This window comes from Gigantopelta aegis, chromosome 6 (assembly GCF_016097555.1).
Source record: "Gigantopelta aegis isolate Gae_Host chromosome 6, Gae_host_genome, whole genome shotgun sequence".
Classification (NCBI taxonomy): Eukaryota; Metazoa; Mollusca; class Gastropoda; order Neomphalida; family Peltospiridae; genus Gigantopelta; species Gigantopelta aegis.
The window spans coordinates 21,285,332-21,405,404 of NC_054704.1; the positions used below are offsets into that span (position 1 = coordinate 21,285,332).

The 120,073-nt window shown below is 35.6% G+C and overlaps 7 protein-coding genes across 10 annotated transcripts; 4 read left to right on the top strand and 3 right to left on the bottom strand.

Moving 5' to 3' along the window:
• Nucleotides 1–8,143: 8,143 nt before the first annotated feature.
• On the top strand, nucleotides 8,144–13,933 carry LOC121373868. 2 transcript variants are annotated; one of them, XR_005958148.1, is made up of 3 exons: nucleotides 8,144–8,204; nucleotides 12,581–12,729; nucleotides 13,523–13,933. XR_005958148.1 is itself a non-coding variant. In XM_041500647.1 (2 exons), exons 1-2 carry the CDS (start codon nucleotides 12,513–12,515, stop codon nucleotides 13,702–13,704), a joined length of 399 nt encoding a protein of 132 aa, XP_041356581.1. In that variant the 5' UTR covers nucleotides 11,611–12,512; the 3' UTR covers nucleotides 13,705–13,933. The 2 variants fall into 2 exon arrangements, 1 of the variants encoding a protein (XP_041356581.1); XM_041500647.1 differs by lacking the exon at nucleotides 8,144–8,204 and having other exon boundaries at nucleotides 11,611–12,729.
• A 5,861-nt stretch (nucleotides 13,934–19,794) lies between these two features.
• LOC121376270 lies at nucleotides 19,795–25,471 on the bottom strand. Its single transcript, XM_041504099.1, has 4 exons — nucleotides 25,312–25,471; nucleotides 25,023–25,129; nucleotides 21,438–21,485; nucleotides 19,795–20,184 (listed from the first exon to the last, which is right to left on the bottom strand). The coding sequence occupies exons 1-4, from the start codon at nucleotides 25,428–25,430 to the stop codon at nucleotides 19,916–19,918; spliced, it is 543 nt and encodes a 180-aa protein (XP_041360033.1). The 5' UTR covers nucleotides 25,431–25,471; the 3' UTR covers nucleotides 19,795–19,915.
• Nucleotides 25,472–32,126: 6,655 nt separating this feature from the next.
• LOC121376269 (lipoamide acyltransferase component of branched-chain alpha-keto acid dehydrogenase complex, mitochondrial-like) lies at nucleotides 32,127–48,706 on the bottom strand. Its single transcript, XM_041504098.1, has 11 exons — nucleotides 48,521–48,706; nucleotides 47,994–48,114; nucleotides 47,744–47,816; nucleotides 47,090–47,271; nucleotides 42,293–42,426; nucleotides 40,550–40,643; nucleotides 39,177–39,478; nucleotides 38,636–38,713; nucleotides 37,765–37,956; nucleotides 36,225–36,296; nucleotides 32,127–35,361 (listed from the first exon to the last, which is right to left on the bottom strand). The coding sequence occupies exons 1-11, from the start codon at nucleotides 48,575–48,577 to the stop codon at nucleotides 35,194–35,196; spliced, it is 1,473 nt and encodes a 490-aa protein (XP_041360032.1). The 5' UTR covers nucleotides 48,578–48,706; the 3' UTR covers nucleotides 32,127–35,193.
• Nucleotides 48,642–70,130, top strand: LOC121376268 (serine/threonine-protein kinase Nek8-like). Its single transcript, XM_041504097.1, has 17 exons — nucleotides 48,642–48,797; nucleotides 50,768–50,973; nucleotides 51,877–51,932; nucleotides 53,090–53,266; nucleotides 54,478–54,527; nucleotides 55,186–55,267; nucleotides 55,837–56,045; nucleotides 56,389–56,465; nucleotides 59,060–59,232; nucleotides 59,990–60,134; nucleotides 60,682–60,758; nucleotides 61,341–61,458; nucleotides 62,024–62,174; nucleotides 62,784–62,941; nucleotides 65,062–65,220; nucleotides 67,530–67,688; nucleotides 69,044–70,130. Exons 1-17 carry the CDS (start codon nucleotides 48,751–48,753, stop codon nucleotides 69,073–69,075), a joined length of 2,076 nt encoding a protein of 691 aa, XP_041360031.1. The 5' UTR covers nucleotides 48,642–48,750; the 3' UTR covers nucleotides 69,076–70,130.
• Nucleotides 70,131–73,997: 3,867 nt separating this feature from the next.
• LOC121375533 (alpha-ketoglutarate-dependent taurine dioxygenase-like) lies at nucleotides 73,998–79,086 on the bottom strand. Its single transcript, XM_041503034.1, has 4 exons — nucleotides 78,512–79,086; nucleotides 76,785–76,924; nucleotides 75,060–75,215; nucleotides 73,998–74,447 (listed from the first exon to the last, which is right to left on the bottom strand). Exons 1-4 carry the CDS (start codon nucleotides 78,999–79,001, stop codon nucleotides 74,286–74,288), a joined length of 948 nt encoding a protein of 315 aa, XP_041358968.1. The 5' UTR covers nucleotides 79,002–79,086; the 3' UTR covers nucleotides 73,998–74,285.
• Nucleotides 79,087–82,679: 3,593 nt separating this feature from the next.
• Nucleotides 82,680–89,546, top strand: LOC121375707. Its single transcript, XM_041503296.1, has 2 exons — nucleotides 82,680–83,704; nucleotides 88,147–89,546. The coding sequence occupies exons 1-2, from the start codon at nucleotides 83,389–83,391 to the stop codon at nucleotides 89,223–89,225; spliced, it is 1,395 nt and encodes a 464-aa protein (XP_041359230.1). The 5' UTR covers nucleotides 82,680–83,388; the 3' UTR covers nucleotides 89,226–89,546.
• Nucleotides 89,547–100,730: 11,184 nt separating this feature from the next.
• On the top strand, nucleotides 100,731–114,731 carry LOC121376333 (UPF0600 protein C5orf51 homolog). 3 transcript variants are annotated; one of them, XR_005958436.1, is made up of 8 exons: nucleotides 100,731–100,868; nucleotides 105,826–105,953; nucleotides 108,245–108,338; nucleotides 110,892–110,944; nucleotides 111,312–111,443; nucleotides 112,667–112,784; nucleotides 113,297–114,235; nucleotides 114,266–114,731. XR_005958436.1 is itself a non-coding variant. In XM_041504178.1 (7 exons), the coding sequence occupies exons 1-7, from the start codon at nucleotides 100,769–100,771 to the stop codon at nucleotides 113,524–113,526; spliced, it is 855 nt and encodes a 284-aa protein (XP_041360112.1). In that variant the 5' UTR covers nucleotides 100,731–100,768; the 3' UTR covers nucleotides 113,527–114,731. The 3 variants fall into 3 exon arrangements, 1 of the variants encoding a protein (XP_041360112.1); XR_005958435.1 differs by having other exon boundaries at nucleotides 113,297–114,055; nucleotides 114,116–114,731; XM_041504178.1 differs by having other exon boundaries at nucleotides 113,297–114,731.
• The last annotated feature ends 5,342 nt before the right edge of the window (nucleotides 114,732–120,073 follow it).

A 120,073-nucleotide genomic window follows, 5' to 3' on the forward strand; every position in this document is an offset into this window, starting at 1 on the left:
CCAATGTTTACTAAACACCGTGTCGCAATAATCGAATTTAATGCTAGACTCAGACTATTAACTGTCACGACGAAGTTGGTCATATCGATGGTCGCGTTGTAATTTTCCCAACTCCCGATTTACGCGGAGTGCACTCAGATTAACAACTAATCGGTCGTAGGAGTTGTATATGACGAGGATAGAGTTGTAAGAGTGCTCAGACTAGCAACTGGACAGTCGTAAAGTCGTGAGATTGGCGAGTTGGCCAACTCCGTCGTGACAATGGTAGTCTAAGCCTAACATTAGACCCCAATGTGCTCTAGTGGTGTCGTTAAAAAAACCCATTAACTCCTCCTTTTCCCTTTCTATTAATATTGCTACAAAAATATAAAAACTTCCTTTAAATATGAAATAGAGGGCCAAATGGATTTCGCTCCACTATGTTTTTTTCCATTATATATATTTCTTTGTTTTTCAAGGCCTAGTCGATTGAGATATTAAACTATACATTGACTCATTCATTGTGATCATGTCTTGAACAACCCTTAGGCTCTAATTAGTAAGACTTGTTATAATTAACTCAATACAGTTTAATTAATTTGGTCAAGAAACGCTAGGGCTGCAATATTAACTATGGTTTGGTTACCTATAGATACAGTAAGACAATGGTCTCTGTGTTGTATGTTTTGTTTACTACAGTTGTAAATAGTTTGTTTCATGTTTTAACCTAGGTACAAGGTGGCTTAGCTTCATCTTGAAGAGACATCAGCGAAGTTTGAATTCAGGTGTCGTGTCTGGTAAGTCAGTTAAGAATTCTTCATAAATTAGCTTATAGAAGTTATGAAATTAATAAAATTAATTATATAGACAGTTGGTACATTTTCATGTCTAAGCTGATTGATTACGTTTTATTTACTGAAACCTTCATTTAAAAACAAGTGCAGTTCATTTCAAATGTATTCACCCCATCATATATAATTGTCGTTTCTTAAAGTTATATGCAAACGCAACTGGTGTTTTATTACTAAACCCGTGTTTCCACTATCATCCGCAGCCTATTATGGTTAACTGCCATGATGGGACAAAAAGGTTTTCCGCCATGCTTTTTAATTCATAGTTAGAGATTACAAATACAGAACACGTTAGACCAGTATTTTTGTTGCTCAAATGGCGGGATCCAGCTCAGTTGGTAGAGCGTTTGTCTGAAGTGCTTGCGTCGTAGGGTCGAATCAGCTCAGTGGACCCATTCTCTAACCAGTGCACCCTGACGGTCAACGGTCGTGGCATGTGCTGTCCTGCATGTGGGAAAGTGTATATAAAAGATCCCTTACTAGTAATGGAAAAATGTAGCGGGGTTCCTCTCTATGGCTATATGTTAGAATTACTAAATGTTGAACATGCAATAGCCGATGATTAATAAATCAATGTGCTCTAGTGGTGTTGTTAACCAAAACAATTCTTAACTTTTATCGCTCGTGACGTAGATTAACGACCACATCTAAAAGACATCGAACAATAAAAGTAATGTGGATGATCTATTCTAAAGGGCTAAATAATAATACAAATATCCTCAAGATAGCAACTTTAAGTGTGGGTGACTCAAACTTTGTGGTTAACCTATAAATAGCATATTGAGTTTGTTTTACTTTTTTTTCTTTTTTTTTTCTTTTTTTGTGTGTTATGTTGGTGTTGATTTTTTGTTGTTGATGGGTTTGTTTGTTTGGGGGTTTTTTTTTTGTGGGGGGGGGGGTGTTTGTTGTTTTGTTTTTGGGGGGTGGGTTGGGTGGTATATCAGTTATTATGTAACTGTACTGTATAAAACTGACAGCTGTATATTTATTTCGATATTCTGACATTTCTACAGAATAATAATTATATTCAGATAATATAACTGTATTGAAATGCGAACGTCAGTGGCGGTGTGCAACCTTCAATCCGTACAATACTGGTAGTAATTATGTAGGCGTACCTAAAGCCCCGCTTACTATTATTAAGTCAACTAAAAGCACAAGAAACATTTCTTAAAGGATATACAGTTACACTGTCCGGAGGGCAGTGTCATTTGTGGTTAGTTTCGGGGATTCACCGTGATCAACGATTTCCTAGACATCTGTCTTTGTTTTATTTATCATTAGTGACCAAGAAGTATTTACAAGCCACGGTTTGCTTTACAATTATTTCAACCATTCGCAGATTTATTGCTAACTGACCATTTGCGGGATAAAGAAGTAGAAAACACCAGTCTGTAAATAACGTTGTGCCATGGAGTGCACAGAAATAAAATTCTCCAGGCGCCTCTTGACGGAACATCTGTAGAGTCTCGATTAATGAGCTCATAATCATACACTAGTACCAGAGAAACTTGTTCCCGCTCTTTATGTTGTTTGTTCATTTATTTTTAAACTAAGTGCGCAATATGTATTTTATAGCTTACCAGATTTTGTTCCCATTATACAGCTGAATAACACATTCAGAGCAAAATAGCTAATTTTAAGAAGGTATCACATAGTAGCATAGCTGCATAGTGGTTGCTGCCCGTGGAAGGCTGATTATGGTAATGAAGAGTAGGGTAATCTATTTACCTGCCCATCTCCACTTAAGATTCAAGCACACTTTACCTGGGCACTAGTTTGACATGGGGACTAGACTGGTTGTGCGTGCGTGCGTGCGTGTGTGGGGGGGGGGGAGGGGGTTGGACAAACGTTTATAATTAGTTCATGGTGTTAGAAAAATTATTCCATCCTCACGTAACAATATCTGGAAGCATCCTAATGATTCTAATCATATGAATAAAGCACACACCTAGATAATTGTTTTACGCATATATATAAGAAAATATTCTACACTGAAATCCATTGAAAACGCACCACCCAATTTTCATTTGTTATTGTTATCGCATGTGTGAGTTAGTATAAAACACACAGTAATCTTTGCATACACATTTTGGGTTATTTATTGCTTACCGGAATACATACAGTTATACGAAGTCAGTTAAATGTATTATATTATTCGTTCAAAACATAGTGTTTCCCGTAGCTTGTTTTAGTATGGTGCGGCACCATGCCTCAGTAGTCTAGCGCCACCCTGCCTTAGTCAGCGCCATGCTGCCCTGAGATTAAATACGTCTTTTTCAATAATTAATTTTAAAATTGCCCTTATAAAACACTCAGAATATGTATTATCATTATTATTTAATAAAATATCCCTATTATATATTTTGCTTTTCATTTATTAAAGCAAGCACTACTTACATGTATTTTTATTTCAATTGATTCTTTGTGTTTAATAATAATCTTTTAAAAAGGACCCTGAAAATGATGAAAATGCCCCAAAAGTATTTAGTCTACCATGCCTTGCCAAATGTATGGTGAAAACTACAACAAGAAGAAGAAAACACCACCACCAACAACAACAACTGCATCATCACTACCACCACCACCACCGCCGTTAATGACAACAATAACTGCAACAACAACAAAAAGATTCATTACTTACTAAGGATACTAAAATTGCTACAAATAAGTTTATCTATGTAAAGCAAAAGATCGACCCATGGCTTACGAATATCGCCTTTACTGTCCCTGTGCATAGCCAATAATCCCTGTAAACAACAAACTAGAGATATTATAGATTAGGGGAATTTGCAGACGACAACTGGCTCAACAGCGGTTAGTTGTTCCGAACAGATAACAACCCATTAACGCTGCCCATCTCGTGTTAAATCGTAAACCAACTAGCTTAACGGACCTGTTTAAAACAAGTTTACAGTTTACCTGTGATTACTTTAGATAAACAGACAGAATAGATTCACTGACAATTTTTACATTAAAACAATATCATCTTTGTACAAGTAAGCTGCGAAAACATTAATAAAACATATATTTATCATTAAAAAAATGTTCAAAGGCTTGTTGGGCTTCTCATAGTATTACGTTCAGCGTATCTTGGTTAATTGGACACGAGTTAACTTGAAACTTCTCTTTCTTACACACCCGTCGGTGAGAACACCACGTGTTATTTTTGATAACACATAGTTATTTACACATGTACGTGTATTAACAATTTGAAAACATACGACTGGCTGCTTCTAGGTGATGACCAGGTCACCAATGTCATACGTTCAATAAAAAGACAACACAGTGAAAATCGATTACACTGTGACGTATAGTTAACCTGACAATCATGTGTATGTGACGCGTAAAGGCAGTTACAAGTGCAAAGGGTTGTAAATATCTTTTAGTCAATAAAGATGTTAAAATTTGCTTAAAAACGGGTTTTTGATATGTAAGAAATAGAATAATACATTCGTGTCCGTTATATACCATTTATCTCACAACTCGTTGTTTAAAAACATATCAAACTCGCTTTCGCCCGTTAGATACATTTTAAAACAACGAGTTGTGAGATAAATATTATCTAACGGCCACTCATGTATTATTCTCTATGTAAATCGTATAACATAACAACACGATTAACCTTACATAGGTGGCCCATTTTCTGCAGCATTATTAATATTTCTATAACAATTATACATAACCACATCTCAGATGACTAATACAAAAATATAACACGGTACACTATTTTTTTTAAAATCGTATCAGAAAGTCATATTTAACCATTAATTTACATAACACACTACAGTAAAACCTATACATCAGGACTACCCAGTTTTATTTACAGGTTAGAGTATATTCCAGAAGGGACATAGCTAAAATGTTTTTATGCATTGTGCCTTTTACTGCAATTTCAGCTGAATTTGATTTTATATATTTAAAAACAAAAATAAATGTTTTCATTATTTTATGGACCTTAAAGGGACATACCCTAGTTTTTAAACACTAAGGCATATTTGTTTTTACTATTAGAGCCGTTTTTGATAACTAAAATCATACTTTATTTAAATTTTGTTATTTAGATTATCCATTTCTGTACATTCAAAGTATTTTTGGTCATCCTGGTGTTTTTAATATCACAAAATGGATTTCTCATATTTTAAAAAACGCACATGCGTCTGAGAAGTAACAGTTATGGTGTCGAGTTTAGGTCTATTTTTAGAGGGTATTTCACCATTTCAAAGTCAGAGACTCATGTTTCACTGAATTGTACCTTTATTCAAATGTGTGTGACCGGCCTCGGTGGCGTCGTGGCAGGCCATCGGTCTACAGGCTAGTAGGTACTGGGTTCGGATCCCAGTCGAGGCATGGGATTTTTAATCCAGATACCGACTCCAAACCCTGAGTGAGTGCTCTGCAAGGCTCAATGGGTAGGTGTAAACCACTTGCACCGACCAGTGATCCATAACTGGTTCAACAAAGGCCATGGTTTGTGCTATCCTGCCTGTGGGAAGCGCAAATAAAAGATCCCTTGCTGCTAATCGGAAGAGTAGCCCATGTAGTGGCGACAGCGGGTTTCCTCTCAAAATCTGTGTGGTCCTTAACCATATGTCTGACGCCATATAACCGTAAATAAAATGTGTTGAGTGCGTCGTCAAATAAAACATTTCTTTATCCAAATGTGTTACAGGTTTGTAGATTAATTAAACTTAGTGTGCATTTTCATGGGGTGAAACTAGGGTCTGTCCCTTTAATGGTATTTTATAGATTCATAAATATTATGGAATAAGTGGTATCTTAAACTTATGGTATCTTAAACTTATGGTATCTTAAACTTATGGTATTTTCTGTTGCTAGTGACACAGGTGCGTCTCTGCTTGGCGCCAGCATATTACGTCACCAATCTTTGCACTGGTTTTGTTTGTAGAGCCATTTCGCGAGGAGGAAAGCAGGCCGACCATAGAGAGATGTTATGAAATTCTTTAACCCCTAGCACGAAGCCCAGGAACATTATTTAACCGTCCTGGCTGTTTATGTCAAACTTTAGTTCTGAAGGACACTGCAAGGACATTTCAAAGCGAGTTTCCCACCAAGTTATGTCCGCCTTGGAGATTATATGGCCGTCTGTCGAGACATTGGGTTCCTAATTGCAATTAAGAACCCGCTCCGTCGCCATGTTTTCCTGTCGCCGGGTCGCTTTTGGCATACCTATCCCCCATTCCGCGCATGCCCGAGGGACTATAGCAAACCGATTGTGTAGATGAAAAGGCACAGGGCAGCGACAGTGATAAGTGGATAACCGGTACTAAAGTGATCCCTTGACAATAGAGGTCGAGTATTATCAATTTACCATAGGCCGAAAACGAGTTGATTTAGGATTTACTCCTTGTCCGTGCGTGTGTTCAGGCGGAAGGTTTTAGTTACTGGTTAACGCTGGACTGCTTTTGTCAGTGTTCAAATAGTAAACATTGAAATGTTATGTTTATAGTTCTTTTCATGATTGAAGCGATGTACAATATTAAAAATGTATAATATTGAATATAATAAATTTGTACATGGGATTTTTTTTGTTTTTCAAAATGCATGACTAAAGCAGACATTATTAACTACTGACGATTATCTTGGAATTTAATATCATGATGTTATTGATTAAAATTGTACTGGCTTAATAAAATTAAAAATAAACCAAATAAACCACCACTCCCCCAAAAAACAACAACACACACACAAACAACAAAAACAACCCTAAATGATCAACTAACTAGCCAACTAACTAAAATAACTAAAGCACAAGATAGCAGATGCGGATCCGGGGGTGGGGGGGGGGGGTCGAGGGGGTCTGGACCCCACCCTGCTCGTGACCAACAAGCAGGATTTTGGTAACGGGAATATACTTCAAATCCATCTAAAGCTATCTTCAAATATGAAAATTTCCTATCGGGGGGGGGGGGGGGCCTTCAAAGGCTCAAGACTGGACCCCCCCCCCCTGCTAAAATTCCTGGATCCGCCCCTGGATAGTAAATTAATTAGAGTCTGACAGACGGTAAACGTTTAATTACGAATGATTCAAGCCAGTGATTTGAAAAATGATACGACTATTACCAGTTCATTAAGAGTAGAATTTCTTGTACTGATATTGGCTTAATACGGACCGGCCTCGGTGGCGTCGTGGTAGGTCATCGGTCTACAGGCTGGTAGGTACTGGGTTCGGATCCCAGTCGAGGCATGGGATTTTTAATCCAGATACCAACTCCAAACCCTGAGTGAGTGCTCCGCAAGGCTCAATGGGTAGGTGTAAACCACTTGCACCGACCAGTGATCCATAACTGGTTCAACAAAGGCCATGGTTTGTGCTATCCTGTCTGTGGGAAGCGCAAATTAAAGATCCCTTGCTGCTAATCAGAAGAGTAGCCCATATAGTGGCGACAGCGGGTTTCCTCTCAAAATCTGAGTGGTCCTTAATCATATGTCTGACGCCATATAACCGAAAATAAAATGTGTTGAGTGCGTCGTTAAATAAAAAATTTCTTTCTTTCTTAATACGAGAAATTGAGAAAAAGAATGTGCATTATAATACTATAAATGTTAAAACAGCGGAGAGAAATTACTAAAAAGAAACTGACTGGATCTATATGTTTTACTTCACCCATCTCCTCCACTCAACTGTAATACAAATGTGCAGAAGTTAAACTAGTAGAATAAACTTTGGAAGATTGATTAAAGAGTTTGGTTTGTTTAACGATACCACTATAGCACATTGATTTATTAATCATTGGCTATTGGATGTCAAACATATGGGGATTTTTTTTTTTTTTTTTTTTTTTTTGTAGTCTTCGAGGAAACCCGCTACATTTTTCCATTAGTAGCAAGGGATGTTTTACATGCGCTTTACCACAGACATGAGACCACTTACCACTGTATTTGTTATATTAGTCGTGATACACTGGTTGGGACGGGGAACAACCCAATTACAGATTGGTCCGCTTGGGAGGTTCGATCCTACGACGCATGCACCCCAGGAAAGCGCTCTACTGACTGAGCTGGGTTTTCCCCTTTAAAAGAATTGTCGAAAGTAGTTCGGGTTTTGAGACTGAAATATCATTTCCACAATACATGCATTGCAAACTGGAACGATTTCTAGCTGTGGTTAAATTCCTACACCTTTTTTATGACTTGTACATTTTGTTGTATTGCTTTTCACAAGTTAACCATTCTATTTTTAAAACAGTATGCTGATTTAAGAAAATGCGATTTTAAAAAATATGTTTATTGCCATTAACATTATTATTAAAATGCTTTTTTAAATTTTATTTCAGAAACACCACGGAAATATAAAAAGTGTTGTGAAAACGGCGGTTTGTGCATCCTAGGCAGCTTCTGTCATTGTAAAAAGTAGGTTTTACATTTATTCTAAAAGTGTATTGTGAAAACATTGGATATATTATGTTCTTTAATGATATATGTTATATTTATTTATAAATGCAAAATAAACTTCAACCCTTTTCCTGAACTTAAATAGTCCAGACTTCAAAAACTTCGACAAAAACATTCTCACAACTCATTGTTAAAAAGTACACGTGTCTTGTTAACCAACGTTATCAATTATTGACGCAAAAACCCAAGACTGTTTCAAAATGCACAAGACATACACATTTTGCTTATTCAAAAAACTTACTGAGTACGAATGATTGTGTGAGAATACATAGACGTGCATACTCCATCCCTCCCCCAACATATTCAGACTGCAAACTACCACAAAATATCCTGCCAGAGAAGTGCACTGCTGTGACACACCCTCTCAATTATGCCCAGCTGAGTTTTTGCGTCAATGATTGTTAACGTAAGTTATAATAATTACATCCAGTATACTACTACTCACAGGTTATTTTCATTTCTCAAACCTCTGTGATGCACATGCCAAGACATGCCGTACTAATTTATACCTACAACAAATGCAAATATACTAGTATATAATTTTTGTCTTGCATTGAACTGAACGAATGTTGATGTATTAAGAGTAGTTGTTTGTACTAATATCTGATAGCAGTTGCACGTATACTAAATAGAGTGTGTGTGTTAACTGTTGATAGTAACCGTCATGTACTGAATAAAACTGAATACTGCAGACAATATACTAATTTTGATAAAAGTCAGTGCGCTAGTATACAACTAGTTCAGTAATTGGATGAAAGTTCTCATTTCCTATAATAACAACCAGTGTACTGACGTAGGTTGAATGTACTCATTTCTAATAACAACAACCAGTGTACTGACGTAGGTTGAATGTACTCATTTCTATTAATAACAACCAGTGTACTGACGTATGTTGAATGTACTCATTTCTAATATTAACAACCAGTGTACTGAAGTAGGTTAGATGTACTCATTTCTAATAATAACAACCAGTGTACTGAAGTAGGTTAGATGTACTCAATTCTAATAATAACAACCATTGTACTGACGTAAGTTGGATGTACTCATTTCTAATAATAACAACCAATGTACCGCGGTAGGTTGGATGCACACATTTTAACAATAACAACCAGTGTACTGAAGTAGGTTGGATTTACTCATTTCTAATAATAACAACCAGTGTACTGAAGTAGTTTGGATGTACTCATTTCTAATATTAACAACCAGTGTACTGAAGTAGGTTGGATGTACTCATTTGTAATAATAACAACCAGTGTACTGAAGTAGGTTGGATGTCCTCATTTCTAATAATAACAACCAGTGTACTGAAGTAGGTTGGATTTACTCATTTCTAACATTAACAACCAGTGTACTGAAGTAGGTTGGATGTACTCATTTCTAATAATAACAACCAGTGTACTGACGTAGGTTGAATGTACTCATTTCTAATAATAACAACCAGTGTACTGAAGTAGGTTGGATGTACTCATTTCTAATAATAACAACCAGTGTACTGACGTAGGTTGGATGTACTCATTTCTAATAATAACAACCAGTGTACTGACGTAGGTTGAATGTACTCATTTCTAATAATAACAACCAGTGTACTGACGTAGGTTGAATGTACTCATTTCTAATAATAACAACCAGTGTACTGACGTATGTTGAATGTACTCATTTCTAATATTAACAACCAGTGTACTGACGTAGGTTGGATGTACTCATTTCTAATAATAACAACCAGTGTACTGACGTAGGTTAGATGTACTCATTTCTAATAATAACAACCATTGTACTGACGTAAGTTGGATGTACTCATTTCTAATAATAACAACCAGTGTACTGAAGTAGGTTGGATGCACACATTTTTAATAATAACAATCAGTGTACTGAAGTAAGTTGGATTTACTCATTTCTAATAATAACAACCAGTGTACTGAAGTAGGTTGGATGTACTCATTTCTAATAATAACAACCAGTGTACTGAAGTAGGTTGGATGTACTCATTTGTAATAATAACAACCAGTGTACTGAAGTAGGTTGGATGTACTCATTTCTAATAATAACAACCAGTGTACTGAAGTAGGTTGGATGTACTCATTTCTAACATTAACAACCAGTGTACTGAAGTAGGTTGGATGTACTCATTTCTAATAATAACAACCAGTGTACTGACGTAGGTTGAATGTACTCATTTCTAATAATAACAACCAGTGTACTGACGTAAGTTGGATGTACTCATTTCTAATAATAACAACAAATGTACCGCGGTAGGTTGGATGCACACATTTTTAATAATAACAATCAGTGTACTGAAGTAGGTTGGATTTACTCATTTCTAATAATAACAACCAGTGTACTGAAGTAGGTTGGATGTACTCATTTCTAATAATAACAACCAATGTACCGAAGTAGGTTGGATTTACTCATTTCTAATAATAACAACCAGTGTACCGAAGTAGGTTGGATTTACTCATTTCTAATAATAACAACCAGTGTACTGAAATAGTTTGGATGTACTCATTTCTAATAATAACAACCAGTGTACTGAAGTAGGTTGGATGTACTCATTTCTAATAATAACAACCAGTGTACTGACGTAGGTTGAATGTACTCATTTCTAATAATAACAACCAGTGTACTGACGTACGTTGGATGTACTCATTTCTAATAACAACAACCAGTGTACTGACGTAGGTTGAATGTACTCATTTCTAATAATAACAACCAGTGTACTGACGTATGTTGAATGTACTCATTTCTAATATTAACAACCAGTGTACTGAAGTAGGTTAGATGTACTCATTTCTAATAATAACAACCAGTGTACTGAAGTAGGTTAGATGTACTCAATTCTAATAATAACAACCATTGTACTGACGTAAGTTGGATGTACTCATTTCTAATAATAACAACCAATGTACCGCGGTAGGTTGGATGCACACATTTTTAACAATAACAACCAGTGTACTGAAGTAGGTTGGATTTACTCATTTCTAATAATAACAACCAGTGTACTGAAGTAGTTTGGATGTACTCATTTCTAATATTAACAACCAGTGTACTGAAGTAGGTTGGATGTACTCATTTGTAATAATAACAACCAGTGTACTGAAGTAGGTTGGATGTCCTCATTTCTAATAATAACAACCAGTGTACTGAAGTAGGTTGGATTTACTCATTTCTAACATTAACAACCAGTGTACTGAAGTAGGTTGGATGTACTCATTTCTAATAATAACAACCAGTGTACTGACGTAGGTTGAATGTACTCATTTCTAATAATAACAACCAGTGTACTGACGTAAGTTGGATGTACTCATTTCTAATAATAACAACAAATGTACCGCGGTAGGTTGGATGCACACATTTTTAATAATAACAATCAGTGTACTGAAGTAGGTTGGATGTACTCATTTCTAATAATAACAACCAATGTACCGAAGTAGGTTGGATTTACTCATTTCTAATAATAACAACCAGGGTACCGAAGTAGGTTGGATTTACTCATTTCTAATAATAACAACCAGTGTACTGAAATAGTTTGGATGTACTCATTTCTAATAATAACAACCAGTGTACTGACGTATGTTGAATGTACTCATTTCTAATATTAACAACCAGTGTACTGAAGTAGGTTGGATGTACTCATTTGTAATAATAACAACCAATGTACTGAAGTAGGTTGGATGTCCTCATTTCTAATAATAACAACCAGTGTACTGAAGTAGGTTGGATTTACTCATTTTTAATATTAACAACCAGTGTACTGAAGTAGGTTGGATGTACTAATTTTAATCATAACTACCAGTGTACTGACGTAGGTTGGGTGTACTCATTTCTAATAATAACAACCAGTGTACTGCGGTACGTTAAGTCACTTAGTGTACTCTTTTCCAATAATAACAACCAGTGTTCCGCGGTAGGTTGAGTGTACTAATTTATAATAATAACAGTGTACTGTTGTAGGTTGTATACTTATTTATACTGCGGTAGGTTCAGTGTACTCATGCGGCTGTGTGTAATTATTTCTGATCATAAAACCCAGTATGCGAGTGACTGGGTGTACATAAAATAAACTTGTGTAGGCCCATAACCCAGATACACCCCCAGGGCATAACTTAATGGCAATTAGCGCCATCTGTATTCTGTGTTACGGACATGAGCGCATCTTTTGTCCAGCTGGTGCGCAGCGTTCGGACGCCATTGACGATGCAGCGGTCAGCGTAGCTAACAAAGAAAGGTAACTTTAGTCCGTATCTCCATTTACCATCAGCCATTTATTACATGTTGGATTTTCGGAGAGCGAGGATGTCTCCGGTATTACTTTCATTGTTTGTTTGTTTGTTTTGCAGACAGTTTTACGGCCGATACTGCCAGTACACGCACAATCTGCGAGCGTGCGGCTCGGTGAAACACGGAGCGTGGCTGAAATCAAATTGCGATCTCTGTCGGTGTTACAACGGTCGCATCATGTGTATACAGAAAGCATATAACAATTGTGGTAAGTTTGAGTACTGAATATTACATTACACATTGTTTTAATATAAAATTTAGTTTAGCGAGGCTTTATGCCGATGATTAATAAATCAATGTGCTCTAATGGCTTTAAAAACAAACTTTAGTGAGGTTTTAGATGACATTTTAGCGTATCCGTTACATAAGTAACATTACTGACGTATCAAGCCAAATTAATAATCTTGTTTCGAAAGGCAAAGTTTCAGCTTGCATGAATATGGAATAATTTGTCTTAAAGGTGTGTGAGGTCATATATCCTATATTACATTGAATTGACGTGATGGGGCGTGACTTCAAAAATAAAAATTTATGCACTTACTGTACTGTTCGGCGCATGTGCGGGGGGGGGGGGGGGGGGGGGAGGGGAGGGTGGATCAGGGGTAGAACCCCCCGCTCAAAGCACTTTACATTTTTTAAAATAATTTTGAGGGAGCACATCCCGACCCTCCTAAGAACTTGGCTCGCCGCAGTCTAGACCCACTCACCTCCTACATATTTTCCTGCACACGCGATATCTAAAAAATTATTAATTTTATTTAGTGACCTAATTTTCCACTGAATAGTATTAAAAAACAACAATGCTTCCCTATTCATTTGGTTAGTTATGAAACAGCCGTTATGCACTATATATTTTAATGTGGATTGTTCTTTCAGTGTAGCAGCATTTCATCAGACATTTGTAAAATAAAAACAAAATAAAAAAATAATATCAATATGTTATTCTGCAGTTATGTCCTGATTGTGAAGGTCATACATCAATATATTCTTCTTACTTTCAGATATAAAGAAGCATGGAAATGACTTGGATCCTTTAGATCCGTCCAACAACATTTACATATTTCAAGATGACCAAGAAAATGAACTTTACGATGACGATTATTTCGCTGAAAGTGCCGCGTCACGAAAATTTCCCATAATGCTTGCAGTTGTGATAGCTTGTATTCTCGGACTGATCGTCTGACAGGAGCAGCGACGTCACATTTCCCTAACCTATGTCGTGCAATAAAGACTCGTATCTCCCTAGCGGAGGCTAAATATATTTCCCGGTGCATTCCAAGAGTCGCTATAAGTGACCATGTTAGTGCCAGTATACTTAAAGGTGTTTATGATTGGCTAGTTGGTATATTAAATATATCTACTAGCAGACAATATATTAAACAGTAGTAAGTGAAAGAACGAAAAGAGTGCAAGAACAAGAGACGATGATGATGAGAGAGAGAGAGAGAGAGAGAGAGAGAGAGAGAGAGAGAGAGAGAGAGAGAGAGAGAGAGAGAGAGAATAAATAGAAAGAATGAGATAGGCAAGAGTGTCGTGGATGAAAATCACAAATCCAAAACTCTGACTATGATAAGAAGATAAGGATGTGATGAGTCATGCTGTATATTTTCTTAACTGTTATCAGTATTAATTACATGTGCCAATGTCTGCATTGTTAATCACGATTTGATCAGTAATGACTAAAGATATATTTCCGTGATTAATACCATTATACGTTACCTATAAGGAACTCCACATCTAAAAGGATACATGATCGATACACGAAGCAACCTTTGCATGTGGGGCACTTGTAGTGTTATAAACATTATATGTACATAATATGCTTGTTCAGACGAAATTAAACACTTGTATCAAGTAATCACAATTGACAAATGTCAATAATGATATTTACAGATTCCCAAGTTAATAAATATATGAAGAGTTCAATGAAATATCCTATGGTGTCTAAACATATAGTCGGTATAATTAATGTCGTGTATGTCAAGATCACAATGACACAAGAAATGAAAACCTTTAATTATGGTAGGCACTTAAAAGTTGTAGGTAAATCATTCTTGCTTAGGTATTAATATTCCACCATTGCAGAGTTGTAAATTAATTTTTTTTTTTTTAAATCATATTACCAAAAGTGTGACATCACAGATTATTCCCGTGGGCCCTTCATATGTAATCGGACATACCCATGTTCCACAGTGCCTACGATTACTTAGTAATATTGTGGTTGTTCATTAGGACCCACTGATATAGTTTAATTACCTGTAGGTATTTCTTGCACCTCATATATGAGAAAACAGGCGAGATTTGTAGTATCATATATTCAGCATACGGTATGTTGGATATTGATTTGCATACTGTTAACTTGCTGCCCCATGGTGGGGGAGGAGGAAAATGTACGGTTTTTTCTCAATATAACTAAAGATACAAATCGGGCTTCTGTCCCCCACTCCCCCACCCCACTACAGACTGCTCCCCTCCACTAGATATTGTACCTCTCTCCAGATATCGATCCCACGGGCCTGTACTTTGTCTCATACGGTAGATCGGTCCATAACTTGTCTTAATATAGCAAAAAGTACAAGTTTTAGTAACATTAATATTAAGTCGCATCTGAAATATGAAATAGGTAATTCTTAAACTAGAGATGCAATATAACTGACTTGTGTCAGTGCCGGTGACTGAATGTTTTTAAAGATGTATTTCTTGTCTACTTTTATTATACTGTATCTATGTAAATGCAATTCTGGAGGTATTTTTATTTTAAAGATATTTAACTACCATTTTTAAATTTTAACTTTGTATTCCATCCAGTGTACTAATACAGACAGCATTGTATTTCGCATACATGTACTACATAAAGTATGTAACACCATGGCTGGTATTTGGAAACTTATACATATAAATTATCTTTTAGTTCCGGTGCTTACATTATTTCTGAAACCTTTTTTTTTTTAATTAACAATTTTATTAGTTAAATAAATTGTTGAGTATAAATTAGTGACATCGTTCTTTTAAAATAAATTGTTCTTTTTCGATGTTCTTATTTTAGCCCTCTATTATATTTCGTTCACTATTTAGTTTACAATAAAATATCTGTTATAGTTATTATATTTTTTTTTTTTATCAACAACATATCTTTAGTTTTTTGTAATTTCTTCAACACAAGTTGTAAATAAATTAGAGACAACAACTATCTGTTTGTATGTACATGAATTTATTATATTATTGGTATAAGAAGTTTTATTAAGTCGACTTGTGCTCACGTTTTTTTCAAATCCTTGGCAGCAAAATGAATTCCAAACACACCAATGATCTCATAAGTATTCACATGTACATACGGGTATATGTCCAACATTATCATTTTTTAAAAACTTCAATGTATTATATTTGGGCTGTTGTAAAAATAATTACACCACGAGGCGAGGTTTTCACTAGTAACAACACATATACTGAATCAAAATAATTAATTTACCTATATTTTAATTTTCACCTGATTCGGGTAAAATGATTTCGGTACCCAACCCCATTTCTTATGTGATGATTTCTGAACAGCCCTGAGTTTGAAAAATAATTATGCAAATTATTTTAATAAATTATGATGATTTATGAATGACGTATTCTGGTAGTGCTTCCAAACATAATTTGTAAAAATTGTCCATTTCATCTTGATTTTTGTACCGTTTGTACATATTTATATGGTTATAAAGTTTTTTATGTTCCTATTTATTTAAAATGTGATATTAAATACATTTCTTATTTGTTTGTGTTCAGTTGTCTTCGTTTGTTTTTTGGTACAAAATGGCTGCGCCTGTTATATATAATAGCTGTCACATTTAACCGTTTTATCAATTAAATATAATAATATACTTGTTGATATTAAGCAATAATGTGCATTATATGCATACCAGTCCAAAAAGCCTTGCGCGAGCATTCCTTTAATACTTAGGGTTGTGTTCTTTCAGCTTAAAAAAACCCTGATTCAACTCTGTGTGTGTGTTTGTTAGTGTGTGGAAGTTAATTTTTACAAAATAAAGTGAATATCATCTGGAATGCTGATAAATCACCTATTGTTCAGTATAGTTCTAGGCTTTTTAAAGACAATTTTAGCTTTTAGTTTTAAATGAGTACATATGTGTTTCATGAGATCCAACACTGTAATCATAGGATTAGGATCATAGGATCATGTTTTTAAGTGTCATTAAATTCAATATACATGTGTAATACAAACATGTATCAACAATAACAGCCATAATCTAACAAATAAAATAGTTATATCAGGGTCCACAAAAACACCCGTTTTTATCGAAGAGCTAAGTCTCAAAAATGTTATAGAAACTGAATTTGTTTCCTTCATCTACTGTTAAATGTATTGGTTTTAGGATTACTATCCCCAGAACTTCTAACCGTGACAACAGGATTATTGAGGTGGTCAAAATAAGGCAGAAAAAACTATAGAACTGTATGATTCGTGTCAGCTATCAAATATGTTCTATTTTTAGGTGTGTAACAACGACGACGACGACGACGACAGTAACACCATTAAACTTATCAGTATATTTTTTATAAATGCATGGAATCAGGTTTTAAAAATTATTGCTACAAATGTCCTATTTAAATTCGAGACAATAATATTGCAAAACTTGTTGAGTTTTAGAGTTTGTGTATATGTGTATGGCGTGTCCTTTTTGAGATTTTTGATATCACATCGATCTTCAACGTACGTTTGATATCGATTTAAAAAAAATATGACTGGCTGCTCCTAGGTGATGACCCGGCCGCCGCAATCATACCATCCAGTGAAATAAGCACTATTAAAATTAATTACTTGTATAATGCTCTGTGACCTATACAGGTAAGAAATAGAATACCACTCTGGTGTACATTAGAGCACAGCTGAATTTCTAGTCCAATGGGAGCTTCATATTTGATCACGTGAAGTACATTTATATCCCCATAAAGTACTTCAGACATTCACTTTATAGGCGGTATTGCTGCACGTGCAGTCATAACGACTTTGACTCTGCTCTAAGACAGTTAGAGGACGAGTAACAATACTTTATCGGCGTATAAAGGTAGTGTCGCACGGGACAAAGGCGAGGCGTTAGCCGAGCGTTTTCTCGTGCGACACTACCTTTATACGCCGATAAAGTATTGTTACTCGTCCTCTAACTATTACTTAGAAACCATTTATCTTACAACTTGTTGCTTAAAAACGTACCCAACTCGCTTTGGCTTGTTATAGTATCTGACAGACACCCCTGTATTATTCTTTATATTTAAACTTATGATAGAGAATAATTATTGCAGCATATGATTAAACAATGCACTGATGCGTTCTGACGTATATGTCCTTTTCTGATTATATAATTTGAATACCTATAAAACACCACACACCTTGAACTAGATGAACTTGTGTAATAACACGAAGAAATAAAACTACTTGATTAAGAAAATAGGCTTTAGCAATTTGGCAATTTTTTTTTCGAAAAATCTATAGCCAAGTACACAAGTTGAAGTGACCCAATCAAAATGTAGTTTACAATAAAGGAATTTAAAATAATATTGTATTTAACTGATTTTCGAATTAGGTTTTTGGAGATATAATGAAATACATTTGTATTTGGCGATTTAGCGAACGAAAGCTTAAATATCTGAAATTTGAAACTTAGTATCACTACACTAGTAGCAGATGTTGTTTGCACTGGAACTCTTAATGCAAAAACAAGACACGGAAAGCATCAGCAGAACTCATACCACCACGGATGATGGCCTCCTAACCATGTCAAGTGATTGCAAATAGCAAAATAAATGGATGTTGTTGCACAACCAAAGAATGCAATGACGCGACAACACTCTCGGCATTTTATGATGAAGCAGAACTACATGCCTGTTACACGTTTGTTCTAGTTTACCCGTTGCCAACAACAACAACAGCTTCCATGTAGGTTCATCGTTCCATAAATGACATTCTGACACTCAGTTCTGACATAATTTAAGAAAACAGTAGGCCTACTTTTTTGATAACATGAACATATCTTGTATTTATATCATCTATTAATGGCATGCATTGCTATGTTTCTTTTCGCCTATGGTAACAATGTGAAGGTATTTCCACGAAATACCAACTGTTGAAACATTTATTATTACCAATATGGTTAAAAATACCTTGGTACATATCAAAGTGATACGTCCTACTAGAACGCCAAGTGGAGTTAACTATTCACATACTTTCTCAAAGAACTGTTCAAGCACGCATGTCGTGGTCCCAGCCTCTGACTTCACTAGGGCGTTCTGTCCAAGACATGGATTTGCTTTATTCTGCTATAATTAGAACAAGGAATTGGATGGCAGGAATTTTGACTGAGAGGTACTCAATTGGAAGCAACAATAACACCAACGTTGTTGGAAAAAAGAGGGCAATTTGCAACCCACATAATTCAATTAAACAGCATTACATTAACCTACTGTATTGTATTATACAGTGTATACTATACATCGTTACACGCTGGCGATGTTTTGAGTTTGAAGAATAAGTACGTTGAAGAACTATGCATAACAAGACGTAACAATGTTGTTTGCAATACTAGGTACAGAAATAAACCTTTACAACCCAACCGTGCACGTTTTACAGTGTATTATGTTATCTATATACATATCTACGTGCCTCAAACAAATAAATAAATACACACAAACAAGTCACAGAACTAATAATCGCAGCAATTTGAATAACTATACTTTACGGTAGAATTTTCTTTTTTTCCTTCTTTAAATAGAAGTGTAATTATTTGATTAATTGACAAGGCCAAGGTGGCGTTTCGTACTTTAACAACTACTACAATGATGTCACAGTATGCCGAATCTGCCTAGAATGATGTTCCACCGCGTGTTGTTAGAATACTAGAAAAAGCTTCTCCAAAATGTTTATTCTAAGTCTAAAATTGACCGTAAAACCCTAACCATAATCCTAATCATCAAACTTTGGCGAGGCTTTAATAAAATATCAGTATGCCTGTCTGTCCTGAAGCCAAAACGTCCGTCAGACCAAAGCTTATTCATAGGCTGCGTCGGATGATATAATATTATTTTATATTAAAACAACACAATATCCTCATTCATTTTAATTTTAGATTCTTATTATTTGATGTTCACATGAACAAATGTGAGCGTACGCACACATGTATCCACACAAGAATACACACACAGACACACACACACACACACACACACACACACACACACTAACGCACGCGCAGGAGCGTTCACTCTCTCTCACACACACTACCAAACACCTCTCTCTCTCTCTCTCTCTCTCTCTCTCTCTCTCCACACACACACACACACACACACACTCACTCACACTCATACACACACACACATTCATGTACGCATGGTTTGATTCATAAACACTGAAGGATTTGAAATCTGTTCGAGGTTGGGATTGGACTGTTGTTGAGCAGTATTAACAATGGCTCTCGTTGGCGATTCCTGGAAGTTCTGTTACAGCGCTTTTTCTTCTTCGGGTTATTCTCGTCGTAAGGGAACTCCGAGTTCTGCAGCTTTCGAAGTTTGGCTCCTCGGTTTGCTTTCTTGACCATCATCATGGTTTTGATGGCAATCCGTCGTCGGATATTAAAGCCCAGTGTTATAAGTCTCTTAATAACCCAACCTGCAATGCAAATATATATAATATCAGGTTACTACGTTGTGATATCGTGGTGATGGGCATGGGTAATATTTGGCATGCTACCACCGGAGACCTGATCAGGCACGCCTGTCGTGGACACAAAATCTGACTTTGCCAGGGACACAGAGTCGTGGTTATTTGGCGAACAGGATGTAATATAAGATACAATACATAACAATGTAATAATATTAATAAAATAAAACTGAATAAATAACACACACATACATACAGACACACACACACACACGGACGCAAGCACACACACAGACACACACACAGAGACACACACCGACACACATACACAGACACAGAAGGAAATATTTTATTTAACGAGGCACTCAACACATTTCTTATTTACGGTTATATGGCGTCAGATATAATATGGTTAAGGACCACAAAGATATCGAGAGAGGAAACCCGCTGTCGCCACTTCATGGGCTACTCTTTTCGATTAGCAGCAAGGGATCTTTTATATGCACCATCCCACATACAAGCTAGTGCATACCACGGTTGTGGAGCACTGGCTGGAACGAGAAATAGCCCAACAGGTCCACAGACGGGGATCGATCCTAGACCGACAGCGCATCAAGCGAACGCTTTACCATTGGGCTATGCCCCGCCTATACACACACACACACACACACACACACACACACACACACACACACACACACACACACACACACACACACACACACACACACACACATCGTATTTGTTAATGAGCATCATCTTAATAGTCCAGACACACTGGTGTTTCATTTTGTACCCATCATCCCGCTGTAAACATTGAACATACGTTTTTATTAACCAACAGGCCCGTAGGAATGTTATACTCCAGAGTAAGGGTGAGGGCAAAACCTCTAGTGGGAGGGGGGTCACAGTCTTTATAGTGGCGGCATAAGTCATGTTTTTAAAAATCTGTATTTATAAAAAGAGTTGGGGAAAACAAACCCTACATTTTTCGTCCTCGTGTGTGTGTACGTCTGTGTGTGTGTGTGTGTGTGTGAGAGAGAGACAGAGAGAGAGAGAGAGACAGAGAGAGAGAGAGACAGAGAGAGACAGAGAGAGAGAGAGAGAGAGAGAGAGAGAGAGAGAGAGAGAGAGAGAGAGAGAGAGAGAGAGAGAGAGAGAGAGACGGGGACAGGCCCCACGACCCCCTTCCCCGGTTCATAGGAGTCTAACTGATCAATGCTTTTCGTAAAATAATTTAAAAAAAATGCAAAACTATTTACCAAAGACTGTAAATAACAGAATCACCACGGTTTCTCCACTTTCACTTCCTTCAAAATATAATTTAAGAAAAAGAGAAGACATTTAAACATTGAACCAACTTTAAATGGAAAACTAAAAATAAGTATATACCATCCTCCGCGATGCTATCAAATCTGTCGTATATATACCACTAAAAACAAGCTATAGCGTCACATATTTTTTCGTTCATTAATATTAGCATCATGAATGAAGGAAGGAAACACAAGTTCTTAAGGATATGTTGTGATGTTCCAATGATCGATTATAATCGAAAATTGATCGGTTTGGATTTAACGATGTGATGTTCGATTAAAACAAAATCCATAATCGATTGTGTGGGAAAATGATGACTGTAATTGTCCATCAAGTTTGGGTGATGGAACCGATGTAAATATGGTAGGGTTGGTATTTGTTTTTATGTGTACATAAATAAAAAAGATATTAAATAGTTATTAAAAGAGAAATTAGCCTGTTGTATGGTCTTGATCATGGTGAACACGACAATAAGTGCATGATACACACACACACACACACACACATACACACATACACACGCACGCTCGCGCGCGCGCAAGCACACATACACATGTAAGCCTATATATATATATATATTGTATACATGTAGATCTATAGACTTGCTGAAGTGTTGTAAAGGCGACGCCACACAATACGAATGCTTGTCCAGAGATCCGGAAATACTTAATCGTAGCCAGCAGGATGTAACATCTCGCGAAATGCGATTTTAAGGTACGCCCTTTTTCGTAAGCCACGCCCCCATATCACAAAGGAGTCTGATGTTTCCGCGGGAAATATGAACGAGTAGGCCTAATTCCCTAGTAAATTATGCCAAATATAGATCTGTGTTATTGTAACGAGCATTTAATAAAATATTAAGTACTACAAATCAGTTTTATAACTGAGCGTTTTTCAATGTTTTTTTTCCTTCTAATCTGTACTTCCGATGTTTTGACGTACCTACGTAGTCCAAAAACTACCACTGACATCGGTAGTAAACATACAGTAAGATTATTCACATCTACTTAAAAAATAATAATATTATTTTAATGGAAATGTAAATGCACATATGTAATAAAATGGAAATCTACCCTGATCAGTTAGATAGTTGATGAATAATTCATATTAAATTTTCAGTGAAGGGGCCGGACGTAGCCCAGTGGTAAGGCGTGGTCGGTCTAGGATCGATCCATTTTGATTGGACCATTGTGCTATTTCTTATCACAGCCAGTGCACCACAACTGGTACTTTGTATATCAAAAGCCGTGGCATGGTGCATATAAAATATTACCTGCTACTAATGAAAAAATATAGTGGGTTTCCTCTCTAAGACTATATGTCAAAATTACCAAATGTTTGACACCCAATAAATCAATGTGCTCTAGTGGTATCGTTAAACATAAAAACCCAGTGTTTACTTATACATATGTATTTTCACACACGCACACATTTATTTCAACTTATTTGTGTGCTTATATCCAATTAAGGTTCAAGTACGCTGCCCTGGGCACACACCTCAGCTATCTGGGATGTCTGTCCAGGACAGTGGGTTAGTTGTTAGTTGGTTAGTGGTTAGGGAGAGAGAAGAGGGTGTAGTGGCCTTACACCTATGCACCGAGTCCTTATGTATGTATGTATGTATGTATATGTATATTAAAGGGACATTCCCGAGTTTGCTGCACTGTAAGATGTTTTCGACTAATAAAATATTTCTACGATTAAACTTTCATATTAAATATATTTTCTTGTTTAGAATATCAGTTTCTGTATATTCAATGTGTTTCTGGTCGTCTTAATATTTGTAAGAAGCCCAGTTTTGGATTTTGTTTTCAAATAATTTCGTACGTACGAAAAAACCAAAAAGGAAATAAAATGAAATTTAACGTAGTACAAATCTTAGAATGACCAGAAACACGTTTAATATACAGCCACTAATATTTTATGCAGAAAAATATACTTGATATATAATTACAATCGTTAAAAAGTCTCTTGTTAGTTGAGAACATCTTACAAATTGCAGCAAACTCAGGAATGTCCCTTTAAAGGTAAATGAACCCTCAGTGGTACTTTATTCAAATATATTTAATAAAAATCATACTTTAAAAAATAAAGAAATAGAAATCTACTCTGATCACTTAGATAATTGATTAATTTTGTGTCTACAAAAGTAGATTTTTACTTTGAGGATATAGACATTAGCCAAGTAGTGTGGAATTTGTTAACAACTACACCAGTGGATGACTTCATGTGTACTTGGTAGTGACATAATGTATTTATAATCCAACCTACTGAAATTTTAAATTTATCATTTTCTAAAAAACTACCGTAACTACTGTAGTGTTGTTGTTATTATTTTTATTTAGGACAATTGTTATTTATTACAAATAATTATAATTAAAAGTAGTGGACAACATTTTTCTAATCGGTTTGACCTGTACTCATTTATACAGTAATTATTTTAAATTATATATTTTGTAGTTCTTGGGTGTATTTGTTGTTGTTGTTTGTTTATTTGTTTATGAAATTAAGTTGTACAGACGTGCATTACAATTTTGATGTTTAGATAACCGTAACCACTGGTGTAAAAATTCATCAAAATGTCGGCGGGATTATTCCACAGAAGAAGAGAGTAGGAAAACAACAAACAACGACATTGATATACGCTACGTAACATTTAATTACACAATTTATTAACCACTCTGTATCTTATTAAATACTTGCTACATTAATATCTAGTTGGAATAATTTGTATATATACACCAGGACATTACTCGATGTCGATCAACCGTTTGCTCATGAATATTCAGTAGACTCTCAATAGCCGACTCCTCTGTGTCTACGATTTAGTCCCCCCACCCCCACCCCCCAGAAATTGGCCCGATACAGACATGCTCGAAGCCTTAGTGGTATGTGAGCATGTTTAAAAAATTACCTGACCTGACCTGCTCGTCTTGGTACTAGAATAGCAACCGATGAAATCGTAATCGGCTATTCTTGTAGTCATTCTCGTACAAAGCATTCATATCCGATAATCGTGTGGATTTGTTTGTATGTGACCCCCCTCCCCCCCCCATATACATAGTACTTACTTCCAGTTAGTAATGTATTTCTGTCAATAAATATACTCCTTGTATTATTTCAAATTCATCCGAGTTAGCTCTTAAGTTTTAAAATATACACAAAAAGAATATATATCACAGGTGCAGGACGATGCCAGCAGCTGGGTTTGGAGAACTGCCAAGTATATATTAATTCGCCTTGGGGGTGGGGGAGATGAAGTACGCGGGGTTTTTTTTCAATATCAAACGAAATCATCCATCTGCAAAACAATTTTAATTTTCAGATGTACGGTACTATAACAATTTCGAAAACTCGAACTCCATGAACGTCAAACTATTTCGTCGTCGCATTTTAGTTTGTGTACGAGTATGTGTGCATGTGTGCATGCATGTGTGCATGCATGCATGTATGTATGTATGTATGTATTTGCGCGTGTGTTTGAAAGTGCACAGGTGTTTGCTTTAATGTAGGCCCACACCGCTTAATTTTACCTGCTCCATGCTGGAAAAAGTCCCGAACACGAGTAAAAACCATCAACAATAAGACCACAAGAATGTTTTTAAACTTCATGAATATGTCTTCTAATTCGTTGAGTAGCCTAAAATGGAAAAAGACATTAGTGCTAATATTATGAAAACATTTACATTGCAACTATACAATATTGTTTAAAACAACTTGAAAGACCCAAACGTAAAACCAAATATAGCCCAACACATTTCAGCAAGTAGAATACCAACATTTTTTATTTTAAATAAAATTAATGTTGAAGTAAATTTTTACCAAGTATTGTGCAGACAAATAGATCCACTGGAAATATTTGGAATCATTATAAAGGTGGCAAAAAGAACAAGAAATATCGATTTATGGCAGAATATATTGTCGAAAAGCATTAGTGCCATTATGTATCCGTTGCTATCTAACGCCACAATGAGATGACGTCGTGCTAGTAACGCGGATTGACGGAAGTGCATTACATTATAAGCGGCATTTTACGACCTGTTGGAGAGCAGGTTGAATATACATGATTAAATACGATATTAAAAACGTCATTACCTACGACGAGGGGAGGACAGACGAGTCAGAGGGATGCTCATACGATATACTTTGAAATCGTTGGTTCTCTTGTTATAGAAGACTTAAGTCGCTCCAGCAAAAATACAAAGTGTTTTATGTTAATAAATCCAGTTGAGCTTTTAAGAGTCGACGTTTTAAAGAAAAAGACAAGAAAAGAAAGAAAAGTGTTTAGGAAACAACAAAAAGGTTCTATTTTTATATGCAATTTGTAAAATATAAACTAAACGACAATTCCCACGAAGTTGTAAATGATAAAACCTTAATTTTTAAAATTGTACTTAGGCTACATACTTACAAAACTAATATACAAGAAAATAAAGTTTAATAGCATAAAGTATCATGAAAATATAATTTCAAATTTCACGAAAAGATGCATTAGGCCTACTGCTAATGGAAACATGTAGAGGGTTTCCGAAGACTATATGTCACAATTACCAAATGTTTGACATACAGTAACCGATTAATAAATCCATGTGCTCTAGTTGTGTCGTCATACAAAAAATAAACCATAAAAATTAAAATATAGCTTACACGCGTGAGCAAAAAGTAGTCTAGGCCTATACGTTTAAAATACAAAATGAGTAACAAGACAATTAGTGTAAATCTTTACTCTTTATTCAGTATTCCGTGCACACAAAAATATCCTTCATTCGAAACATACAGATAGCATTTGATGACTTGCATCCTTAAACGCAGAATGAAATATTCACTAACTGAGGTTCCATGTGTCAAGACTCGGATCATTTTCTGTGAAGAGTGGCTCTCATTTTCATGCAGCGCTATTATAAACGCACTCATCCAGTGTAAATTCATGCTCTAATTGGAAACAGTGTGTTATAGTTTTGGTTGCCGCACCGCGTGGCATCCAATGTGAAATAAATTCCGAAGGAAAATATTTTCCTGTGCCAACATTTTATGAACATGCATCAACCTCTTGCGAAGACAGGTTTGTCTACGCAAACTATAATTCGAAAATATGTTCTGAATCACCTTGTTTCGATGATACGGTGTTAAAATAGGACTAATATAAATGCAATACTTCAAATGTGACTTGAAATCAAACAACTTGGTCTTGTGCTTATAACATTGTACAAGATGCCCAAAGGTAACTTCCTGTTCAAAACCGGCTCTAATTTTTAGTAGCTTTTGGGCAATTTTAGTTGCAATATCTCGCGTTCATAGAGCTAACTGAATGTAACAATTTAATTTGAAACCTTATATAAAATGCGTGCCCTGACTGAAATCAAGAAACTTGCCCCATGTTCGAGCAGCCATTTTTGCTATATTTTGCAAACTGTTTTGACACGTTCTCGAAGTGGTAATTCGGATTACAGTGTAAAAACCAGTCTAGCGAACGTTAGCGACAAGCGGTTGACTGAACTTACCCCCGAGTCTTGCATTTAATATATACTATAAACATGTTACATGTGTAGAAAAACATTGTTTATTATATACAATACACAATAAATAATACTGTTATAAAATTCAAACCAAAATAAGTATTTCTATTACAGACTGCATACCAAAAATTATATGTCAACACAATAAAATACATTCTTATATGCTAGCTACCCTGTCCAGCGCAAAGAATATCAATCATGTGAACAGGGGAAAAAAATGACCCAATTAATAAATAATTTAGTTCAGATACAATTTAACATTTGAGTTAAAATATTGAAAATAATAGTACCAATCCACAAATAGCACATCCACCCAAAACATATATTAAATAAAAGTGTTAGACAATCAGTTTTAACATGCAATTTAATATTATCACCAAGATCTATTACATTTATATAAAAAATTCATACTTTTATAAAACAAATAGAAGTACATGTCTAGTGTATGCTTTTAAACAAAATAAAGATATACAATTTAAAGAAATAAAGATATGCACACTACTAATAAAACGTTTAAAAAAATCTATTTTGTGAGATTGTTATTCCTTTAGTCAATAGGTTTGCTATTTTCACAACAAAAACGAAAGAAAGAAATGTTTTATTTAACGACACACTCAACACATTTTAATTACGGTTATATGGCATCAGACATATGGTTAAGGACCACACAGATTTTGAGAGGAAACCCGCTTCCGCCACTACATGGGCTACTCTTTCCGATTAGCAGCAAGGGATCTTTTATTTGCGCTTTCCACAGGCAGGATAGCACAAACCATGGCCTTTGTTGAACCAGTTATGGATCACTGGTCGGTGCAAGTGGTTTACACCTACCCACTGAGCCTTGTGGAGCACTAACTCTGGGTTTGGAGTTGGTATCTAGATTAAAAATCCCATGCCTCGACTGGGATCTGAACCCAGTACATACCAGCCTGTAGACCAATGGCCCAACTACGATGCCGGTCAAATACCATGTACTATCAAAATATGTTAGATATCAAGTAACATATTCCTGGTGTATTTTAAAACATATACAAAGTCAAACTGATTGAACAGCCACACATGGCACCAATAAAATGCGGCCTTTTATAAATTATTTAAAGCACACGCAGAAACATAAGCCTACGGGGGGTAAGGGTGGGGCAACTGACCCCTAGAGCTGGACTTAATCTCAAATTCTGGCCAAAATGACAGGAGATATTCGGGGAAAATGTGCTAACATAAGACCTTTTTACCATGTATTTCCATCATTCTACCCTCAAAATTAGTTGTAATCTATGTAAAAATGCGTATTGATTCTTTTGCAACCCTTTTAGAGGTGTTTGGCAGAAATGCTAATATGAATAAATGTTGATGCATAGATTCGGGCATTTTCGCTTAATTTGGGCAAAAGACAGTCTGCCCCTCCCCCCACCTCCCCCCCTCCACACCCTTCAAAAATGTGAGCCCGTACACCTTGGCACAGAAACAAGGACAGAAAAAGTTTTGTGGGTAGCAGTAGAATCCAGAATTCTGAACAAATTCCCAGGTTTTTCATCTCTCAATATATCTGGCTAAATGCTTATAAAAGTTCTAAAATCTAGACAATGTCTTCAGACTTCAACATTATGATAACACAAACAAATTGCATGCATGTGACATCAATAAAGATTTGAGTTTTATAAGCACAGGCCCTGAAGCATGCTTTACAAACAGGAGGTAGCTGTATACCATGCCCTGGATAGTAGATAATTGACTATACAGACAATTCTTTTGTTAAAGTTGAGGAATGTCCAAGCACCACAGCTACTAATCTATCATCATCATCATCATCGTCATCATCATTAACACACATATATAAACCTCTACATGTAGATAAATGTCACACATCAAATTTATTTCTCAATGATTTTCTTTTATACTGTAATAGTTGCATAATGATAGTATGTGAAAAGATGATTCTTGAATTACTTAAAACCAATGACCCTAGTTTATGAAACTGCCAAATACTGTCCATTAATAACCCTCTTTACAGCTAAATTGATTAAACAATTACTTTTGTCAAATCTAATGTATTTCTGATTGTCCTGTGTGACAAAAAATGTATGCACCTTGGAAACTATAATCAGTGATTTTAACCTGGCATGATATTTTATTAATATGCATGTTCTTTGCTAACTGGATAACATTATGCAATAAAGACACATCTGAATAATATTTATGGATAAGAGGCGAACTTCAGTATTTTTCCAAAAGAAAACAAACTGTATAAAATTCTGCTTTTAACCTGCCAACTAATTTCAATTTTATTTCTACTGTTCTAGTAGATCACATGGAACAGCAGTTATTAGAAGGGGAGTTAATCCTTTTCCTGGTGATTCAAGGGATCCAAACTAGAAACTACACATGCCAGTGATAGTTATTAAAAATTAACACAAAACAGGCTGATACAGTTAATGTACAGTCAAAATATTGTGCATTAACAAAGATGATACAATAAATAGAACAAAATTCATTATTATGCCTTAGAAATGATACTCTATGAGCACAAAAAACCAACATTACATTCTGATCAGAAAGTCAAGAGTTCCTGTAAATTATGAACATCTGATCCAAGTGTGTTCCAAATGTGATCTATGGGATTAAGATCAGAGGAGCTGGAAGGAAAATCTATGATGTTGACAACCGTATTTCAAAGCTTATAACATGTCAAACATGTTTAATCTTAAATTCATTCAAATTAGCCTAACAATCTTTGTGTGAAACTAGTCAAGAACTCCCCCTGTATCTGATACAATTAACATTTTTCTTTATATATAATTTTAAGGATGAGGTGTTTTAGTAGTATTTATATTTATGATGTCTAGCAAAATATGTTACCACTGTCTACTGAATTTAATTTGGTGGTATGCATCTTATAATTACAAATAATAATATAAGCACCAGATAATACAAACATATTGATTAAAATATCTGCGTAGCATATTGACATACACACTGCATACATAGACGATTAGATATTCTATCTTGTCAGTTAACAATATGTAATATATTGCACAAACACCAAGACCTATGTTTACAAAACTTAAAACCTAAACTAGTTTTAGCAGTCTCCAAAATTTATCCACATGCTATTTGTATAGAAGAAAATTCATTAAAGCCTTCAGTCGACTTTTTAAAGTTTTACAGCAGAGACATGTAGCATATGATACAATGTATAAGCATCAGATAATACATATATATTACTATTACACATAAATGTCTAGAATATATGCAACAAATGATAATTAAGAATTAAAACATTGTAGTAAGAGCGTAGATTGAAATTATAAAAGTAATACACATTGTATGAAGGGTGTAGATTGAAATCATAAAGTAATGAAACAAACATATGTGTAGAGTGGTGATCAACTGCATCCAAAACAAATTTTCAAAACATAATAAACTACAACTGCAATTATAAACTAAAAGAAGGTATGCCATACCATTTTAAATTACAATGCATCTACTAGATAACCGTTTATAAAGCTTCAGTGTATATTTTACTATACTAGGCGGCAATAAAAACGCAATCTCGGAAATTATCATGGTTTAATTTATTATGCGAGATCCCACAAAAATGAAACTGATACCACCAGTGAGACCAACCACTGGCCCATCTGACTGGCACTGTCAGCCGCCAACAGTGAATCGCGCAAAACGTCTCTGGCGATGTCAACGTCATGGGGGTCAGTATTTCGTGTGACCTCCATGTGCTGCGATGCACGCCTGCAGCCTCCTAAGCATGGACATGCACAGGCGCCTCACCACACGTCATGGGATGGCTGCCCAGTGATGCTGCAATGCCTGCTGCAGCTCAGCGAAGTTCTGTGGTGGATTCGGTTGGTTTTGAACACGATGTCCCAGCTCGTCCCACATGTGCTCTATTGGGTTCATGTCCGGGGAAACTGCTGGCCAGTCCAACACAGTGACATGGTGGGCACGAAGAAACGCCTGTGTACGCCTGGCAGTGTGCGGCCGAGCGTTGTCTTGCTGGAAGACGAGCCTGTTTCCGCCATGCCGTCTCATCAATGGGAGGAGGACCGGCCGCAGGATGTTGTCGACGTAGTGTTGCGCATTAAGGTTTCCCTGTACCACCACGAGTTCGGACCGGAAGTCAGCATTGATGGCGCCCCAAACCATGACTCCGCCGCCCCCGTAGCGGTCCCTCTCCAGAACACAGGCCTGCGCGACACGTTCTCCACGACGGCGGTAAATGCAACGACGTCTGTCCGTGACACTCACGTTAAATCTCGATTCATCCGAGAAGATGACATCTCGCCATCTCCTGGGTCGCAAATGCCCACCATTCCTGGCCCATAAGAGTCTTGCTTGACGATGTCTGTGCAGGAGGATAAGGCCACGGTAGGGTCGGTGGCAATGCAGTCGTGCTGCGGCAAGACGTCTCCGGACAGTTTGGGCGCTGATGAGTCGTCCCCTGGTTCCCACTTCAGTCCTGGCAGTGCTTGCGGCTGTCAAAAACCGATTGCGCAGGTGCCGCAACCGTATGTTCCGGTCCTGTCTATTGGTCGTTACGCGTGGTGTGCCCGAACGACGGCGGTCATTGACGGTCCCTGTCGTCTGATATCGGTTGAGGAGCCGATTAATGGTTGACGGGTGCACGTGGAACCGTTGTGCTACCCGCAATTGCGAGTTTCCGGCATTCAACAAGCCAATGGCTTGATTCCGATCGGCGTTGTTCAAACGAGGCATCGTGTAGGAGTGAGATACTCATTGCCACCCACGTGTTCTGAGTGTGCCCGGGTATCAGGAAATGCACGTCCAAAGTGTTATTTCGCCAAGTGGTTGCGTGTGCGCGATTTACCGGATAATGCGTTTTTAGCGTTGTTCCCCTTATGTTGGGAACAGGCCGGAAGTCGACCTTTACATGCTGCTGAAATAATGTGTACCACTGTACCATGTACATTGACGAATAGCGTCAACGAAGTCCAACCGGAACATATATTATTTTGACAAAAGGAAATTGCGTTATTAATGCCCGCTAGTATATATCTTAACTATAAAACAAAATCAGCCATTAGTATCAAAACCTGAACTGTTGACAAATACTGGAGTAATAAAGAGTACAATCCTGAACCAATGATATGTAGACATAAATGTTTATTAATGATCTAAACACACATTACCCATTTATGACAGAACTACCAGTAACCCTGCAAATCTGATCCATTCTGAAGTGTTAGTTCACAATGGATTTGAAAGTTAACAGAAAACTAAATATAGAGGAAACAGAAGATTTTAAACATAAAAATAATTTTTTGGCCTTGATCCGCAGATTTGAATGTTGAACAGTGCACTGCACTAGTACCGTACTACATCCAATGAAACAATGTTTGAGGTATATTGTGTAATTCAAGTCACTAAATGTCTGCATGTTATAGTGCTTAACAATTAGTAAAATCCAGTGACAAAATTGTGTTACAAACACAGGGTAGTTAACAATCAATAGAGGTTTCACAAGTAAGTTTATCTTGTAACATACATGTAGTCATTCAACAATATTGAATGTTATAGTGTGTTTTATATCTAATGAAATACCTTACATTTTGAAATACTTTTAGTAATTCAACATTCATATATGAGACATCAATATACATTAAGTTTTTTGGATGTCCTAGCGAGTACACTAGAAGGGTCATCATTAAATGGCATAATCCTAACATCACATCAAAGAAATAAAATAAAAAAATGGTTTCCACGATTACACATCAAAATTAAATAATACTGTGTGTAGGCTTCAGATATTCATGATACCAGTGTTTATTATATGATAGCTAGCATACCCAGTGTAATCAAAGTATGTGATGATTTTCAGAGTTTGATAACTTTGCAAATTAGATGTAAATTAATTGAGGTCACGGCACTACATTTATTAACATTTATGGAAACATACTACGGTGACACTCCATAACTTTACACTGGAAGCTGTTCAGCGTTCACAAAACAAAAAACATTAAGCACTAGTTTATTTTCATGCAAGAATATCCAAAATTCAAGTTTGATGACATTTCCATTAAAAAAAGACACATCACATCACATATTCTTGCGTCATTTAAATATTGAGTAATGGCTGAATGGAATTAAAGTTGCGTATACAGTTTACAAAAACACATTGTACGGTATTAAGCTTGAGATTATATGATAAAAGAGATTATTACCATCCTGTTTTGGAATTGTCAATATCATATAGTAAGAATAAAAATAATGTGTTATGCTAGCAAGATTTTCGCATAATACAATTTGTATTCTTAATATATGATATTGACTATACTGAAACAAACAAGGGTAATAACCGTTATGTATCATGAAGCCTAAAACTAAATTAAAGCGGTCACATAGATACAAACCTACTGACTTAAATTCTAGTATTTAGATGTAAAATGTTTAAATAACAGTGTGGTGTTCTGGTAAACCAGAAGACTATATTTATAACTCAATCACCCCACATCATCATCCCAAAGTATTACAATCTCACTTAAGACAGTATTTAACTACCTTGTACAGTTTCATACACAATATGAAAGTGTGTAGTAAACAATATTAATGAAAACATATGTACAAAAATACACTGCTAGCTTGCAGTATATCATATACTTATGTACATGTATATAAGAATTTTGTGAATTAAGAGCCATGTTGACATTAGGAACAAAACCACCATGACTTAATTCCCTTGTGTAGTTGAGTACAGGGCCCTTAACCCACCAGGTACCGGAAGATTATTGGCATCAATACCTGTTATATCAGTTAAATGTTTCCTTTCTTTCATTACAACTGATGTTAAAAGCAAGAATTACAAGTTATGAGTCTTTTTCAGTCTAGATAGGAAGCAGCATTGAATATGGATGTCTTCACATTATGCAGAAGTGGAAGAGAAAATAACATTTTCCATATATAAAATTAGATTTTGATTCTTCTAATGAAACATCACCAATTATACTGTCAGCCTATAGCATTCATAATAATAGTAATAATAATAACAGGGCTAAACATTTGCGTGAATCAAGCACAAGCACAAAACATCCGAATCTATTTGAATTTGCGTGAAATTTTTCCACAAATTTATTAAATTGAATAATCAGTGAGTAAAACATTACAGAATAAAAAAAAAAAAAAAAAAATAGTCTGGTTATCAAGCTTCAGTTTAAACTGGCTTGAAAACATAGCATACATTCGAATCCATACATGTTCAAAACAGAGGTTTATCGAGAATAGTCTGGCCTGGAGTCAGGCGGTTGTTGATCCATTTCTATGAACCAAATTGCCAACGAAGAGAAATGAAAGGAACATGTTTGTTCAGTTCTTATATAATAACAACAGACATTTATATGTTAATTCGCTGATATTATGTTGCTACCCTTGAATTAATCAATAAATCTTTTTGTCAGTAGCGGAAATGTACTTCAGTAATATCCATACAAACAATGAACCAATGCGCAAAATACATCGGCAAAAGTATCCCATGGGCTGTTTACGAATAAGCAATCTTCAAAAAGTAACCTGGGCTGTGTTCAGCCAGACCAAGCAGAAAAATGTCCGTTAGACTGGTTTATGTGCTTCACGGTAAACCAAATGGCTACGTTGGGAATCAATCAATTAGTTCATGACCGTTAGCCAAACATTTGCTGGCTGAACTTGGGGCTGGTAAGACACCTAAAAAAAAAACTTGACTGTAAAGAGAAAATGGAATAAACAACTAAAAAAAAACTGTGAGTCAAAAAACATTTTTGTTTGTTTGTGTTTTTTGTTTTAAACTTGGATACACTGTTACTGACAAATTGGTTATTATTTCCAGTAAATAGCAAGGTTTTTTTTTAATATACACTAATCCATATACAGCTACTAGCATATGACACATAATTCTATATACTAACACTGTTGATAAAGTTCTCTGAAAATGTTTAGAATCAGAGGATTCCCGTGGACTGCTTCCATGGGAATCCACATGGATTCTCATGAAAACAATCAAATTTTTAGCCCTCGATAATAATAATAATAATAATAATAATAATGAAATTTGTTTTACTGATCATACAGTCTACAATTATTGAGAAAAAAAAACTTGCACAACACACTTCCCATATGTACAGAGTAGATTGTATATAATGCAATATACCACACATGCTCAATTACTATATAACATATCTACAATTTATTTTAGATCTAATATCATTGTTGTTGGATTTTCTATGTACATCTTCCACACATTGGAAAAGCGAGCCATTGTAGCTCCGTCTATAATCCGATGATCGGCAGACCAGCTGACATTCATTACATGTGCTTTCTTAATGTTACCATCGTGATCAAATCTTGGCACAGTCTGAAAACACAAAGATGGGCAAATACTATTATATGTCATTTAATTACTAGTAAATTATTTTCTGTTATTACTCCAGCGGGCACTCACAACCGGGGAAATAAAAATCATAATTCCTCAATGAGAAATTATCATGCATTGGTGGAACATACAATATTATTGAAAATACAATATTATTAAAATTTAATAAAAATTCACAAATTCAAAATTTCTAAAATATCTATTAGTTTGTGAAGACTTCCCCTGAGAAAACATTGTACTGAGCTTCAGAACTATTCAATCAAACTCAAGACAAATTTTAAATGTTAAATTTCTATTTAAATGTTAAATTTAATAGAAATTTAAAAAATTAAAACATCCAAAATATCTATTAATTTGTGAAGACTGCCCCAGAGAATTGCTGTACCAAGTTTCAGAACTATACAATCAAAATTCTACAAGAAGATATACTAACAAACAATCAACTTAATAAAAAAAAAAAAATCTCACTAATTGTTTCAGAACTATCTGATCAAAACACTAGGAGATAGACTTTCAAATGTTTAATTTAAAAAGTCAAAATTTCCAAAATATATCTCTTTTAATTTGTAGAAAGAGCCCCAGAGGATCAATGTACTAAATCGAGGGCAATTCAGACAAAACTCTATCAGAAGATAGACTTCAAAGAAAGATTGTGGGATGGAAGAATGTTGAGCGGATGGTGGAAGGATGCTGAACGGCTCATGTTGGACAAATTAGTAATTACAAAAGCTCTGCTGATGAATGTCATAGCGAAGATAAAAACATTAATGATTAATGATTAAACAAAACATTAATAAAATAACAGCTATTAAAGGACATTCATTGTGAGGAAGATAAATTCTTACTTGTATTTTACCAACAGCACCAATAGCCACTTGAGGTGGAAAAATCACCGGTTTTGTGTATGTACCACCAATCTGTGAATAAAAAGAACTTGTTGTAAAGAATTTATAGAACATAATACTCACAAACATCCCCCCAAATCTAATATATCAGTATACCACAGACAAAGAACACAAGAAGACACCAAGTATACACGCCCTGACACTTTTTGTTACATATAACACTTTTTAGATTGAACAAAAATCCGTCATTGTAAATAGGTAAGTAAAGCTATAAATAAATAGGGTACCCAGCTTGTTAAATGGTTACTGATATATCATGAGTGGGGTGGGGGAATGTTTTGCTACATAAAAGAACACTAATTTAAGATTTAAAAAAACCCAAACTGTTTTCTCTTTTTTAGATAAGTCTCAATTAACCAAGTAAAAAGGATAAATGGTTCAGATAAAGACGGAGCGTCCGAACTACAAGAGTGAAGGAAAAAGAAGGAAGTTATAGTCATAGGACAGGAAGAGATGCGCAGTAGAAGAATTTTAGGTCATACTGTTGGGATGTTCAAACCAGACTACTATCCTTAGGGGAATATGCACGCATTTTGAGGACAGGTGATGTTGAAAAGAAATCACTTTTTTTTTTTTTTTCATTTCATTTCAACTTATTTTTGTGCTGACATCCAATCAAGGTTCAAGCACACTGTCCTGGGCACACACTTCAGCTGTCTGGGCTGTCTGTCCAGGACAGTGGGTTAGTTGTTAATGGTTAGTGAGAGAGAAGAGGGTTTAGTGGTCTTAGACCTACCCATCGAGTTGTTAAAACTCGCTCTGGGTGGGAGCCGGTATTGGGCTGCAAACTCTGTACCTACCAGCCTTATGTCTGATGGATTAACCACGACACCACCGAGACCGGTTAAAAAAAATAAAAAGATGGGTCAACAAAGGGTAATAAATCAGGTAAGTATTCTATCATTGAGCTATGTATTTTTAATTACAAGTAAAAACACATTACTGGGATACTTTATGAGAAAAGAAAGGACTTTGCCTTGAAACTTTAAAAAAGAAAAAATTCAGTATTTAAACTAAAAAAGGCTCAATTCTACAGACCTCGTCATTTAAGGGAAAATATTCCTCTGGCTCCTCATCACAACCTGAGACTGGTTCAAGGAGAGTAATTTTTAGCTTCCTTTAGCATGTGAATTAAAAAACAATTGTACGACAAAAAGATTAAACATCAATGCTCAATATGGTAATATCTTAAATGGGTTCCATAATGTGAGTTAGGGGAATAATTAATCACTCTCCTTGTTTTTTTTACAAAGTGAGGTCTGATTCTTACTCTTTGTTAAGGGTTGTATATTGTCACCCTGAATCCCACTCCCTACCATCTCATAAACCTATGCCTATAAGGTAAAGATTTTTTGGTTTCTGTAGCTTGGGTATTTTTTTTTACGTGGTGAGGATGCTAACCTCACGCACAACCCTCCTTTCTCATCTGGGCTTAAGAGGATTAAGTAAGTAAGTATAAGGTAAAGTAAATGATGCTTACCGTTCCAATATTAGACAGTGAGAATGTTCCTTCAGACAGATCCACGGTCCCCAGTTTCCCAGCTTCCCCTAGCAGCTGAAGTCTGTTCAACTCAGCCGCTACATCGAAGATACTAAGTGTCTGTACATTCTTTATGTTGGGTACAATCAGTCCATTTGGGGTGTCCATAGCAACACTTATGTTGTGAGAGGCCTGTAAAATATGATTTTTTTTCAATGTATTTTTTTTCTTTATATTATTATTATTATTAATATGAAAGTGAGAAAAGTAAAATATTATTTTAAAAAAAAAAAGTAAAAAGAAGCAAACACACCATTTTTCTTTCAGGCCTTGAAATCACAAAGATAATAAAAATTTGTTTTGATTAACGACACCACTAGAGCACATTAATTTATTTAATTGGCTACTGGATGTCAAACATTTGATCATTTTGACAAATAGTTTTAGAGAGGAAACCCACTACATTTTTCCATTAGCAACAAGGGATCTTTTAGACAGGACAGCACATACCATGGCCTTAGATATACCAATCGCAATGCACTGGTTGGGAGTGGGGAAAACTAAATCACAGAATGGGTTCACAGAGGGGTTTGATTCTATGACAGAATCAGATCCCGCACCCTGGAATACTAAACTTATACAAATAAAAATGAACAAAACATAAACTGAATGAATATGTTCATAAACGAAAACTTGAAAGAAAAAAAACATCAGACACTGGATACAAATTTTCTTGGATAAACAAAAATACGACTGATCCCATCTGTTATTAACACTTATTGTAATACATGACCAATGTATTACTTGTTATTTTAGTTTTGTATGCAAATAGGTACCAAGTATCATCAAAAACAATTAAATTAAAATTCACCTTGTATGTAATATTTTCTACTTTTTCATCCACAAATGCATTTAACAATGGGAACTGCAACAAGGCGAGTGAGGCAGCCTGTAATAAAACAAAACTCAAAATATACACCACATAACACTGCTAATACTGAGACAAAAACATGTGACCTTTCGTGTTCTTAAGGTTTTTAAAAAATAAATTCAATCATTTGCATTATGTAGTTGGCCTCTACAAGACATAATATTAAAGATAACAAGAAAAATATTGGATGTCAATCATTTGGTAATGTAGTCAACAGAGGAAACCCGCTACATTTTTCCATTAGCACCAAGGGATCTTTTCTATGCACTTTCCTACAGACAGGAAAGCACATACAACAGCCTTTGACCAGTTGTGGTGCACTGGTTGGAATGAGAAAAAATCCAATCAGTTGAATGGATCCATCGAGGTGGTTTGATCTTGTGACTCAAGCACCTCAGGCGAGCACCCAAACGACTGAGCTAAATCCCGCCCCAAACACCATTCAACTAGAAAACCTACAACTTGGTAGCACGATTTTTACCTTAATAAATACAGGCATGTATGAAAACTTTATTCCTCGTTTCTCTGCCACCTTTTTGAGATCTTTTCTCAGGTTAACCAGCATGGTAATGTCTATCTCATCACAGTAACCGAAGTGAGGAATCTTAAGAGCGGCAGCCATGGTTTTCGTCATGGCTTTCTGAAGTCCAATCACACGCACGGTTTTGTCTTTTTCAATCACAACTGTCGTCTTGCTGAGCTCGGGAGGCGGGATCGCTGGTTTCCGTGGTATCTGAACAGGCATACCACCCACAGCAGTTGATGGTGTTGCTGGTGTCGGTTCTGCAGTGAAATCGTTAAAAGAAAAATGTTTACATCATTTTATAAATGGATTCGACTGACAACTGCACATGATGTGTGATGAATCTAAACTAGTGAAAGTATTTGAACGAATGAGACAGTTTGGTATTAGGGCTCAAACTTAAGAATTTGTTAACGGCAGCAATTGTGAAATGTTTTTGTCTGCTCACAGCAATTTTAAACCAGTACCTTTTGAAACAAATATAAAAACCAACCAAAAATGATGCCTTCAACAAATGGCAATAATTTTTATCAAGTGGCATAAAACTGCCGTAAGTAAAAGCGATGCCAGATGATATGAGTGCCTCGTATAAGAATAGCCGACTGCATAGAAACTGCTGAAATCATAATGTTGTCTTAGTCACAATCAGTTAGTCTCATGGCTATTCTTGTACGAGACACTCATATCAAGTGGCCTTGCCTTACAGACCATGACCTATGGCAATTCATGTAACTATGGCAATTGCTGTCAGTGCTGTTAAGTTTAAGCTCTGTGGTATAGATATATTTGTAAAATAATATGCCAATTCAAGTAAAGTTGAAACAAAATAAGTCTAAGGATCCATTCATAATTATCAATATTTTCACATGTACAAACCAGACTCATGGGGGAATAAGTTAATGCCAGTATATTCTTTAGAAATCCCTTTTTTTTGATAAAATATTGATGTATGCTTTTAGGAGGTGGATGGCACCAAAACAATACAATGTATAATACACAAGTAAAATCTTGATAATTATAAATGACTGCTAATAAATTGATGCTTTAATTTATATTTAATGAGACAGAGCATTTTATTTTGTTTAGCTATGTAACAGTTAACTGCACAGCAAAGACTATTAGAAAAATCATTTGAATACACAAATACTACCAGATGAATAAGCATATCACTACATGTCAAAGTTATTTCCCCTATTACTGATGTAACAGCTGATGTGTATAAAGCACACATCTAATTCTTGTTAACATTTGTTGCATTGTCAAGTATAAGCGATTGGTGTAGATACAAATTTGTTTACTCTTATAAGAGAAAAAACACTGTAATTGTTTACCAACTCCGTGACCAATGCTCTCAATATGTCGCAAAATATCTTCTTTCAGTATCCGACCATCTTTTCCAGTTCCCTGAACTTCTCCTAAATTTGTCTGCAATGACATAAAATACAAGTCTATCAACAATACTATTTAACAATTAATTTTTAACTCCATTAAATTTTGAATCAACTGAACCAACACTTATAGAAATAACGCAAGACAGGGCTAGCTCTGGGTCAGCAGACAATTTCACCAAATTATCTACTTAACTTAATAAATTGCACCAAATTATCTACTTAACTTAATAAATTGCACCAAATTATCTACTTAACTTAATAAATTGCTCCAAATTATCTACTTAACTTAATAAATTGCAGAAAACCAGATATATTTTCTAACAAAATATCAATTATTTCATAAAATTATTTTGCCAAATCAAAATAAAATTCGCCAATTGTTTTTTAAATTCGCAACTGGTGAATTTAGCGAGTGCCAGCGCTAGCCCTGCAATTATTACATATCAAGGAGTTATTTCCATTCAATGGCTTTTTTCCTGTGGATTTCAAAGGTTAAAGTTTATTTTTGTTTAACAACACCACTAGAACACATAGATTTGTTAATTATTGGCTATTGGATGTCAAACATTTGGTAATTCAGACATACAGTCTTAGATAAAACCCACTACATTTTTATATTAGTAGCAAGGAATCTTTTATATGCACCATATCACAGACAGGATAGCACATACCATGGCCTTTGATATACCAGTTGTGGTGCACTGGCTTATAAACAAGAAATAGCCTAACAGACCACCAACAGGGATCAATCTTAGACCGACCACACATCAAGCAAGTTTACCACTGGGCTATGTCGCGCACCTTGTAGATTAAAAAAAATTTTTTTTTTAAAAGAAAGTGAAGTTATAAAAAACTAACAAATATTAATTCAAAGATATGGCAAAAATTGGAAATATTCACCCAACACAAATCCGTTATGGTAGTTTTCATATACACATTACAGATTTTCACAAAAATTTGGTACTGTAGAATTGAGCTCTTACTGAATTCACATTAATAATTCTAAGTTTAACATATAGGTTATCAACAACAATATTTGTCTAAGGCATTTAACTGAAATAAGATACTTGAAAAAAAATCAAATCAATACTTCTACTTTCTGGAAATTAAACAAGCATTCTGAGAGTACTGCAAAAGCAATACAGGTCCTCTAGCGGGCTCAATAAATGTTCTTATCTCCTAAATTGAAGGGATATGAAAGTTAAACTTGATCTGTAACAGTAATTGACAAAGCTAGATATAAAATTCCAGCTCAATATCTTGAGGCATTGCAAAACAAAAGTCTGGAAAATAAATTTCCATATGTCCTAAGTTCAAGGGCCATAACTCTATCACAAATGAGTAAATTGCTACGAAAGACAAATTTGATCTGCAACAGTACATGGAAAAGCTATACACAAAATGTCAGCTCAATATCTCAAGGCACTGTGAAAAAAACATCCGGAAAACTATGTAGGACAGACAGACAGTTAGTTAGACAGTCAGACAGACAGAGACGGACAGACAGACAGATAGACAGTCAGTCAGTCAGACAGACAGGGTGGAGATGAAACCTAGAGTTCCCTCCAGTTGGCCCAGTAGGGGACTAATAAAGCAAATACTTTTCCAGATCAACATGCATTGATTTATCAGTTTCTTTTTTGATGATTAAACTTTTCCACAGCTAAATTTTAAAGCTCATACGTTGTTCTCCATGGCCAGTCTTCTGACGGCTGGAGTAGCCAGCACTTTGTGTCCACTGATCATCTGTGTTCTGTACTTATCAAAGCTAGTGTCCTCGGCACCCACTTTAATTTCAACATCTTCCTGTTTCGATTCTAAGTTAAAAACATAATAATATATACAAAGTTAAAAAGCAATACTGCTAATATAACATAGCCAAGTGTATCAACTGAACATTGTTTTACATAGAAATAACAATCAAAATGCTTTACTTGATTTGATACAGGTATTTTATAATATATATATAGACAAAACTACATATATGTGGTTTTCTGATTTCTGTATTCCACGAGTGTATTTCCTGCAGGAAACCCCGATGCAGGGCTCGCGCTGTCGGTAGCCAAATTAGCCATTGGCTAATTTTTACAAAAAATGGCTAATAAAATTTGCAAGTGGCTAAAATTTTGGCTAAGCCATTTTCTGTCTTCTGGTGTGAACAAATGGTTACATAATCTATCCGACACCTCAAACTTAATAATACTACCAAATATTCAATTAGCGTAATAGCGATCTCGTGACCGGTAACAAGAAACGGTGTCATGCAGAATACAGCGTAGGCCTTATAATGTTTGCTTATTTAATAATCACGGTTATTAATTTTAACGGCATGCATTCAACATGTATGACAGCAATGTCTGGAAGATCTGTAACTTGTTATTTTTACTTTATTCCAGTTTGTACACAATTAGCTGAAAAAGATACATTTTCATATATAAATACTCTATACAGTACTGCGTAAAACAAATTTGGCTAAAACATTTTCAATATGGCTAATAAAAATTCCATTTGGCTAATATTTTGGCTACAGGTATTTTTGATCCAGGGTGAGCCCTGCTATAGGTTACTAGGCTATATTTTGTGGTAACCTATAGGTTACCAGGCTATATTTTGTGATAACCTATAGGTTACCAGGCTATATTTTATGGTAACCTATTCTGTCTTCTGGTGTGAACAAACGGTTACATAATCTATCCGACACCTCAAACATAATAATACTACCAAATATTCAATTAGCGTAATAGCGATCTCGCGACCGGTAACGAGAAACGGTGTCATGCAGAATACGCCTACAGCATAGGCCTTATAATGTTTGCTTATTTTAATAATCACGGTTATTAATTTTAACGGCATGCATTCAACATGTATGACAGCAATGTCTGGAAGATCTGTAACTTGTTATTTTTACTTTGTAAAATCTTTGAACCAAAGTAATAAAAACAGACCGACAATGCGTGTCAATTTGAATACACATGCCAGTTCAGGGCCAAAAGACATGTAGGTCATCTCACGGTCGGAGTTCAGCCAGACCGAGAGAAAACAAAACGTTTGTTAGACTGGTTTGTGCGCTTCACGTTAAACCAAATTGACACGACGAACACCAATCAAATAGTTCGCGAACGTTAGGAAGAACGTTCATTGGCTGAACTGAGGACAGCTCTCGGTGCGAATATATGTCACGCTTCAGAGTCGGCTGACACTCGCGTGTCAAGAGACATCGTTGCGGACATTAAACAATACGATTACGCAAAAGTAAATCTTGATGTTAATTTGTAGAAAAACAATAGTTATTCGCATCAATGAATACCTAACTGCAGTTTTTGTTTATTCCTTTGTCTTTGTTAATTTCGTACCCATGGTCGAGAGCCACGCATGCAGATCGCGATCACCGGAAATTAACATGCAGTATTTAAATTATACCAATTGCAGTTAAATGTACACTGAATAAAATTAGTTTACAATAATCATATTTGTTAGATAATTTTAGATATAAATTTGTAAGACTGTGAGGTGACATTTAGTAAGTTAGCTGGATTTTAAAAAGACCGTAAATATTAATTTTATTAAAGGATTTGTTGGGGGGGGTTTTGGTGTGTTTTTTTTTTTTAATAAATGGAGTATACTGTGGTGAAGTCGGCATTCTTAGCCGAGGTATTTTGTAAGCAGAAATCACAACAAGCATTTAACACGATGCTGAAATCAACAGCAACAACATGGCACAAATTATGAAATCGTTTGGGGTGGGGAACTGATGGGTCACTTAAAAAAAAGAGAAAAAAAAAGAAGAAGTTATTTAAACTAACATAAAGATTGCTATTTAAAGAAATAATGAGTTCTATATATAAAAAAAAGCTCTCAAATTTTTATTTGGGAAAAAAGGAAGAAAGAAAAAACACCACCATCCATAAACATCCACCTACCCCCATATTTCTGTATGTTTGTTAATTTAATGTCATAGGCCTTAGAAGTAGGGGTGGGTGTATGGGGTACTGGCTTCAAACTCTGAAGATTTTGCTTAACCCTATCCCAACCCCACCCCCCGCTGAAAAAACTCGAAGTAATATATTAACTGCCCTACCCCCATTGAGGTTTTGTTATTTCTATTTATTCCAGTTTGTACACAATTACCTGAAAAAGATACATTTTCATATTCATATATAAATACTCTATACAGTAATGCATAAAACAAATTTGGCTAAAGCATTTTCAATATGGCTAATAAAAATTCCATTTGGCTAATATTTTGGCTACAGGTATTTTTGATCCAGGGTGAGCCCTGCCGATGCCACAGGCAGAGGGGTTTCCGGCAGGAAATACACGAGTGGAATAAAGAAATCAGAAAACCACATGTATGTAGTTTTGTATTTATTACATACCCTAAATTGGAATTTTGTTCCCAAATAATAGTTAAAAAATTGCAACACTGCTAGCTAATGATGGGGATTTCTCAATTTACACAACTAGGTCAGCGGTGTTACTATGCGGACCGGTGAACTACCAATTATTACACAGAGGAATATAGTTCTATTTAAACAATAAACAGAAATAAGAAAGAATGAGTGAAAAATACCTATAATTTTAATGATATTGTCTGCAATGCCTTTTAAAGACAATGTAATAGCTAAAATTCACGAACAATGAAATATTTAATTTGCTCGTAATACATCACAAAACCTTCAGCACGCCAGTTTTATCAACGAAGAAAAATTTCAAGAATTGTTCAGTTAATGTCTGTGTCGTCATCGGTATGTTTTCTTTTATTGATGTTCATGGAATTACTCGTTGCTGAAAAGTTGAAATTTATATTAAATGCACCTCCATAAATCATCGCTCCACTGAATAATCCGGTTGTCAGTTCATCCAAATTTTCTACGTGAGGAGATGGTGCATGCGATATCATTGTTGCTAAAGTCGACGACAGTTACTTTTTGCACCCTTGTTTTGGCTTCGTACACAATAAATATAGCATATCTTAACGTAATTTCACTAGAAATCCATATTTTGTAAAAGGTACAATTTTTTAATCACAAGATTTTTTTCAAACACATTCAGGTGCATTAGAAATATTAAAACAAACAAAATCAATAGCAATTTTGCCTTAAAAAGGAAACGTCATGTACCCAGTTTATGGTTATTGTAATGAGATGCAAAGTGACGTCATTGGAATACTGACGTCATTTAAATTCAAAATTATCTATATTATTACAATGCTTCGCCACATTAAAATAAAAACTAGTCTACTAACCTTGACCCCTGTCAAATTCCTATAACAAGCAGACAATGCTGTTTACAGGTGGGTATTTTTTTTTCTCTCATAATTTTGGAATATTAAAGATGAAAGAAATAAAAAGTACCTTTTGTCAAATATATCATATCACAAAATTACCGTTGGATATGTTTTATTTATTGTGTATAAAGCTAAAACAAGGATCCAAAAACTGACTGTCGTCGACCTTATTTGTGGATTAAAAGCTCGTTGGTGAGTAGTGTTCCCGTCTAGTTTTGGTAGTGTGCTCATTAAACTGTAAATATTCGCCACCGTTTTCGTCTGTTTTCAGTTCAAATGTTCCACAAAATAGCATTTTAAAAATGCATAACAGTTAACTGCTTTAATAGGCAATTCAAACCAAGCACCAACTTTGTTTACATATCGCTAAGGGCATTCCCGGTAACCATGTGCTATAAATAGTAGCATTGAATACAGCATAGTCCCGGCAGTTGAGTTGAATACGGAAGTGTATTTCATTTCTGTATTCAAGGCTGTATTTATATAGTAAGATTTAATGGGTATGTAATAAATATATATATAGAGGTTATTACCAAAGTGTTTTTCGGTATCGTAAATATCATATATTAGGAATAAAAATTGTATTATACGAGTCTCTGGTGAGCATAATACATTATTTTTATTCCTAATATATGATACTGACGATACCAAAACACACAATGGTAATAATCTCTTTATCATATAATCTCAAGCTTAATACAACATATTTTGTAAACTGTAAACACAACTTTAATTCTAGTCAGCCATTACTTCATATTCAAATGATGTAAGAATATGTGACGTGGTGACCTTTTGAATTAAAATGTCAAACTTGAATAACGTCATTTTGGATACATAAAAATAAACTAGTTCTTAACAATTTTTGTTTTCAGTGTAAAACTGCTATTGAAATGTTTTGTTTGATGACTATGAATGCATACATCAATTATGGAGTGTCACACTAGTATGTTTGCTTAAATGTCAATAAACTTAATGCAGTGACCTCGATTAATTTACATCTAATTTGCAAAGTTATAAAATTCTGAAAGTATATGATCTGAAAAATATCACATACTTTGATTACACTGAATATGCTAGCTATTATAATATAAAATGCAATATATATATAGAGATAAATTCTGCAAACTCAGAAATGCTGAATTACAAATTTATAAATATTGTAAACTGAAGAAATGTATAATCAGCAAGTGTACCTGCAGTGTCTTCGGTTTCGATGTCAATCAGGGGTTTACCAACCAAAGCGATATCATCCACATTATAGTGGAGTTTCTTGATGACGCCGTCAAATCGACTGGTTATTGTCACAGATGCCTTGTCACTCTGAACTTCACAAATACTGTCGAACTGGGTGACCACATCACCTTCAGAAACATACCTGTAACATAAAACCAGAGTGTAGAAACATCGTTTAGATTATAATCCTATCAAACAATTTCAAATCTCAGAAGTCTTAATCCATATTGAACAAGTCCATTTTTTTTAAATTTTGACATAATAGTCTCTAAGAGGAAACCTGCTACATTTTTGTATTAGTAACAAGTAATCTTTTATATGCATCATCTCAGACAGGATTGCACATACCACAGCTAAAGCGAAAAATACCCAATGGGCCCACCGATGTGGATCAACCCTAGACTGACCGTGTATCATGCAAGGGCTTTACCACTGACCTACATCCCGCCTCCATTATCACGATTACCAAAACATTGTTTTTGGTGGGTTTCTTTGATTATCACAAGGCATGGAACTGAAAATATGAAATCCTGATAAAGGATAAAAACAATACTGTTTCGATAGTTGTGACAGATGTATGTAAAAGTATAGTTACTGATATAAAAATGTATTACCATTCCTTAATGACCACTTCCCGGATGCCCTCACCGATGTCAGATAAATTAAATGGAACAACTGCTTGTAGAGCTGAAACAGAAAGTCATTCTCACTGAACAAATGAAATGTCTCATTCCATGAACAATACAGTAAAATATATTGTGATTTGTTTTAATATGATAATTTTAAATTGTAAATAAATAGGTTTTAAAATATTCGGTGTGCATACATAGTTAAATGTACATGTGTATACAAAAAACAACTTACCTCCCAAAGTTCTGAATGATCGATAAACAAGAAGTTGCCCACAGTTATTACACGTGTCTTGGTAAAGAACACTTGTGGAGTATTTCAAAAACCCTCTCTTGTGTTTTGGAACACCACATGACTAAAAATATATTTATATATAATATGTAAAAATTCATTCTGAGTACAACAATATAAATTATATTAAATAAGTTTGATCAAGAATTGTCTTAATCATGTCCAAAAACAATTATTTTGTCTAATTAGTGTGCAGGTGGCAGGTACTGACGCTATGTCTGACCAGTACTGCATGAGGAACATAGACAATGTAACAAATGGTGGAACATAATTTGGATAGTTGATCCTGATGAACAAAGTGGAGGCCTTACTAGAGGTTTAGCCATAGGTCCATCTTTTATGAACTAAATAAAAACAACTTAATATAAACATATGCAACTGACACTGCTTTTTAAAACAATAAAAGTGTTCCAACAAAATTAACTAGCCAAAATAAAAATGCATTATTGGTATCCCAGTTGCATACTTACAGCAGATGTCAATTTTTTGCAAAAGGTCTGAAATGCCCTTCTATAAAAAGTTGCCATCTTAGACAGACTCGATTGTGATTTCTTTTTTACAGACGTGCTTTTTGATTCAGAACATCGAAAATTATCGAGACTGAAAGTGCAAGTTCTCCAAGAATTTCATAAATATTTTACGGCAATGATAACACTTTTAAGATTACCTCTATTTTTATTGTTATGGATGATCTATTAAAATGGAGAAGTACGAAAAAATAAGAGTTGTGGGGCGAGGAGCGTATGGGTAAATAGATATGCTTGTTTATATGATTTATGTTCTGTTATCAGACATAACCTAATTTCGTTTACTCCACTTCATAAAGGTTTGAACATTGTATTGTAAAATAGGGTTGGTATTAAACAGAATGAAGTGGTGTGAACAGTTATAGCTAACCGGGCTGTTTTTCTATTGTAAATTATTATATTACTCAATCTGACTAAATTTGGATGTTAGACCTACATGTCACTGCAATTCACACATTAAAAATTAACACGAATGTAATAATTTTTAGCAAATAAAATATTTTTTACATTATTAAAATTATAATTTACATGCATTTTCTTGCTAAGAATATGAATGCATTTCTGGACATCTTAATATTTTGTAGTATTTATCTCAATATAAATTTTTAACTTGGAAAATAATTTCATTACAACATTTCTTCTAATTTTCTAAATGAAATTTGGCCAAAGCTCATTCCAAATGTATTTATCTATATAATTATTAATATTCAAAATATGTCTAGGGGACTATAGATTTCATCTCCGTCTGTCTGTCTGTCCGTCAGTCCAGCCGTCTGTCCCACAGATATATTTTTCACAATGCCGTGAGATATTAAGCTGAAATTTTGTGTATAACTTTATCATGTATTGTTACAGGCCACATTGGACTTTCATGGTGATTTAGGCCTACCAATTTTTAACATGGTTATGACCCTTGACTCTTTTTTTTTTTTACAATGCCTCAAGATATTGAGCTGAAATTTTGTGTATAGCTTTATCATGTTCTGTTACAGATCAAGTTTGACTTTCATGGCAATTTACCTACTTTTTACAGAGTTATGGCCCTTGAACTTAGGAGATACAAAAATGTGTTGGGCCCGGTAGAGGAGATATTGATTTAGCAGTACTCTCAGAATGCTTGTTTGGGGAACAAACTGAAATCTTGCTTGGGCTTAAAACTAAAGGTAGTCCCTTCAAGTAGAAGGAAACACCCATTTTCTACATCCATTTAGATTACAATTAAGATTAGTTTACAAAGGTAAATTTATGTCTATGGTTCATTGTCAACATTGTTCTAAAAATGTTTTTAGTGGCACCCTTGTTTGAAATAGTTCTGTTATATATATGGGCAGTGTTTCAAAGTACTGTATTTGCATTTAACATCACTATAAATATGTTTATTAGTAGGTAAGTGACATTTATATTGTTAATTTCGATATTTGGTCCTAAATAAGTCAAACATTACAGTCTCGAAATTTACAATACTCGGGTATAATGAATATAAGGAAAACTAATAGTATTCAGAACAATGCTTCTTACTACTACTGACAGTGTGTAAATAGCTATATTTATAACAGGTCAAGGATTGATTCAGGCATTCTGTAGGTCCCAAAAGAAAGTGGCACCGAAAATTCCAAATTCCTGTACATTAAAAATTCCCAATATATATACAATGTATTTAATTATGTCTGTTTTAATAAATGAATTTAACTGTGGTGTACTGCATCATTCAGTGGCCTGAAAACATATCCAAAGTATGATTTACTCACACTAATTTTCCCAATTCCATCAGACATGGGTCTCGGCCATAATATCCTGGATAAATCTCTACAGGTTCCATCAGGTACAGTAACCAAATAGACCATTTTAAAAATTATATTTTGGAGCAGGACGCACCTCTTGATTTGATGGGTTATGCCTTTTATGAACCCAGATCCCTCCCCCCCCCCCCCCCCATTCCAACTAGTGGCCCATGATTAATACCTCAGAGGCCATGGTATGTATTGTTCTGTTGATATAAAAGGATATAAAAAGATTCAGATTTTTGCTCTGCTTTTTTAGTACATGTTTTTAGTAACCTACATAACAGAAGTGGATTTCCTTTTGTAGTCAAGACCAAAATATTACTCCAGTAGCCATATTTTGAAGTGTGATGAGACCCATGTTATTAAACAATAATTCACTTCCTTTCTCTTTTTTGTCTTCTTTTAGTACAGTGCACCTTTGCCGTCGTCTGATCGACAAGAAGCTTGTTATCATCAAGCAGATCCCAGTAGAACAGATGACACGTGAAGAGAGGCAGGCGGCCATCAATGAGGTCAAGGTTTTGTCCATGCTCCATCACCCAAACATTATTGAGTACTATGAGAACTTCCTAGAAGACAAAGCTCTCATGATAGTTATGGAATATGCCCAAGGTATAAATGTCTACATATTCAGTGCATCAGTCTTAGATTCATCGTTTACGGTAATGCTAAACCAAATAATGTCCGGCTGGGTCAAAGTTCAAGGTGCATCAAACGTTTGGTAGCAGGTCCATACACAGGGTGTGTGTGTGTGTGTTATGCACCCCACCCCCACCCCACCCATAGTCTGCCGAGGTCCTTCCATAGATGTGTAAAAAATATTTCAAGGCAAAGAAACATTTCAAATTTACTTCCCAGTCTGCAGGAAAGTGCATCTCCTGCATTCTAGATTTTTTTTTTTTTCGGGGGAGCATGCCCCCAGACCCCCTAGCAACTCCGGCCCTTTGGGTTGTTGATTACACACACCCCATATAAATTTCTGAGTACGGGCCTGGGTAGAGAGGTGAACACCACAAGTCCTGTGATTGGTGATAAATGTGAGGGAGTTGGTTATAAAAAAAATTCACCAGAATTTTGACCAAGTGGAATTTGTTGAATATTTTCTTAATGAATATGTCATTTGTTTGTATTGATTATGTTTGTTTATTATATACATGTATATCATTTGGTTACAATTTTTTTTAATTTAGGTAACCATTATTAAATAAGCCATTAAATTGCTTAGAAAAACATAAAATCCCATATATCAAGCTTAAACCTTAAAAGCTGAACTACAGAATTTAATGGAAATAAATTCTTCTCTTGCAAAGTTGAATTAGAGATGCCAAACTGATAATTTTGAAACCAAATAATGTGCAGTCTGCCAGAACGTGTTAAAATAGGAGCACAAGATCTGGAGGTAAATATAAGTATACATATTTTAAAACAATTTATTGCTTAAACTTGGAGTAAATCTTTTACCTGGTAAATATTTTATATATTTGTCAAATATTTTTGCTTTTTTTTATTTTGCAGGAGGAACATTCTTGGAATATTTGCAAAGCAGAAATAATAATTTACTTGAAGAGGAGGTATATATAATTTCAATATCATATGTTTAGTATACAACAAATCTATTTTTGAATACATGTAGAAAATGCTTTGATATTTTAAGAATTGAATCTTGTACTGAATATTTCAAATGTAGAGTGAAGGATATATGTACAGGCCTCACGCAAGGTCAAAATCATAGAGCGAAGTCACTTCTCTCTCAAACTTTAGAGAGGGTGAAGTTTTTAACAACAGCGAGACTTGAATTTTTAATCCAAAAAATAAAATACTCAAAAAGAAGTTATCTTAATACAGGTGCAACTTTTACAATCTGTATTTTAATTTAAAAAATGTTTACCGTCTGTACTGGTAATTGATGGATATGTGCTCTATAGTTTTTTCAAAATCACCTTTCCACATGTTGCCTTCTTTATAAATAACGAAATGTAATTGAACAGCACAAATTTAACCACTTAGAATTCATTCTCTCACAAGTTTGTCTTTTCATTTCATGTAATAACTACTCGAGTATTGTCCTAGTAGATTAATCTACCACGGTCAAGCTTAGATTACCCAGAGGCAATTAAATGCATACCACAGTCACAGTTTCTTAATTAATACTCTGTGGAGGTGTCAGACTGAATGGGTACTATTATCCGTGAAGGTGTGAAAATTGCTTATCTGCTGCTGCACCTTATCACTGTTGTTTTAACATAAAAAAAATTATATAGAATTTACAGTGGTCGCTTAACACGGGCACTTTAGCGACTTGGATACCCAGTTTAGTCTGGATCCCATCCTTGTTTCCAGCACATTCGCCTGACAATACGCTTCAACAGTCAGTAGCATGTTCAGGGAAACTGTTAGTGTCAGACACGGGTGTTGTCTGATCTAGACATTCTACCAGTATCCGTGAGCCTGTCGTGTGATTTTGTGGCGCCAGTCTCTCTTCAAACTCTCAGACACTTCACACTTAATTATTATTCATCAATAGGTGTTCCTCAAGTTCTTCACCATTCATCCATGATGTATACTATTTTTTAAAAGGCGACATAGATTTCGCCTTACGGTGACTGGCACGGCGAAGTCAGGCTGGTCAGAGCGAAGTTTGGGCTCCCTTCGCCCGGTTGCGTGAGCCCTGTATGTACAACTTAATTACCATTAAGGCATTTATATTATATTTTTTTTTTATTATCAGGAAATACTGAAGTTTTTAGCCCAGATGTTACTGTCTCTTCAACATGTGCATTCAAAGCAAATCCTGCATCGAGATTTGAACTCACAAAATATTCTTCTTGACAAAAAGAAAGAGATTGTGAAGATAGGAGATTTTGGTATTTCTAAAGTTCTAAGCAGCAAGAGCAAAGCATACACAGTGAGTTGATGATGTTTTAGTTTTAAAAACAACAAGAATTGATAGAAAATAATAATGTATGTCAGAAATAATAAATAATGTATCGTGAAAAAACATGAACTGGGCTACCCCATAAACCGGTCTATTTTTGTTTGAGTTGTTTTTAAGAAATCTGCATACAATTGAACCCTGACATCAAAATACTTTGTTGAATTAAGAAAACCTTCCCAAAAACAAAGTGCACAAATGTGGAAAATATTTTTATACATAGGTAAATGTATACATTTTACACTGTGCACACTATATTAAATGGTACGTAACAAGGGCAGACCCAAAGGAGGGGACCAGTGGACCTGTCCCTCCCCCTAAAAACTTAAAGTGCCCGTTTTTGAAAAAAAAAAAAAAAAACAATTTTCATTGAGGTGCCCTTTTCAGGGAGTTCTCTATGTGCTCTTTTGCTCTTTCTCCCCTAACTAAAATGTTTCTTGGGTCCACCCCTTTGTAATATTAAATAAACCTAAATAAAACAACAGTTTTACACCGCTGTCATTGTCAAAGTCTCGTCTGCTGTGCAGATTCATTGCATAAGAGTTTTGGTGACATCATGTGACATGCGTCACTCTTGAAAACAATAGCCCGGTTTACACGAGTAGCTGAATAATGTCAACAGTAGACTATGATATGCATTTAATCTCTTCACAACAGAAAATGGCATGGATATTAATATTTTTTTGATTGATTTTGACAATAAAGTGAACAAGATAAAACATTATTTCATCAAATTGCTCATGTATGCGTGCAGAAATCATTTCCCGTTAATAGGCCGATTCACGGTTACTCGAGGATATATCAGAAAAACAAATAGCTTATATTCAGCTTTGCTATTCTCTCTTCAGTGCAGAAGAATAGCATTTGATTAAGTTCCCTATTAAATGAAAAGAGGTTGTAGAAGTATGGGACAATAATAACATACTTCTGTCAATTTATTATTTATACATAGCCATCGACCATAAAGGTCACTTTGAAAAACTATCACTAACTATTATCCACCTTATATATAAAGACTGTTGTACCATACTCCCATGTTTATTCTAAATATTGTTTAGTCAGCATTGATTTTGTTTTTATTTGTTTTTAGATATCTGCATTTTTAAACCAATCTGTTGTACATGGGGTAATAATCGGTGTTATAACTTATCTAATAGAATGATATGAAGTTTCTTGTGTTATAGGTTGTTGGCACCCCTTGTTATATCTCTCCAGAACTTTGTGAAGGAAAACCGTATCCTTTGAACCTACTAATTCAAGTATGAAAATGATAGTCAACACAATAGGACAACTATCAGTAATGCCCTTATATGCAGTTTATTAATTTCATTTCAACTTATTTTCGTGCTTATATCCAATTAAGGTTCAAGCACACTATCCTGGGCACACACCGTAGCTATCTGGGCTGTCTGTCCAGGACAGTGTGTTAGTTGTTAGTTGGTTAGTGGTTAGTGGGAGAGAAGAGGATTTAGTGACATTACACCTACCCATTGAGCCCTTAAGAACTCGCTCTGGGTTGGAGCCAGTACCGGACAGCGAACCCTGTACCTACCAGCCTATATTCCGATAGCTTAATCACTCTGCCACCAAGGCCGGTATATGCAGTTTATATGAATGTACAGACTGACTGAGGAGTCTTTCTGGGCTCAGAACCTTTTGGAACTTAATTTAGCAGAAAATGTAGTTTTATAATAGTTAATGGGTTTTCTTCTTAACACCTTCATACACTGTGGTGATAACATGTTAAAATTTTCTTTAGTGGATTTGCCTCAACTTGATCCACTGTGGACTAACACAATACACGTATGACAATGTGTTTAGATTGTGTTGTCTATTATTATAGGTACCAAAAAGTGTTTTTGTTTTCATTATTTGTTCTTAATGATACCCAGTTACAATCAGAAAAGTGATATCTGGGCACTCGGCTGTGTGTTGTATGAACTGGCCAGTCTGAAAAGAGCATTTGAGGCAGCAGTAAGTATCCTTATGCTTTTTAAATAGTTTTATAATGAGTACATGCAATTATATAAGTAATTTTAGTTTTGATATATTGTAATCAGCATTGATAAAGTTAGAGCTCGTTTGTCACTCAAACATTTTTTATTTACTAATGTTAGTAACTTCATTAACATGACAGATTAATACCACATTCTCTCTTTTACTGTCCTTATTTCTGTGAATAAAATTCACAAGTAAAAGAAATTTGTATTTGTAATTTTGTTACACAGGTGTATTTACAAAATATTAATATAACTGCCTCTTGTAGTTCTTTTTGTATAACAAAAATTAAAGATATGTGAAAGCACAGACTAATTTCTTACATACAGTGAAACTCCGCTAACCTGGACACCCTTGGGACCAAGTAAAAAGTCTGGTTTTAAGAGGTATCCGGTTTAGAGAGGTTCTCTTCTGAACTGTTATTTAAAAAGGGACCATGAAAAAAGTCTGGTTTTGAGGGGGTTCCACTTTACAGAGGGTCCAGTTTTGAGAGGTTTCATTGTAGTTAATAATTCTCTTTCTATCTTTTAATAAATTATTTTTAGAATCTTCCCGCACTGATCTTGAAGATTATGCGAGGAACGTTTGCCCCGATATCTGATCACTACAGTGAAGAGCTGCGGTCTCTCATTCTCAGCATGCTGCATCTGGACCCAAACAAAAGACCAGACATCAACCAGATCATGGCTCAACCGATCATCATCAACGCTTTGTTACATCTTCACACGGAAATGGGGAAAATTCCCTGTGTGAGGTAATTGTTTCAGACATCCTTAACAATAGTTTGGTTTGTTGTAACCCAGCCAATATTTTTGCAAAATCTGTTAGTCTTTATGGTATCTATTAAATTTTTTAAAATTAAATATTATTATTATATTATATTGAAAACAGAAAGAAAAGGAAGATGCTATAGCTAAAACAAAAGTTTAAATAGTTAGGTGAGTCGATAAGGTTAAACTTAAACAAAAAAGGTGGTGTTTAAGATAAAAATGTCGTCAGAAGAAAATTAAATGCAATGCTATGAGTTTTTCCAAGCATACTTTTGCATAAAGAGACTTATTTGAATAGAAAGTTGACGTTTTGTTTTTCACTTTCAGAATTCACCGTCCATTGTCCAGTATGGCAGGTAATGCCAGAAGCAGAGTGTATGGTCGTGGAAACATGTCATCAAGAGGTAAGAAAGGGTATAAAATCATTAAAGGAATGCTAAAGCAAAGCTTTTGGACTGGTGTGCATATTCAACGATAATATTGCTTAATATCAACAAGTATAATCGTATAGTTTATTAATAAAACGGTTAAACGTGACGGCTATTATATATAACGGGCGCAGCCATTTTGTACCATCCCAGTGAATACGCCCTCTGGCGAGCTGGTGGTTACATAATACCTAACGTGTCACGTCAGGAATTAGTCTTCGAACTGAAGAAACAAAATATTCCTGATTTTTGCGGATACATCGCAATGTTCTGTAATAATATCTATCCCAGTAACACAGCAACGTGTATATGTGGTTTATTTTTCAATACAAAATAAACCACCATTGTCAAAGTGTTGAAATAACTGTATTATATTTTGTATATAAATTAAACCACTTACTGAAATAATAGTCAAGAGTGTTTTCTTGCTTAATTGGTCTTTTCTTTTCATGGCCTGTACCTGTGGTTCTTGATTGGCAGGTGTATATTTAGACGGTCCCTAGACACTGTGTCTAGACACACTAAAAAGACGTGCCTCTTTTATTAAGATCACAGGGTATTGTGTGATGACCTCAAATCGTAATGGACTTTACCAGCTTTATTACTGTAAGTAATTCTGTAAAACCCTTGATTAAGTAGACTTTCCCATCTAAAATCACAAAACTGACCAATTACGTAGTCCCAGAGATAAGAAAATTATCACTTGGGCAGGGCGTAAAATTTGATTTTTTCAGACAAACGATATGTCGTTCGTGTGGTTTTAGTGTTTGCACGAACGATTTTCTCCAGTGGTTCAGATACAAATAAAAAGGTTAACTGGTAATGGTAATCAAATGAGAATCTAAGATGGGCGATTTTCGTAGCTTTTCTCCAAATTCTTATCATAAATACTAAATTATTATTATTATTTGGTATGCTTTGAGCTTCTGGGTCTGAACGGAAAGACCCGAAGTTCTGCGAATCCTCGATCAATCCAATCGATGCTGCAACTCAGTGTTTTATCATGTTCTAATTTCCACTTCGTTAGTTTAAAGTCCCTTATTAAACGTACTATTTTCTTCGCTGTGTATGTCATATTTTAATAAATTGATTTAGCAAGGGTTGTACTTGTTTTCATTACAATACATGTTTCAGAATTAATGCATATATTTCAACGTAACCAAACAGGTGTCAAAAAGTAAATAAATATACATAACTTCACATACGTTTTTTTCGCTTCCTATTTATTGCACGAGGTTATTGTGCGCAAGAATATTTTCTTGCTCACATTAAATGTGTGCAATAAATAGGAAGCGAAAATAACGTATGTGAGGTTCTGTATTTATTACATACCTTTAAAAAAAAAATATATATATATCAACAATGTATCTTAAACCGCTGTTCAATGCTCCTTTCATGAGCTCAATTTTAGCGTAACGTACCACCATTTTTTGAAAGTTTTTTCACTAACGGTGTCCTTTTTGCTATTGTTTACATTAGGTCCTGACATTTTACAACTCTATAACTAAATGCCGGGCTAAGGCGATGTCACGTTTAATAAATACTCATAAACCGCTTTAATTTCCATCCCGCGTATTGTTTTTCGCACGTAGCGAAATGATCAAAGGGAACGTGCGACTATGTTACTAAATGTTATTGACACTTCTAATGAAGTGCCGACTTTGTAATTGACCATGATGTCAAGTTCAAACAGATACATTGTTTTTTTCTCACACCTGCAATGCTAGGCCTGTTCTCTTATTATTTTATTCCAAAAAATAGTTATATTAGCCAAAATACGTCAGTTTACATTTTCTGACGAGCGATTATAGTTTTAGCACGCACGCTCCGTCGTTCGTGTCGATATTGGTTTTGCATAACCAACAGACGAACGACAAAATCGTTCGTGCCAAATTTTATGCCCTGCTTGGGTATCGTGAGTGGTCGTTTTTGCTTGAACGTATCCTACCAATAGGCCTAATAATATAAAAAATTTCTTTGGATTTTTTAAAAGAAAAAAATACTATAACTCCATTTTGTTATATTGATGCAAATTGAAATATATTTAGTTAAATAGTTTATTATACTATCAAGTCATTTATGTTGTTTTACAAGTCAGGTTGATGAAAGTGAAGCGCCTTGTCGTAAATTAGAGCATTTGTTTACACTGTGCATAATAGAGAAGTTGGACCTGAGCTGACGTCACTTCGCCCCAAGCTATACCACCGGACGTCACAAAAACGAAACAAAATGGCTGCCCTCAGTTAGCAGGAATAATCACGTTTTTTTATTAATTCTAAAATTACACGTTTTTTCATTTGTTAAAGTGTCAGTATGTGATGGTGGTCTGGGTATGCATCTTTCCAACACATAAGGCTCTTGTTGGAGTTAAGTTTACCTTTAAAATGACAACTGAAAGAGAGACGTACATGTATCATTATTTTGCTTCACATAGATTTTTATTTGTTTATAGTGAAATCATTTTGAAGAAAAAAGTAAAACATTTAATTTGTCTTGTATTACAAAAATACATTTTCTTGTCAAAATATACCACGACTACTATTACAAATACAGTGTTTGTTTAATTCTAGATGGTATTCCTGTGAAGCCGGTGTCCCTGAGTTCAGTGTTTTGTTGGGGAGGTATTATAAATACACCAGTCAAACTTCCCCTACCCAGCAGTGAGACACAAGTCACGCAGGTTTCGGCAGGCCGTACCCAGAAAGCAGCGGTTACTAAAACAGGCAGACTGTTTGTGTGGGAGGTCTGTGAAGTGTGAATTTATTAGGCCTACTGCAACCCCACAGTCCAAATTTTAAAACAAAATGGGGTTACAAGGTTTAAGCTAGGCTGACAAAATGGGGAGATGTCACTTCTTCCTAAAATAATTTAGGGAGAAGTGAGGTAATTTAGGGAGAAGTAGTGCAAGAATGTCCTTTTGTGTTTGTTTTCTAATCATTTAAAAACTTAATACATGTAAAACACCATATAATTTATTAATGTATAATTTCATGTAATTAAATAAATCATTATTTTATTTTTTTAAATTATAATTTAATGCATAAACTTATTAATATTAATTCCTCTGCTTTTTAATTACCATATTTAGTAATTGTCACAAATTAGTTACAAATAATGATAGAATACATTTCATGAAAAAAAACCTCAATTCTGTATAACATTGTTTTTATCAGTCTGTATACAAGTTACACAAGGGGCAGTCCAAAAAGAAGTTTACAAGGCACATATCATCATCAAAACTGAGGCTAGACTGATGAAAATTGGTGCAGACTACATTAAAAAAATAAAAAGATGAGCATAGAATAAAATGTGTATTGCTTTTGTGATAATTTGACATATATACACACCAGAATATATGTTTTGTAAACTTACTTTTGGACTGCCCCTTGTAAAACTTGTAAACAGACTGATATAAACAATGTTTATCAATGATCGTAATGCCTTGTCATGCAAAATAATATTATGTAATGAAGTACAAATGTGTTTGTTGTATTCCTTAGTCTCCAGGAGTAGGATCAGAGTCCGTGATTCCCGGTGCCGTGGAGAACTCTATGCCAGCGTTTATACCCCGGTATCTGGAGGGTCAGGCTGCGGTCACCATTCAACACGTCTCCTGTGGAGATCTTTTCACGGCTTGTCTCACCGGTAATATTGTCAGAGCAATAACAAGTGTTACTAAAAAACGCTTTTTTAAATATATCATTTAATCATTTGGAGGTTTTTTGGTATCTAAATCAGTTCATTATTAATGAAATGAAAGCCACACAAACATTATAATAAAAATAAAAAAAAATTGTGTAGTCATCTTGGATTTTCCTTTGAATGAGCATGTTAACAGGGTTGACATTTTATGTTTTTTTTCTGTGTTTTAATTAGAAGTGGTGTTGGCATTATAAAATTACTAAAACCAAATGGTAGGACCAGGTTATGATGGGAAAACATTTTTGACTGTGTAGAATATGCCGTGTGTTACAAACATCTTCACTTTTATTATTTGTGACATACTACTTTTGCTAATTTGGACTATTTCACCCAGGGTGATCTGTAAATCAAATGTGTTGAGCGTGTTGTTAAATAAAAAAAGTTCCTTCCTTCCCAGGGCGAGAACATGATAATTTTTATTGTAGTTTCCATTTAGAATAGATTTGTTTTTGTTGGTAAATAAAGTTGTACTGGTATGTTATTTTGACAGATCGTGGTATTCTGATGACCTATGGCAGTGGAGCTAGTGGGTGTCTGGGTCATGGCAACTTTAATGATGTGGGACAGGTATTTCTTTGTCTACTTCAAACTTTGATTATCTTGATTTAAGCTGACATTGGCCAATTAACCAAACATGCATTGAATTTTATTTTCATAAATACACTTCATTATCACTTTACCTAAAAACTACTTCGCAAATTGACATTTTTAGTTAGCCTTTAGCTAATCCAATGACCTCTCCTTTTCAATAGATTTCTTCAGGATTTCTTTGTTCATACCAGCTATTGCATTGTGGTTAAAATTTAAGATTTAAGATTTACTGTCCTATTTGTGAATGTACATGTAAAAGACCATTGGATGTTCTAAAATCAAGCAGTTACATTGTCCTGCTCTAGATTAATTGTGATTTTAAACTCTGAAAGTAGTTTTTACAACTTGTAAATTCCTAACCAATGTGTGGATTAATTTCCAGTGCTTTTTCTGATCCTGTTTCTTTCAATTCAGTCTCATAAAATTAGAAAAGTAAGCTTAAATACTAAGTACATGCATATAATTAGCAAAGGCATTTTGTTGAACAGACTTTCTAAAACATGTTGTTTGCCTAAATTTATGTCTGATAGGTCATTATGAGATTTATGTTCAATGCAGGCCAAGATTGTGGAAGCCTTGCTTGGTTATGAGGTGATTCTAGTATCATGTGGTACGTCACATGTCATGGCTGTAACCAATGAACATGAAGTATTTTCTTGGGGCAGAGGTGATAATGGTAAGCAGATTGTATTAAAATTAACTTTTTGTTTTATTCAAGTTTAATATTTTGAGAATATGGCTTTAGTTGTTTATCTGGTTATTTTATTCTTTGTATCTTTTTAAATAATTTGTTTAAAATTCTCAAGATCCTGGTATTTATGTTGAAACTAAGTCCTGTAACTTACAAGAACCAAATATTAGTTTTTGCCAATGTCTATAGTCTTGCTATGTATTAAAACAGTTAAAATGTTAACAGATAATAAATATTCATAAGAAACATAATGTGCAATAAAAATAAAATAGTTATGTTATATACAACAATTACATTTTAATTGATATATCAAAATCAATTAATAAATTTCTTTCTATTTTTAAATCATATCATTGTAATGTTAGAAATGTAAAAGAACATTTAAATGGATAAATGATAGTCTGGATTTTTCTGATTAAAGTTTGCCATCCTATCATAGTTAACTTTGACATGATGTCATATTTCGATATGCCAACTGTTCATCATAGTTCGATATGATATGATATAATTTTCTTGATATACACCAACAAAAACTACTTATATTGATCAGGGAGGCTTGGTCTTGGAAACCAAGAATCATTTTCGTCACCTCAGCCAGTGCCAATACCAAATAACCTGCGACCCAGCTCAGTGCACTGTGGTGTGGACTGCTCAATGATTCTAACACTGGACAACAAGCTGATGTGCTGTGGAAGTAATAGGTATTATTATGGGCTCTTTCAGAACTTATCATGTGAGAGCGGGCAGGGGGCGATAAAATAAAATTAGATTTAAACCAAGTATGCAACAGCAAAAATATTTAGAAGACCCACCAGGCATAAAATAATAATTACGGTGCCCCTCACTGCCCCACTCCCCATGATCAATTCTGAGAAAGTCGTAAATAATTCTCAGTTAAATACATACATAATCTAATAGTTTGTCACATAGTTTAATTTGTTAAATGGTCTATAAAATCTGTTAAATCCAATAATTCCTAGTAGTAGATGTTTATAGTACATGCCAAAGGTGACCACTAAATACTCTCCGAAGTTGTCAGACCAAGGCCACAGAAAACAAGAAGTTGATGTGGTAATAGAGACAAGGATTAGGATGTGGAAATGGACAGGTACCAGGAACTGCTAGATTGGGAAGAAGTGAAATGGAGTGATATATATATAATCTGTTACATCCTGTAAATAAAATTTACAATCTAAGATTTTTGTTTAAAATATTTGCTTTGCTGTTACACCAGTTGACCCACAACTTTTGTAGTAGATCAATCAATAGATGTTTTTTCTTTCACAGTAAAGGTAATTTTCTTTTGACAGATATAACAAGCTTGTTCTGGATGAACTTGCACCAGACGGGTCTTGTACCAAATTGGTGGAGGAAGCTTGCATCCTCACTCTGATGTCCTCGGTACCCACCGGAGCTGCACTGGTTAAAGATGTTGCTATTGGAACATCACACTCGGCCATTGTTACAGGTAAAAATAAAACTCTGTGGATTCTCAGAATTCACTGGTCTTTACATGTTAATGATAAACAGAACATCACACTCAGTCATTGTAACTGGTCCTCACTTGTTAATGATAAACAGAATATCACACTCGGTCATTGTAACTGGTCCTCACTTGTTAATGATTAACAGAACATCACACTCAGTCATTGTAACTGGTCCTCACTTGTTAATGATAAAGAGAACATCACACTCAGTCATTGTAACTGGTCCTCACTTGTTAATGATAAACAGAACATCACACTCGGTCATTGTAACTGGTCCTCACTTGTTAATGATAAACAGAACATCACACTCGGTCATTGTAACTGGTCCTCACTTGTTAATGATTAACAGAACATCACACTCAGTCATTGTAACTGGTCCTCACTTGTTAATGATAAAGAGAACATCACACTCGGTCATTGTAACTGGTCCTCACTTGTTAATGATAAACAGAATATCACACTCGGTCATTGTAACTGGTCCTCACTTGTTAATGATTAACAGAACATCACACTCGGTCAATGTAACTGGTCCTCACTTGTTAATGATAAAGAGAACATCACACTCGGTCAATGTAACTGGTCCTCACTTGTTAATGATAAAGAGAACATCACACTCGGCCATTGTAACTGGTCCACACTTGTTAATGATAAAGAGAACATCACACTCAGTCATTGTAACTGGTCCTCAATTGTTAATGATAAACAGAATATCACACTCAGTCATTGTAACTGGTCCACACTTGTTAATGATAAACAGAACATCACACTCAGTCATTGTAACTGGTCCACACTTGTTAATGATAAACAGAACATCACACTCAGTCATTGTAACTGGTCCACACTTGTTAATGATAAACAGAACATCACACTCGGCCATTGTAACTGGTCCACACTTGTTAATGATAAAGAGAACATCACACTCAGTCATTGTAACTGGTCCTCACTTGTTAATGATAAAGAGAACATCACACTCAGTCATTGTAACTGGTCCTCACTTGTTAATGATAAACAGAACATCACAGTCGGTCATTGTAACTGGTCCTCACTTGTTAATGATTAACAGAACATCACAGTCGGTCATTGTAACTGGTCCTCACTTGTTAATGATAAACAGAACATCACACTCGGTCATTGTAACTGGTCCTCACTTGTTAATGATTAACAGAACATCACACTCGGTCATTGTAACTGGTCCTCACTTGTTAATGATAAACAGAACATCACACTCGGTCATTGTAACTGTTCCTCACTTGTTAATGATAAACAGAACATCACACTCGGCCATTGTAACTGGTCCACACTTGTTAATGATAAACAGAACATCACACTCGGCCATTGTAACTGGTCCACTCTTGTTAATGATAAACAGAACATCACACTCGGCCATTGTAACTGGTCCACTCTTGTTAATGATAAACAGAACATCACACTCGGCCATTGTAACTGGTCCACTCTTGTTAATGATAAACAGAACATCACACTCAGTCATTGTAACTGGTCCACTCTTGTTAATGATAAACAGAACATCACACTCTGCCATTGTAACTGGTCCACACTTGTTAATGATAAACAGAACATCAGACTCTGCCATTGTAACTGGTCCACTCTTGTTAATGATAAACAGAACATCATACTCGGCCATTGTAATTGGTTGTCACTTATTAATGATGAACAGAACATTGCACTTTGCATTAATTGTTACAGAAAATAATAAAATCATATCTAAACTACCTTAACGACAATTTAAAATATTCTATATAATTATGTGTGACACGGACAGTGTGACCTGCACCATATGCATGAGAAAGGCAAGTTTCTATTACCAGAGATGACATCACATTCTTTGGGAGTCCTTGGTGTCCTAGGGTGCCTTATTGGATGAATGATTAAACATTCTAAATACTTTTGTTGTTGGTTAAAACCCTTATAAAACATTTGCAAATCTTGAGGCAATGCTATAATTTAGTCACTGACAAGTATCTGATTTTCGGCACTCTCTTGAGCTTAACTTTAATGCTGGCACAAAACATGTTAGAGAAATTAAAAGCATACATTTGAAGTTGAGTTTTTATGTGCTCACAAATGACATACTTGTTTACAGTCGAGGGTCAGTGTTACACTTGTGGCTCGAACCAGTTTGGTCAGCTCGGTCATGACACGGAGAATCCCAGCAGACAGCCTCATCAGGTGAAAGCACTGCAGCCATACAAGATCACAAAGGTTGCCTGTGGCGACACCTACACAGTAGCAGCTTCAGAAGGTTTGTGCTCAAGTCATACCTAATCATTTAGGTGTCTTCATTATGTGTTATGCGTCTACAATTTTCTAGTTTCCATATACTGTGAAAAACAAATTGTGGCTTAAACTTTTGTGGTTTTGGTTAAGTTTATGAATCAAAAAGGTAGAATTATAAATTTATATTATTGTAATAAATGTTCATTGTGTTTTTAAATTCATAGACCGTACTAGTCAGAAAAATTAGACCATGAAGAAAATTGATTGCAGTAGCAGCAAATGCCTTGAAATTCTCAACTTTGTCTGTACTAGACTTTAGCAGTCTCCAAAGTTTAACTTGTTGAACATTTTTTTCAGTATTGATTCAATAATTAGCTTAATGTCTCTAATAAACCTACTAATTAACTTAACTTGAATTTTGTCTCTCTAATTCACTAATTAATTCAACAGACTGAGTCTACCACCCTCATCACCAATGTTAAACTGTTCTTTAATTACTAAGAACTGAATTCTTTAATTTACCTAGTAAAAGGCAATGACTTGTATAATAGCTCATTGTAAAGTATTACAAACAGTATTTTATTTAGCTTATTAAAAATATCAGTGCATTGCAGTGAATACCAGGATTTGCAGGCATCCTTGAAAACCCTGGAAAGTGTTTTAAAGGAAACATGCCATGTGGCCTATATTTGGCACCAACCATGTAAAATAAAAATTTTTTTTAATTAATTACTTAAAATTGCACAGATACCCAGATACAAGCTCTTAGCGGAAATTGCCGATCTTTAATGAGCAGGTAGATCACGTGGTCCGTGACGTCAGTCACGCGTCGCTTGATCTAAAGCCTTACACTTAAGCATTAGTCGGTACCACTCACAAAGAATCTAAGACTTGCAGAGCTTACCCAAAAAAATGAGTGTTCATTCGCAAAACGTTTTCCAGTATCAATTTGAGCCATTGGTAAATGAAGAAAGACACATATTTACTTACAACAGTGATACTGGAGAACAAACGGATAGTGAGCCGGAGGGTGGAGAAACCAATGGTGCCAGACCAGACCGGTCGACCTATTTACAGCCCAGAGCCCGAAAGTAACTCGGAGACAAAAACTGAAGCTGGATGTTAATGCCGATGTGTATACTGTTCATATTTAGCACAAAGATACACCTGGGTATGATGTATTTAAATATGTAAAAAAAAAAATCTTTTTGTTTTGTTTTGAAAATCGCATTTTTCACGTTCAGGCTGTTCATAACGAAATCTGTATTCACTGTCCGAAGAAGGAAACGTCAAAAGAAAACATCTCAGTACGATGTATTTAAATATGTAACGAAAAAGGAGGGTACAAAACAAAACATTTTTTTTTTTTTTTACATATTTAAATACATAATGCTTAGATGTATGTTTGTGTCAGATGTGAACAATGTACACCTCGGCATTAACATATGGGTTCTGTTTTGGTCTTCAGGTTACTTTCAGGCTTCGTTCGGCGAGGAACGCTTTCGTGACGTACTCCGCCCAAAGATGAAAAACGTTATTAAAAATTATTTTTGTTTTCTACTGAGGTGTTTCCTCATGCCAAGTCCCATGTTTGTATATGCCATATTTAATGACTTAATTTAAGTTTCCTTCTTCGGACGATGAATACAGATTTCGTTATGTACAGCCCGAATGTGAAAAATACGTGTTTTTTTTTTTTTTTTTTTTTCATACTTGTTTTTTTTTTTTACATATTTAAATACATCATACCGAGGTGCATCTTTGTGTTAAATATGAACAGTATACACATCGGCATTAACATCTGGGTTCTGTTTTTGTCTTTGGGTTACTTTCGGGCTCCGGGCTGTAAATAGGTCGACCGATTGGTGTCCAAACTTTTCTTTTGCAATAAAATACCCATGCCTTTCTTTGGATACAATTCTTTGAAAAACCGTAAAAAGATAATCCCGATCCATTAAACTGTTTATTTTTACACCCAAAGGCTGTGCAGTACGGCATTGTTGGACTCTGAAAAGATCCATATATATAAACAGTTAAAAACAATGGAAGGGTACAGCGTGACTGAAGTCACTTCTGGGGGTTTTCCGAAAGCTCACCGATAAATATGCATAAACCATACTTTGATACCGATTGGTGTAATTTCTACGTTTTAAGACAATTACACGTATTTTATTGTTATATACTTATTTGTATATTATTTGTATATTATTTTGGTTTTAAAATGAGCTTTAATATGGTCTCGTGACAAGTTTCCTTTAAGATAGTTTTTCTCTGGAATGTTATTAATGTAATGAGATGTTGTACAAATATTCATTCTATTTTTATATACAATAGATGGAGAGATATTTTCTTGGGGCAAGAGTGCAAGGGGTCGGTTAGGCAGATCTGACGAGGACTCGGCAATCCCAAAACAAGTGCAGATCCCTGCCGATGACCAGTTTAGTATTGTGTCCATATCTTGCAGTCATGGAAACACTCTGATAGCAACAAAACGTAAGTAAACTCCTTAAATTTTGGATTCATTATCAAATGTGTGTAACAAAATATAACAACCAAGGAAGACGGAACTGTGTTAACACAAAACAGTATTTTTCATTTGTTTTTTTTTTTTTTTTTATCCCAGTGCCCCCTTTCCTTTCTCGCCTTTGAATTCCATCTCATTTCTTCCCGATCTGGCAACTCCTCCTATCTTTCAACTTCTTTCGCTGTCCACCTCCACATCCCAGTCCCTGTCTCTCCAACCGTGACAGGTGTTTGTCTCTTGTGGCTATCTGTGTCACACACCTGTTCCCCATCAGCTTTTAGCTGTGGGCTTAGTCTGACCACTTTGGGGAGTGTTCAGTAGTTACTTCTGGCATTGTTAAGAGGCACTTGTAACACAAAACAGTATTGATTGCTATTATTGTAAGTAACTGCAATAACTACATTTATCATATAATATCTTACATTTTCAGTGCAATCAAAGTATGTGATATTTTTCAGATCACATACTTTAAGAATTTGATAACGTTGCTAATTAGATGTAAATTAGTTGAGGTCTCGGCCCTAGGTTTATTGACATTTTAAGCAAACGTACTTGGGTGACACTCCATGATTGACGTATGCATTCATAGTCATCAAATAAAAACATTTCAATGGCAATTTGACACTGAAAGCTGTCCAGCGTTCAGAAAACAAAAAAGCTAGGCATAACTTTATTTTGATGTAAGGACATCCAAAATGACATCAATCGAATTTGACGTCATTTCCATTCAAAAATACACCGCGCCTCATATTCTTACATCATTTGAATATCTAGTAATGGCGGACTGGAATTAAAGTAGCGTGTACAGTTTACAAAAACATGTTGTATTAAGCTTGAGCTTATATGATAAAGAGATTATTACCCTGGTGTATTTCGGTATCGTCAGTATCATATATTAGGAATAAAAATAATGTATTATGCTCGCCAGAGGCTCGCATAATACAGTTTTTATTCCTAATATACGATATTGACGATACTGAAAAACGCTCTGGTAATAACCTCTATGTATCTGTTATATTGACATAAATATATTTACTAATGCTTTATAATAAACCACATTAAAAAGTCAGCCACACTCATGTGCCCACTTTTATTAATGTCACCTGCCTTTAGAGATCATATTGTTTTATTATTTGTAATTACAGTTGATCTCAAGAAGAAATAATTTTGGTATGCAATGGATTCTGATTCTTCTTCCTGTTTTCTTAAATGTTTATATATTATATAGTTCAAGTTATTTATATTAAAGAGGTAAAAGATTTTTTTTTTTTTTGTTCTTACCGCAATATAATGTCAAATTTCTTTAAAAAAAAATATTTTTCAGCATTACATGGAACTGGAAATTCTTTGGATTGATGCAAGTAGCTGAGAGGCTGATAGTACAAACAGAATGCTTCTTTCAGCAAATGGCTTCAATGACATTTTATTACGGATTTATTTCTAGCCATTAAAGTAATAAAATTGAATATGTTTTGTCCTGGCAGAACATTTGTTATGTGATAAAACTGTATAAAGTATTGTCAACAAATATTATTATCCATGCATTGTGGGTAAAACTGAATATGCTGTATTCATGACAAAAATGTTATTATCTCGTAAAAACTGAATATACAGTATTCTGAAGAGGTTATCTTCATGATCATGTGTCAGACAAAGCCAGTTCACACTTGATCAGTATTCACAGTGTTATTACTTGGCAAACATGAATATAGTCTATTCTCAGGAGTATATTATTGTCAGGTATTCATAACAGAATATTTGGTAAATAGTAACCATACATGTATTTTCAATAAAGACTTGGCTGCTCTTAAAAGGAGGCCAAGTATACCAAACAATTGATGGGTTTGTGCAATAATGACAAAGCGATGACATGTTTAGATGGTACATATTATTGTACCAGGAACCATGCATATGAAATATCTTTTAATACAGACTTAAGTTCATCTTATTTGTTTCACATTGCCATGATATAATATTCCAAAATTTATAGAAACCAAAGTCCAGACAAGTGTGAATGTTTTTTCTGCACATACGTTTTATGCCATTCAATGTCCACAATTAATGCTTATTAGTGCCCTACTGGTACAACTGGAGGGGATATAGGTTTGTCAGTCCGTCCGTCCATCTTTCCCACATAGTTTTCTGGGTTGGGTTGTTTTTAGAATGCCATGAGATATTGAACTGAAATTTTGTGTATAGCTTTATTATGTACTGTTACAGATTAAGTTTGACCTTCATGGCGATTTACCCACTTTTTGACGGAGTTATTACCCTTTAACTTATGAGATGAAAATTTGTTTTCAGGGCTTTTATTTTTGGCAGTGCCTCAAGATATTGAGCTGAAATTTTGTGTACATAGCTTTATCATGTTCTGTTATGGCCCTTGAATTTAGTGTTCATGGCTTTATCATGTTCTGTTATGGCCCTTGAATTTAGTGTACATGGCTTTATCATGTTCTGTTATGGCCCTTGAATTTAGTGTACATAGCTTTATCATGTTCTGTTATGGCCCTTGAATTTAGTGTACATGGCTTTATCATGTTCTGTTATGGCCCTTGAATTTAGTGTACATAGCTTTATCATGTTGTTATGGCCCTTGAATTTAGTGTACATGGCTTTATCATGTTCTGTTATGGCCCTTGAATTTAGTGTACATGGCTTTATCATGTTCTGTTATGGCCCTTGAATTTAGTGTACATAGCGTTATCGTGTTCTGTTATGGCCCTTGAATTTAGTGTACATAGCTTTATCTTGTTCTGTTATGGCCCTTGAATTTAGGAGATAAGAAAAAAAATTGGGGCCTGATTGAAGACATGTATTGCTTTAGTAGTAGACTCAAAATGCTCGTTTTATTTAGTTGATATATTTACACATTTTTACAATAACATTTTATTTCTATGTATTTTACATACAGTACTGTTTATACGCAGTTTTAGAACTAGCAAGAGTTGATTGCAAATTTATTACATTTGAGGATGTATTTACCTTTTCCACCCAACTGTTATGTAAAATAATATACCGGTAGTAAAATTTGATTGGACAGCAATTTCATTTATTGACAAGATGTGCAATATATTGCCTCATTTCTTTTTTACAAATAATTTTGTGACTAATAAGCAACGAAAGCATGCAAATTTCAAATCTTTGTATTTGGGCGTGTGATTTTAGAGGGTTCTTTCTTGTGTGAATGTTAAGATTTAGTGACATTATACATAAAGGAATAATCAAGACTTGTGACGATGAAATGTGCTCATTATCCGTCCAATAAATTATACCTTTTTTAAAAACATTGTTAACATTGTTTATTTCGTGCCTTCATTTATATTTCTAATATTTAGCTGTGTACTGTTGTTTATATTTGAGGGAGGCTAGTACATCCTTTAGTCTGTTATTATTGTGTAACTTATGTTATTCAACAATGGTACGAGAATTTACAAAACTCATCAGAATCATTTATATTATATGCAAGGCCTTTTTAACAAATTCCAATCATTCTGATCGCTTCTCCCCTTTTCATCTGTACTGCTGACAACCTTTGTACGTACCCGATGCTGCACTTAGCAAGGATCTTGTTTGTGCTCAGGTCCAGTTGACTATCGGACACATGTCATGCTAAATGTTCAAAGATGAATTCCATAATACAACCGTAATGGAGGCCATGTATATGGTTATCTACACAGTTGTCTTATTTTTGGGTAAAGTCCAGTGTACGGTCACCACACCCCATCTAAAGTTTCCCATACCCAGCACTTATACATATAACATCATTCACAAAGTTTTTTTAATGTTAGCATTCTTAAAGTTGTAGATCCTAGTTTCAACCTGTGAAAATGGACACCAAGTATGATTAATTTTCAAACCTATAACACACTTAGATAAACTTACAATAGGGTGAAAGAAGAGTCTGTGATGTTGAAACTGGGAAATACCCTTAAAGAATAAACTAGAGGTAATCTCCATAACCGTTACTTCTCAGAGGTATGTGCTTTTTAAAAAATATGTAAAATGCATTTAGTGGTAATAAAACATCATGAAGACCAGAAACACTGCAGATGTACGAAATGGATGACCTAAACAATTAATTAAAATTAAAGTAATGTTCGAGTTCAGTTACCAAAAATGGCTCTTATAGTAGAATGACGCCAATGTTAAAAACTAGTCTGTCACGTCAAGATAAATAAGTTCAAAGCCACTGACCAGTTGTCTCCCATTACACCATTATGTGCAGACATATCTGGATCTATGTCATTTTGGGGGGGTTTTCTCAACAACAATACATTTAATGCTTGTTTGCACCATGCAAATCTACAACTGTTATCACTTATAATTTAGAAACATCCAGCAAATTTATAATGTTTTAACCAATACAAGAATGTTACAGCTTCCATGGTTGCTTGTTCAGTAGTAGCTTATTTGGCGGCAGTGGGTTTACTCCATCATCTGCAGACCAAGTCTGGAAATAACCGAGTTAGGTACCAAATAGCCACAGATTAAACGAGTTGACGTGCCTTTAGAGAAATATTCCTTTTCTTTCCTACTTCCGTGGATCAGCATAAAAAAATAAAACAAACACTGCTTTCATTTTTCAATATATTTGATGTTTAAAGATGTAAAATAACTTTAAAAGCAAATAAAAACTTAACAATTCACATTCCATTGAAAACAAATCACTGGTTGGAAGTTCAATTAAAACATGGTATTGATGTATGTTACACATACATGTAATTTATTTTCACCTAGAAATGACCAGAATGTTTAGAGATATTGATTGCGTATATTATAATATATAATGATGAAACACAATTGATTTAACATGGTATCAGGTATTTAACCACAAAAGTAACACTTGAATCGAACCAGTGCATACATGACATCCTTGGAAATAAAACCTAAATGCATAGAGTACTAACCATTATTTCAAAACTGACTATTTAATAAATTTACTAAAATTGATAATCCAATTCAGTAATACCTCAGAACAAATTAAATCATTATTTGTACAGTTGTAGGGAAAACATCAGAAATTCAAAAGTTTGTAAAAATTCTAAATATCCTGTAATTTATTAACAGTCCTATTCGAAAACTAAGTGTTGAAGCTACAGCCAATATGGTCTTGACAAGGCACATGCAACTAGTCCACCTGAACAGCCTGTGGAAATACATCTAGATCAATGTTAATAAATGGAGAAAATACAAATATCACATTATATAGCCACCGGGATGCACATGCACAGTTGGTAACCCTTGCAAGTTATAAGATGACACAAGCTGGGATGTTTTAGGTTAAATAAATTTACTTGTAGTGTTGGCTTTTAATTTACAGTAAATTACATTTATAACGAATATGCTTAGAATGAACTGATCGTAAAGTCCTGTTTTATCTCCCTAAATATTAATGACGAACTTATGCAAATGTGTACAACGAACTACTGCTATAATGAACGGACTATCATGGTCCCTTCTGGTTTGTTATATGAATAGTTTACTGTATATAGAAAACTGTTGTGGAAACCCAAATTATAAACATTTTAAAATGAATATTTACATAAATTTCAGCCCTCTACATTGCGACCATTTTTTTCATTTGGTGACTAAAACATTTCATACTACATGTATCTATATAAAAAAATACAAGTAGGCGTCATCTGGCTCTCAGATGGAAAGTTAACGTAAAGGACTGAATTTAAAAATCATCAATGAATTACCATTGCTTGTGATCTGATCTGAATAAAACCCCAGACATACTACTTAATAGTCATTACGAGATAGTTAGCACTTGTTTTATATTAATATAGTTATATACATAAGGATAAGACACATATTCTTACTAAAAAGATTTTTCTTTTCTTTTAAATTCTGTCAAACTGTAAAAGCACTTTGAACATAATATACTTACGGAAAGAAATTTGGGAACACGTTATTTGAGGACAGATTTAATTCACTACTAGAGTAATTATCTCTGTATAAAATATAGAGATGTAATGTGTGATTAAATGTCACTAATGTGGGGTTGACGTCCAGTAACAGTTAATTTCCTGATACTGTGGATGGGGATATTGGTTGCAGTCAGTATATGATGGGTGCAGGACATAGCCCAGTGTAAAGCGTTTGCTTGATGAACGGTCGGTCTAGGATCGATCCCCGTCGGTGGACCCATTGGGCTATTTCTCATTCCAGCCAGTGCTTCACAACTGGTGTAACAAAGGCCGTGGTATGTACTATCCTGTTTGTGGGATGGTGCATATAAAAGATCCCTTGCTGCTAATCAAAAAGAGTAGCCCATGAAGTGCCAACAGCAGGTTTCCTCTCTCAATATCTGTGTGGTCCTTAACCATATGTCTGGCGCAATATAACCATAAATAAAATGTGTTGTGTGTGTCGTTAAAACATTTCCTTCCTTCAACATTTGATGTTACTACTTGTGTGTTCCCTTATTCCTTTCTCTCAGTATATAGACAGGCCCTAAAGCCCAAATGAAATTGTATCTAATCTTTGGCACCAAAAGATATAATGTTGCAAATTCACTACATTATCAGTGCAGATTTGTATGACATAAGCCAGTCCAATTAGTTACAGCTTTTAGGATCTTTTGAAGGGTAGTTTGTTCCTTTTATTGTCGTTCTGTGAAGAATCCGGAGTCCGACTTCAGACCGTGGCATCTGGGTTTCTGGGGTCGCCTCATGACCAACAGACAGATTGTCGGATATAATGAAGTCACCAACTTCCCACTAATTATAAATATATAAAAGATAAAAAAAATATATAAAAAAATAGTCGGGGAAGCACAATCATTCAAAAATTAAATTAACTGCTTATTAATAACAAACTGCCTCCATTTTTTATAGGTCAACACAACTGAATGAACTAATATGTTGGTACCAGCAATTTGGCCGACTCTTAATTAAAAGATAATTTTACAGCATAAAACTTTATTTGGACAATTTTAGTATATGCAATAGTGGGTAACATTCTAAATGTTGCAACCATTTTTAAGTTTTAAGGATCAACTGACATTTTCCATAGCTACAGTGTATACAGTGAAGCCAATCTTCACCAGGAAAGGTGAATGAAAAGTTTAAGGAGAGCAGCAAATTAATTACAATAAAAATATTAATACATTTTATTTAAAACTGCATGCGATTGCTCACCTAGCATCATTTCAGAATAATGATTTTCACCCTGCCTTGATTTTGCTCATGGAAAAGGGAATACTGCAATCAGCCATGTGTTTTCAAAACCGGCATGTTTTAAGAAGCCATGTTAATATTCTCCGATGGTTTCTTAATTATTAATACTAGATATATTTACATAAAATAACACCCAAAACATGATAAACTTACTTTGTGAGAATATACTAATCGTCGGTTATCTTTGACAATTTCTTTGTATATCTCTTTCAGAATTTGAGTTGTTTCAGGCAATTCTGTGAATCGTTGCTCTTTTGTGCCATAATTCCAAACAAATCCCTCAGTCATTCCAAGATGAAAGCATATTGTCTAATATAAAATACCAAAACATTAGCTTTTGTGTAGTTTATAGAAACCTTGACTGTGTAAATTATATGTTACATACATAAAACAATAAATATGCAAATTAATGTCAGTCAAAAAAACAGAGAGAAAGAAATGAGACTATAAAACTAATACAGAAGTTTACTTGACTGCCCCCCTCCCACACTACCAACCACGGTTGGGCTGCTGGTGTCCACTTGCACTTGCCAGTGCGAGCGGTCTCCTCCTCCCACCCACCCTAAACTCTTTCCTGTCCTAGACAGAGGAGCTGGCCCAGGCTGACAGGTGTGCACTACAAGTACAACAGCTTGTTCTGAATGTACACATTAAACCCTATGACCTGACCTGACGTTTCTAAAATAGGGGTGCCAATAATTTAACAAATAATATTGCTGAAAAAAACGTGAATCAAAACAACTTTTACAAGTTAGTTGTATTACCAATTATGTAAGTACTTGAAACTTTTTTAAGGTTGGCCCAGGGCTAAAAATGTGGATTCCCATTGAAGCAGTCCACGGGAATCCTCCGATTCTAAACAATTTCAGAGAAGAACTTTATCAACAGTGTTAGTATATAGAATTCGGTGTCATATGCTACTCACTGCATATGAGTATATAGAATTCGGTGTCATATGCTACTCACTGCATATGGATTATAAAAAAAAAAAAAAAACACACACACACACCTTACTATTTATTGAAAAGAATAACCAATTTGTCAGCAACAGTTTATCCCATTTTAAAGCAAAAAAACACTTTTTTTGTTTTTTTTAAGTTTTTTACTAACAGTTTTGTTACTTGTTGGTTCCATTTATTTTACAGTTAGTGTTTTTAGGTGTCTTATCAGCCCCAAGTTCAGCCAGCAAACATTTTGCTAATGTTCGCAAACTATTTGATTGGTTTCCAATGTGGCCATTTGATTTACCGTGAACCGCCCAAACCAGTCTGGCGGACGTTTCCCATTACTTTTCAAAGATTGCTTATTCGTAAACAGCGGATAGGATACTTTTGCCGATATATTTTGCGCATTGGTTCAATGTTTGTATGGATATTTCTGAAACGTATTTCTACAACATGTAATGATTAAAAAGAACAGGTAATTCAAGGATAGGAACATAATATTAGCGAACTAACATAGAAATGTTTGGTGTAAATTTGGTAACACTTAATTACTGTCTATTGTTATTATGTAAATATTGAACAAACATGTTTCTTTCAGTTCTCTTCATTTGCAATTTGGTTCATAGAAATGGGCCAACCACTGCTTGGCTCCAGGCCAGACTAGTCTCGATTCGGATCTATGCTATGCTTTTGAAGACAGTTTAAACTGAAGCTTGATGGCCAGACTATTTTTTAGTTTATTTCATTTTTTAATTCGGTAACGTTTTACTCACTGATTATTTAATTAATAAATTTTTGGAAATATTTCACGTGAATCAAATAAATACGGATGTTTTATGCTTGTGCAAATCCTGGCGCAAATTGGATTCGGAGATTCATGCGAATTTTTAGCCTTGTGGCCTAAAATAATTCAGAAAGTATTTTTACTGCATACCGGTTCGCCTGTCACAGGATGTGGGTAGATGACTGGATGGATGACATTTGCCCTTCGATCACTGACCATCCATAGTTTCTCCCACCTTGCTCTTGTTTCTGGACTAAGACTCTCAATCAGCTCTTTCAGAGGTACATATGCTAAAAAAAGACAAAAGAATCATCAAATGACAATGTTGTGAAGTTTATATATATATATATATATACCCTTGCGCAAAGCAAACAAGTTTAGTAATGAAGCACTCTACTTGAATGGACTGTACATAATTTCTAAATATATTTATATATCTGTACAGTAACAGGGAGTTCTGTGCTAAAGTTGTGAATGAGAGGAAATCCACTATCATAACAGGCTCCTCCTACCGATTAAATGAGCATTTTTTTTTTTACAGATATGCACTTTCCCTGAGGCAGGACTGTACATGTCACGACCTTTGACATGTATACCATTCATGGGACACTATTGTCCGAATCAAATTGTTAACAACTACGAAAAATTACTCTCCTACCTTTAATTGCCGTTAGATTTCCTCCAAAGTTTGTCCAGACACAAATCTTGAAAAAACCATTACAATGACACAGATTCCACATACCAGATGCTAACCATGTCACCTATATCGACTTCACTGAGAGCGCATAGGGAAAAAAGCATGTAATTTTGTATCAGCTGCCATTTTGACTTTTTATGGTATATTCTTCAAGAGGGGTGAAAGGATAGGACTTAATCTAACAACGTCATAACATGTTATGATATAAAAGCAAACGTGATGACGTCATATTTTTTCATTTTATATTATTATTATTATTATTATTTTAATGATACCACTAGAGATCATCGATTTCATATTAATTGTGTCACATACTTTGGAGGCTTTCACCCCTCTTGAAGAGTATTCCATAAACAAGCAACATGGCAGACAACTGCATGTGTTTTTCCCATTGCAATCTCAGCAAAGACAATATCGGCGACATTGTTGCAGTCTCGTGTGTGGAATCTGTATATTTGTAGTGGTTTTTTTGCGATTTGTGTCTGGACAAACTTTGGTGGAAATCTAACAGCAATTAAAGGTAGGAGAGTAATTTTTTGTAGTTGTTAACAATTTGGTTCGGACAATAGGTGGTGGACCCTAGCCAGTCTAGCTGAAAAGGACTTGGAACAGTTTAGAGTTGACAGCCCTATGAGGATAATTAATTCTAGTCAAGAAGCAGCAAGCCCAGCAACTGGCTGATGGCAGTTGACCGTCTCTGACTTCCCATGAAACGGACATGTGCACATTCCAATTCCCACGGAGACCATCGTTGGGGCAAGACGTACTAAATGAATTGTCAATGAGCTTAATCACAACCAAGTAATTTTCTCAAGTTTATCTTTCTTTCTTTCTCTCTCTGGTGGTGGTGGTGATGGGGGGGAGGGCCTTATAGAAAAAAAACATTTAGACTAACTGGTCAAAAGAGCATCCCAATGGAAAGAAATATTAAATTTAAATTAGGGGTTGGTCCCCTAGTCCACCTCCACGGACCCGCCTCTGCTGCTCAGTTAGTTCATCAAGATAAACGTCTCCTGCACCATATTTATTATTGTGATGTTTATTACTGTATCGAAGGTCCAATAAATGTCAAAATGTTAAAAAACCCAGACTGTAGATGTTTACCTTGGTGAACTACTGCTCAGTCTGTCAGAAATTTATACCTGTCACTAGTGTCAGTGTCAATGTTATTTGTGTATACCTGTATCACCAGTCTTTGGAACAGAATACATATGGTACAGAGCGAACGCGAACGGAGCTCGCATGAAACTTCCATCAATGTGCCACCCTGTCCTCCCGACATTTCGGCAACCTTCGTCCTCGTCGTTGGACACCCGAAAAACGTCATCGTGTGGAGATCGCGGATGTTTGTAAAATGTCGACTCGAGTTCGCCGAACCACTTGCTAATCTCCACGTGTCTCTGTCCGCTGACCTGACCTTGATCTTTAAAAATCAACAGCCTGTGTACGTGAACATCTTTCTTGATCTGTTTTATTGTTTCGTCGGAAACCTTTTCGTTTAAGTTGATCCCTCGAATTACTTTCCCCAAAGGAGGCCCACGGCCACAGCTGCCGTCGTCGAGAATCGAAGCCATACTTATTTTCCTTAAAAGCAGTAGACTTCCAATAAAAGCACCAACATTGGATCTTTTGGATCGACAATAAAATAACGTATTCTTTGCAATTATCATTCGAAAAAGGTGTCTTATCCAAAGACGTGCTGCTAGTTATCAAATATTACAAAACTTCCAGCCTGGTTGACGTTTTACTACCCAAGAGTCACAATAGCAGTTATCTCCCTTTAATTAGCACTTTGTATTTATTTCTCTTTTATTTAAAGGCATATTGTCATAGACCACTGACCTATTACATGGCCTAAGAAAGTATTACTTTAAAATATATATATTTGATTTGTCCCTAAATGTACTTTATTCAACCATCTACGTAACCACCATACTCCACTTATTAATGATATTTTGTAAAAATAATTGAATTATGGCAATGGTCCATAATTCAAAAACTAACTTTGCTGAGAGGGTTGATATGGATTTCACTCCATCGTGGTGTAGTTAAAGTAATGCAATAGCTAGGTTTGGTCTGTAAAAATTAATGTAATTTCGATTTATTATTCATTTTTAGAGAAATACGGTCCTTAAATCTGTGACAGTATGCCTTTAAAGACGCTATGTCACTTTTTCATAACAGAACCGTAGCTGAATAAATCGTAACAAACCGCAATGGATAGGATGGAAGAGTTCCAGTAGATTGTTATTCGTTGTTTTATTGATATAATTTAGTCCGTTTGCAACTTTTTGAAAGTGAACCGATGACGTAACATAGAGCGAGTTTTTTTTTAATAAATGATGTTAAAAAATATAACTCGTATAAAATATGTTATTAAACGTTTAACTCATATACATGCGGACCAGGAATGAAAGCAACTGCTGAAACAGCCAATGTATTGCAGTTGCACATGAGTTCTGCATTCAGTATAGATCGACCGGCCTCGGTGGCGTCGTGGTTAGGCCATCGGTCTACAGGCTGGTAGGTACTTGGTTCGGATCCCAGTCGAGGCATGGGATTTTTAATCCAGATACCGACTCCAAACCCTGAGTTAGTGCTACGCAAGGCTCAATGGGTAGGTGTAAACCACTTGCACCGACCAGTGATCCATAACTGGTTCAACAAAGGCCATGGTTTGTGCTATCCTGCCTGTGGGAAGTGCAAATAAAAGATCCCTTGCTGCTAATCGGAAAGAGTAGCCCATGTAGTGGCGACAGCGGGTTTCCTCTCAAAATCTGTGTGGTCCTTAACCATATATCTGACGCCATATAACCGTAAATAAAATGTGTTGAGTGCGTCGTTAAATAAAAACATTTCTTTCTTTCTTTTCAGTATAGATCGGGGCGGGACGTAGCCCAGTGGATCGGGGCGGGACGTAGCTCAGTGGCAAAGCGCGGCCGGTCTGGGGTCGATCCCGGTTGGTGGGCCCATTGGGCTATTTCTCGTTCCAGCCAGTGCACCACGACTGATATATCAAAGTCCGTGGGATGGTGCAAATAAAAGTTTCCTTGCTGCTTATCGAAAAGAGTAGCCGATGAAGTGGCGCCTGCCGGTTTCCTCTCTCAATATCTGTGTGATCCTTAACCATGTGTCTAACACCATATAACCGTAATTAAAATGTGTCGAGTGCGTCGTTAAATAAAACATTTCTTTCTTTCAGTATAAATCTGTGTTTTACACAATTATATTGTAATCAAACTAACACATATATTTACCTTTGTTTGACATCCAGTAGATTACTAGTAACAATTCAAATGTAAGTGCCTGTCTTGGCCGTTGCACCATTTTTCCTTAACCCTTGTATTAAAAATGAGATTTAATCTAGAGAATTTGTTAAATAATAATAATAATAATAATAATAATAATAATAATAATAAATAAATATTTTAAAATGCTATGTTGGTTGGTATGGATTTAAATTTAAAAAATATATTTGTAGCCTATACGAGTTTTAGAATCATTTAATATAGCAGACTATAGACGTATAGACATTATAGATCAGTGAATGGGCAATGGGCAACTCAATTAACGTGCCCCTATCCACAAGGGTTCAGGCACGCCCGCCCCGGATCTAGCCTCTGACTTCGCCAGTGACCACCTCCGGTGGAATGGTGTGCGTTTAATAGATTAGCACATCTATAGTTAGATAGTGGGCGAAATCACACATCCTCCCTCCGGTGTCATTGTTTGGAGTTCTCGTGGACAGGCCATCAGTGCTGAGTCCATGTATTGGATATTTGATAGTTACAGTATATCATTCGAAGATCTGTCCATGTGATTGATAAAACAATATGTCTTTTATAGGTTAGTCGGACTAAGTCCATGTTTTGATGTTTGTATATTTGTTTCTATATACATGTATAGTTCATAGACCAGTCCATGTGTTTGATGTTTGATAAAACATGTATATTTCATAGGTCAGTCCATGTGTTTGATATTTGATAAATAATGTATTTTTCATATACCAGTCCATGTGTTTGATGTTTAATAAAACATATATATTTCATACACCAGGCCATGTGTTTGGTGTTTGATAAAACATGTAAATTTCGCAGACCCGTCCATGTGTTTTATGTTTGGTAAAACATTTATATTTCATAGACCAGTCCATGTGTTTGGTGTTTGATCAAACATATATATTTCATAGACCAGTCCATGTGTTTGATATTTGATAAAACATGTATATTTTATAGGTCAGTCCATGTGTTTGGTGTTTATATTGATAAAACATGACATATCAGGTAATGCGTTTCATAAAATACGAATAACGTAGTCTGGACCTAGAATATTAACCTAGCCGACTCTTTTGTTTGTATTTTACCTGGACATCTATAAACGTATACATAGTCCCATTATTACAATGTAAAAACTGTTTTAGCTTCAGCAGAGTATGGGTGGGGATCGTCCGAACCCCCAGAACCCCCTCAGCCTACGCCCCTGCCAATATGTCTATCACAGGTCAGTCTATTTGTTTGATGTTTAACACAAAACTTGAATGGTCAGGCAATGTCTTTGATAAATACAGTACCAGTATGTCTATCATAGGTAAGTCCATTGTTTATTGTTTAATACAAAACTTGATAGACCAGGGGATGTGTTTAATAAATAGCGTACCAGTATGTCTTTCGTATGTTAGTCCATGGATGTGTTTAAAAGATCAGACCACGTGTTTGTAGATCAGTGGATGTAACATAATAGTCCATGTGTTTGATATAATTATATTATTAGCGCACTACCGTTGTCATTTTATTTTTGGTCAATATGGTATCGCTTTGTCTACCTGTCAATCTTTCGGTCTGTTCGTGTCTGTTGGCTAGCCGGCGATCAGAAACTGTAAAAATGCAGTCACAGACTGCTAAAATGTGACTTATAATGATGTAGACATTTAATAATAACAATATTTTAACTTCTTAAAAATTACTCCGTCCAAACATTCGCATAGGCCTCACGATCCGGTGTCATGCACTCCGTTCTTTCTTTCTTTTCTTTCCTTCCTTCCTTCCTTTCTCTCTTTCCAAATTTTTAAATTATTATTATTTTTTTTTTTTTAGGATGGGTAATAAATGGACGTTCAGTGAGATTTTAACTGATTGTGTCAAGTTTCAAAGATAATTGACTAGGGGTTTGTAAAACAATTAAAACAACAACAATAACACACACACAGCCCCCCCCCCCCCCCCTCCCCAACAACTACACCCCACTCCACCCTAACAACAACCTAGTCGAGGAGGCTCTCTGTAGTTTAATTCACATGTAGCAGTCTACTGTACATGTTGCACGTGCTCTATATATAGTTTTGTCTTTGGTTTGTTAAGCAGATCCGTATTATGCACGAAAAAAGGACGTGACTGTTCCAAAAATGAGCGATCGGACAAAAGCAAATGTTTACTTTCAGATAAAGTGTTACACGGGCAGGGCAATCACTTCAATTTTCCTTTATGTCCGCGTACAAGAACAGTAAACCACTTTTCTTTTTGTCACGTCCCCATGAAGCAGTGCACCCTCTCGACCTGTTCCTGGTCGGCAGTGGCCCGCAGTCCTCACTCGAATAAGTGTGTTCAGTCGCGTGGAACAAACATATTTCAAATAATTTCATGGCCCAGTCCCGACAAGATCTAAACTATACGGACTATTTTTTTTTTATCTCACAATCCGTTCTAACACGGAAAATCAAGACGGCTGTGTCAAAGGACTTCGACTGTGCATATTGCTATTGAAGCACACGTTTTATTGTTCCGGATCACGCAAAGAGTCTGCGTCACAACACAGTGGGACATTGTTGCTGGAGAAAACAAAGTGGATTGAAGTTCATCACAGCAAGAAGACAGCGAGAAGACCATCAGCCATCTTAGATGTCGTCTGAATCCCAGCCAAGTGAGGTCGCGCTCTAACTGTGAATAGTTTTTGTTTCATCAAGTCATGGACGTGAAGTAAAAAACATTAAACATGGCCTCTTCCTCTTTGTTAGCGTATTGCTGAAATGTTTCAAAGTGCCGAGGGACCAGCGTCTAAGCGATGGGCCTCTCGAAAAAGCTGGGACTTAAGGGGGCTAGTTTGTGCACCCCGAATGAGGTCGAGTATCAGTGGAGCAGCCAGTCGTACACACTGTCTGAAATTACCAGGAAATTCAGATTGCCTCGCGTGGTTCAGAGTATAGCAGACTCGTGTAGTGTCGTCTGGAACCAGTTCAGGTTCGATCTGAACCAGCCTCTGTTGTTGTACAGTAAAAGGGTGGTTCGCAAAGTGAAGGCAAAAAGTTTAAAATTTGACCAAAAGCAAAACAACTTTGTTCAGTTTGGTCCTCCGATTATCATTCCTGAAGATTATGATGGTAGGTAATTAACGAGTGTATAGGCCTATACAGTTCCGATATTTATTTAAGCATACATTTAACCAAACCAAGTAAGTAGTGATTCAAATGTAAATTTTACTTGTTTCCCAATTAAATTTAGAACAACGATTATAACAAAGGATATGATAACTTAATTGAACAAATAAATGAAACTGAAATATCTAAAATCAGCATCGTGTGTCTGTAAAATATATGTAGAACAGAATTAATGCAGTTTAAAAATGTACTGCATATTACACTTTAATGAATACACTAGGTTTAGCCATAGGCATATGGTTTATTAACCGTAAGGAGGCGGTCTCTTGTGTGCCAGAATAATATTTTTATAGGCTTTGGTCGTAACAGTCTTAAAATATTCCGAGAATTCCACGCTTTGTCCGAACCACACCTACCCATTTATCCCACCCCGAATTTCATTAACCTGGGAATATTAACGGGGTTAGCGCAAACGATGTTCCAATGATCGATTAAAATCGAACATTGATCCGTTTGGCTCCACCAGTGTGATCATCGATTATAAAAATACATAGTCCATTGTGTGGGGAAATGTTAACTGTAATTGTTCCTTCAGTTTAGTTGATGGAATTGATGTAAATATGTTGGACTGGACGGGCTTATTGTCAACTTAGCTAATGTTTATACAAAGGGGCTACATCATTTAGTATTTGGCTAATAAAATTTTCGTCAAATTAGCTACTTTTAAAAATTTTGTACAAGTAACCTACATATCTAAAAATTGGTTAAAACTAATTTATTTCCAGTGTGTCCCCTGCATTGGGGTTTGTTATCATATGTACACACAGAACACCCCCCCCCCCCCCCCCAAATTAAATATTTATTAAAGGTAAAATGAGCTTTTCTATGGTCTAGGTGCCGGTGTACCTGGTATTTTTAAATTCACATCCATCTTGTGTTCAATGAATTCTAATCGATTGTGTACTCGAACGTTGATCTAATCAATTGGTGCCAACCGATTAAACACGATGATCGATGATGAAAATCCAAATGATGGAAAAATAGAATGAATCACAACGCGTGTATTTAAATACATACATTTATTGACCACAACGCGTGTATTTAAATATATACATTTATTGACCACAACGCGTGTATTTAAATATATACATTTATTGACATGTATTTAATTTCACACTTTTTTCATTGTTTGTTTGTTTTGGGGGGTTTTGTTTTTGTTTGTTGGTGGGGGTTTTTTTGTGGGGTTTTTTGTTTTTGTTTTTTAAATCGTGGTTTACAATTCACAAACTTTGGTTAACATCTTTTGTTCGATATATTTATTATACATGGTAGTTATACTTGGTCTTTTAACTATATGAATTAGTATATTATATAGTATTTGAAATAGCGTTAAAATGGAATAATCCATAAGCATTGGCCAACTTTCGATCAAACGATCACACTCGAGACATGCATATAATATTGCAATCACAGCTACAGTCTTTTCGATATTTTGTATACAAAAAACGTTCTATTTATAGAGATTATTGTGCAATACGGAAGTTGGTGATATCAGTGACAGAATATAATAGAAATACAGAAGATGCATCGTTTTCTTATAGATATATACGGATATGAGATTTTAATAAATTTGACCCATCTTCAATTAACTATGGCGCAAGAAATAACGATATAGGGTCTTCTCCAGCTAGACAAAAAGGGGAGGGGGGGGGGGAGATAAAAAAGGGAAAAAAAGAATAAAGAAGGAAATGTGTACACTGCCATTTTTTCCACACCCCTTATTACAGCCATGGTTGTTGGTTTGTGTTCGTGTTTGTATCCAATTAAGGTTCAAACACGCTGTTCTGGGCACACACCTGTCCAGGACAGGCTTATGGTTAGTGGTTAGTGAGAGATAATTTGGTGTAGTGGCCTTACACAGGTCTACCCAAATGTGTTGTTAAAACTCACTCTGTATGGGAGGCGGTACCGGGATGTGAGCCCAATATCTACCAGCCTTAAATGTGATGGCTTAACCACTTCACCGCCGAGGCCGGTCGCAGGCATGGTTGCTCTTCTCACTATTGAGACAAGTGTCACAATCACCATGTTAACTTTAGATCTAATAGCACGGTTTAATCTACGTGCTGGGGTGTCACATAAACAATACTTTGACCCGCAGCGTGTCGCGCTACAGGGCATGGAATAACATTGATGACATGTGTGGCTTGGATGCATGCGAGTGAACATCAGTATTGTAATGCTATTTTCCATTGTACAGGTAGGCGATTTCGCCGCCATAATGACGTGCCTCGGACGCCTATGGCTGTTGTTCGCCCGAATGGTCAATTGGATGTTATGTGGAGATGTGTGTGTTAAGTCATGTATATCTTCATTGTCAAATAAATAATACCACGATACCACCATAATCCGCAATTTCCTAGTGGCTCTATTGTACGACCGGTATTCATGAATGACTCAGGGATGACTGTACAAACGTTAGAATGTAAAAATGTAAACACCTACAAAAACATAACTCTGAAGCACAAGGTGTAAATAATGTAATTGTTTTATCTTTAGCTTTATCAACTGGCGGTCTTGACAGCTGTGGTCGCAGTACTCATGACGGCAATCTAATTAAAATTAGCTCCACTATTACATGTGGATCTAACACCAGCCAGTTGGAGCTCATGTCCACCAATCAAAACCTTACTTGCAGAATCCTGCCAGTGATTTAAAACTAACAACACTGCGTAGTCCCCAATGTCTAGGTAACATTTCGTCTGTAAATAATAATTTAAATATTGACCAATCACACTTCGCCTTTTATAACGTTATTTGGGAGCATACAAATTCTAAAAATATTGGGCGAGTCTATTTTAGTGGCCGCAGTACAGCGAACCATACCAATACATACGGGGTGGGTTATCAGTCTTCAATTTTACATTAAAAATTATTTATTTATTTATAAAAAAAACCCCAACTAAATCAGTCTTCAGTTTTACATTACAAATTATTTATTTTATAAAATAAAACATGTTTTAAGGCATTCTTAATTCACACGAAACATGTCGTATACCCTCAGGATAATTCGGAATGGTTTCAAATTATTTTTAAATCACTGGCAGGATTCTGCAAGTAAGGTTTTGATTGGTGGACATGAGCTCGAACTGGCTGGTGTTAGATCCACATGTAATAGTAGAGCTAATTTTAATTAGATTGTCATGACGGGTGCCACCGGTGGGGCAGGATACACGTACCTTTCGCGAACACCTGATATCATCACTGTTTTAAAAGTGATTCATGAGTGCATGTCATCACACCTATATTTATTCTAATGAACTCTGCCCTGTGCTAATTTTTATTTAGTAAACTAGTCTGAAAGTGGCAATCCTCTTTGGCGTTGTAAGAAAGATGTATTGTGCAGTAAAGAATCGTCTCGAGAGTGGCTGTCCTCCTACAGACGAGGCACTTGAGATTCATGGAATCAACCTCTATTTTGCCAAATGCCGATTAAACTCTGCATTGTGCAAAGATATGATGTTGTTTGTGGATAACGGTTTTGTGGTTCAGATTTACTAATTTATGATGTTTTATAAAGAACCATAGTGCATTAATGTATATTGATACAGAATGATAAATTTCATGAATTGAGGACCAATAACAACGTGACCTCAGAAAAGTATTCAAATTAAGCAAATAAGAATTAAATGTTTGATAAGTCAATACAAATTAAAGCACACACAAACATAAAATTATGGAAACTTCAGCACAAAGAGTTAGTATGTCAATAAACCATAAGCAGCTGGCTACTTAAAGGTAGTACTAGACCAAATAACTTCCGGCTGGGTAAAAGTTGGAGGTGCACCGAACTTTTGATAGAGAAGTGAACACCACAAGTCCTGTGATTGGTTATAAATGTGAGTGTGTTGGTTGTAAAAAATAATAGTTTTATCTGGGTTAAAAAAAAATGCAATTTTATTTCATCTAGTACCAATGTGTCAAGTAGCCTTGTGCTTGAAACATGTATGGGGTACCTGTAAAAAAAAGTACTCGAATTTTGTGCGGAACTAGGGTAGTCATAGACGCTACCCGTTATCTCAGAAACGAGCAGCTTGACCCCCATTTGTTTCTGATTCACTTTAAGTGTGAGGGGTGGTAGTATTTATATCCGTGGCGTTTATGTCGGTTGATACGTTGCAGGTAGGAGTTTTAGCCACATATGTTACTATTGTCGTCTATGGGATTTGATTTGGTAGTATACACCCTAAAGTCGCAAGTCAATTGTACTAGTCTGCAGATATTCAGAATACAATACGATATACGTGTATACCACATGGAGTATTTATGGACTTAATGCAGCTGGATTGCAAAAATACTTTTCAAAATAAATACAGGAATAAGTGATATAACAAGATTGTAGCTTTTAAATTTAATACACATTATTTTTTTTATTATTATTCCAGGATGGTTCAGTGTCGTTCGAACGCAGTCTGAAATTCCTCCCCGCCATACGAGAATCGAAGACGTGGCTAAGAGTCCAACTCGTCGTTTCCTCGTTACAACACAACTTCCGGCCCTTGTCATCACCCCTGGGCCAAACGGAGAGGCGCAATACGTCTCGACTGACGTAACACCGGGAGAGGTTCTCACAAAACTGTGTATCTGTGAAGGAGACTCTACGGTAATGGCGCATTTCCCTTCTGTGGGGAAAAACAAAACCTTGTTGAGATGCATCGACGAGAAGAGGGATGAACTTCTAATTCCGTTTAAGCACAGGGCAATAATGTACGAGGTGTTTGACAAGAAAGACAAAGATCCGCAGGGTCTGGTTAGAATATGGCAGATTGCGCACGAAGGTGAATATCGCTTCCCAGCAATCGTACGTCATGTGTATGGTGATCCCCCAGCTCTGGCCTACTCCTTTACTGGCACCTTACAACTCGAAAGTGCATTCTACGAAGAAACTGTTATGGCCAGTACGCTGAAAAACGAAAATATCATGCCCTTAGAAATGAAATCAGAATCTAGGGTTAGGTTTTCTATTGCCTTAAATGAAGCAGATATATCACGGACAAGCGAATACACGTCTGCCATCGGGGCATGTGAGGCAACAGCAGTGGAGTATGTTTCACAAATGAAGGTTGCGTTTGTTCTGAAACCAGAAATGCCGTCTCTAGAGGACCTCAATCTGTCAATGTATGAAGCCGGAAGTGACACTGAAGACGTTGATGCCCAATCGGAATTTGTGATTGATTGGGATCCAGAAAGAACTAGTAGTATCGCTAGTAATGAACTTGTCAGCATTCAAAATGACCAGGCTGATCAGAGACAACAATACCAATCAGTAATACCCGGTGATGATACTGTCTGTTCATCAAATACTAATGCGCAGGCGAAAAGGTTAACCTCAACTGAAAATATAGCTTCTCACAAACATTACGACATAGAGAACGCTTCTTCAAAGGATGATGGAAGTGAGATAGATATGGACATAAATGATTTAAATGACTCTGGTGTTTCATTTAAGGAGGAAATGGTTTAATATTTTTAAAAGTATTTTTCGGGACTGTATTAATGATAATAATAATAACAGATGATTTGAACTAAAGTATTTGTATCATGGAACTAATTAGTTTTGTGATTGAAATACATGTATTGTGCAATATAGACGTAATATAATTAAATATCTATGTTAGTACATGTAGATAGCAGGCATTTTTCTACTTTTTCATAGAACGTAGGCCTACTGGCTTCTTGCAAGTGACTTGTGTTAAGTTTTTAGTTCTAAAGAACAATATGTTCTCTGCTTGTTTATGATAAGACTTGTATATAAAAAAGGATTAAGTATCCGGATTAGAATATGCATGTTTTTTTGGTGTTTTGTTTTAGGTGTTGGTTGTTTTTGTTTGTTTTTTGTTTGGGGTTTTTGTGGGGTTTTGTTTGATTGTTTGATTTTTTTATTTTTTTTTTATTTATTTATTTATTTATTATTATTATTATTATTATTATTATTATTATTTGGCAGGGGTGCATGAGATTTGTATGCATAAGGGTTTTTTAAGGGTATTTTTGTTTGTTTACGCACAAACGGTTTTGAATTAAACCAAATGTGTTCACTGTTCAGTATATTGAAATATTCCAGTACCTTTAATAAAAAGTACAGGTAAAATTGTTCATAAAAAGTGTTTAACTGTTACTTGAAGAACATATATTCCAAAATTTATTGGATTTTCAATGGCACATCAACACGAACGAAAACGTTTATGTGTCAAAGAAAGGTATAATTTTCAAATTTAAATTTTTTTTTTTTATGTTTCTTTGACACCCAGTGTTCGTATCGCGGTGTCCTTGAACATTCAGTACATTTTATGGTTTTGGGGCGTTCGCTGGAACATCCCCTAAGGGAAACTTTTCCGATTGAATTTGTTGACTTTGATATTTTTGTGGCTTGCAGGCGTATTGCTTCATGTCTCAACAAACATTATTAGTTGATATGAAAACACATAAACTGAGTTACATTAACAAAAAGATTGCATCTGCCAAATTATCACAAACTCCTTCCAGGATCCCCAGTGTTGTAGAGATCACACAAGCATTATTTTGTGTTCGATATTTCCTCCCCGTCGGTGGGTCTACTGGGCTATTTCTCGTTCCAGACTGATGTATGCGTCAGTTTGGGATCAATCCCCGTTGGTGGGCCCATTGGGCTGTTTTTCGTTCCAGCCAGTGCACTATGACTAGCATATCAAATGTCGTGGTATGTGTTATCATGTCTTTAGGATGGTGCATATAAAAGAACCCTTGCTACTAATGGAACAATGTGGCGGGTTTCCTCTCTAAGATTACCAAATGGGCAGAATTACCAAATGTTTGACATGCAATAGCCGATGATTAATAAATCAATGCTCTAGTGATGCTGTTATCCAATAGCCGATGATTCATAAATCAATGTGCTCTAGTGATGTTGTTATCCAATAGCCGGTGATTAATAAATCAATGCTCTAGTGATGCTGTTATCCAATAGCCGATGATTCATAAATCAATGCTCTAGTGATGCTGTTATCCAATAGCCGATGATTCATAAATCAATGCTCTAGTGATGCTGTTATCCAATAGCTGATGATTCATAAATCAATGCGCTTTAGTGATGCTGTTATCCAATAGCCGATGATTCATAAATCAATGTGCTCTAGTGATGTTGTTATCCAATAGCCGATGATTAATAAATCAATGCTCTAGTGATGTTGTTATCCAATAGCCGGTGATTAATAAATCAATGCTCTAGTGATGCTGTTATCCAATAGCCGATGATTCATAAATCAATGCTCTAGTGATGCTGTTATCCAATAGCCGATGATTCATAAATCAATGTGCTCTAGTGATGTTGTTATCCAATAGCCGGTGATTAATAAATCAATGCTCTAGTGATGCTGTTATCCAATAGCCGATGATTCATAAATCAATGTGCTCTAGTGATGTTGTTATCCAATAGCCGGTGATTAATAAATCAATGCTCTAGTGATGCTGTTATCCAATAGCCGATGATTCATAAATCAATGCTCTAGTGATGTTGTTATCCAATAGCCGATGATTAATAAATCAATGCTCTAGTGATGCTGTTATCCAATAGCCGATGATTAATAAATCAATGCTCTAGTGATGCTGTTATCCAATAGCCGATGATTAATAAATCAATGCTCTAGTGATGCTGTTATCCAATAGCCGATGATTAATAAATCAATGCTCTAGTGATGCTGTTATCCAATAGCCGGTGATTAATAAATCAATGCGCTCTAGTGATGCTGTTATCCAATAGCCGATGATTAATAAATCAATGCTCTAGTGATGCTGTTATCCAATAGCCGATGATTAATAAATCAATGCTCTAGTGATGCTGTTATCCAATAGCCGGTGATTAATAAATCAATGCGCTCTAGTGATGCTGTTATCCAATAGCCGATGATTAATAAATCAATGCTCTAGTGATGCTGTTATCCAATAGCCGATGATTAATAAATCAATGCTCTAGTGATGCTGTTATCCAATAGCCAATGATTAATAAATCAATGCTCTAGTGATGCTGTTATCCAATAGCCGGTGATTAATAAATCAATGCTCTAGTGATGCTGTTATCCAATAGCCGGTGATTAATAAATCAATGCTCTAGTGATGCTGTTATCCAATAGCCGGTGATTAATAAATCAATGCTCTAGTGATGCTGTTATCCAATAGCCGGTGATTAATAAATCAATGCTCTAGTGATGCTGTTATCCAATAGCCGGTGATTAATAAATCAATGCTCTAGTGATGCTGTTATCCAATAGCCGATGATTAATAAATCAATGCTCTAGTGATGCTGTTATCCAATAGCCGATGATTAATAAATCAATGCTCTAGTGATGCTGTTATCCAATAGCCGGTGATTAATAAATCAATGCTCTAGTGATGCTGTTATCCAATAGCCGGTGATTAATAAATCAATGCTCTAGTGATGCTGTTATCCAATAGCCAATGATTAATAAATCAATGCTCTAGTGATGCTGTTATCCAATAGCCGGTGATTAATAAATCAATGCTCTAGTGATGCTGTTATCCAATAGCCGGTGATTAATAAATCAATGCTCTAGTGATGCTGTTATCCAATAGCCGGTGATTAATAAATCAATGCTCTAGTGATGCTGTTATCCAATAGCCGGTGATTAATAAATCAATGCTCTAGTGATGCTGTTATCCAATAGCCGATGATTAATAAATCAATGCTCTAGTGATGCTGTTATCCAATAGCCGGTGATTAATAAATCAATGCTCTAGTGATGTTGTTATCCAATAGCCGGTGATTAATAAATCAATGCTCTAGTGATGCTGTTATCCAATAGCCGATGATTAATAAATCAATGCTCTAGTGATGCTGTTATCCAATAGCCGGTGATTAATAAATCAATGCTCTAGTGATGCTGTTATCCAATAGCCGGTGATTAATAAATCAATGCTCTAGTGATGCTGTTATCCAATAGCCGATGATTAATAAATCAATGCTCTAGTGATGCTGTTATCCAATAGCCGGTGATTAATAAATCAATGCTCTAGTGATGCTGTTATCCAATAGCCGGTGATTAATAAATCAATGCTCTAGTGATGCTGTTATCCAATAGCCGGTGATTAATAAATCAATGCTCTAGTGATGCTGTTATCCAATAGCCGGTGATTAATAAATCAATGCTCTAGTGATGCTGTTATCCAATAGCCGGTGATTAATAAATCAATGCTCTAGTGATGCTGTTATCCAATAGCCGGTGATTCATAAATCAATGCTCTAGTGATGCTGTTATCCAATAGCCGGTGATTAATAAATCAATGCTCTAGTGATGCTGTTATCCAATAGCCGGTGATTAATAAATCAATGCTCTAGTGATGCTGTTATCCAATAGCCGGTGATTAATAAATCAATGCTCTAGTGATGCTGTTATCCAATAGCCGATGATTAATAAATCAATGCTCTAGTGATGCTGTTATCCAATAGCCGATGATTAATAAATCAATGTGCTCTAGTGATGCTGTTATCCAATAGCCGATGATTAATAAATCAATGCTCTAGTGATGCTGTTATCCAATAGCCGGTGATTCATAAATCAATGCTCTAGTGATGCTGTTATCCAATAGCCGGTGATTAATAAATCAATGCTCTAGTGATGCTGTTATCCAATAGCCGGTGATTAATAAATCAATGCTCTAGTGATGCTGTTATCCAATAGCCGGTGATTCATAAATCAATGCTCTAGTGATGCTGTTATCCAATAGCCGATGATTAATAAATCAATGCTCTAGTGATGCTGTTATCCAATAGCCGATGATTAATAAATCAATGCTCTAGTGATGCTGTTATCCAATAGCCGGTGATTAATAAATCAATGCTCTAGTGATGCTGTTATCCAATAGCCGATGATTCATAAATCAATGCTCTAGTGATGCTGTTATCCAATAGCCGATGATTAATAAATCAATGCTCTAGTGATGCTGTTATCCAATAGCCGGTGATTCATAAATCAATGCTCTAGTGATGCTGTTATCCAATAGCCGATGATTAATAAATCAATGCTCTAGTGATGCTGTTATCCAATAGCCGGTGATTAATAAATCAATGTGCTCTAGTGATGCTGTTATCCAATAGCCGATGATTAATAAATCAATGCTCTAGTGATGCTGTTATCCAATAGCCGATGATTAATAAATCAATGTGCTCTAGTGATGCTGTTATCCAATAGCCGATGATTCATAAATCAATGCTCTAGTGATGCTGTTATCCAATAGCCGATGATTCATAAATCAATGCTCTAGTGATGCTGTTATCCAATAGCCGGTGATTAATAAATCAATGCTCTAGTGATGCTGTTATCCAATAGCCGATGATTCATAAATCAATGCTCTAGTGATGCTGTTATCCAATAGCCGGTGATTAATAAATCAATGTGCTAGTGATGCTGTTATCCAATAGCCGATGATTCATAAATCAATGCTCTAGTGATGCTGTTATCCAATAGCCGGTGATTAATAAATCAATGCTCTAGTGATGCTGTTATCCAATAGCCGATGATTCATAAATCAATGCTCTAGTGATGCTGTTATCCAATAGCCGATGATTCATAAATCAATGCTCTAGTGATGCTGTTATCCAATAGCCGATGATTAATAAATCAATGCTCTAGTGATGCTGTTATCCAATAGCCGATGATTAATAAATCAATGCTCTAGTGATGCTGTTATCCAATAGCCGGTGATTAATAAATCAATGCTCTAGTGATGCTGTTATCCAATAGCCGATGATTCATAAATCAATGCTCTAGTGATGCTGTTATCCAATAGCCGATGATTCATAAATCAATGCTCCAGTGATGCTGTTATCCAATAGCCGATGATTAATAAATCAATGCTCCAGTGATGCTGTTATCCAATAGCCGGTGATTAATAAATCAATGCTCTAGTGATGCTGTTATCCAATAGCCGATGATTAATAAATCAATGCTCTAGTGATGCTGTTATCCAATAGCCGGTGATTAATAAATCAATGCTCTAGTGATGCTGTTATCCAATAGCCGGTGATTAATAAATCAATGCTCTAGTGATGCTGTTATCCAATAGCCGATGATTAATAAATCAATGCTCTAGTGATGCTGTTATCCAATAGCCGATGATTAATAAATCAATGCTCTAGTGATGCTGTTATCCAATAGCCGGTGATTAATAAATCAATGCTCTAGTGATGCTGTTATCCAATAGCCGATGATTAATAAATCAATGCTCTAGTGATGCTGTTATCCAATAGCCGATGATTAATAAATCAATGTGCTCTAGTGATGCTGTTATCCAATAGCCGATGATTAATAAATCAATGCTCTAGTGATGCTGTTATCCAATAGCCGGTGATTCATAAATCAATGCTCTAGTGATGCTGTTATCCAATAGCCGGTGATTAATAAATCAATGTGCTCTAGTGATGCTGTTATCCAATAGCCGATGATTCATAAATCAATGCTCTAGTGATGCTGTTATCCAATAGCCGATGATTCATAAATCAATGCTCTAGTGATGCTGTTATCCAATAGCCGATGATTCATAAATCAATGCTCTAGTGATGCTGTTATCCAATAGCCGATGATTCATAAATCAATGCTCTAGTGATGCTGTTATCCAATAGCCGATGATTCATAAATCAATGCTCTAGTGATGCTGTTATCCAATAGCCGATGATTCATAAATCAATGCTCTAGTGATGCTGTTATCCAATAGCCGATGATTCATAAATCAATGCTCTAGTGATGTTGTTATCCAATAGCCGATGATTCATAAATCAATGCTCTAGTGATGCTGTTATCCAATAGCCGGTGATTAATAAATCAATGCGCTCCTCAGTACATTTATATTTTGAAGGCGTTTTCTGGAACCTTCATCAAGGAAATCCGTTTTGATCGAATTTGTTGACTTTGGTATTTTAATAGCTTACAGGCGTTTTGCTTTATGTCTAAATGCACTTTATTAGTTCATATGAAAACACATAAACTGAGTTACATTTAAAAAATAATAATAATAATAATAATTTAAAAAAGCATCTGCTCCATTATCACAAAGTCCTTCGAGGATGTCCAACGTTGGAGAGATCACACAATAATTACTTTGTGTTAACTATTTCCCATAGGAGGAACTCTTTCCATTTACTGACATATACTCTTTGTCAGTATATCGCGAAGACGGTAGGCACATTAACTGCCATATTCTCACGCACCCGCTCACAATGAGGTTATATGCTCCGCTGATCTATTTATATGGATATGAGATATGTCTGTATTTTTCTATACAGTCTTATGTCAGTCTGCTTGCGATATGCTCAGCAGTAAGTGGGTCGTCGCATTGTTCTCTGGGTGAGGCTTTACTTGAGTGAGCAAAAGTCAACTACGAAGTATTTTTATTATAGCAGTATCATAACAGCATTCGATAAGCGTATTGTTCGGGTGGATACCAGTATAACATAGTTGGGCTAACAGGGATGTAATAAACGTTGTAAACGAGGTTAATCACAAAACTCTAAGGTTTATATTCGGGTACTCTTTATTTTGTAGCTCCAGTAATACTATGCATTGATGTATGAATGTGAAATGAGGGAGTACTCGTTATCTGACACTAAATTTTTTTTTAAATGGCGCAGAATTATATATATTATATACAGTGAGACCTCGATAATCCGGACGGTATGATTTTTCCTAAAATTGACCGGTTTAATGAATTTCCGTAGTACTGAATCATACCTGAAGATTTATTTCCCTTGAATGGCAAAGAAATACTTTAAAAATACAGAATTGTATATATATAACATTGAACATATCTATTGGTGAACAATAATTCTACATGTATATTTTACGAAAACAATTCAATTTTAAAAGTCATTTCATAACTGGATTTTGAATTTTGAATTTATTTGTATCGACATTTTTCTTTCAATTTAAAGGCTGTAGGCCTACTTTTGTGATATTTTCATTTCTTGGGATTAGTGTAAAAGAATATACAGTTACGTTTTATCAATGAAGGCAATGAAGATGTGACCAAAGCGGTATGCTAGATCAGTGAACCATGTTATTCTCACGTTGAAGAAAAACTATCGAACAAAGAACCAAAAATTAAACAAATTCGAAGGTGTGAGACCCAACATGTTCATTGTCTGTCGGACGTTTGCTAATTACTGGTCATGGTGGTGGCTACTGCTGCTTATTGGTCATGGTTGAACAAACTTGGAGCAAGTTATACATTTGTATTTAATTAAATGATCTGTTGGAAGAAATTACTTCCGGTCAAATGAAGCATATTGTCTTTATTATTTACAAATTGTTTTGGATAATGGTCGTCCAGTTCTGGGAGCTGAATATCCGGATTAACGCACACATTTATATAGTGGATAATTTGTTTTGTGTGTCGGGTGTCTGTAAGGTGGGGTTTCCGGACTACTTCGCTTTCTGAACACCACAAAGGACCTTGCGCTTGCTGACCATGTTTCTTGTTATTATGCTAAAATTTATAAATAGAACTTGTCTCCCATTTCGAAATTTTCTTAGAAGGGTCAATGTTTTAATGTTATATTTTTAAAGAAAAAAAATCCAAAACAACAATTATAATTACTCAAAGAAGAAGTGCAGCTGTTGGCAACATTTTGAATACTAACAAAATCACACCCACAGATTCATGTCCAGAAGAGTGGTCGTAGACCTAAGTGCAAATCTTGTGAAATAATGGATACTACTTCTACAATACAGAACAGAGACTCCGAAACATTCTATATTAAACATATTTAAATCTTGTGAAATAATGGATACTACTTCTACAATACAGAACAGAGACTCCGAAACATTCTATATTAAACATACCCTTAACTGTCAATTTAATTTTGTGGTGTATTGGATTACCTGCAATATTCCAATAAATGCCAAATTCAGTATGTGGCACAAACTATTACGGTAATTCGTTTAGCATAAGACTTTTCTGGACACAGACTTAACATTAAATTTAATAATTACCCAATACCAACATGTAGCACCTCAAAGAATTGCTATTCAGGACCAAGCCAAATTTAACTTGACTGAATCGATTTGGATTCATCGTTTGAATTGTGTGTGGCCAAATGAACTCACGTATGATCCGAGTGGCCGGTGAACTGTTGCTTGCTTGACTGTATTTTTTAACAACTTAGCTTGTAGTGTCTTTCTAACTCCAGCTTGTGGCCTGATACTTCTCAACTGTTTAAAGATTGGTTAATAACTCAAGTTTTAGCCAAGCACACGTTTGTTCATTCATTCCAACTTACATCCAATTAAGGTTCAAGCACAGTATATGAGCTGTCTGTCCAGGACACAGGGTTAGTTGTTAGTAGTTAGTGAGAGAGAAGGCGGTGTTTTGGTCTTACACCTACCCATTGAGTAATTAAAACTCTCTCTGGGTGGGAGCTAGTACCGGGCTGCGAACCCAGTACTTACCATCCTTATTTAAATTTGATGGTTTAACCACGACACCACCGGTCAAGCACACTCATAACTATTATTTTTATACCTGTAGTTTTACTGCTTCCTTTATACCCATGAAGAAACCTTGTAGCTACAAAGAGTTTTATGTTCTTTTCACTTTGTTGTTTTAAAGTGGATAGTTTTTGGACAAAGAATTTTGGTTTTAACTAATGTTATTTTGTGTAATTTATTACCAGTTAAGGTTAAAAAGTTATAGTGTGTTTTGTTTAACGACTCCATTAGAACACATTGATTTATTGATCATCGGCTATTGAATGTCAAACATTTTGTAATTTTGACATCTAGTCTTAGAGAAAAAAACCGCAACATGTTTCCATTAGCAGTAAGGAATCTTTTATATACACCATCACACATACATGATAGCAATATCACGGCTTATAATATACCAGTCGTGGTGCACTGGCTGGAACGAGAAATAGCCAAAGGGCCCACCGACGGAGATCGACCCTAGACCAACCGTGCACCAAGCGCTTTAGCACTGGGCTACGTCCTACCTATATCAGTTAAGGATGTTACTGAGTATCAACAGTCACATAGAAAATCAATGAGTTATGAGTAACAACGAATGTTCTTTATTTATTACTAAGCACACTACAAACGCAATAACACGGGTGCTATAAAATGAAGTTATTTTGTCGATACTAGATTCGTGTGAATACAGGTACGAGGAAGGTGTGTGAAGAGATAACCGAATAATAAATGATAATTTGAACACGCAAAATGTAAGTTTAAAACACTGAGCCGTGCCTAGTGGTACAGCGCTCGCTCGTTGTGCGGTTGGTGTGGGATCGATCCCCGTCGGTGGGCCCATTGGGCTATTTCTCATTCCAGCCAGTGCACCGCGACTGGTATATCAAAGGCCGTGGTATATACTACCCTGTCTGTGCATATAAAAGATCCGTAGCTGCTAATCGAAAAGGGTAACCCATTACAAATACAATGAATTTAAGTGTGGATCAGGTCCGTAGGAACCGGGGGCATGGGAGGGGGATTGTGTGCCCCACTCGAGGACGATTGGTTTGTCCTTTATATAAATAACAATAGAATCTGGTGTGTGGACCCTCAGAGACTAGCCGCTGCACATGAGAGTGTACACACCACACACACACACACACACACACACACACACACACACACAAACACACACACATATACACACACACACACATACACATACACACACACACACATACATACACACACACATACACACAAACACACACACACACACACACAGAGAGAGAGAAAGAGAGAGAGAGAGGTAGAGAAACACATGTACACTCTCTCTCTCTCTGTGTGTGTGTGTCTCTCTCTTCTCTCTCTCACTCTCTCTCTCTCTCTCTCTCTCTCTCTCTCTCTCTCTCTCTCTCTCTCTCTCTCTCTCTCTCACTCTCTCACACTCTCACACACACACACACACTCCAGATATCGTTCATACACTGCATTTAATTGAGGTATCAGTAATGTAAATTAGCTTCTACGCAATGGATCCCTAGGATGTTGACTGTTGATCAAAAGAAGGAGAGTCTTAAGATTTGAATTTTCATTTTCATGCAGTTTTAGGAATTTCGGAACAATTTTATGTTAATAGTTACACTAGGTTTGATCCAAAAACTTTTAAAAAAAGCGTGCAACAGAAGAACCTTGGCTTAGCCCCTCCAACACATTTATTTAAAAGGGTATATCATGTGGTAAAGGTTACGTCTTCGGTTTTTCAGACAGGAAATCTGAATATAGATTATTTCCAGAAAGCCTAATAAAAAAAATATAAAAAATTGCCATTGGACATAAGGTTGGTAGGTACTGGGTTCGCAGCCCAGTACCGGCTCACACCCAGGGCGATTTTTACGACCACTACACCCTCTTCATTCTCACTAACAATTAACCCAACTAACTGAGGTGTGTGCCCAGGACATCGTGCTTGAACCTTAATTGGATATGTGCACGAAAATAAGTTGAAATGAATGAATGAATGGCTCAATTACTAGTTAAGTAGGTCGAGCAGACTGCGCGGTCGGTTCGGGATCGATCCCCGTTGGTGGGCCTATTGGTTTATTTCTCGTTTCAGCCAGTCCACCACAACTGGTATATCAAGGGCTTTGGTATGTGCTATCCTGTCTGTGGGATGATACATATAAAAGATCCCTTCTTACTAATGGAAAAATGTAGCGGGTTTCTCCTCTGAGACTACATGTAAAAATTACCAAATGTTTGACACCCAATAGCCGATAATTAATAAATCAATGTGCTCTAGTGGTGTCGTTAAACAAAGCAAACTTTTCTTGAATTCATGCATCTGGGAAAAATTGCTTGAAGTTTTCCGGACAAGACATTCCATTTTTCGTCTTACTTGTATTTAAAATGAATGGATTATATTTAAAACTCAGCAACAACAACAGCAGCAGCAACACCAATAACAGTAACAACAACAACAACAAAACAGCCCTTTTTACATAAGGTCATACAGTGATGAAGTCGGCAAAAACATCGATCGGAGGAAAGTACAAAGAAAGAAAGAAAGAAGATGGCTGCCTCCATAAATACTTTTTCTGGCATCGTAGAGTTGATCTGTGAAGCCAACACACTAAATGATCATCTTTTAACGTGTAACCATTTAACTTCTGGTTTGTATATCAATAGCAGGTTATATTTAAAAAAATTTTTTAATTATGATCATCGATTGGGTAGGACTTATTTACAAGTAATTTTATGATGTTGGAAAGGTGGGCGTGGTCCTAAGGTCGACGGCAGTCACTTTTTGCACCCTTGTTTTGGCTTCGTACACAATAAATATAGCATATCTTATCGTAATTTCACTTGAAATCCATATTTCGTAAAAGGTACAGTCAGCGGTTGCAAAATGAAGTACTAGAAGGCGTTGGAACTGTCAGAGTAGGAGTCGGGGGGGGGGGGGGGGGGGATCGAGAGCTACAGCCACTCAGTAATGGGGGGGGGGGGGGGGGGGGGCGGGGGGCTCTATGGGCCGGAGTCGGTTACCCCAGAAGTTTGCAATGTAGTCCACTAGTAATGCATATAACTGGTGAAATTGTTGGCCCAAGATTGGTCAGTGCAGGAATAAGCGATATCCAACTGTTACAAGTGTTCCATGTACATGCCACATGGGGTTCAAGATTTTTTTTTTTTTTTAATTCACTTGCCATGGGACCAGTGGATTTGAAAATTTACTGGTCATGGTGACAAATTCACTTGCCCAATTTTAACTGTTTATAAAACACAAAACTCCATTAAATTGAAATAATTAACTTTTTAATATACATTTTGCATACTAAGATCATGTTAAATCAATTTGTCAATTTACACAACATGCTCATTGGGCATATTTTATGGTATGTTTAGAAAAACATGCAAACAATTTTCATCAGTATAGAATAAAGTTACTTATTAATATTTAAAAATAATTGTTTCCACTAATACCACCTAAGTTATAAAAACTATCCATGTTACCTATCAGAACAATTAACAGCATTAAAAACAAAATAATATTTTATCACTTATAAATGTATTTATATTTATTTACTTATAAATGGGAATTCCTCCCCCACCCCCCAAAAAATAAAAATAAAGTAACAAAATCCTCAAAAAGAAACAAGAACCTTTATTAGCATGTACATGTATTATAGGTTAAGACATACAATTCCACCCCACACACCAAATTAGTAATTTTTCAGTGTAGATACTTTGTTAGATTTATCTATTCCATGATATTGTGTATTTAATTTTATATATATATATATATATATATATATATTTTTTTTTTATTATTATTTTTTTTTTCAATTTATTTGATATTTTATAAATTAAATTAATAATTTCTACTTTTAAAGTTTTGCAAACGTAAATGGTGGCTTGCAACCTTTAAACTAATAAAATACTGGTTACCGTTTGGCACTCTATTAATATTAGTATCAAAGGAACAAATATTTAGATTCCAGTGCAAGAAAAACAACAAAATGGCGGCGATACGATGAACTTTAGTTTTTTTCAATGTTTACATTTTATAACTTGAATAAAGTTACATCGGTAGGTATATTGATGTCGTGGATGAGTCAAAGGTTACTGGTGATCAACTATTTGTCAGTGAAATATTGCATGTGACAGCAAATCGAAAAAAGTGACTTTTAGATGGGTTTTTTGTTTTCGTACGATAGTGTGTGTTCAAGAAAATATGAACTGTGGTGAAAACAGACGTTGGAAAATAGGGTAGTAAACGTCACATGCGACGCGCGACGCCTTGTTTTGCAACCGCTGGTACAATTTTTTAATCACAAGCTTTTCTTCAAACATAATGTACGGGGTACATTAAATCAATACTTTTCTTAAAGTTAAGTGTCTGGTTACCATATAATAATATCATGCACAAATATGAAATACAAGTTGAACTGCACTTTAAAAAAAATTGTGTGTGTTCGCTATGAATGGAGAACGTCAAAAGTATACGCTCGATTCGTCACCTGTGCGGCCATTGCTCGGCAAAGCACAAACGAAAGCCTGTTGTCAATTTCAGTTAACAGGTGCGTTTGCGGATTTGAAATTGCAGGGTTCGTCTCAAAAAATGAAATGTGAATTCTTGCGCTGTACAAAGAACGTTCGGTTGAGGATACATACTATTCTTTTGTTAAAACCGGTTTTCATCTTGACAACGTATTATCGACAATCGAACCTTCCTATTTAAGAATTAATATTTTATAAAGTGTTAGTAGAACTTTCAAAGTTTAGTTTGTATAACACATTGATCATGTATATATTTTTAATAAAATATACTAAAGTAGAAAATGACCGTTTTCACTTTTTAATTTTACGTGTGGTAAAATCGACAAATTAAATACATATTATTTCATTTCGAAAGGGTAAAGTTAGTTTGTTTTGTTTAATGACATCAGTGTTAGAGCATATTGATTTAATAATCATCTGCTTTTGGATGTCAAACATTTGGTAATTTTGACATATAATCTAAGAGGGGAAACAGGCAGGGGGGAGGGTATTGGGGGTCGAAACCCTGACCAAGAAAAAAAAAAATTGAAATATATTTTCTGGGGGAACATAGCCCCATATAAACTTCGCTCAATGCAGTCTATAACCCCCAACCCCGCTGAAACCACCTACTATGCACCCCTACTACCGGCAGTCATTTGTTAGTGCCGTGGGTCAGACCAGCTTTATTAGCGGCAGAGGATGAGGATGCCAGGTGGGTGCAGGGATATGCACAGAGACTGCACCCGTGGAGGAAGTTGAGACAGGTAGGCGATGGTGTGAACAGCTCAGAAGACAGAGTCGGAGGAAATTGACAGAAAGGATCGAAACAGATTGAAATCATGGGAGAAATTGGAAAGTTTTTTATATTAAGATAATGAGAATGATAGGCAGAGGGTGATAGATGAGAAAGATGAATGAACATGTGAGCCAGCTTTGACGGGATTTGAACCACTGTCATCAGCTTGATTGTCCAGCAGCTTATCCACTAGACCACGGAGGGATATGTTTTAAGGTTGTGGTTGAATATTTACTTTGTTAATAATGATGCAAGTACTTCAATCGGGATTTTATGAGTACGGTAGGTTGTACATTTTTGGTTTATGTGTCCATTTGTTACACTATTTCGGTTGAGAAACGGTTGAAACATGGTGCCACAAGGTTTGAATACAGGCTGTATATATATATATATATATATATATATATATATATATATATATATATATATATATATATATATATATATATATATATAGGGTATGTAACAAGATCTGGACGTAGAAAGAACCACTCTTTCTACGTCCCTCCGGACTACTTCAAATACATTCAGGTGCATTAGTAATGTTCAAACTAAAAAATTTCAATAGCAATTTTGCATTGGAATTTTTCCAACATTCTTAAAATGGAAACATCATGTACCCAGTTTATGGTTATTTTAAGTGACGTCATTGGAATACTGACATAATTCAAATTCAAAATTAGCTATATTATTACAATGCTTCACTACATTAAAAGTTAAAATAAAAACTGGTTTACTAACCTTGATCACTATAAAAATTCTGTAACAAGCAGACAACGCTGTTTACAGGTCAGTATTATTTTTCTTTTCTTCATAATTCTGGCTGAATTATTAATTTTAAGTTTTAAAAGATGAAATAAATAAATAGTATTGCTAAAGATCGAAAGGCATCCTAAGTCAAGAAGCGTCCTATTTTACGTGCAGCTTGTTTATTACGAATCTGCGCACGCGTGAACTTTGACAACACAATAATTCTGAACCAGGAAGTACTTGCTACCGATAAAGAAAAAAAAAGAGGAAAAAAACTAGTAAAAAGTTATTTTTATACAAAATGCATTATACACGATCATTATTTTAAATAGTAGCATCGAATAAAATCATATGCTATATTGATACCTACCTGCATCTAAATAATCAGACTTGTCAACAGCGAAAGAATCCTGAAAGAATTATGGAAGCCCATATTACCTATAGGATGCTTTCCGATCCAGGCCTTGGAAAGTACACATTCAACTGTGGCATGTGTTTTATCTATCGATGGAATTGAATAAGGTAATAGATCAAATAATCAAGTTGATCGTGTGATTACAATGCGTGTGCGTTGTAGCCATTTTCCTGTTAATAGGACGCATCACGATCCTTCGAGGATACCATTTGTCAAATATATCATATAAAAATATTACAGTTGGATATGTTTTATTTATTGTGTACGAAGCCAAAACAAGGGTCCAAAAAGTGACTTGTCGATCGTAAATTTAATCCTGTCAAAGTTCAACACTATTAAATGCATTTTTTTATCCCACTTTCAATAATGAAACCCATTGAAACCATATTTTATGTTGGGTGGGGTTGAAGTATTTATATGGGTGCCAGTGCGGGTAATGAAACTCAATTTTGTTTATTATTGGTTTTTTAAATGTTTTTCTGCAATTTCCCAGGACCAGGAAATCAAAATAGCAATGTTTTGGATGACACTTTTCAGCATTTTAAACTAAAGTTATTTTTGTTTGTATATATGTTCAAATGAAAAGTAAATTTGTAGTCTTCCCTGGTTCCCTGAGTTCTGTTAATAGTAAAAACAGGATGGACAAGAAATGTCAGGATTTAGAAATATCATTTTAAAATATTAATGTGAACAGTAGCACTTTAAAATTATTTTTTTAAGTTTATTATTAATTGATATATAGGTATGCACAAAAAATAAGAAATCCATAGTGCTACTAAATATAGTGCAGATTATAGATTGTGTTTTCATAGAAAAAGGAGTGGGATGTAGCCATGCTCACTTGATGCACTGTCAGTCTGGGATCGATCCCCATCAGTGAGTCCATTGGGCTATTTCTCGCTCCAGCCAGTGCACCATGACTGGTATATCAAAGGCCATGGTATGTGCTATCCTGTCTATGGGTTTCCATTCTAAGACTAATTTCAGAAATACCAAATGTTTGACATCCAATAGCCAATGATTAGTAACTCAATGTGCTCTAGTAGTGTCATTAAACAAAACAAACTTTCATAGTAAAACGTACATGAGCTGTAGATAATGTTGTTTCTTTAATTTTTACGTGAAGCTGAAAGTCAACAAAATTATGAAGTATGCAAGGCAAGATGCAGTAAGCTCAAAGAAAAAACTGAACAGTTAAACTTGAAGACGAGCAATGATGAAGATGCTAAAAGTATTCTTGAGGAGTATGCACAGGTGAGTCATGTACACCTGTGAATGAATTACTGACTGGATAAAAACACCCCAACATGAAAATTCATTGGCTATTGGGTGCAGGGCTTCTAGATAATGGTAGCCCCATTCCCATGGCTAGTGATATTCAGTGTTGGGCTAGTAAATTACTAAATAACTACTATAACTTGCCCGACGGTTAGTGGAAAAAAATCCTTGTCAAATGCTGCATTTACATATTTTGTAAATAAGAATATCCTGCCCCATCTTTCCACCCCAATCTAAGGATTTTTAAGCTCAATCTTCTTCTTTAGGTCATATATCTGATTATTACTATTAATAACATTGTATTTATTTAAAGTTGGACTAGTGAATTTTTAATCATGGCTAGTATATTTTTAAAATCACTGATCCCATGGCTAGTGGATTTTTTTTAAATTCTAGAAGCCCTGGGGTGTCAAACTAAGGTAAACACACCAGGTAATTATGAACATCAATATAAAATTGAACAGTTACAAATGAATGAACAAACAAATGAATATTTGACAACACACAAGCATGAGAAGTATATCAACTAAATTGGGTGACCAAAAAGATACATGTATATGAAATTTTTTATTGATATTTATTTTCATATATTTATATATATATGTACATGTATATTGATATATATTTTTAAAAATGAAATAATTATTATCAAATGTACTGTATAAAAGAACTGTGTTGAAGCATATCACAACTATTATCTGTATTCATATGCATGATAAAAACATTTATTAACCAGGTAAATAACACGTTAAAATACATTTTGGATGGAATTGAAATGATACCACCATATATACCTACCGGTATGTATTTTGAGAAAGAATAGCTACATGTATAGGTTAACTGTTCTCAAACAGTTGTTAAAATGTGATGGTAGAACAGCCACTTGAAGCGTGATGGGTCGTGGGATCAATCTACATCAGTAGGCCTGTTAGGTTATTTATTGTTCTAGCCATATAGTTCTATTGCATAGTATGTGCTGTCTTTAAGTAAAAACTGTATGAACCGTACCTAAAATGAAACCGTACCTTTCAAAGTTTTCTGACCCCACCTCCTTTTTTCTCATAGTAAATAATCCTATTATATTATAATTTTTTGTTCACTGAACTATTTGTTCCTGTTTGAAGTCTCTTCCAAATATAAGAATTACAGCTGTAGTATATCAAAGGCCGTGGTATGTACTACCCTGTCTGTGCATATAAAAGAACCCTTGCTGCTAATAAAAAAGAGTAGCCCATTAAGTGGCGACAGCGGGTTTCTCTCTCAACATCTGTGTGGGCCTTAACCATATGTCTGATGCCATATAATCATAAATAAAATGTGTTGAGTGCGTCGTTAAATAAAACATTTCTTTCTTTCTTTACAGCTCTAGAGCATGGTGAACTGTTAAACATACTTGACACCCAATAGCCACTGATTAACAGTTTACTGAAAGGTTTTCAAATAAATACTCCTTTCCTTTTCAACAATTAGCTATGTCCAAACAATCGAGTTATCTTCTGGAATGATTTACGTCATATTGTAAATCAAGTCAGATATCGGCCGTTCATCAACTACTGCACTTGTTTATTTTGTTTGGAATGTGGGATGTACATGTAGCAAGAAAGTGTTAATAAACTTAATGTGCTGTCGTCTTTTCACAACAATCATGTACACATAGGCACACATAAACACACGCACACACACACCACACGCATTCACGGACGCACACACATACACACACACCGCACATAGACACACACACACACAGTGTGAAGCTTTTGGTCACTGAAAATTATTAACTGGATCAGTTCGATTTATGTTGGTTTTTGTAACATTGTACCATTTTGTTGGTTCAGCTACATGAATTACCTCCCTTTGGTCACATATTTGTTTAGCACTATATCAACAGTATGCTTTGTAAAGTAAATACATCACCTGATTCATATTTTTACATGTACACATGTTGTTTTTATCTCATCTTTATGAATAAAAAGGTGAGATATAGGTGCCGGTATTACTTTTCTGACAGTCGATGGCGGCATCAACTTTTGCATTTAGCTCAACATTAAAGTTTCGTGTTTAGTTCCATTTTTAATAACCTGTAAGTCCTACATCAATAAAACCTGGATGACTGTTAAATCTATGAATATTCAACTCAATGCATGTTTTAAAAATTTAAATTGATTAAATTTAAATTTAAATTTAAATTGAATTTATTAAAACTTTAAAAAAAAAAAAAATTTGAGATGAATGCATATTTTCTGATACAATGATATATTTCTGTGCAGATTGTGTTAGACGTCACTTACATTGACGAGAATCAGCTTGTGGAAGATGATTTTCCTGAACAAACGGCAAACACTAGAATACGAAATGTTTTAAGTAAGTCTGTTATTCCTTGTACATGACAGGTACATTCATTATTGCCATTAAGGAGGTTTTGGGTTTTTTTAATTAGGCACGGGATGTAGCCCAGTGGTAAGGTACTCACCTGATGTGGGTTGGTCTATGATCGATCTCCACCGGTGGGCCCATTGGACTATTTTCCATTCCAGCCAAAACCATGTAACACTAGTGTAACAAAGTCCATGGTATGTACTATTCTGTCTGTGGGATGCACTGCATTATAAAAAAAGATCCCTTGTTGCTAATAGGAAAGAGTAGCCAATTGCGAGGTGGCAGTGGGTTTCCTATATCATTATTTGTGTTGTCCTTAACCATATGTCTGATGCCATATAACTGTAATTAAAATGTGTTGAGAGCATTGTTTAATAAAATATTCATTTCTTTAAAAAAATTGTTTTGATCAATAATGTTTGGGATATTTTTATTACAATATTTGCTGAAGCTGTTGTCCTTGGTTAATAGGCAATGTAAGATATTAGTTATTAGACAGCGTAAAACATCAGTTATTAGGCAATACAAACTATCAGTTATTAGGCAGTGTAAAATATCAGTTATTAAGCGGTTAAACTATCAGTTATTAGGCAGTGTAAAATATCAGTTATTAGGCAGTGTAAAATATCAGTTATTAGGCAGTGTAAAATATCAGTTATTAGGCAGTGTAAACTTTCAGTTATTAGACAGTGTAAACTATCAATTTTTAGGCAGTGTAAAAGATCAATTTTTAGGCAGTGTAAAAGATCAGTTATTAAGCAGTGTAAAAGATCAGTTATTAAGCAGTGTAAAATATCAGTTATTAGGCAGTGTAAAATATCAGTTATTACGCAATGTAAAATATCAGTTATTAGGCAGTGTAAAATATTAGTTATTAGGGCATGCAGCTTTTTTGTATGTTTCTCTGAAACTAGGGTCAATGAATAAATGAATGAATGTGAAAACACATCAGCTGTTGGGTGTCAAACAAAGGTAAATAACACCATATATTTTAATTTTGACATATATTCTTAGAGAGGAAGCCCACTATATTTTCCATTACTAGCAAGGTATCTTTTTTAACATACACCATCCCACAGACAGGATAACACATACCACAGCCTTTGATATACCAGTCATGGTGCACTGGCTGAAATGAGAAATAACCCAATGGGCCCACTGACAGGGATTGATCCCAAACCAACCACACATCAAGTGAGCACTTTACAACTGGGCTACATCCCGCCCTACAAATAAAAACAAAATATAGTAGCACTTTTCTTTTCAAAAGTATGGAAACTACATAACATTAACAGGTTAAAGGAGAGGGCAATTAAGGCATTTGGCCTGGTATGCATATTCAACGATATATAATGCACATTATTGCTTAATATCAACACGTATAATCTTATAGTTAATTAATAAAACGGTTAAATGTGACAACTATTATATATAACGGGCGCAGCCATTTTGTACCATCTCAGTGAGTACGCCCTCTGGCGAGCTGATGGTTACGTAATACTTAACGCGCCACGTCAGGAATGAGCCTTAGAACTAGAGAAACATAATCTACCTGGTTTTTGCAGGATGATAAATAGTCATGCATTGCAATATTCTGTAATAATACACATCCCAGTAAGCCAGTAAGTATATCCAGCACTATATATATTATTTTCAATACAAAATAAAATACCATTGTCAAAGTGGCTACACAACAAGTCGAAACAATTAAAAATGTTTTGCCCATGCATTAACCTACGTACTGAAATGAAATGATATACAGAGTGTTTTCTTAGTTAATTGGTCTATGCTGTTAGTTGCTTCCACCTTTGATTCCTGATTGGCAGGTGTGTATTTGATTGGTAACCAGACGAGCCAATTAATTGACGCTGTCTTAGACACAAAAATACATACCGGTATTGTGGAATATTACCTGTCGCCCCTAAAAGTGTCATGGACATGGTTTATTACTGTAAATAGTTCTGTAAAACTATTGATTAAGTAGACTTTTCCATCTAAAACCACAGAACTGACCAATTACGTAGTCCCAAAGAAAATAAGATTATCACTTGGGTATCGTGGGTTGTCGTTTTTGCTCCAACGTAGCATATCAATAGGCGTAATAGTGTACATTTTTCCTTTGGATTATTAAACAGAGAAAAACACTATAACCCCATTTTTTTTCCGTTAATGCAACTTGAAATATATTTAGTTAAACAGTTTATTATATTATTACGTCATTTATGCTGTTTTACAAGTCAGGTTGATCAAAGAGAAGCGCCTTGTCGAAAATTACTGCTTTTGTTTACACTGTACATACAGGAGATGGTCAGGAGCTGACGTCACTTCGCCCCAAGCTATCCCACCGGATGTCACAAAAACGAAACAAAATGGCTGCCCCCAGTTAGCAGGAATAATCGTGGTTTTTTATTATCTCTAAAATTACGCGTTTTTCATTTGCTAAAGTGTTAGTATGTGTTGGTGGTCCGGGTATGCATCTTTCCAACACATAAGGCTCTTGTTGGAGTTGACTCTACCTTTAATGCATTATATTTTCAGATCACATAGACAACATTTTGTTAGTTGCCAAGAAGACCTTTCCAAATCTTCAGGTATGTAAATACAGTTTGGGGTTTAACATGCTAATGCTACATATTGCTAATAAAAGGTGTGCCTTTTGTTTTTGTTTTGACAATTTAGAACTTTTTGTGATTTATTATGTAAATACTAGAAAACTGGGACCTAATTCCCTAAACACTTGCAACTTTGTGATGTCGCAGTGCAATGCTAAAAGACTTGCAAAGAGGATGCTTTGTTGTCTAATAGAGCCTAAGAGACCTTTGTGAATTAGGCCTTAGAATCTTAAGTTTTAAAAATTGCAAGTGAACACAACAAAAAGTACTCATTTTCATTTGTCACTTAATAAACATAGTGACAATTAAAAATTATTACATTTAAATTTGTCTTTTTCATGTCTAGCCAACAGACTGCCTTGGTGTAGAAATAATGGAAGTTATACTGTGGAGGAAGGGTGCGTTACTGTACATGTACTGTCATCAAGTCATTCCGGACAAAGAGCGCCTCAAGAGAAATGTTATGGAAATCAAACAAGTAAGTATTTTTGCGACTTGATATGCATTTCCATCAAGTACCTTTAGATTTAAATATTTTGTTTGACAAACAAATTTTTTGTGATGACACTCTGTATGTTTATATCATTGTTGTGAGAAATTTTTTTTGACAGTTTAATGAAATCAAATTATATTCACCTCATGTAAAATTGTTCCCTATTAGCTTTTTTCCAAGCACTCAAACTTATCACAATCCAGTTTGATTACGACTACCGGTAAAAGAGATGTTAATAAATCACTGCATAGGGTAATAAAAATGATATCAGCATATAATATGTCACGGTTCACGGCTGTTATGATACTTACTGAATACATGCTGCCATTTCTTTCAAATCAGACTTCACCATGAGTAAAATCAAGGCGAGCTAAACGTCACTTTTTTCAAAGGGACATTCCTCAGTTTGCTGCAATTTTTAAGATGTTATCAAATAACACAGACGTTTTAACGACTGTAATTACATATCAAATATATTTTTCTGCATAAAATATTAGTGGCTGTATATTAAACATGTTTCTGATCGTTCTAGTATTTGTACTAGGTTGAATTTCATTTTATTTCCTTTTTTTTTTTTTTTTGTACATACAAAATTATTTGAAAACAAAATCTAGTTTGGGCTTCTTACAAATATTAAGATGAGCAGAAACACATTGAATATACAGACACTGATATTCTAAGCAAGAAAATATATTTAATGCGTATTTTTAGACGTTAAAAGATTTTATTGGTTGGAAACATCTTACAATGCAGGAAACTCAGAACATTTCCTTTAAATGGTGTTAGGCGAGCATTCACATGAAGTTTTAAAAACCGTTGATTAATTTTTTTGCATGGCGATCAGTTTGCAGCCCTCCTAAAACTTTCCAGTCGAGTATATATGCAGGGGAGTGGGAGTAATCACCCGTCTTTTTCTAACTTAGACTGAATACATGTATTGCATATTTTGTGGCAGGATTTTGTATATAAGACTCGACATCCGTTATACATATATATATTTAATATCTTATAACCAAGATTAACCAACTAATTGATGAACATCAATGGCATTGATTTTTATTTATGCTCAGAAAATAACGATTTCCCAGGAGAAATGTTTTTCCTGCTGGAGATTTTATCAAATACTGGGTCTCTCCCACAGAATTCGGGACGGTTGTCATGTCTGCAATGCTAATTTTTCATTTATTTATTTTGTGTGTGTTTGACAGATACTCTATGATGGGATATCTTATTTAAGACAGATGCTTGATGTTCGGAAACCTGACTGTCAACAGTTGTCTGATCTTGAGCTGCATGTTAATGATACTCTTCAACTAATAAAATCAGGTTTGTTACAAGTCCTCACATTTTAAAAGTCAAATGGATTGTATTGTATCATTTTAAATTTACAAACATTTATATGAAAAATAGCATGCTCTGGATTTTTTTGCATTGTTTGGAGGGTAGTGTGGAGAGATGGGTAAACTCAAAAGGGTGAATCTACTGCATTAGTTTGCACCCTCTTGTGAATGGACATGAATATAATGTTTGTTAGTATTTCAGTAAGTTGACCTAACTACAAACAAAATATTAAAGTATGGTCAGTTTTAGGCTTATGAATATTGTAAATATGCACCTTAGTGCATGTTTGAAGTTTGTAAATTTTAAGAACAAACATTGGCTTCTGTAATATTTACCTTAAATGAAAATAATATGCATGTATAAAGTTCACAACTTGAGGTTATGTGCGAATGATGCAAAATATATATGCATTAAAAAATTTCTCTGGTCTAGAGTATATTTAAATAAAATTTCTCTCTTGTTTTTGTTGTTGACACCTGTTGTGTGTGTTTTGCCAGGTATCTATACAGACACTCACTTGCTGGCACTGATGTATTGCGGAGAAATGTGTTACTGGTACGTCCAGGCTGTTCGAGATGGACTCTTCGACTTGTCTCCAGAGTTTGCTGTCAAAGACATAGGGAGCCGAGTGCTTAAATCTTATATTAAGGCAGTACAAGGACCTCTAAAGGGAGCTGGGTGGACTTGTGACAGAGCTGAGGAACTCCTGGCAGTGATAGTTAGCTAGTTGTTAATATTGTCTAGAGAATGTAGTTACAGCAGAGATTCAAAATCTTTCTGGAATTCTGAATTTTAGCACTGTTCAAATGCTGTTCCTGTCATTGTTGTTGAAGGGGGGGTGGGGGATCTAGTCGGTAGAGTGCTTATCTGAGTTGCTCGAGTCGGAGCATCAAAACCCCAGTGCCCCAGGTATATCAAAGGATGTGGTATGTGTTGTCCTGTCTGAGGAAAAGTACATAAAAGATCTCTCGCTGTTAATGTAGTGTGTTTCCTCTAGACAATATATCATAAATATGAAATGTTTAACATCCAATAGCTGATGATATCAATCAATGTGGTCTAGTACAGAGTAGTAGTGTTGTTAAACAAGACAGACTTTCAAACTGTTGTTGCTCAAGATCTTTCAATGTATTTATCCAACGTCATTTTTACCCCTGCTACAGTAATAAATTCTAATTAGATCGACATCCAAGACCAATACACTGCCATCCATAACAACTAACCAGGTTCCTGTCCATAATTAATACACTAACCAGGTTCCTGTCCATGATTAACACACTAACCAGGTTCATGTCCATGATTAACACACTAACCAGGTTCCTGTCCATGATTAACACACTAACCAGGTTCATGTCCATGATTAACACACTAACCAGGTTCCTGTCCATGATTAACACACTAACCAGGTTCCTGTCCATGATTAACACACTAACCAGGTTCCTGTCCATGATTAACACACTAACCAGGTTCCTGTCCATGATTAATACACAAGCCATACCTTCCATAAAATACTAATCAAGACCAAAACCTGGACTAGTGATCAAAACTAAAACCATGCCATCCATGATTTTATAAAAGTCAGTTTTACATTGATTATTTGTGTAGAAAGTATTCTGCATGTATTGTACAAGGTATATATTTTAACAGTATTCAAGAAAAAAAAAATCTTATGATTTTAAACAAATTATTTATTTATATTCATTAACATTTTGAGACGATTTGTACAATTGTGTATCCACGAGAATCACAAATTGCAACTATTTATAAATTTTACAGTTGGTTTGAGATCATTTTATTTGGTGCTTTGGAAACATGTTTCGTGAGTATATATGAACTAAACTTATCAATGCATAAATTATTCACTAGTATCATATTTGATGCTATATGTATATTGCTGTTATTTATTTTCAGATATAAAATATATACTTTTTCTCTTATTTGTTTTGTTATAATTGATGTATGAGTACAATACAACTTTTTAACTAATTAATCGAACCAGACATCAGTTATTTTAACTTGTGATACATCAAAGTGGGTATTGTGGGATTTTAACCAGCTGGACATTGTCAAGGAAATGAAATCTGTATAGTTCCACAAAAATTAAGGTCTAATAACCAATAGATTGGTGTATTGTTTGTACCAATTATTAAGATTGTAGTGTCGGTTGTGATACTCTCAATAGAAATAACAGTACATCAGCAGAAGCACTGTCTCAAAACAACAAAATCACAGTGTGGAATCAGAGGCGGACCTAGGGGAGGGGAACGGGCCTGAGCCCCCCAAAATTTTGCAATAGTTTTATAATTTTATTATATATTAATTTTCTTTTTTTAAGACCCCCCTCCCAACCTCCCCCAAAGTTCCCTTGGCATTCCACCTCATGTCACTGGTCCCCCCCCCCCCCCCCAAATGGATTTTCTGGATCCGCCACTGGGAATATTAACAGAATCAGTGTACATTGGTGAAATATCATCAGGACTACTCTGGTATTTGCCAGATTCATCAATTACAAATGTTAAAAATATACTCTTCAAAAAAAGAAACGCAAAAGGGTACAAATGGGTTATAACTCCGATTTTATGTTTCCTACCGGTTCATGCTTTGTGAATATAAGGTCATTGCATGTCCCAAACACATTCCCACGGTTACATTCGATAAAACGCAGCTACTGTACAATAAAGTTCCAAAATGTGAATATTCGCAAAAACGCAGCCACGTGCAAACCATGTCACCACTGCACGTGCGTTGTCTTCACGTGCAACATGAACACCAACAGTATAAAAGTGCAGGGTGTTCGCTTGCCTGGCCTCTGTATCTGGCCGACAGTTGACAATCCAGGACATGCCACGTCTCAGTGAACCGCAGAGAAACAATGCCATCGGCCGACTAGACGCAGGCGAATCCAGAACGGCCGTTGCCAGGGCATTCCATGTGTCCCCAAGCACCATCTCCAGACTGTGGGACCGTTACCAGCAACATGGATCAACACGTGACCTCCCTAGATCCGGTCGACCACGGGTCACTACCCCCGGGCAGGACCGCTACATCCGGGTACGCCACCTTCGGGAACGATTGACTACTGCCACCTCCACAGCCGCAGCAATACCAGGTTTGCGCAGGATATCCGACCAGACCGTACGGAACCGCCTACGTGAGGTAGGAATTCGTGCCAGACGTCCAGTTCGAGGTGTCATCTTAACACCACAACACCGTCGACTCCGACTGCAGTGGTGCCAGATTCATCGACAATGGCCTCAACTGCGATGGAGACGGGTGTGGTTCAGTGACGAGTCCCGATTTCTGCTCCGACGTCATGATGGAAGATGTCGCGTGTATAGGCGTCGTGGTGAACGTTATGCGGCAAACTGCGTGCAGGAAGTGGACAGATTCGGCGGGGGTAGTGTCATGGTGTGGGCAGCCATCTCACACACTGGCAGAACTGACCTGGTCCACGTGCAGGGCAACCTGAATGCACAGGGCTACATTGACCAGATCCTCCGGCCACACATCGTTCCAGTTATGGACAACGCCAGGCCTCACACGGCACGTCTCACAACGGCTTTCCTACAGAACAACAACATTAATGTCCTTCCTTGGCCATCGATATCACCGGATTTGAACCCAATTGAGCATCTATGGGACGAGTTGGACCGACGCCTCCGACAGCGACAACCACAGCCCCAGACCCTGCCCGAGCTGGCAGCAGCCTTGCTGGCCGAGTGGGCCACCATCCCCCGGGACGTCATCCGTACTCTGGTTGCTTCAATGGGCAGGCGGTGCCAGGCAGTTGTCAACACACGCGGAGGCCACACCCGGTATTGACTCCAGATGACCTTGACCTTGGTGGTGTGTCCTATCACTTACTCACAATGGACTAGAGTGAATTGTGAACAATCCTGCAACATTTGGTAATTATCGGACTCACCATTCAATAATTAAATCAATTCTCCAAATGTTACGACAATGTGGTTTTGCGTTTCTTCTTTTGAAGAGTATATAATTGGCAAATTTTATTTCAAAGTAGCAAAATCTTTTTATTTAATAATTGATATTTTGCTGGAAAATAACTGGGTTACTGCAATTGTTTAAGTTTAATAATTTGACAAATTGTTCTTCTCACCCAAAAGCGATCCCTGATTACAATTCCACTGCACGGACCGCGCGTGTGCAGGGATTTATGCAGAGTGTGTCTAAACTGGCAAGCAAAGTTTATAATGAATGTTCAGTCATGCTTCCCCTGCACATGTGCTTGGCAGATGATGAACTATGCAGTTAAGCTGTCCGGATGCCCACAACGAAGATTGTATAAGATAATAAAACCAGTGCCTGGCACAAATCGTAGAAAATGTTTGAAATCGTAGATAATCGGCATGCTCATTGCTCAATAAAAGATTTCTGCATCAGTTTCACTGATCACATATTTTATGTAAGCCAGTTCAATGAAATATAAAAAGTTATTTGGACAAATAATTTTGAGCCCATCTACCGCCAGAGATTCGTCATACTTCAGTGTAGCTTAATTATTGGTCGCTTGCAACTTTGTATTGCATCCATGGGTTGTACTCGTATACAAACATAATTTTACATATAGCAGTGAATCAAGTGAGTGAAAAAAGGTACCATTTTATTTGGTAATGGCCATGGTTTTGACCTTTTTAGGTCACTTATTGATACATGTATATGAAGAGAACCATTGAGTAGATCACACAAACGTCTATATGCAAATAAGCAGTGATAGTTTTGAGAAAGAACAAATTAGGCTTGAGCCTCACATTTTTTAACCCCAAATATCCCAGAGCAAGTCACTGGCTATCCAGACACAGGCCCCGGGACGGACATGCTCCAAACTCTAGTGGTATATGAGCATGTAAAAATTATTCGCACTCGCACCCAAATATTTACAAAAGTATTTACTGAAGAAGTTATTAAAGTTTTACAAAATTAAACTGTAAAACATTTTCATCTGTTCGTTAAAATTAAACCCTTGATAGATTATATCACCTTTTTTTTATCCAGGACCCCAAGCATTTTAACGAAATCATTATGCCAAACGTTTGGAAGTATATCCATAAATGAAAAAGATTACTATCTAAAAGCTCATCACTGATATCATCTCAAGCAAAAAGAAACTTCAGAATTAAATGTGCATTGTCGATTAATATACGTTAAACGTTTAGGGAAAACAGAATAATAGTGCATGGGAACCACAGTGATGTATATTTATCACGCTCAACATCTGTGCAGAGAAAACAAAAGTTTGCTGGTTAACTGCTGCTATCACGCTGCCAAAATTTAAATATCCATCGACACCAAAATTGTCCGACAGACATTTGTTGGTTTGACAAACTGTTTTTGTGACTAATTTCTAGGTGTGTGATAACGTTCGAAGGGTGTGATGGATCATTGGAAAATGTGCAAATACAACGGTGAAATTACGTGTATATTGCATGAAAAACGTGTTACGCTATGTTTTGTCTTGAGAGAGCTAAACTAAAAGCATCTAACTGCACAGCCCATATCCCAGTCTGCACCAATCCTTCACTAAAATGGTAGACTCGTTGAACTAGACCGCTCTTTGGAACACATTGACAAGCATTTTCTTACAGTACTGCTATGTATAAACAGAAAGGTAAATATAACTTTAGAACCCCAGTACTTTCTGATAATCATCACAAACCCGAGTTCGTTTATCGATGATGCATTCTGCTGATGGAAAGAAATAAGGGATCACACCAACATTAACCGTGTTACTGAAATTTACTCTCACATTACTAACATTAAATTTGATATATAAAGATTATTATATGAGATTGTGTGTCGTACTGATTTTACAAAACGAGTGTCAGGATTTTTGTATTGCCCGACGGCTATTGGATGTCAAACATTTTGACATATAGTTTTAGAGAGGAAACCCTCTACCTTTTTCCAATAGTAGCAAGGATTTTTTTAATATGCATCATCCCACAGACAGGATAGTATATATCACGGCCTTTGATATACCAGTCATGGTGTACTGAATGGAACGAGAAATAGCCCAATGGGCCCGCCGACGAGGATCGATCCTAGACCGACCGGCCCCGCCCACAACGTAGTAGTTACATACGGACTGATAGTTTGATTACATAGTTTTTAAAATACGAGACCTTTTAAGACAATGTCATGTATTTCAATTATTTCACTTGAAGGTGTCAATCCGGCCCTGTATTTTACGACTGGCACCTTCTATTTCCAGTGTGGGAGTGCACTGTTTTCATTTGCAGGGCAGATAAACAAGAGTCTGCTAAGAACATAGTGATGCGCGTTTAGCGATTGCTCTTCGGCGCGTAACTGGCGGCGTTCCATGAAGTGAACGTCAGTTATACATACACGATGTAAGAAATACCGGGACATCCCTCGTGATGGATCTGATGAGTCGAACACACGATTTGGCATAAACATTGGTCAGCGCTAATCTAAAAGGAAAACACGCCGCCGTGTGCCAGTGGTCGCTGGTCAGCAGAAAGCTAACAGGTAAATATAACTACCAGGTGTGCATAAACGCTGGCCAGCAACGAACTACCAGTGGCCAAGAATTTTAATTCTCAACTATGTAGTGTAAATTTATCTTCAGAAATGTTGAAAAAGAAATGAATGCTTGTTTAACAACACCTCAGCACATTGTCTAATTGTGGTGTCTAATCGTGGATAACTTGATAATTATGATACATGGTCCAGCGTAAAACAAAAAAAGACGCTTCTACCATATACTATGGTATTTGTTCAGATATGATTGTGATAACTTTAGTGTTTATATCAGATTAAAGTTCAAAGTCACTGTCCTGGAAATACGGCATTGCTAGAATGTCTGTTCATGATAGGTTTAGGTTAACAAAGTAGCCAAAATCATTAAGAAACGAGAAGAGAAAACAAAAAACGAAAGACAAATTACTTTGTTGCCATATGAGCTAATCTTTTTGAGTTATTGATTGTATATGCACTTTTTTATGACGGTTTTTGATATCATACCAAGAGTCGACCCAGAGGGATCGATTCTACAACCCGTCGTCTCGAACCTAGAGAACACGGTACTCACCGAGCAACGCCCCGCTCCACTGAATCCAGCACAACGTTTTATATTAACTTGAAGGTATCAGCGCTTAGACCCGCGTCACCCTCCGACGTGTGTGTTTTCTAGAACCTGGCATCTCCTTGTTACAAACAGCGCACCCAATCTGTTTTCCGAGAGACTTGTTATTCCTCGTTAAACTGCAGTTATTGCATGCCTCGCGCCGTTC

Coding starts and splice junctions, on each gene's coding strand:
- LOC121375533 (XM_041503034.1), bottom strand. CDS start 79,001: ATGATAATTGCAAAGAATACGTTATTTTATTGTCGATCCAAAAGATCC. Junction 76,925..78,511: donor TCCAAAGACTGGTGATACAG/GTATACACAAAT, acceptor GTCTTTTTTTAG/CATATGTACCTCTGAAAGAG. Junction 75,216..76,784: donor ATCCTGTGACAGGCGAACCG/GTATGCAGTAAA, acceptor ATTTTATATTAG/ACAATATGCTTTCATCTTGG.
- LOC121373868 (XM_041500647.1), top strand. CDS start 12,513: ATGTTGGATTTTCGGAGAGCGAGGATGTCTCCGGTATTACTTTCATTG. Junction 12,730..13,522: donor GAAAGCATATAACAATTGTG/GTAAGTTTGAGT, acceptor TCTTACTTTCAG/ATATAAAGAAGCATGGAAAT.
- LOC121376269 (XM_041504098.1), bottom strand. CDS start 48,577: ATGGCAACTTTTTATAGAAGGGCATTTCAGACCTTTTGCAAAAAATTG. Junction 47,272..47,743: donor GAAGTGGTCATTAAGGAATG/GTAATACATTTT, acceptor TTTATGTTACAG/GTATGTTTCTGAAGGTGATG. Junction 36,297..37,764: donor CACTGTCTAATATTGGAACG/GTAAGCATCATT, acceptor TTTTATTCACAG/ATTGGTGGTACATACACAAA.
- LOC121376270 (XM_041504099.1), bottom strand. CDS start 25,430: ATGGCACTAATGCTTTTCGACAATATATTCTGCCATAAATCGATATTT. Junction 25,130..25,311: donor ATTTGTCTGCACAATACTTG/GTAAAAATTTAC, acceptor TTTCCATTTTAG/GCTACTCAACGAATTAGAAG. Junction 20,185..21,437: donor TCTGTTATTTACAGTCTTTG/GTAAATAGTTTT, acceptor TTTGCATTGCAG/GTTGGGTTATTAAGAGACTT.
- LOC121375707 (XM_041503296.1), top strand. CDS start 83,389: ATGGGCCTCTCGAAAAAGCTGGGACTTAAGGGGGCTAGTTTGTGCACC. Junction 83,705..88,146: donor CATTCCTGAAGATTATGATG/GTAGGTAATTAA, acceptor TTATTATTCCAG/GATGGTTCAGTGTCGTTCGA.
- LOC121376268 (XM_041504097.1), top strand. CDS start 48,751: ATGGAGAAGTACGAAAAAATAAGAGTTGTGGGGCGAGGAGCGTATGG. Junction 60,135..60,681: donor TTTCACGGCTTGTCTCACCG/GTAATATTGTCA, acceptor TTATTTTGACAG/ATCGTGGTATTCTGATGACC. Junction 62,175..62,783: donor ATGTGCTGTGGAAGTAATAG/GTATTATTATGG, acceptor TTCTTTTGACAG/ATATAACAAGCTTGTTCTGG.
- LOC121376333 (XM_041504178.1), top strand. CDS start 100,769: ATGGCTGCCTCCATAAATACTTTTTCTGGCATCGTAGAGTTGATCTGT. Junction 110,945..111,311: donor AGACCTTTCCAAATCTTCAG/GTATGTAAATAC, acceptor TTTCATGTCTAG/CCAACAGACTGCCTTGGTGT. Junction 112,785..113,296: donor TCTTCAACTAATAAAATCAG/GTTTGTTACAAG, acceptor GTGTTTTGCCAG/GTATCTATACAGACACTCAC.